This window comes from Plectropomus leopardus, chromosome 7 (genome assembly GCF_008729295.1).
Source record: "Plectropomus leopardus isolate mb chromosome 7, YSFRI_Pleo_2.0, whole genome shotgun sequence".
Lineage (NCBI taxonomy): Eukaryota > Metazoa > Chordata > Actinopteri > Perciformes > Serranidae > Plectropomus > Plectropomus leopardus.
Window position 1 is genome coordinate 5,186,389 of NC_056469.1, and position 144,179 is coordinate 5,330,567.

Consider the following 144,179-nt stretch of genomic DNA (forward strand, 5'->3'; position numbering starts at 1 on the left):
CATCACTGACAGCGGTAGCATCGCACAATGGCAATTTTAAAATCTATAAAAATGTGATGCATTGAATTGTGGTACTGTTAGCAGAAAGTAGTGTCTATGCAGGTTTTAAAAAAGCTGTCTACTGAGGTATATTTAGCAACTTTTTTTCAGTCTAGCAACTTCTTCATATTTCTCTCCCTTTGCTGTAGAGAATCAAACACTTCACAACAGTGGTTTAAGCTTTCTGAAGAGGTGTTTGGAAGCTTGATTCAGACACTGCTGCTCCCCACCGTCTGTCAGAAACTGGACAGAGGAAAATCTTTTTTGGACAAAGGTTAGCATGCTTCTGTCAAGGTGAGGAGGGATGAGCGAGAGGCAACCAACATGTTATAATCATGAGTTGAGACGTCTGTCAGTCAAGCAAATCTACATCATAGCTGTCTTCTCTGCAACCAAGACACTGTTAAATTGTAAAATGAACGACTGCATTAAAGGGGACTTACTGTGCTCCTTTTTTAGGTTCATACACATATTTCAGGTTTTCTGCTAGAACATGTTTATTTGCTTTCATGGTCCAAAAACACTTTATTTTCTTTATGCTGTCTGTGCTAGAACACCTGCATTCACTTTGTCTGAAACACTCCATTTTAGCACCTGTCTCTTTAAGCCCCCTCACAAAAATGCCCACTCTTCTCTGATTGGTCAGTGATTCCGGGTCAACCTTATCTGTGCAGGAACAGAGAACCCCAGTAATAAGTCCTATAATCCCTTTTTAAAATTTTAGCACCTTCAGTTTCTTCGTCTCAAAGTCAGTGGGTTTTTTGAATGGGTTTTTGGTTGGAAGCCTTAAATAAGTTTTGTTCTCCAACACAAAATACATCAGTAAATTCCGCACTCGCAAACTTTGAAGCCTTCAAGTGTCTTAAAAAACATGGTTGCAAACAAGTGGCTAAATGAGACTACAAAACGTCATGTTCTCAACCCGCACAGAACACAGCTATACAGCCTTGTAGCGGTGGCAACAAGACCATAGTGTAGTTCATTTTAGCCTAACAATAGCTAAGATGGATCGACAGGACAGATACTTTATTTATCCCAGAGAATTCATGCAGTCAGCAGCTCACTCAGACGATAAAAATGTTAGAGCTTTATTATGTGCTGTTTTTGCAAAATTATGTTAAAGCATAATAAAATCAAAAAATTAAAAAACATAATAATAATAAATATAATAAATAAAGTGCTGTCATGCAAATTGGGGTAAGACTCCCAACCCCTCATGAGTCATGTGGTTAGCTGCCCACATCTTTTGGTGATTGCATTTAGGCTTCAAAAATCCTGAAAGTGGTGTTCATTTGTGGAGATTATCCTGCTGAACAAAACCTGCAAGTTTCATAAATGCTTGTACACCACAGAGCTTATGTTTGGCAATTATCCAAAATCCAATGGAAAAGTCCCATAGGCCTTTTGACAAGGGAACCAGGATATTAGCTTCTGGGTTGGCCTACAGAAAATCATCATCCCTGGGGCACTCTATAAAGAAATCTGGTACACTGTGACCTCTGTACTTAACTGTAGTACAGAAAGTACTACTGTTTTAAACAGTAAGTAAGCAACTTTATGAGAAATATCCCACCTATTGCAAAAAAAATAGTAAAAGGTGACAAGAAAATTACTTGAAAAATAGTATATAAATGGGAGGAAATAAAAAAAAGAAGTAGGAAACAATTCTGTTTGCTCATTGTCTTCTCCCCATGTTTTTGTAAGAAAGCAAACAAATTTGCTCAGATTTCAAAGGGTTAAGTGACCGCCATCTTCCTCCCCTCTCCCGCCCCCAACACACCCATGGACAGGTGAGACAGACAATCAGACAGAGAATCAGCCAAACACAGTCAGAAGACAGTCAGACACAGTGAGAGATGTAGAAAGGCAGATATTCACTCAGTGCAGCGAAACATTTTGACATTTAGTAGATGTTGATTCGACAGCTTCACCCTCACCGAAGAGGTGCGTAACCATGGCATCAAAATCCATTAAGCAGGGACGTTGTTTGTAGCTATCTCCACCGCAACCTGCACTTGTCTTTCTGATTCAAGTTCAATGCAGCCGCTGTCTGTGACCGCTCTGTGCTTTAACTATACTGAAGCTGATGAACTCCCACATGAAGAAAAAGTTGTGTAGGAGATGGAAGCCTATTGAGTTAACATGACAGACTGTGTGATAAATATGCCGAAAGAGAAAGAGGAGGAGAAAAGTGCATTTGCTCCCAGACGAAAGCCAGCTTATAGCTTGTACGCACAATTTAACCCGGCTTATCTCTGCAGGCTTTGCATCTCTCCAATACACCCTCCACCCCCCACCCCAACACACACGCGTAACATTACACTCCTATTTACATGAAACGCCACAACAGGTTCCGGATGTGGTTAATGTTAGAGTCATTTCTACATCTGACTCCCCTGGAGCAAGGAAAGTAAAGCAGTAGTAGTGTGTTATGGTAGGGAGATAAGGGTGAGAGACAGAGCGAGGGAGGGAGAGAAAAAGGGAGAGGAGCAGAGAGGACAACATAGTGCTGCATTGCAGCAGCAGAGCCAACAAATGTTACTAGTTTGTTAAGCCAGGTTCCCCGTCTGCTGAGACGATCCTATCGGAGAGTTATCTAAAGGTCCCTTCCCTGTAAAGATAATCATGTATGACCCAGTGGAGGAAGAAGGACACTTGGTCAGACATATTATGGCCTCTTTATCAGCCCATAAGTCTGCGGTTGTATCTCAATGTCATTTATCTTGTCCTTTTACTCCGGAGGATAATAATGCACGAGTGAAAGGGGACAGAGAGACGAGTGTTTATGTGCTTTATGGGGCTATCTGACGCTATGAGCGCCGCGTCGCTTTCAACAGCGATGAAATGTGTTTTAATCTCGTCAGGGGCGATTTGAGCGTTGGAGGTGATAATGATAACTTTATTTGTATCGCGCTCTTCCGCAAACAAAGTTTACAGAGTGCTGAGGGGAGGGGAAAAAAAGGACACAGACTCAAGGTTAGACGAGTAAAGAAGAGCTTGACACAAAAAAAAAGACAATGCTGGACGTCTCCAGCTTGGATTTGAGCAACCACTGATTTTGATTCATATGCTGCACTGGTGAGACACTCAGCAGGGAGATGTTGTTTACTACCACATGGCCTGAAAAAACAGCATCACTAACAGCTTTTTTTTCTTTTTATAAAGTCAAATCATAAGTATTCTCTCTAATCCAGACCAACTTAGTGGTGCATTGCTGAGAAAGAGAGGGAGGGAGACAGACAGAGACAGGGAGGGAGGGAGGTGGAGAGAAGGGCATAGCTGTGGGGACACTGCTGCATCCAGTCAGTCAGCACAGACAGACAGACAGACAGTCAGTCAGTAGTCAGGCTACGGCTGTCAGTCAGTGTTGCTGCTGCAGAGTGGCGCAGTGCCACACTCTCTCTCTCTCTGTCTGCGCCGGTCTATCCATGCTCGCTCCCTCATTCTCAACATCCGTCCCTCCTCTACAGCCGTCTGTCCTCTCTGTCCAACTCTCTTCATCCCCTCTAAAAACTATCCATTGCTTTTCTTTTCTCCTGTAATTTACTTCCTCCATATTCATATCTTTTGTTTTCCTGTCCCATCTTCAACTCTTCTAATCTCAGCATTTGTTTTCCTTTCCTCTTCAGATCTACTTTCATCTCTAAAAAAATTCTTCCCATTTTGCTGTTCTGTCTTTTTCATATTCCCAGGTTTAAATCCAAACTCATTTCCTCCTGTCTCATCTGCCCTCCTCTACTCCTCTTGTCCTACACCCTTATATTTTTCTCACTACTTTTTTTTGTATCTCAATAATCTGACTGCAATTTCATTTTTGTCATTTTTCTAGCTGTGGCAGAAAGTCTCAATGTGGGAGGAGCTATTTTGGGTGCACCTGGTTCCAGGAAAAAAAAAAGTTTCATTTATTTTAGCCATAGACGATTTTGGGGTGAGTCATAGCTGGAGCGTGTCCAAGGCTTGAAGGAGACTGTAACTTCGCTTAAATTTATACACATAACACACAGAAATGTCAGATTTTTCCATAATTTTCCACATTTTTAATTGTTTGAGGTTTGACTGGTGCTCTTTAAATTACGTCACCTTGTAGTGTCATCTTCTTCTACGATGGTTTAATGGCACCTGACTGGAGAATTACTGTTTAAGCCATCTCTTAAGGTTGGCATAACACCAATAGATGGCATTTTCACTCAAGGTGGTAAAGGTGGTGAGAGGGTGGTAAAGATTAAGCTGCTGAGAAGACTGACAATAAGATCTGTAATTTCTGCTGATGCAGTTGAAGATTTTAGGTCAACTTTGTACGAATTCGACAACTATGGCACTGTGAAATTTACAAAACTGCAACAAGCATTCTGAATTTACTCTGTAGTTCAGATTCCACTCCTCTGCTCGACTCGACCCCCATTTTTTAATTTTCACTGCAAATACAGTAACAACCCATCAAAAGACAGAGCCCTCAGCTGATTGTCATAGCAACGCAGCGTGATACTACCCTGATATTATCTTAAATGCGACACAAACATAGCGTGATCTCTCACTGGATCCTTCAATCAGCAACCAAACCAATGAAAAGTACATATGTTCTTTGATCAGTTGACCACAGCATGGTTCTGCGGGACAACCTTTTGTGTGTGAGTGTGTGTGTGTGTGTGTGTGTGTGTGTGTGTGTGTGTGTGTGTGTGTGTGTGTGTGTGCGCGTGTGTGTTTTTATTGTAGTTGCTTGCCTATACTAAAAATGGCTGGTTTGTGCAGCGATTAGGCAGTGCCAGATCTAGCACATTCTGCGCCCCAAGCAAGCCACAAAAAACGAATTGTTTCTGCCAAAGCAATGCTCGGACATTGGTTTAAATAGTTGGCATCGGGTTTGAGAGAGAGACTGAATAAGTAAGAGGAATAAAAAGAAGTAACCACTGTAACATTTTTCACTGACCTCCACACTGTTTTTCACTGATCACTAATCTTTTATTTAGCATGACCGTGACATAGAACACATCAGTTAAATAAATAGGCTAAATAAGTGAAAAATAAACACATGCACAGACAGGCATACATGTCTGCTGCAATGCCGTGTACACTGCTCCAGTATAGTGGCAAAGGGAAATGTAAATACATGTAATCAACTAATTTTTTTTTTAGTTTTCCTGTGTTTAAAAAACCTGCATACGCTACCTAATTGTGGTGGAAAAGGGGTATATATGGCTCTCCACATGCAAGAGTAAATAAACAGAAATAAAAAATTGCCACACCCCTTCCGGGTGGCCCCCTTGTCCCCTACTGGAAAATCTGCCACTGTGTCTAGTGAAAAATCTCTCCGACCCACCTGGTGTCCGCAGTGTTTTTACTCACACCTCTAATACTGACTCAGCTTGATTGAGACCTCGACCGAGGTGGTACCAAAAAGAGTACCACATACTATTCACTACTTTGGTAAAGCAGCTGGCTTGTTTTCCATAGCAACTGAGGCTCATGCAAATTAGCAAAATAGTTATGAATAATTTTATGTCAATCAATAAATAGACTAGTAATTTCAGCTTTATTTCAATCACAGATTAACATCAAAGATGCCTGTAATGAACCAGGATATCTTCCCTGCCCTCTGCCTATATTGTCTCCTCCATTATTTCCCTACTACTCTTTTTGTTGAACTCCTCTCTTATGCTACCTCCTCTTCCTCCTTTATCCCATCATCTTCCTCTCCCCTCCCCTAAAAGCTCTTCTTCCCACATTTCTTTTCATCTCATCTCCCCTCCAACTCTCTCTCATTCCTCTTCACATTTATTCTGCTGGAAATCTCCTCGTATCTCATACTTTGTTATTCTGTCCTCTCTCTGTCCATTCCCCCTTTTTCCCTCATGTCCTTTCTGCAACTCTTTTTTTTTTTTTTTTGCTTCCCTCCCCTCCTCTTCAGAGAGCCTCTCTCATCTCGTCTGCTGAAACACTCTCGTCTCTCCTCTCCTCTCCCAGGGCAGGGATCAACCACAGCCCATTTCACACATGACAGAGTGTGCTGTATGCCAGTGATGTATGTATGCTGCTAGAGGTGGCGCTACTGATGGGTAGCAATGGAGATAGGGTAATGAGCAGGGAGCCCTGTGTGTGTACGCAAAGTGTGCGTGAGTGTGTGTGTGTATGTGTGTCTCGATGACAGGCAACAGAGCTGACTGGAGTCTATCTGAATTTCAATTCGCTATGCCAAATAAACGCATTGAGATTCTACTCATACATTCAGAAATATTCTCAAGGAAAAAAAAAAAGATTCAGGAATTCTTCTCTCCTTTCTAGCTGAATTGAAACACCAGACAGAGCAGGCAGCTATCGATATGCTCATTTACCCCATGCCAGCAGGAGAGAGGGAAGAGTGAGTAAGGAGTCATAAAGCTATAAGAGAGAAGAGGGAAGAAAAAGAAAAGGAAAAAAGCAAGGGAGAGAAAACATTACATTTCTTATAAAGGGCAAGAGGTGAAGACAAAGGAGGTGAGACAATCACACATGAATCAAATGGATCAGTTCTGCTAAAGGGTGAAAAAACACCTTTGAATCTGTGTACGGGAGCAAGTTCAATGGCTGGAAAAGTGTAAGTGCATGTGATTGTAGTGGTGTGCGACATGACTGTAAAATGTGTTTGTGTTTGACAGTGTATGCAGTCAGTGTTGAACTATAAGATAGATTCTGTTCCTCTGTTGAGTGCAAAGACAAAGTCTTTGTGTTGGTGGTGAGAGAGGCCAGCAGTGATTTGACAGTGCCGACAATTCACTCAGGTCTTTTTACAGTAAGGAGTCCTTGAACTTGAGCTCATCTGCACACTGCACCATGTAACGGCTAAAAAGACTGGGTTCTTGCTGGCGCCTGTCCCGAACTATGTGTCAAGACCAAAATTGGTTTGTGCATGCTTTCCATGCGTCTCCAGCAGACATGAGAACACTTAGATTATGCTTCAATAAGGCTGGATCATAGAGCCAGAATTACGGCCCAAAATACATGGGCCATGGATTAGAGCCACAGGCAGGGTGGAGGGTTTTTTTTTTGTTTTTTGGGGGGTTTTTTTACCTGCTACACAGACTTCATATTTGTAGTGTGTGGTTGTATGCCAGCCTCACTGTGTGCATACTGAGTTTTGCCAAGCGATGATGCAGGTGGTTATGCAGAATTTTGAGGCGTATTCTATATTAATTAGTACTGAATCAATTACCTGGATCATTTTAAATACAGGTCCATGGAGGCATTGATTTGTATGATTTACTCTAATGTGAAATGTAAAAACACCTACAACGCTGCTCTGTCTCTGGTATAATGAATTATTTACTGGTATTTATATAATCTCTTTTTTTTTAGAATATATATTACTACATTTTTCATATGCAACACAGAACAAAACAACTTGGACATACATGAGAAAATGAGAAGCCAAAAATAAGACAACAGTGGCCATTATAACCATCCCCAACCACAACAACGTAGAGCAGAATCAAATAAATAAATAGGTTATTTCGACAAAAAGCGTGATTACAGCAAGTCTGATTTCGAGGAAACCATAGACTGGCTAAGTGGTTTAGGAAACCCTTTAGGCCCAATGTACTTTAAGTAAGGATCCCAAACTTGATAGGAGTAAACATATTGTATTTTTTGCCACGTAACAATACAGATGGGCTGTGCAGGTACTTGCATCTACCGTAGTTTAAAAGTTTTTGGTGGGGGCGGGACTTTAATGTACTTTGTCTCTACATTAACTAATGGGGGTGGGGCTTAGTGAACAGTCAGTATCAGTGAGAACAGTGTGATTTTTTTTTTTTTAAATCTGTATGACTCTCAGGCAGTCTATGCTCCTATGCAAATATTTATGTTGATTTCCAAGAGATGCAGCAGAATCATAAAATATGCTGATGACACCACACACCTCGCTTCAAATTTCACAGTGATAATATTAATGATACAGCAATATTGATAAAAGATCTAGAAAAACATACATCAAAAAATAGTAAAACTGTCTGCCACAGCAAGATTTCCCACACATTGATTTATTTGTGGCTAACTTCCATTTACAAAATCCATCCATGTGATCTAATTAGCTGTGAACAGATCGACAGATCAATTATTCACTCCACAAGTGACAAACTGCTGCTGAGGAAAAAAAAGACCTCATGGAGGGCTCTGGGTGCTGCGCTGTGTTTACAGATCTGCAAAAACATCCAAATTTAGTGAGAGATGATGCAAAGGGACACGACGGCATTCAAAAATGGTGCCAAAAACGAAATAAACAACCAGCTGCTGCCACACATACACTGTCGCTCTGTGGGAAACTCTACATAGTATATTCGCATCTTCAATACATCCTATAGTAGTATGGTGTAGGACTCTTCTGAGATGTCTGCTGATGTACAATTCAAGCTGAGATATATGCCACTGCCAGGTGATTATTAACCCCTTTAAAGTAGCTGAACTGCAATCAACTCTGTAGTTGGAACATGTTTCTCCAAAAGCATATCTATGCTTTACAGCCCAGTTATAACTGAGGAGGCAAATTTAAATACACAAGCAACACAGACAGGCCTGTTTATGCTCTGAAGAAACCCAGGGTGTGATCACAGCAGTAGGTTCACATTGGCTCATCACCAGGAAAACCAGGGATTGTAAACAAAAACACAAGCTCACAAATAACATGTTTACTATGGTGTCATACCAATCTAACAGCCAGTACGGTTGGCAGATATGGCCATCATGATCTAATTAAGAGTATTTTTCACGATAATACATCTATATTTCAAATGTTTTTATATCCAATATTTACCAAATCAAAGTTGTAGTGCTTCTCAGTGTAACAAAAACATACAGTGCAGCACATTTAATTTTTGTGTTACCATAATTCTTTTCTAAATACTGAAATCTTCAGTAGTAGCCACAGGTTAGTGATGAAACTGTGGTAATCGGGTACATTTTGTGTAGTTTTGTAGTTTTCTTTTCCATTCAGCTTGGATGGAAACCCAATTAAATCAGAGTCCACCAGCATACAGAGGAGCTTTGGCATGTGAAGAGGCGCTCTAGGAAAAAGAGGCCACCAGGCAGACAGGAAGAGCCAAGGTACGAGGATGGACCGGGCTGAGGATCTTGAGCAGCACAGTTGCTCTTCAGGGCCCAGTGAGCCGCCATCTGTCCCAGGGCTGGGGAGGCCAGGCCAGGAGACAAGCTCCCCTGACAGCATGTTACTGCCATATGCTGCTGGAGCATGTACACGCATAAACTGGCATGGCTGAGAATGGCATGGGATGGTATGGTCTGGTCTGCACCACACTGAGCTGACCTTATCTGGTGTGGTCTGATTTGCAGGACAGAAAACAACACTGACTGAAGAGATGAGCACACTGATTGATTTACTGTGCTCAAAGAAGCCTGACTACAAAGGGCTTTTACTGTTAAAGCTTTGATTGGGTCCTGCCTGAATGTGTATAATATTGCATCAAAATACCATTACACCATGTATAAGTGAACTAGACTGAGTGATATTAACAAAAAAATGTGATATTGAAACCCATTCAAACTGTAATTTTTGATCCTACAGCCATCAAAGCATAAAAACATGCATTATATTATTTCTTGGTGTCATCCTTGGAATTTGGAATTTCGACTATTATCCACCTTATGACTTTTTTTTTTAACCATATTTTAGCAAATGGAGAAAATACACAATATTTCCACTAGGTGCACTGTCACAATCAATGTTGCTGCAAATCATTGACATATCCCAGGCTGTGATAATCAAAAATAATAATAATCTACTTTGCATGTAGTATATTGAAAACAATTATTTTGGTGTATTTCTTATACAGGAACATAGTGGCATCATGACAAAAACCTGGAGGTGGGGTAAGTAAATGCTTTATTACATTTGAAACAAACTATTTTTAATCGAAGTATATGTAAAGCAAGATGTAAGTTAAGTCTAACAGGACAGGGTTTTTTATATGGTTGCCTTTCTTTTTGACATTGTAGATACGCAAATTTACACAATATGATAACTGTCCATTTTTAACTGCCCTGACTATCCTGCTGTGTTGATTTGAATGGGACTGTCTGTTCTCCCATTCTATATCTATGTGCAGTCAAAAACCAGGCGAGTACAAACAAATGTGATTCGTACAGACCCCTTGGTCTCCAAATTCCTGACTATAAATTTTCTTCCCAACTAACTTTTCACAGCCTGAAAGATGTAATGCCAAATATAATTCACCCTCATGAAACATGGCTTGTTAAAAACAGGTTTGCTGATCTGGCGGGGAGTCAGGACCATCCAGGATCAGACCCCTGGGACAAAAGGGATTGAATGCAGGTATAGTTTGAAGAAGTTTCAACGTTACGTTAGCTGGGTCAGTATCTTTAATACATACAGATACAGATACAGATACAGTACTGATATCCAGCCCTATAGGCTATAAAACAGAATCAGGCGCTTGGTTTCTTTATAAACATGTCAAAAAGAATGTTCATGCAAATTTCTGTCTTTGTGTGAACAGTTTTGTTCGTGAATCTCGACAGAGTTTTAGGCATCTGGTCCCTGGAGTTTGCCAAATAGCAATTAGAAGAGTTAATCACAATTTACACATGGCGGAAAACTATTGCTGCACTGCACTTGTCCGACTGGAGCAGAAAATGCTTCAGTCTACTGGAGCTCATCAGTGTTTTAAAACAGTGACTCCCACAAGGTGTAAAGGACAAAATCACTATTTTCAATGTCACTGACTGGGGTGTGGCTGGAAGGCAATGTGCTTGAGTGTTGCAACAGTTTTCTTTCCAATGTAAAGCTTGAAAATTCAAAAAAAATTCTGGTATCATGAGACAAAAAGAAAACTTTCACCACTGAATGTTCAGCTCTATGTAAAAAAAAAAAAAAAAGATAGCACTACATTATATATTACCTGGCAGATATAAACCGTGCAATGAAGCATGGCAGCATCATGCTATGGTAATGCCTCTGAGCTGCAGACTGGCCACATGTGAACAGAGCCGAAAAAATAAAGATCCTCAACAAAAAAACATGCGCTGGAGTCCACATGGACATAACTTAGTTTTCAGTACAGCAGCTGCATATAAAAACAGTGTCCAACAGTAGCAGAGACAAAGCCAAAATGTCTCCTCTGAGCAAAATATGAGAGTAAATATGATGTTCAAGATGCAGTCAGGTGAAGAAGAGGGACAGACACCAACAGGAGGGCAGAGAGAGAAGAGAGACACAGGGTAAACAGAAACAGAGGGACAGATGGACATGCAGACAGCTAGATTGGACGGAGAGTTTTGGAGGCAGGTAGACAAACAGACACATAAAGGGAGGTGACTGCCAGGTAAGCAGACTGCAGGTCTTATGATCTGCTCGCGTCACTCCCAGTGTGAGACAGGAAAACTGCCACTTGCCTGCTCTGCTGCTCCACCACTGCTGACGTACACATCATAAACAAATCTCTCCCTCCCTCCGACTCACTCCATCTTTCTTGGTTTATGTTTATAAAGCCATTGTCAGTGTGCTTTTTTACTTCACTTTTGAACTAAAGTGCATTCATAGCATCCAAGCGCTCCCCTGCTTTTACTTCAATTCTATTCAGCCTAACTAAATACCACAGATTTTCATCAACATCCTTCTTTTACCCATCTTATCCACTTTTCTCTCGGTCTAATCTGTTTTAACTATTCATATTTTTCAATCTCGCCACAGCAATATTTCATCCCAGTCTGATGAACGCCCACATGTTTCTTCAGACGGATATTGTCTCCAAAACGCCTTTTTTTTTCCTTTGCTTTTTAAAGGAAACTGCTGCAGGCCTGTGGTTTGACAAAACATTACATTACATTGAGAATGCATGGCAGCATACTACCTAACATGTATAAAGATAAGGCCTTCAATCATTCACTCTAATTTGGTCTGAATCTGAAATCGTGTATAAAAAGTCATGTGTGACAGATGGACTGACAAATAGATCCTAATCCCTACACCATGGAGGAGAAATGTGACTAAGCTTCCATCTGCTGATGAAGTGACTAAACATACCCGACAATATGCACCAATTAATGGACACCTCAGCAGGGTCAGCAGCCGTTGGTGCCATGTCACGCCAACATTTGTGGCTACCGTACTGGACAAAGACTAACATTTTAGGGATGCACCGATTTATCGTTATTTGCCAATTTTTGCCTTGTCGACTGCCACAGGCCTTTTGGGGAAAAAATGGCATTCACTGATGGCAGTGGACGTTTTTCTGTTATGTCACATCAATTTTTTGTGGGTTAAAACAGCAAGGCTTAGAGACTAACATCCACAAATTTAGGTTACCGATCAGGAACATCAAGAAAACAATGACTATTTGGTAAAAGGGCTGCGTGATCTCACTATTATTTGATGAGATGGCTGCTGTTCTGTCGTCCTAGTGCTAGTTAATGTTAGCTGTAAGCAACCAGTGACTAACAGATAAGAGAGATTGCACTGAGTTACAATTAGGGCAGGGCAATATGGCTTTAAAATATTATTGTGATATTTTAAGGCTTTATCACGATAGACAATATATATCACCATATTTTTTAATTGTCCTTTAAACTATTTTTAACTTCTAAAATTAAAAAAAAAGAACTGAATTTACAATGAAATTAAATAAAGTAGCTACTTTCAAATAATTAAGGTGAAAACACTACTGTTATAATAACATTCAATAATACACAGTTATAAGGAAGTTAAATAAAGTCTTTTTTTTAATAAAATTTAAATTAAAAGTATTGTTATACATAGTGTGTGGAACAAGCCGCAATACATCAAGTACATTCAATATATCGCCCACTGCTAGTAACCATATGATGTATGGGGTAAATTAAAAGTTTCACATGATTTGTCCAGTGTTATCTAAAATGTAATTATTGGCAAGAAACTTAAATAAATACAGATGTTTGAAGGAGATACTTGGTGCTTTCTCAGCAATATTAAATACTGTGGATTTCCTTGTTTTTCTGGCACAAGAGGGGGAATAAATCACGACAAATTTAAAATAAACGACAACATAAAAACATCACTTTTGGCCAAACTGTTATTTCAGAAGTCAGAATTACTATTGGCCCAGAATTTCCAAATCGGTGCATTCCTATTACAGTTTAAGAACAGTTGAGACCTGTTCTTAAACTTTTGACTGACTGACACGTTTGACTATGCTGCTGTTTATAAGAATTCTTTTATCAGCAAAAACTTTTCTCACTCAAACAGACAAAAAAAAACTTTGAGGAAATTTGCCATTTCCTATCAGCTGTTACAATTTGATATAACATGATTTACATAATAATGCTTGGATGGAAACTCGGCTACAGAGACGGAGAGAAACAGACAGAGCTAAACAAAAAGATAAGATAGGCGAGAGAAACTGCAAAACAAAGACAGAAAGTCAGATGGCGAGTGTGAGTGTGTCTGCTTGTGAAGGATATTTCCAGAACTTGTATGTGCAGACAGAGACGTACACACACAGTTCCACGCGACAGATCGGCTTTTATAGTCCATGGGATTTTATAGTGCACACGCCGCTGAAGAGCACACACCCCCCTGGTGGCACTAAGCTCATTTCAGCCTCGCTGACAGATTTATGGCATTTCCATCACCTCATGTGTCTGAATGTGAGTGTGAGTGCGCGTGTGTGTGTTTGGTGTTCGTCTTGACGCCCCAGAAAGTACTGTCACAGTTGGCCAGGTGCCAACTTCAGAACAGTTGGCAAGACAAGACTGCAGTGCTCTGCACAAACCAGTGGTATCACACACACACACACACACACACACACACACACACACACAATGCAGAGGTGATAAGATTCTTGCTAAAGAACTGAGTAGTAACAGTAACTGTATTTTCATGTCTAAGCTACAACACAGTGATTCACTGCTGGTTATAGAGACAGCTTCCATTCAAACCTCCATCCATATGCAGGAATTCATACAATGTACAAATGTGCAAATTAATAGTTAAAATGTTTTTGGTAAATTAATTCATTTGCTTTCTTTCCGTAGTGAGATAAGAATGTCTATGTCAATCTTGTCTCTCTGCTTTTAACGATAAATTCAGTATTTTCATACCTGGATCCTATTTTCCATGTTTTTGTTGTCTAAGTGTCCAACTGAGACAACATTTTTTGAAACTGGTCCAGTATTAAGAGAGAGTGCTGCAGCCCGCAGTAGCAAAACAGGCTGCAGTGCAATCACATATGGCAACTGTGCACAGTCAAATTACATCCCCTGAAAGTCCTAGCTTTTGCCACTGACAGGCTCAGATTGTTATTATAGGTGTCTTACAACATTATGAAAAAGACCTTAATGAGAAATTAAACTTCTTTCTTTACCTTTCGCTGATCCAGTCTGTTTGTTAGTGTTTGTATCCAAGTCTGGCTCAAGGAGAAGCTTCATTCTGAAATTAAAATTGAAATATTCAGCCATGACATTGTAGAACTTTGCATAATACCAAGCCACGTTTTCCATACTCCATCACAACAAACTCTTCCCAGCACTCTTCACTACATTTCAACTCCTGCCTTTCTTAATTCCAGTTTCATTTCATTTTATATCTATTTTGCTTATTTGTTCATTTTATAAAGTTACTTTTATTTTCAGACTTTTATTTTACACTAATGACAATCTTGTTTGTTAACATGTATTTTATACTGACTTTTTTTACTAGATTAATTTTCATTTATCTCTATTTATTTTATCTATTTATTTATTTTATCTTTATTTATATGTTTATTGTATGAAGTTACTTTAATTGTCAGATTTCTATCATACTTTATTGACGTCTGCACTTTTTAGAATGTGTTATACTGGGATTCTTTTTTTCTTAAAAAACTGGTGCATTTGTTGACATATTCTATGATCTGTCGTGTTGTACAATTTTTTGCAAAATCATTTCTTGGTGTGACTTTTAAAGGGTTAAGTTAATGAGGACTTTATACCTACTTAATGTATTTTGTTTCTTTGCTTCAACAACTGTGACCCAAAAACAGAAAAGGGTGTCCATACTAACTATGCACCAGTGACTGTTAAAACTCACTGAGCACATAAAAGAGGTCGAAGTGTCAAGTTCAGTGCACTAAACCATACAATCTTGTCACTCAGGTTGAAGAGAGAACTCCTCACAGCAAGTATACCACTTTAAGGACTTAAATGAGTGGACTGCTGGCTGAAGGCTGATGAGGCAAAAAAAAAACAATTCAGCCAACGACACAAAAGACTGCCTGGAAATGTGAATCTCCTCCAGTACACTGTCATAATGACTTCAGAGTGCTGCTGAGCACACTACCCACCTGCCACCACCAAGTTAAGGATGTAAACACTCTTTGATAGGGCAAGAATGGAAAAAGGGGACATGAAAAGAAGGAGAGAGAGGGAGACTGGCCAAGAGACTAGAAGAAAGCGAGTGAGTTAGTGCCGTCCCTCGGTATTCACAAAGACTCCCAGCAATTAAAGCTGTGGATTCAGAGCCAGGGAAACTTCCTTGAAGGTCTTGGCAGTGACTCTGAGGCTATCCCTCCTCCACACCAACACACACCAACCCATAACCCAAAATAACCTCCTGCAGCTTCCACAACAACCACGTTATCTCACATTAACACACGCCGCCCTACCTGAGCCTACATCAGCCTACACTAAACCACAACGACTGACTCATTACACACCATTAGCAGACACAAAACTCACACTTCATTTAGCGCAGCTGCCTAGTAACAGGTAGGATATTTTTGTCTCCAGAGAAGCCTGAAGTCAGTGAGAAACAGAATCAACAGCTAGAGCTGCTAATTTCCATGCCAGTTTTTGGTGTTAATTTAATTTCAGTCAAATCCTTTGAAAAAAAATATCAATTTAGTAATTTTAGTCACAAGATATTCATTTAATTTACTCATTTATTCACTGGCAGAATCAGACTGTGATTTTGAAATAAGCTGATGGAAACATACTCAGCTAACCAGATAACCACTCAGCTGAACCTTGAGTGGGAGAAAAAAAACTGTCACCGCTGAGTCGAGATAACAATTACATACATTGCACATTCTCACAAATGGAAAGTCTTTTGAGACTAATGACGGAATTCATTATAGGTATCACGTCACTGCATTTAATAGCACATTGACTCATTGGATTTTATTCATCAGTAGCACATGTGTAGTAGCTGGTTTTGATCAGGTAAAACCTTTATTTAATTTTTTATTTTGTTTTTTTTTTAATTTTGAGAGCCATGTTTCCTTTTAGTGGGCTATGATACCAATTCATTTATCAACTTCATCTCCGAGATCTAGAGATACTGCAACATTACTACACCCTTAAGGCAAGAAACAAGCGGGGGATTGGACAGATTAACCGATGAAAGCTAAAGAAATTAGTGTGATTTCTTCCCCAAAAAATGGGAAGAAGGCAATAACCATCATAAGTAGAAAAGAGCCAAAAATTACCAAAATAAACATTAAAAAAATACGAGAAACTTACCTGCAAATTAGAAAAAAATATATATTAAAAAATATCTAATAATATATAGAGATGTCAAAAAAAACTTTAATCACATGATTCCAATTCAATTATTTTGCATTAAAAAAACAGTTAAGGAGTCCATATTGACAAGATAAAGCAGTTCTTACCAGCTTGTCTTGATTAGGAATTAAATGACAGCAAAAAGCTGCATGAAGTGGGTCATGAAGTGAGTATTTATGTAAAGGGGAGACTCACGGGTACCCATAGAGCCCATTTTCATTCAGATACCTTGAGGTCAGAGGTCAACAGACCCCTGTGAAATGGCTGTGCCATTTTTCCATCAGCAAAAGTAGGCCTAACTTTACTCCGCCTCCTTACTGAGTAGCTAGCATGGCATGGTTGGTACCATGGATTTCTCAGGTCTGCTAGTTTTTATATGATACCAGTATCATAGCTTCAAAACTGCCCAGTACAGCCTCTTACAGACAGAAATGTCAGCCAGCCATTAAAGCATTTTTTAACACATTAATTTCAGACCTTAATTGCATGAATGAATGCATTAACTCTGAAAACAATTTTTTTAACTTATAACTTCTTGTCAAATTTCTCACTGCTATTTCCCCATGTTTTCAAACAAAAGGTAACCAATTTGCTCAGAGTTTTAAGGTTTAAATACTTAAAAACTCTTATTTTTGCCATCATTATTTTGAAGAAGACAATATTAAGATTTGTACCTGATCAGTCCACTATGTCTGTTTTGCAAAAAATCTTTGACTTTCTGTATTTACCAAGAATAGCTCCCATACCACTTATATCTGAAAACATCTTTGGTCTATTTCAAATAGAGACTGGCTTAGCCAGAGGTATTGACTGGCTAAGCCAGTCAATAACTCCTGTCTTAACTTATTTTAAAGTTCCAGTCCACCCACTGAGGAGTTTTTTAGTTCAGTGTTGTAAAAATCGCATCAGCAGTCAATTCCAGAATGATGTCTTGATACTTAGATAATAACTGAAGCACATTTATAAAGTAAAAAAAGCAGGTTTGAAAAAGTTTAGTTTCAGGAAACTTTTTCAGCAAGATTGGATGTGCTGAGGGAGTGTTGTTCAGAGGGCACTGAGGTCCGCTTGATCCTGGATGATGGACAACAGGTAGGTGTCAGAAACATTGGGGGGGGGGGGGGGGGGGGGGGGGGGGGTACGTACGTAGCAGAGTGGAGTGTTTGACAGGAGTAAAATGCAAATAATTTGCAGTGGAAAAGGCATCCACCTCACAGCAGCAGACTAAAGAAAACACATCTGTCATCTTGCCACTTCTTACAACAAAACAGTGTCCAGGATAAGCAAAAACAGCACAAACTCTTACCTACTTTTAAAATTTAGGGCATTGTTCTTATATTATATCCCTTATTAACACCAGGGTGTGGGATTCATTACAGATTGCCAACGAGCAGATTTTTTTTCTTATTTAAAAATGTTGCTCCTGTCCTGAGGGCAAGGTGACGTCATGTGCTAATTTGCATTTATGAGGCATCAGCACCAATTTCTGAGTGTCTGCAAGTTTCTCTAAGTCAAAGAACTTCTTAATGCCTGCTAGAATTAAATAAACATAAGACCTCAAATCAGATTGGAAAAACAAGTCTTATCAGAGTTCAGATATGTATGATCTGTATGAAAAATCTGTGTGCCAAAAAAGTGTAACATTTCTAAGACTTACATTTGAGAACACAGAGCCATCTTTAGACATGATTCAAGTACTTACGTATATATATTTTAAAAAAGATGGTGCATAAATCATCTAAAGGTCATGTCAGAGGCACAGAGTGAATACAAAAAGCATGTCAACTGATTTAAGGGTATCTGTGTGCCACTGCGCAGTGTACTTGAAGCACAGTTGGAAACAGGGTGAGATTAGAAGCAATACATTACAATAGGTATGGTAATTGCTGGCAATAACGCTTGACCAGCCAAATAACCTTTTTCACTTTCCTTTAAAAGAGGTAAGTTCTCCATCACTTTTGTGTTGAAAGAAAATGTTCTAGAAAAATTCTGCCAAAGAGCTTTTTTCCCTGCAGGAAACTAATTGTACCTTGAAAATTCTAACAAAGCAGATGATTCTAACATAAAGAAAACTGCTGGCAAATGTGGCTAAAAGTTCAATGACAGCAGATAAAGACAGACATACTGGCAAACTAAAGCGCCAAGTATCTTAAGTTACACTGGAAAATGCGACATTTCACTTGTTCCTCCTTGAATTCTTTCTGTTAAATTTGGCCATTATTTATTCATAAAAACACTAGTAAGTCACCAAACTAGCATTATGACAATAATGTGCACCATGCACCTTCAAAGTGTTTGACATTACCAGAAAAACCCTCGACACCAAAGCACTTATTTCAGACACACTCCCCGCTGTGCCTCCCCTCCCCTCGTTTTTACAGTCAAGTTCACAGCAAGTGGTCAGAATGCAAGGCACAGGTGGATAAAAGCATTTGTGCAAATGAATTTGCTGTCACCCAAATAGAAGCCAAAGCCATTTATATATTTATTTATTTTCTGTTTTTGGTTTTTATTTGGACCAAAGTAAAGTGGGGGCCAGCCCTGTACACACAAAAGTTTTACACTGAGTGAGTGAGTGAGTGAGTGAGTGAGTGAGTGAGTGAGTGAGTGAGTGTTTAACTTTGTCGAGAGGAGTTAATGCAAACATGTGAACATGATTACTTTGCATACACACAGCACCTGTTCAGTGAATAATGTGATCTTGAAAGTAGGGTTAGGCCTGTGTAAACAGTTTCAAACCGGTTTGATATTTATCACAACACCAGTCCGATTCACCGAATTTTACCAGGAGTCACACTTGACTTATTACCGTCAGATTAACATAAAAGCTGCAGAGCTGCAAGGTGAAACATGCCTATGGTGAGAGAAATGTGCCTTTTAACGTTTCCACCTTCAGAAATCACTGTAATAAATGCATAATCTCAATTTTTAATGCTTATGCCCAACAGAAAATAAAGTCAGTTTGATAAAGCACAAAACACTGCGAGAGAGCCAATTCTAAGTTGCGGAGGAGATTCTTCTATCAGATCAGTCAATAAGAACTGTGATGTATTTCACCTTCTAAAAGAGGTTTAAAGAAACTACAGTCCCTCTCTATATTTACAATATTCCTTCATAACAACTGCATGATTTCATGAATGAACATCTAGCAAAATGCTTTACATACCTATTTACACATGCACACATACTTTTTACAGTGTAGAGCAGCCAAGGCTAACGGTTGCTAACCAATGCAGACTGGTGTTTTGACAGTGGGCACTATAAAATAAAATAAAGACATTTCCATCACAAAACATTGCAGTTGCACCACCTCTAAATATTTAGCAAGTTAAAATGCAGCGCTAAAGCAAACACTGTATGGTATCATTTGGTCAGGTCTATCCGATGTGAAATTTTTATTACATTAAAATGTCCTTTTACGGTATTCATTAGAGAATAAATCTTTTCATGCAGTCCTATTATCCACTTACAAAAACCCAAGTGCAGTTCAGCCCCTATCTAAGGCAGACTGTCTTAAACTTTTCCGGCCCATGAGCCAAATTTAATCATCTGAGTCTCGCCCTGGGACCCGAGCTCATTAAAATGTACTGGTAAACTTGTCCTGTCACCAGAATTAGGTCGTCTCTCAGCTCCTGGTTGAAGAAACCTCTGCGCTCGACCGTAGCCACAGAGGCCCCTGTCTCTACTGTCTCATGCTAAATTCCCTGCGAGTTCAGCCGGAGTTCACTGCACCTTCAGATTTTTTAAGTTGTAGCCTATGGCCTGCCGAGCCCAGTCACAGTCTGCATCAATAATGCAGAGACCACAGCCTGCTAACATCTCAGCCTTTAGTGTGAGGTCTTCTCGACAACACGACGCTGAAACAAAGGCGGGCGGAGGACGTCTCAGACTAGCACCATGAGAACAAGAGCACTAACACCCGGGCTATTTTAGGCACAAACACACATTCACACATACACTCTGACAAAGACACACCGATGGAAGTACGGCTGAAGACACACTCTGCAGCTGTATAATACCCAGTTGTACACACTCTCAGATAAGCACACACAGATGAATGGATAAGTGTGCAGTATGTACACACACATGCAGGCACAATCAGGAGAGTGTGTGTGTGTGTGTGTGTGTGTGTGTGTGTTAAATGTGGTTCATGTTAACAGCCTCTGTAGCCAGTCTATTGAATTACAATACTAGAGCAGAGCAGCACTCTACAGCATTCCTCTGGAAGGTTACGTCTACCTCACACACATACACACACACACACACACACACACAAAAAAAACACACACCCTGCTGTAACTCTTCTCATCAAACTACCAGGAAAAAATCTCTGCTGTCAGATGAAAATATCTCAAATTATTTAGGAATTGAGGACACCACTCATTCCCCTCTCTGATCAAGATTGTATTGTTAAAATACTTCTTTATTTTTCAGTGAGATTCATAGTCTGCAGTGCTACGCATAAAGAGCATGTAAATCTTTCATTTAAGTAAAATGGAAAAACCTAAGAAGTGGTGTTTTTTGGGGCATCAATGTGAAAAGTGTGTGTGTCTCTCTCTTTCCAGTCTTTTCTCCCACGCCGGGACTTAACTGAATTATTAAACTGGTACTTAGACTTTGTGTTTAAATGAAGCTTTGCAAACAAAGACAAACTTTATTAAAAACACTCCAGCAGTAAGTTAATGCACTGTTTGACAAAACTGTTTGAACGATCTCTATGAAACACTCACTTGAAGAGTAAAACAATATCAAATTGCTGTCTCTAGCACTTTTTGCTTGTTTCAAGGGCTTCTTTAACTACTTAATCAACAACTTAATTCTGCAGTTTGTGGACTGCTTCTAATCAGTGTGGGAACTGTGGAGCCATTAGCCAAATGCTGGGGAGTTTCTCTTCTCTAAAGCTTGAGGGCTGTGAGATCTGGCAAGCGGGTTCCCAAAGAAGCAGAAGGCAAGATAAATGACGAGAGGGGAACGACTCCTGGTGGAAAAAGAACTGTGTTTTATTCATGATAACCGCTCTAAAGAAAGTAAAGCAACAGCAAACATGTCTTCATGAAAGATGTAGTCCCCCATCACAAAAACATATTAACGAAAGTGCCACCTGCTTTCAACTTATAGCTGGAGCATCTGCCTCAGTCAGTGTAATATGAAAACCTAGAACAACATGAGATATATCATTTACCCTGCTTTTGTCACAATCCAATTATTGGTATCTGAGCTACTGCATGTAAGACATGTCAAAACAAACGATGTAGCTCCCCCCATGGGTGAGTCAGAGTATTACTGAAATGTATGGGTGAGATGTATTAATCCCTCCAGATTTCATCAAAATATGAGCTACAGTAACAGAGATACCATGTGTGCCACAGAGAGAGACAAACAGTTACTGTAGCAGAAATAAAACACTGTCTATGGGAGAGGCCATAGATAAGATTTTTAAAATACTGAGGCCAAGAGAAATTTTTCAGTGGCCACTCACAATCCCCCTGCCACCACTAAATTCCACCTCTTATTTATTCATGTAACTGTTCAATTATGCAGTATATTCTCTAAACGTTATCTCCATGGTCTAAACATGGTTCTGCTATATATGTACTTCTGGTGTACATTTAATCTATTTAGTTTTACTTTGTTTATTGGTTTAAACCTTTGAAACATGAGCAAATTGGCTCAGTTTCTTTAAACATGGGAAGACCACAAGAAACTTATAAACAAATGGCCCAAAAGTTAGCAATAAAGTAGAAAAAAAGTTACAAGAATATAAGCCAAAAAAGGAAGGTGAAAAACGAACACAAAAAACCATGAAACCAAGAAAATGACCTCCAGATAATAAAGAGAGATATAAATATAATTTTAAATATAGTTTTTAGTTTACTACAGCTTACTTTTAATATCACTAGTGCAGTGCCCGTTCATTATGTGCCAGTTCAGAACGGACTGTTTGCTTGCCCTCTGATAGTGTTGCCTGCAGCCTTTTTGAGAACCACTCATCCAAACAGCTTCACACTCGACTCTGTGTTTCCTTATGTCCTGAGCAATACACCTGCTGCCACATGCTACAGTAATGCTACAGGATATGCAAAGCACTTGGATGTAAAAGTTCACACGAACATTTATGGCCTCATTAAGGTCAAAGCCCAGCTATTTTTAGGTTCAAAAGCATTCACTCTGAAGGTTATATCATTGATGGTTGAAATGTTTAAATTTGGTACAATAAAATCTCTGGTCTCTCTCGCTTCATCTGTTCTTGAATGTTCTACAGCAAGCCAGCTTAGCACGCCGTTTGGTGGTATAAGAACTAATAGTCCCTTTTCAATACACATAGTGTGTACTTCTGGCGATAGTAATGCACTACTAATAATTAAGTATGTAGATCTCAAGAGCTTTCACTTGACACTGCATTTATTTGGGTCCTCAGCATTACACCCTCTATGTGTGAAGTCGATCTGATCTGATTGTCGATCGAATTGAAGGACAGACATACATACAGAGGGACAGAGACTCCTTTCATTTTAGTTATGTATAAGCCCAAAATTGACCTCAGTGTCCTAAACTATAGTTAAGGCCCTGCAGGAGTGTATATCCTGCTTTTGATAACAATCCAACAAAATACTCCACTCATTCAGAACAGTTCATAAAACTGTCAAGCACAAGAATCCTGTACTAAATGTCCAGCCAATTGCTGACTTTTATTTAGGCAAAGTTCTTGTACGGCTGCTGGAATTTAAACATTTAAAATATGCAAACTTATTTATAAATTTAGAAAAAAAAAAAGTTTTCATTAAATAACTTTCCCAAAGTCGATCAGCCACCAATCATGATGAGCAAGTTTCAGATGACTGATCTTATGTGAATTAACCTTGAGTAAATCTGATAAATACAAATGCCAACAATATTCAATGACTAAAATCATAACAAAATAGTTAGGGTTTTATTTAACTAAGACAAGATTAAATTATCCCAACTTTTGGTCAACTAAAACTTGACTGAAAACACAATGAGGTTGATTAAATAGAATTAAAACTAATAAGGATATTTGACACAGGACTACGACTAAATGGGGGAAGAAAGCTGACAAAATAAACACTAGCTGCCGCAGTATGATTTACTGTGCTAATGCAGTGTGTTGCACATTAAGCTATTATTCAGATTTTTTTTGTTTTGTTTTTTTTATAAAATTGTATTTAGTGCACCCAATAACTAAACATAGACTGGTTTAAGAAAGAGACAACGGAAGACGTTGCACATTTTGCTTCCAAACAACAGTTGTCAACTCATGTTACTTTCTCATCTCTTAATCTTAATACTTGATAAAATAGCCCAAATATTTCTGGGGAAAAGATTTCTTTCCAAAAGTTACATTGCTGATGATTGAAATGTTTGAATTTGCTACAATGTAACATCTCTGGTCTCTTTAGTCTCTCTTTCTTCATCTCTTCTTAAATGCATGGTAGGGATCCTAATGTTTTTAAGGTGATAAAATTAATAAATAGTGCTACAAAATAAATGGAGGGCTTTAAATAGACCCCATGATTGGTGTCAGCCAATACTGAGCACCTACACTCAAACAGTGTTCTGTGTTCAGTGAATGAATGACATTAACTTTCACACAGGATCTGCACCTCAACGCTGTGACTTCTGCAGGGTGCCAGAGAAGAATATACCATGTTTTGGCACATAAGTTCTTTGATCAAACTGCCAACTGGGGTTAAAAATAAAACCACAGCTTTTCTCAGAGGCTTTCACGCAGCTCTTTGATCTGCCATTTGACTAGCACAACATTTTTGGATACATTCAGTCAGAACTGGGCGAGTTGGCCGAGAAGAAATGTTAAATATAGAGAAATTGGAATAAAAATGTTAAGAATGTTTTCCTTTTTTCTTGCTTGTAGTGCTTTCAAAGGATATTCTGCATCTCAAACATTGATTTTTGTTTTTTTTTAATGGTTTGCCAAATTACTTAAAAGAAACAGTGGTATCAAGCTGTTTTTCCAAAACCTTCTCAAGTTGTTGTAGAGAAGATTAGACTGAAAACAGAGCTAGTCGCATAAATATAATGAACTTTTCTTGATTAATTATACAGCAGCATGAACAATCAATTTTGGATGATTACATACAGAAATACAGCTCCAAGGAGAAAAAACATGAACAAACTGTGAATGAGATGTATTTGGTTTCGTCTGTGCACACCAGGCTACCGCTCCAGCTCTTCAGACTGTGATGCGTCTACACGATTTTTACATTATTTTCACTCCGTAAAATCACATAGACACCAACTACTGCATGTACACAATAACAGACAGTGCATTTGTACATACAAAGACAAATACTCCCATGAGCACAACCCAGACAAAGACACACACACTCTGGCGCAGGCTGGCACTCGTCTTGCGCCTTCGCTCAACTAGCACAATACTGTTGCATTTTGGCGTGTCACATGAGCTCAGAGAAAGACAAGGCTGCATTATCAGCAACTGGCTAGAGCTCAGGTCCTGCGTGTGTGTGCGTGTGTGTGTGTGTGTGTGTGTGTGTGTGTGTGTGTGTGTGTGTGTGCGTGCGTGCTGGAGAGCAGTGCTCTCAGACTTAAGTGTGTGTGTGAGAGAGGGAGAAGCAGTGTGAGAGTTCAGGTTAAGGCTGAGCCGTCAGCGGCAGACAAGCCCCGTCAAGTCTCCCTCCTCTGTCTCACACACACACTCGGCCTCTCGCCTCGGGAGGTGAGAAGCCGCTAATTGGCAAAGGGTGAAACACACATATGCGTGCTCATGGTACACACGCATGGACTGACAGTCAGTTACAGTCAAACACACACACACACGCACACACGAACAAGAGGCAGACAGAAACACAAACAGACAGATGGACACAGACGTCTGGCTCGGAGAGGCAGTGGTACAGTGAGCTGTGTGAAGCAGACACACAGTACAACCTGGTAGACAAGAACACATTACTGGAGCTAATAATACACACAGTCTGCTCACTGACTTTCTCCTCAACTTTCCCACTTAGTTATTATTTCACGTCCTGATGCTTTTATTCATTTATATATTAATAGACTCTATCTTGCAGTTTAGCCTGCGCACAGAGCTGACCTTAAAAAGCAAAAGCTTGCCCTCTGTTTGTTCTTTGGTTTAAATAAATGTTGAATTGTGAAATCTACGCAATGGATACAATTTTTATAGTATTTATCCGTACACAGAATTACCATGGACTATGTTTTATACACTGAAAAAAAACAGAATTGTTAACCAACCTAAACTAATTTCTTCAATCAGTTACACATAAATGATTTTTCTTTCAAATCAAGTTTATTAGCGTGTTATTGATTGAAGTACCATTTATGTGTTATTAATTTAAATAATTAATTTAAGTTGGTTAATAATTCTCTTTTTTTTCAGTGTATTTGCTGGAGTATACATCTATGTGGTGTTCATTTATCTTGGATTTAATATTCAAGTTTTGGGGGTTTTTTGCATTATTGCAACATTTTTACTTTAAGACTTGAGGTAAACTGTCCTTCTGTCTTTTCAGGTCCATGTTGTCATGGATAAGAAGCCTAAAAAGAGCCCAAAATAGTGAGGAGTTGAACACCTAAAGTTCCATGGCAACTGAGCAAACATCTACTAGCAAAAATCATGTGATACAGTCTAGATATTGTGTTCTATTTCATGTGTGTTACCCCATCTGATGAGCTTCACTGTAAAGTGCCCAAGGGATGACACTTTTCTTTGGGTCAATGTGGAAATTAGTGTCACCCTGGTTACCTTCAAAAAGCCTATGGGATTTTTCCATTACATTTTGTATTATTGTGGAAAATAAGCCCTAGATGTAACATGTCATAATGACTTGCCATTCTGGTATGCAGACATGTGGCAGCCACATCACTTGGGTCCCTTTTTAAAACTTGGTGTAATTGGAACCTTTAGCAAAAGAGGCTTATATGGTTTTTACAATCCATGTGCTTTTCTACCAATATAGTTATACTGTTTTGGTTTTTTTTGTTGTAGTTTTTTAATTCAAAGTAATGAGCATGAGAGAAAATTGTTCCTGTCAAGAATTAACTGATTAAAAAAAAGATTCTGGTACAATTTTAATTATTATAACTCCAAAAGAATGAATAATGCTTTCGTTAATGTGCATTTCTATTGATTTTACTTAGTTATCTGATGCTATAAAAAGCAGGTGTGACATCATGACAGCTATGTGTGTCCTTTGGTGTTCACGCAATCAACAGCACTGCTCGCGGTTGGGTCAGAGAGGTGTATGGGCGGGAACTCGACACCCAAGCTCCACTTCCCGGTTGCTACTGCACGGACCCTGGTTCTAAATGACATCACCAGTGCAAGGTGGCAGCGCCTGTGTCAAGACATGTAGCTGCAGCCACAATTCATTCAAAGCCTACGCAACATACCCCCTACGAACCACACCCACCACCAGCGCAAGACAAACCCTCTAATGTTCCAGTTATTTGAACTTGGCTACAACACCACTTGTGGCAACGTAATAATATGAGGTCAAACATAGCAATAATCCAATTCATCCATTTACTTTATTAACTATTCATTGACATATATTTGATATGACATTGACATTTGATTTACATTATAAGACCCTAATCTTACACTTCACTTCAGAAAACAGAACTGATCGTGGACTGATAGTGGACTGATAGTGGACTGATAGTGGGTGAGTCATGTAGCTGGTAAGGTAGCTGCTCCAGTCAAAACTATACCCACTCGCCCATGTTCGGGGATATTTTCGTTTCATTTTCGTCAGTGGGAGGAAGTGGAGACATTCCATCCACCTTTATAATAAATATATATATATATATATGATCACTCTCACTGCAGATTGTCCATTTATATTGACATTTATATTGACATTTATATTGGGCGTATTTAAAGGCAAAATGTTTCTATATAAATGGCAGTTAGCAGGGCATTATGTAATCACTATAAATGTCAGTAGTTGATAAAAACCTTTGTCAACAACTTGTACAGTGTCATACTAGCAGACTGGTTCAATCAAACAAAAAGAAAATCTGAGAACAATCTCATCCTGAAAGGACTTACATATGAATGCACTTGACTTCAACTGAATAAAATCATTACAAATCATTCTCTTTTCCATTGTAATAAAAATCAAGATTTTTCTTCTATAATGAATGGCAACATCAAAGCCTAATGTTTGTCACATTGTACAAAAATAAATGCAAACAAGAAGACAGTACTGCCTATCAAAACACCACCAGAAATACTGCATAGAAACTTTTCAACATATAGATGACTGACACTTCAAGCAAACATCAGCATTATCCCTTAATACTTTAATTCCTTTAAGTCTTTAAAAGACATGTTGGCAATATATACCTGTCTCCATATTTTCTCATGTACATGCATCATCATCATTATCCACAGGCGCCCTCTCATTGAACCCCACCTGCACAACCTCAGCAGAGCTGCAGCATCAGCAGCCCATCAGAGGAAACAGGAAAAAGATATGCAGGCATACCTACACAACTCTGCAGCAACAGCCAACGGCTCTGACACAAAACTCCACAAAGCACTGGGTTGGATTTGTGTCACAACTTTGTAGAGTATGTACATGAAGGGAAAAAAAGATGCAAAAGAGAACTTGAGAGAGTGTGGGGGTCACAGGCAGGTAAACAGAGCGGATAGAGACAGAAAAAGGGCAGAGCAGAAATACAAAGACAATGATAAACAATGACTCAAAGCTTCAATAATTCCTCCTTATCTATACGTCATTTACTGAAACCTTCAGGACTAGCAGAAGGTAGGCAGGGAGAGGGCTAATGTACAGCCAAAAAAAAAACAGACAAAGAAGAAAACACACCCTGAGCATGCACTTGATTCTCCCTGCCAGACCCAAACAGAGAAAAAAACCTGCCTCTCCTGCAGAGAACCAGAGAGCAGAGCTCAGTAATCAAATTAATGTAAACCCGATAAGTGGGCTGGCATACAGCGGCAAGTCAGAGAGACCAGTGCTCTGCTCTGCAGAGATCCATGTTTTTGTAGGACTGTCAGGGTCATGGGCCTGCAAAATGGCATCAGTAAGTTCATTTAATTCATCTTGAGAATGTTTTGAGTACAACATAAAAAGAGGATAATGTGTTTGTTGTAAGGTAGTTGATGTGGATTCAGAAGTTACACAGTAAGGGACTGTTCTTTACTTATCATCATCAGAGGAGTGTAGATTTTTTTGGTACTCCCAGAAACTACAAATATTTTTTTTCTTGAGCCTCCCTCCTCTATAAATTAGTTGTTAGATTTTAAAAACTCGCCCTTTGATGTTTGGAAGTTAAAAGTTGAAGACCAAATCCTGAACTTGATAAAGGCCTTGGTTTTTCTCTCTTGTCGTACAGGCTGGTTAATGCAAACAGTTCATGTTTGTTTTTTTTATTTGTTTGTTTTTGACGGAAGTGTTTGTTCCACATAATGTCTTGAAGGACCGTTAGAAATTTAAAAATTGACAATAATTTCTGTTTTTGCACTTTCTGACCATGATAGATGATGTAATTTTGCCGATTTTGTATAGAGGACATGTGTTCTTTAAAAATCAGCAGTAATAGAAATTCTAAAGACAGCCATTTAAAGTAGGGATGCACAATATTGGATTTCTTGCCAATATCTGACATGCTGATACATAACAAGTCATTTGGCCAATAACCAATACTGATATCAATATATTCATATATTATGGAAAATGATGCAACTTTCTTCCCCAAATCATCTGACTGAATATTGTTTATTTGATATATAATTTAAAAAAGAAAAGAAAGAAAAAAGAAGAGCAGAAATCAGCATGTTTGTTTATTCTGCCTATATTGGCCGATAATGATGACGTTCTAATTTATTTGTGCATCACTAATTTAAAGTTGCGTTCCCCTGGTGCACCCAGTAGCTCAGTTGGTAGAGCAGGCACCCCAAAATCAGAGGTTGCATCCTCATTGCAGCTGTGGGTTTGCTTCCAGCCTCAGCCCTTTGCTTAATAGCATCCCCTCTTTTTCACACTTTAACTGTCCTATCATCATAAAATAAAATTTAAGAAAGGCCAAAAAAAAGTTGGATACCCCTCCACTAAGTCAAAATTAAAAAAAACGCAAGTCCCTCCCAAGTGCTTAAAACAATATTTAACATGCCTCCCCCTTTTGCACCACCCCCTCCCATCTTATAAATAATGAACAGTCCCCAAATCAAATTAACCTCACTTTGACACAACCATGTAAAATATCAGGGTCAGTTTTGGAACAGTGTATACAAATATGAATGATGTGCACTGTTAGTTTATCCCTCATCATCTTCGTCATCCCAAAGATGACGATGATGAGAGGATCACTTTTCTTTTCATTGGGAGGAAGAAAAATGTATAGTGTGGTGGGTGTTTGGGCTCTTAGGATTCACAAAATAAGTATGACTTTGTAACCTGGTGAAAGGGTGTGTATGGATGGATGCTGACCCCTCAGTGTTTCTGTTCCCACTGGTGGCAGATGAAGCCACTCTTTGACACCACCTCATCGTATGCACCTCGTGTCTGATTTGCATAAGGACGCTGGGTAGCCCCTGGCCTAAAATATGAGTGACAGCTCAGGGTATTAGATTTCTAATCTAGCCTCCCAGCTAGCATGTTCATCAAATCAAACAGGGCAAGACAGCAGACGACACACACCAGACAGACAGGGAAAAACACACTTGTGCGTGTGTGTACTCGGGGTAATGAATGTCACAGTGAGCAGGGAGGTCAGTGGGAGAGGCAGCGTCAGACAGAGACATAGCGGGCTGGTGCTGTGGCCCCGGCGGATGGATGGGAGCCAGAGCTAGCCTGCTCTGCTGCTAACTTAGCCGTATTAGCTTAGCTGTGCTGTCTGGCGCAGCTTGGAAAGCAGCCCCAACTCTAAACAGCAACTTCAACCGTCTGGCCCAAAGTCAGACCCCACACCGGACAGCCTGACTAGCGCTTAGCCACAGCAGCTAGCTTAACCAGAACATTCCTCCAGCCGCCTACGACTACAACATTATGCATTTTAAAAAACACACCATACGCAGGAATAACTTGGAAAATGTCGCAGGCTTCCTACCTGGAAATGCAGTCGCTAACGTGCTAAGTCGCCGTGTCTCTCTTGCTTAAAGTCTGTGATGTTGTGTTGCTAGACGTCAAGTCCAACTGCACTACAGTGGTTTCCAGTCTGGGAAGCAAAATAAAGCTCAGCTGCCCTACTGTACTGTACATGCTGCTGACAGGCGCGCGCTACATGAGGCTTTGGCGACACCTGCAGGTCACAGTGCAAACTGCAGCCGGCTGGGCTTTAAGCGTGACACCTCATTATTTCCCAGGTCACAGGTCAGAATCGAATATGCAGCAGGAGCTCCAGTGATAGAAGCAGTTCAGTGAACATTTTATAAAGGTGATTCTCTACTTATCTGTTCAAAGGCACCTTAGTAAGGTACATGTTACTATGGAACTGCGCAACTAAACTTAATTTATTTGATGCCTTTCAGAACAAGATGCTTCAAAGGGGCACCAAAACTACACTACCATAAAATACAAGAATTTCAGGAAGCTGCAAAACATTTTTTAAAAATAAGATAAAAAAATTTAATTTAATTCAGAAGACAATCTCTGATCACACATACAAACACATGCATAAACATATCCCTTTGCTCTTTATAATCTGAGTACACTGACTTGATTTTTTTTTCAAAAACATGGTTGAAAGAGCAATGAAAGGACAGAAAAAAATAGCAAGAAATTAGTAATTATAAATAAATCAATTAATAATATATATTTTTTAAAAGCCCAACAAGAGAAAAAGGAAATGACATGGAAAAGGGGCTTAAAAAAGAAACATAATTTTAAATATATAATTATGATAATTATGTCTGTATGTCTTATGTATGTATTTTTTTTCAGTAGAGATTTTCTCTTGCTTTTTTTGTCATGTTCTCAAGAACATTGCAACATCATGCTTCAGAGGTTTAAATACTTGTGAAAGGCATCAGCAGGCAACACAAGAAAAGTGATGTTGCACCAGGTTTCAAAGATTTACTCTTTACTCTCGCTCCTGAAGACGTCAGGGTTAGGCCCTAACCCAACCCTCAGGCTAATAAAAAAATTTACTTAGCATGTAGTATATTGAAAAAATAAATATTGTTTCATCTTAAAACACAGTAGCATCACGACAAAAACCTTGCATCTAAAGGACTGAAATTCTAAAAAAAACAAAAAAGTGAATAATTGGTCTTTATGAGTAGGGCTGATGTTGGTTAAAACATTCACTCAATGAGAGTAGAAAATAATATCAATGTATATTTTTTAAAGCCTGATTTTAACTACCACTACAGTCCTGACAACTATGATGGGGAAACAGTGAGGGAAATAAATACAAAGGTACTTGTAAACCATGTTTTTTAATTCTTTCATAAATATTTTTTTTCCCCAATAACTCCTCCTCAGACAGCAAAATGATGTGAAATTAAAAAATAGAGCAAAGCTATTTATCACAAAACTTTATTCAGAATGTGTACAAACAATATATTACATTATATACTATTTAAAGCATGTGCAAATTGTAAAACAAAATCTGTCAGAATAGCGGTCTGGGCATGTTAAAAGCAGCCCGTGACAACATACTGCCTTCATATTAAAACTCGCTCTACTGGCAGGAAATAATGCTCATTTCTAGTGTTTCTCATTTCCAAAAGTGTTGACACAATGTGTGGCATCTAACAGGTTAACAATGCATCCTTGATGAAGCTTACATTCATTTCCCTCCCATGCCATTCCAGTCCCAAAACAGATTACCAATGTGAATCCAATACCCCCCACCCCAAAGCAATTTTTGGCCATTTGCCCCAGAGCCAAAAGAGGAAAAGGGGAGCTAATTTTCTGTGACTGGGAGCGGTGATTAACACTGGTTTTGCCATGGTAACCATACTAAGCAGGCCTGGCAAGCTGCCGAACAAAAGCCCCACCAGAGGAAACTCTTTTAGCATGTAATAACAATCATTAAGCATCCTAATGTTGCTGTGAGCTGCACTGATCATGACTAAATTAAGTACATCTGGACCGTTTGGAACGAGTCTCGGAGGTTGCTGGGAAGTCGACACGTGGTGATGACAAAGACCGCTGTGCAGGTGGGCTCTGCACGATGATGAGCCATTTCCATAGAAACCACACCAGCACAGAAGACGAGGAAAATTTTATGAAATGTAGACTTAAATTTGAAAATGAGATACGTTTGGATTTTTTGTAGTGGAGTTGTATGAGGTACTTTGCCATAGTCGGTGTATCACATGTCAGTCAGCACATCCCCCAGTTTGGAGAAGCAGGCTGGAATCTTAATACTAAAAATCAGTAATGCACTGCTGAGGATTGGGGTCAGCAACAAAACTTATTGTAGCTGCATAAAAAATTCCCATCTCCAAAAAAAAATAAAAAAAAATATCAGTGTAAATGTAATTTAGAATATTTTCTACTTTACTATTCCATCAAACAGCCCATTCTGATGGTGAAGTACTTTATGGCCTCACTTCCCCATCCATGCTGTCATAAAAGCCACCAGACTTCATTGTTTTTGTTATTTTTATCATCATTATTATTATTTTCCTAAAGGCTGAGATGCACCATAATTAGGGGGATGGGGGAATAGGTTAGTAATTATATAGTTATTCTATGACAAATCCTAAAACAAGTTGTTTTCTATTATCTTATCGCTATGTTATTCTCATACAAAAAGGTTTTAAAAAAAACACCAGACTCCACTGGAAAAAAGTCATTTTAACCTGCTGAACACAGGACCTTCTGGTCTACCGCTGCCTCTATCAGTTAGTTGGTTTGTTATTCTGTGACTTTAGCGATTCCAAATGAACCATTTTCAACGCCAAAATCTCAAGATTGCACAAACTAACTAACTGAGACAGCGGCAGATCAGCAGCTCCTGTTTTCAGCGATGTTAAAATACTGTTTTTCTCAGTGGAGTCTGGCTTTGAAGAGAGTGATATAATGGCTTCATTTTCCCTTTGAAAATTGCTCTGATATTCCGGTGAGGCCTAAAAACTAGTATTTGCTTTTTTTAGGTGGCTTTTTTAGATCCATTTTGTTGCTGACTGCTTGCCTTTCCAAATTGCGGGCACGCTGACTGACGTCTACTATATGTAATGTACTGTCTATGAATAAGTACCCAACTTCAAAATTTCTGAGCAATTACATTAAATCTCCTGTAGTCTTGTTACAATCACAATCTAAAAGACATCTGGTTTGAGACAAAACAATGCCCTCATTTTTAGATTCTTAATGTGTAACATGGCAAAAAAACAAAACAAAACATGGTTTGACTTTTCCAAAAACAATAAAAAAAAAAATCCCCACAGCCATGTTACCGAACAAGACACAATGGCATTCCCGTGTGACCGACTCAAAGTAATCCCAACCGTATCCCTCGGACTGGTACTGTCTGACAGGGGCCATGGCAACAACAATGCTGCCTTGTGACATGACTCAGGGATAAGGCAAATACCAGATCCAGAGTGAAGTGACAAAAATCATTAGCTCTGTGAAATGTCAGAGTGCTGCAGACTAATTGTGAGCCTGTCAGACCAAATCATTCTGCTTCAGGCACAAACAAGCACAATCATTTTTTCATGGGCCAGCTGAGGACACCTGTGCCACATCCAGAGGCAGACGCGGCTGTGTTGGCTGTAAAGTCTCACTCGTCTCCACTTAATCAGCTACATGTCTCTAATTATATGATGACGAGGAAGGATTTAAGTCTGCGGTTGCTTTTATTTGATTTGTAGCATTTTTGCCTTCTCGTCTCTGCTCCTCTCGTCTGTCCCGTGACGAACAGTTACAGGGAAGAGCATCCACCCAAAGCCAGCCAGCCAGCATGAGGAGGTGGCGTAGGATGGTAGATTCAAGGCAATGCCTCACCGGTCAGCTGAATAACAAGACTTCCACTTGTTTCTGACTGGATGAGCAGCAAGCCAGCGTGTCTGCCTGCAGTACTGGGCTTGAACTGGACGGGTAGCTTCAGATAGTGCTGGGATCTAACAGGTGGGGAAGAAAAAAAATAACAGTTAATGGGTAGATAAATGACAATTATTTTAATTTAAAATGTTGAGCATGACTATGTAACACCTGCAGCAGCTCATATGCATGCATTTTCACATAAAAGTAAGTACAAAGGATTGCACTTTATGAAACATGACTGAATGGCAAAAAAAAGCAAAAGTATGAACGCACATTCTCTCAAAACTTGGAGCAGGTGCTAAACCAATAGAACAAAGGCAAAAAATGGCTTGCACACTGCAAGGCTCCAGTTATTACATACTAAATGCCCCAAAGTGATGTTTCGAGCAACACAGCTCTTCATCAGAAATACATTTGTGAACAGTCAGGTGACCAATCACGTGAACAATATGTTTAAAAATGCATGCCAATAAGTAAATAAATAATATCCCACAAAATACATGTGTAAATATATGTATGAATATTCATATTGTATGTACAGTGGTCCTTCATTCTTTGAATGGCAAAAATAGCTTAAAAAAACAAGTTCAAAAAGGAAAACTCCCACACTCAAAATGTCATGGCACACAGACAATAAATGAGGCAGCAGGGGAACATTACGTTCAGTGTGGATGTGGTGGAAATGGGAGTACATGACAAGAGCCACAACATGCTGGAGTCACCACAAGGCTAACACAAATCCACATACAGCGGTGCTCACATCAGCCCTACTGTGGGTCTGGTTCAGGTTGCTGCAACACATGGCAACATTGGAAATTTTAAAAAGTCATGACTTACAGTGGTATGTCTGACAACGCTTTATTTATGTTGAGGACATAAATAAAGGTCAATATGTGTTTTTTTAAAACATTTTTACATACTTTTTCTTATTTCAATAATACATAACATGTGTTGTGCCTGTTCTGAACACAGTCCCACATCAGCAGAGCACAGCTGGTACCTGTGGCATGGCAACCCTTCCCAAAGGCCTTAGTTAGGCAAAACATCGGTACTTTTCGAGGCCTCAAGTGTGTACCGTATATAGTTACATCATCCTCCAGGTCCCAACATCTCACAGGACCTCCCACAGTGAGCATTTGCAGTGGGAAAATAACATTATACAGAGTCTAAGTTACATCACAGAGAATGTCTTTTATGGTTTTTGACTAAACATGACAGCAATCTATATAGAACTATCCCCTAAAATGGAAGTGCAGTAACAACAAACAGAGGTAAGCACTATTCATTAAAATAAAATTTAAACGTCTGATTCCCAATGTGTCCCCCAGCTACTATCAACAGTGCAGAGTTTCTGTCAGTGGTAATAACCATTGGACTCACCTCAGGGAATATTTGGAATGCTTGATGTGGAAGGGCTCCATAGGGTTTACAAATTTCAGCTGCAAGTCAATTAGAGAAGCCACACATCAAATATCAAATCCATGCAAAGCACAACAACAATTGTTAGGGGTTATTACGTTTACAGGCATGCTCTTTGTATTAGCAATATAAAGTGACAGTGTACACAATGTGAGCTAGTATCAGTACTATTAACGAAAGGGTAACTTTGGTATTTTTCAGACTGGACCATATTTTCCTATGTTTTTTTGTGTCAAAGTGACTAATGACAAATCTAGAGACCTGCAACCAGCACTGACAAAACAGGCTGCAATGTAACCACTCAGGGCATTGAGTACCATCAATTTACCTCCACTGAAAGTGCTTGTTGTTGCAACTGACAGACTCAGAATATTATTCTGTTTCTGACAACATTAAGGAGAGCATCCCTTCAGAGACAGACCTTTATGTTAAATAGTAAGATCCTTTGTCCTGTTTAACTAGCAACAGCCCTAACATTGCTATCACTAAACCCACTAGACTACATTTAAGGAAACCACAATTTTATCATTGAACAAAAAAAAACCTCACAAAAGTCATCTTGATTCCTCTTTCAGCTGTTTCAACAATCACCAATTCTGTTTTGGATTACATAAACCCTTCATTCAAACAATTAGAGGTGAAAATATACTGGCTCTATTTATGCTTAAATTACTGTTGATTTAAATGAAGTCTGGTGATTTTCAGGGGTTGTTTCTGGTTCAATAAAAAATTCTATCTCTGTGGGGATCGTTTCAATAATGTTGTCAAACACTTAGAATTAAAATCTGAGCCTGTCAGTGGCAAAAACAAACACTTTCAGTGGACTTAAGTTTATTGCGCACAAATGCTCTGAGTGGTTACATAACAGCCTGTTTGCTACACAGCTATGGTCAAGATCGGTACTGGAACAATTTCAAAAATTTCCCTATTAAGTTTCTGTTAGTTATTTAGACAGAAACATTGAAAATCAGGTCTAGGTTTAAAAATATCCAAGTCACTAACTTTCTGCCTCTGTTTGTCTGAGATAATGTCTCCTCTCCAGAAAACAAAAATAAAACAAAAACAGAAGACACATATTTTAAAAGCATCTTTTTAAGAGCCCATTGCTCTAAAACTGACAGCTTATCTTTGGAATAGATAGCACTACATATGTATATTGTATTTCAGCTTCTGAGGCAGTGAGTAAGATTTTTTTCTCCATCCTATGTCTTCATGAGAATCAGGCATGCCTCACCTCATGCGTGCTGGATGAGTTGTTGCGGATGTTGACCTTCAGAGTGCTGGACTCGCCCACTCGAGTGTCTGGGAAGGTGTAGAGATCCTGAGGAGAATACACTCCCCTCCACACAGCCTCCTCCTGACTGAGAAATACAAAAAAAAACTGTGCATGTTTAAATAGAAAACATACAAAAAGTTTTCGAAAGTATGTACATCAAGATGACAAAAAACAAGGTGCTGGACCAGAAATAATACAAAGAAGAAAAAACAAAGTCTAGATTATGCTCCCGTGAATATTAAATTACCACTGAGGTGATGTTTCAAGCTACATGCTCTTCATCAGACAAAAGTACAATGTGTGTCAAGTGTCTGCATTGTACTTTTGTCTGATGAACATGTAGCTTAAAATTACCTTGGTGGTAATTCAGTTTAATTAAATATTGATGGGAGCGTAGTCTAGTGTGCAGACTCCATTTTTTTTGTCTCTTAAACAGAAAGCATAACCATCGTAACACTTTCAGCACCTGAAGATAACACCACTACTCTCAAACATAACCTGCACTACGTTAAACTCAGTCATAACTCAGTCATTTTATAAATCAAAACATGAATGACAGATACAGTATATTGAGCAATGAATGCTGGAATCTTTCTCCCCATTAAAACTAAGCTTACCTATGTGCACAATTCCATAACAATTAGTTTGGATCAATTTCTGGTTTTCCCTGTCTGGTCCAGTGTACTGGCTTAAACAGGTCTGATTTATGCAAACCAGGCGAAACAGCATTTGTGTCATGACGTCACATTCTGGCAATTTTAAAAGTGGCCTACCACAGCACTAAACCCAAGTTAAATTAGCTTAAGTAATAACAATATAGTATCATGTTTGTAATCTTACTAATGAAGAAAATGGGGTCATACAGGTTGTGTTTTAATTAACTACCAAGCGGAGGCAGCTGGTGTCAAAAATGAGAGAGATCAAATTTCAGTAGTGGGGGTAGAGTTTAGGACATGGAGTTATTGTCCTCAAAAGTACAAAAATTGCACTACAACGACAAAATTTTGGATTTAAAGCTGACAAAAGTGCTTTCCTTACTGGATGCAAACGCTGTAGTGAGCTGAACTTTCATAAGACACCTTGTTTCTAATTATTACTGTAGCTCGCTTTGAAAGCCCTGCAGTTGAAGAGGACCAGCTGATGTATGGAGTTGAAATGAGTGGATTTATTTATACAAAACTTCCTTTTCTTACTACAAAAACCGAAATACATGGCCAGCTGACTGGAGGGAGATCGCCAAGAAGCTGAAAATTTCTGATGAGGCAAATGGCCGCTGTTGGAAAACAAGGCTAATGTTACTTTCTGATTGCTATTTTATATAGAATTTCCAATAAATATCAAAATATAAAATCTGTGTTTTCGGCTTTTTAGAAGTAAAGTTTTAAAAGTAATTACATTGTCGAAATATAGTAAGTGGGCTACTCAGCCATCTTTTAATGGTTTAAGTTTCCAGTCTGATCTCAAGCGCACAGCTGATAGCTCCGTGGTTTGTTTACATTAAGTGACAGGGGTGCATATTTAATGGAATCAGTTTGGACACACAGCTCTTGTGTTTACTATAATACGTGATAGTTAGACACTCACTTTCTGTTGGGGAAACAGTGTAATTATATTCCACTTAGAATTGACTGCTGAATCATGTAGAACCCCAGGTAAAATTTGGTAAATAAGTTTGTTCCGCTGTTTGGCTTAATATCAAAGCAGTTTGAAAATTTTCACACCAGCCAAACACTAATAACCATACATTTTTTTTCATGTATACTGAGTATCTAACAAATTGAGCTTTTCATATTCTGGGGCATCATTATGCCTGACCCAGTGGAGAGTTGATAGGAAACAAAGGGTAAAAAAATTATGGTGAATGACAGGCAACAATATCTCGGCAAGACATTGCGGTTCATGGGCAGTGTCTTCAATCATTTCACAATTATTCTTACATTTACTTCACTGGCTAATGTGTTTTACTACAGAGATCCTGATGAGGGTAATATGATTAAGTTTTAGGTCTTACCTGGTTTTGCCTGCTGAGGCATCAGCTCTCTTCCTGGTTTTGACTGTGGCCTCTGTCTTCACCAGAGAGCAGTCTCCTTCCTGTGTTCCTTCTACTGGTCCAGATGTAATGCCCTTTAGACACACAGACAAAACTTTAGGATCTTGGCTGACAAGTGTAAAGAATAAAAAGAAAAAGCCACCTGTCATCTCCGTACTAATTCAAAACAAGCTGGTTAGTGTAACTAAACTTAGAATAAATACCCTCTAATATCTTTTCTTCACTTAATCTGCTACTAATCATGTGCAGACATGATAAAAAAAAAACTAAATGTGAAAAACATATTTAGCTCAACATCAGACTGTCAGGTAGTTTTCCAAATCAAAGTCTTGCAAACTGGAGTCTCAGATTAGCATTTAACACCACTGCAGGATTTAGCACTCCACTTTAACACTTTATCTAAGAAATAATGCAACAACAACAAAAGCCCTACCATCACAGCCACTTAACCTACTTACGTGGAGCCATCTATCTGACATCCCACTTGCTGTGTATGTATGCTCTTAAGTTAACTGGGTCTGTCACAACACTTCACATTAAAGCGGCACACACACGAAGCCTGCAGGCTCATCTCAGCAGGGTGGCTCTCCTTACCATCCCACAACCCACTTTTCTCATTTGTTAATTCTGTCACTAACACTACAAAGCCAGAGTCAGGGTACTACAGCAGCACACATAGTGTTTTTACTCTTTAAACTGATTACGGTAATGACACATCTAACGCTTTAAAGTGAGCATTTTCCATTGTGAGCAATTGTCATGTGCACATGGTTTGGTCTGAGAGTGAAACAAGTTAATTTGTGAATGAAGCACTGTTTGTTGTACGCAAGGTCTGATAAACACGGTAGATAAAACTCTAATGTAGATTCAGACATTTGTTTCTGATTTAATAATGGGAGAGAACTGTTCAACACTGCAAAAGCACAAGGGATATACTTCATTACGTTTAGATATAGCACCATTAAGCAGAGCAAATTAGAAAACAGTGATGACACTATAACAAAACGTGCAATTGAAGTGTCTCCTTGGCTAATCAGTTATGGTATATGAGTAAAAGGCATTGACAATGAAAAATAAATAAATAAAAAAAGATAAAGCCTTGAGTGTATTTCTTTTTGAATTGGTTTTCATAATAACTGTATCCTAAGGAAAAGTAAACCTGTAACATTAAGTGAACATTATCTTTTCAAGTATAACTCATTTACAAAAGCACATTTGCACTATATAGTGTAGTGTTTAAACTGAACACAAAATTAATAAATAAATCCTCACAGTGCCACAGAGTTGGAAGCGGATTCTGGTTTTGTGCTGGGGCTCAGACACTGGGTGGCACTCCAAGTCCCAAAACTGGGCATAGTCTCCTCTGTCCCTGGGCAGGAAAGTAATAGGCACCTGAGAGAGCAAGAAAAACATTAGAGGAAACAGTGTGAATTGATTTAACCCTACCCACTCATGTTCTTGGAGGCTACCTCTGAGAAAATCAAAATCGTCAATTGCCTCATGACTCAAAATAGTTTAACTGCTGCAAAGTTTTCAAGTGGATATACAGAAAGTACAGCTTAGCACATAAAATCAATCAACCAACAAAATGTTTGAAAAGAATTAAGTTGATAAGTTAACTTAATAACCAAAAACAGTGACTTAAATGGTCATGGATAGACTAGTTTAGAAAAAGACTGAAAGATTAAGTTTCACAGCAGTATTTTTTCCACAACAAAGCCTGTGTACAGGGTCAACGCTGTTTTGCCTGAATTTCTTGAGGCATTAGTTCAACAAGGTGCTGTATAGTTTCCATAGGTAGTGTCCACAGACAACACTGGATTTGCTGTAGTTCTGTTCCTCTGGGAGAAAACACCAGAGGCTCAGTTCTACAGACTTTCTCACAGTTAACATGTAAAGTTGCCTGTTACAGTAATGACTGCATTCTATTCAGATGTATCACTTCCAAGATCCTGTATTGTTCACAGAAACTATAAAAGAGGGAAAGGTCATTAAATCCTTGCGTGATGCGTGGACAGACATTTGTGCAAATCAATTTTTCTCCTAACAGCAGGTATTTCTGTACATGTATTTATCAATAACTAACTGGCATTCAGCTTGTTTATATTTAATATTCAGGAGGGGCTAACATTAGCCAGCTCATCAATGAACTAAGAAACTGAAATGCATTTGCACTTTGTTTAGCCAACATTGCTGGCTGCATCTCCTTCGGGACGTCCTACATTAATTAGGAGATAACACTCTTAATGTTAGGAAGAAATAATCCTTGTGTAAGTGTAGAAGACAAAACAAGTGGGACTTTCCATTCCCAGTCCATTAACTTCAAAGGAAGAGTCACCAAAGTCTGGTAGCAATGCAAATTCTGAATGCTGTCACTGATATCATGACTCTTCCGTTTTTAAAAAGTTTCCCTGGTATAATTTCAACCGACACCGTAGCATGCTGACTGCAACACCTGAATGAAAAAGAAGCATTAATGTTATTGCTGTACCTGTGCTTTTCCTTCCATGGCAGATAAAAAGGTTGTTAAAAGGGACTATGTTTGATGGTGTCCCAAGCAAATCAAGGCTTTACAGTACATTGAGATAATATTGTTTTTTATCACAAAATTGTGATTGAAAAAGTAATGGGATTCAGCTAGATGCAACAAAAATATTAAAAAGAGAAGATAGCAAAGGGGAATAATTAAACTGAACATGCAGTTTTATCATTCCCAAGGCCTTAATTAAAAGATAAGGAATACTTAAAGTCTTTTACTTGTAAAGTGATCCAGGCTATAAAATTAAGCATGTTTGTTTGTTTTATTCAGCTATAAAACACAAACTGTAAAAATGTATCAATATGAGCAATATAGAAGCTTTTAACAAAAAAAAAGCTTATTTTTTGCTACAGAGGTTGGACCAACAGCTGTCAAAAAAACATTATAACTATAAAAACTAGATATACCACCCTGCGGTTGTACGCCTCCATGCACTCATCAAATTTCATTTACAGTTTACATCCAAGTCTGTGAAAACATGGATGCTTTTCATCTTCCCCCTGGCAGCACAATAGATCTGTACAATCACAATTTAAAGGTGGGTACCCACGGTTCTAGAATTATGGCCCAAAAAATATTTTTGAGGTCACTGTGACCTTGACCTTTGACCAACAGATTGTAACCAGTTCATTCTTGAGTCCAAGTGGACATTTGTTCCAAATTTGAGGAAACTACCTTGAGGCCATCTTCAGATATTGCATTCATAAAAATAAGACAGATAAAGGTAAAGTGACCTTGACCTTTGTACAACAAATTCCAAAGAAATCATTTTTGAGTCCTTGTAAGTGTTTGTCTCGAATCAGTAGAATTTCACCACATTCTTCAGATATCACGTTCACAAGAATGTGCCAGAAGTACAGATGTGACAACCCGAAAACATTTCGCCTCTGGCCTCAGCTATCACCAGCACGGAGGCATGAAAAAAGTGACCATCTATCTGCAAAAAGCACTATTTTTAACCATACATGCCCTGAAAATTGTGTAAAAACACAGAATTCTTTTTTTTGAACCATTAGTCCAAGCATAACCTCATCAATGGACCATGAGTTAGTGTTGGTCCTTCTCAGCCAAGGATGGCCAGTATTACAAGATTCTTTTCCCAGTAACCCAATATATATGCAGTAAATCTTTTAAAGTTTGTTTTGGATTTCGCCATAATTCTGATAGGACAGCTTAAGTGTGAAATTGGGAGAGAGAGGGGATGACACGCAGCAAAGGATTGGGGCCAGAATCGAAACTGCGGCCACTGCGGCGAGGACTTAGCCTTTGTACATGGGGCGCCAGCTTTACCAACAGAGCTGCTGGCGACCCCCATATGTACTAAGTCTTGTCAAATCCCATTACTACAACTTGCTCTAAATATTACTTTTACTTCTACTGTAGTGGGATGTTAGAGCCTACCTGCATCTTCTCCTGGGCTCCCAGAGTGCCCGAGACCCTGGCACATCTAAACGCAGTGTAAGTGGCCCGGTAAACATCTCCAGTGTTGTCAACCCCCTGAGGAGAGAGAAGGGACCAAAGCTTGACCTGAGTCACTGCTGTCACTCAACGGCCAGTAACAACACAAAACAAGATTAAATCAAAAACACTCTGAATGTGACCCTACAGAATAAAATCATTGCTAGTCATGAGACAGAAGAATTTAATTTACAGAGTGAGAAACTAAGAGAAAAACTTTAGAGGAACTTTAAAACAAAAGCATTTGATTCCCAAGAGGAATATAAAAAGAACAACAGTCAACAGAATGAAAGAGTTGACAGAAGAAAGAGATAATAATAAAAAAAAATATATAAGAAAAAAAGCACCTTGACATATGGAGGAGCAAATGATGACAGGTACCACCTCACTTCCACTTCCCCATTCTGCACCTCCAGCTGGGCCTCTGAAGTAGAGGAGCAACAGAGTTTTAGTCTCCCACAGGAATATATATGTATATATGTACATATAGACACACACACACACACACACACACACACACACACACACACACACAATGTGCTGCCTAGAGAGTTTAAGACTTAAAACTACATCAGTCTTACGATGAAAAGATTTTTTCTGAAACATTATCAGGTTTTTTGAATAATCTTTTAAAAGGGTACCTTTGCGAGTTTCCATCTGGAAACCAATTTTCTCATTTTTTTGTGTATAAGTGACTTTCTGGCAATTTCTGAAATTGGTCCAGAATTGAGTGAGAGTGCCTCATCCAGCAGCCACAAAGCAGGCTGCAGTGTAAAGTTAATGGGCAATTGTGTACCGAAAATTTTCGACCACCAAAAGTGTTTTTGCCACTGATCGGCTCAGATTTTAGAGAAAGATCCTTTTTGTTTAACCAGAAACAGCCCTGAAACACCATCCCCAATTCCATCAGACTACACTAAAACAAGCATGTTTTAGCATGTAAAAAGCTAGAAAATTTTAGCATCTAACTAGATGAATTACGGGGTTATTTCAACCTAACCAAAGTTGGTACAGTAAGAAAATGAACCAAGAAGGTTTTAGTGAGTTTTATTTTGTTTCTGTAGTGTTTCACGAGGATAAAAATACAGTTATTTAAATAACAGAATTGGCACTAGCAATCTGGGGGCTGTTTCTGGTTATCTAAAAGGATGTTAGTGTGAATAAAAAAGGTACTTCTCCGTAGGGATCCTTGCTATATTTCATCAGGCACTTGAAATAATAATCTGAGCCTGTCAATGGCAAAAGCAAACCCTTTTGTGGATGTTAATCGCTGCCTTTTTTTTTTGATAGTGTGCTATGCATTGTACTTCTGGGGGCATTTTGGTTCCCACATTTTGTTGCAGAGTGAGTGTTCTTGACTCTTACACAACTCTTTAGTACAATCAGCTGTGGACATGTAGGCAACAGCACAGAGGGAGAGACAGAGACCTAAATATAAGGAGAAGAAGTGGTGAATTTACCACTCACAGCAAGTTAATATGATAAAGTCTCTGGCTTTTTCTTTCTTTTTCTTTTTGTGCCGGCAAAAAATGTTGCACAATTGCGATTTGTTGTATGCGTTGTTCGCTTGTTTACTTTATCACACGAGTGCCGCTGTCAAGCCAGAAGCGCCAAATTTTGGTATTGAACTGCAGAACCTGATTTGACATTATTTTGAGTCCGGTACAGCCCTACTTACAACGCAGCCTGTTTCGCTGCTGCTGTTGTTGTTGTTGTCATTATTCACTCAGACACAAAAACACGGAACAATCGGGTCATGGTTGAAAAGTAATGAACAAACACTATAAGGCTGCTCAGACCACAAAGTACTGCTGTATTGTACATCCCGAATTTAGCTGAACAGAGGGATCTCTGTCCTCTGGTGTGTTACCTCCCTACCTGATGTTTCCCCTGATGGAGTGATAGGGAACATGATGGTCTTGTTGCTGATCTCCAACAGAGCTTGAGGTGCTTGCTGGGTCTGCAGGGATAGCGAAGGCCTGGCGGTGAGCCTGGCCACAGGCAGCACTGGGGTGGCAGCCTGAGGAGGCAGGGCTGACAGAGTCGAGTCTGCTGGGGCTGCGGACACATCCAGAGCCAAGTCCCCTCGAATCTGGACCTTAATAAACTGAACCAGTGGTCAAAATGCACACATTAAGCTCTTGTTAATTTCTTACAGCACAAAATTTCATAATTGACTTGTTCTAAATGTTCCATACCTTCTGTTGACTGTCACACTGGACATAAATCTGTCCACTCCATGGCAGCAGGGTAGATTTAGTCGCTAGTGAAGGGTTGGGGCTGATCAAAATCTGTAGGTGGCACCTTGTTTGACATTAATAAAGAAATAAGACACACATTAGGTCTTAACCATCTTGTAACTGTTAATTTAGTGAAGATATGAAAGGCCTGCATTGGCACTATTACATGCATATACCTAAAATTAAATTGTCAAGTAAATGCAAATGAAACAAGACATAAACAAGAAGACATCCAGAAACCTTATGTTGGTTTTTATAACCAAAAAGCTTTGACTTTACTATAATCAATGCATTTAATGAACAAACAAGTGCATTCTTACTGAGGTTCGATAACGCCATGCTGAGGGGTGATGGTGAGGCAGTGAGCGGGCCACGACAAGTCAAAGCTCAGCTCTCTGGATGTGTTGTTCCGGATCTGAACCTGACTGGTGGCGGCGGCACCATCTTCAAAAACAAAAACAACAAAAGATGTGTGCCTTTGCAGAGTCATTCAACTATGCTTTGAAGGTAATCGCTTCACCGACCATACTCAAAATCTGTAGTGAAATTCAAAGCTAAGGTGATAAAAATTCACATAATAATCTGCTTTTAAAATCTAGATTCTGCTCACTGATGGTGGGGGCTGCAAGGACAAGTTGTTCTGGATGGATGCTCCAGGACTCAGACTGTCTGTGTAATGGCTCTGACGCCTGAGAGGACAAAAAAAAAGAAACATTCTGCATTGAATATGAATAATTTTTTTTAAAATTTCAAATACAGTGAAACAAATGTTTTCATCTCATCCAGTAGAAACAGCACAAAAATAATCAACCCTCGCGTCATCATCACTCAACACGAGAAACCAATAAAGTCCATTACAGAGGGCTTATGGTACCTTTAAAGAGGGCTCCGTTACTCTCAGTGCTGGACCTTGGGGACCTTTCACCGGCAGTACGTCCAGAGACACATTACCGTTTGCCAGACCACTGGGAATTACACAACATTAAACTGTACATTCTGTCCTACATGGTGTATTTCAACTAAACATGTTCACTATGAACAATGTGGATCAATAGTATAGGCAGATAGTATTGCTTTTCCCAAATCAGTGTGTGCTTATATTAAGCAGATTTTACACTAATGCATTTCCATGCACAATTTTCAAACTGATTAGATTCATGTGAAATGCATTACAATGCTAATAAATGTTAAGCTGACTGTTAAGCAATCTTTTTTTTTAAATTTCTTTTTGTGTTTACTGTATCCGTTGTTGTTGTATATTACAGTATGTTAGAAATAACTCTGACAGTACCTTTCTGTCTCTGAAGTGTGTCTTGCAGAGGGCAGCAGCAGCTCCATGTGGTCACTCTGCTCATAGTCTGTGCTCTTTGTACTTCCCAGCAATGACACCACCACCTTACTCATGTTTCCATAGAAGATTTGAGCTTCATTTGGCCGTTGGGGCAGATCGTAAGCTACAGAAAAGGTAAATCATTAGAGAAGGCCACCAATATTTTAGACATGTATTCCAATAACCTTTTTAAATTCAATCTGCTGTTTTTATTATTTTATTTGTACCTTTATAATTGTTTTTTTTTTTTTTTTTTTTTTAAACACCTCAGTGAACAGAACATCACACAAAGAAGCTTTGATGAACTGACTACAGGGTACAAAAATCACTATCAGTCAGCTATAGAGTAGCAAAGTGAAATGTGAAAACACTAACGATTATTACTTTCAACAGTATCTACTAAAAGGTCTATTTGAGCAGATTTTCTGTCTCTGCTTTTGTTTTTTTTTTTTTACTTGTAATATAATGTCATCTTACGTTCTGTAACAATTTCTTCTCCCAGGAACTTCTCATTGAAGTTGATGTTTTTCAGCAGACTGTTTTCAGACAGAGCTTTGCGCACAGCCTCTGGTTTGCTCTGAAGCAATCTGAAAAGACAAAACACAAACAGCTTTCTCAAAAAAGCACAGCCATATGGAATTGGATCTATATACTTGCACCTCTTTTAAAGATTCAAAAACAATGTATGTGTATCTAAATCTATAGTCCCGCATACAAATCATCTGTAGGGAGGAGCATCACACAAATATTGCTTTGTGTATAATGCTGACTAAACACAATTATCTTTTTGATCTTATTGTGGAAGTAAGAAAATAAAGAAATTGCTGGTATTATAAATGTCAACAGTTTTCCTGCATTATTCTTATGGTATGCATCAGTAAAATCACTTTACAAGTGCATATAGCTTTGTAATGAAACAAAAACTTTACAAAGCAGTGAGGTTAATTTACATGTGCCATGACTGCACAGAACATGCTGAGGCAAAGAGAAACTGGTACAATACAAGGGAAACGTTCTTACATCACAGCTTGGTATTAAACTTTTCCTTAAGAAAGTTCAGATTTAATATTAGCAATGCACGAGGGTTGCACAGCTCCTGAAATATTAATTAGAATCACGGTTTGGGCTCTGTTGGTTCAATAAATGAACATGATTGACTGTGATATTGACCTTGAAAATGCGTGCTTCACTCATGGAAAAATTTGCTGCACTTTAAATCAAGCACTTCCTTAACGAAAAGCCATGGCAGCAGCTATGCGGCTGCGTGCGCAGCCTGCAGCAACCTGTAAAAGACTTTCCTGAATGTTGTGGCTGCAGTCCAGAGTAGAAGAGCAGACAGGAAAAACAAAAATCAAATGTCTGGAGCAGAAGGTGAAGAGCTCCCTCGAAACAGACCATCATCCACTGTTTGGAAGAATTCTGGATTTAGGGCAAGTGATATTAAGCAAGAACAAATCGACAATAAAGAGCAACATAAGTAACTTATTCAACCACCTGAAGAAACACTACAAACTGCAAGCCAAGAACAACATCGCCCCGTTCTTGTCCGACATAAACTCAGACATCATTACAATGACGCTGTTCTCCTGCTTCTAGGAGTCTCACTGAAATCAGTGGTTTTAGGTCTTATTTTGAAGCAAAGATTTGATAGTTAGCAAAAATAAAACAAAATGTGAAAGCAAAGCCAGTGCTCTGTTGATTTAATTTTGGGTAAAAAGTTTTAGTACAACTTTATTTATATTTTGTGTCTAAGGCATGCACTGTGATTAAGGCCAAGTCTTATTTTAATGCAAACATTTGTACATTAGCAGAAATGTAGCAAAACATGGAAGTGTGAGCAGTGGTCTGTTTGTATAAAAGTCAATATGCAATAAAAATATTTTTTTCCCTCAAAACCAGTGAATAACTGTGATAAATAACTGGGATCTCAATATTGATAACAGTAATCATGATTACCATTTTGGCCATAGTCCCAGAGCCCTGCTACCCCCTTTTAACTCTCATACATACCAACATCACTACTTAAATAGCATACTAAATTTTGGAAAGTCTCACCTCCTATACTGCTGCCTAGAGACTTCATCTCCACAAAATAGACAGACAGTGGCCAGCAGTGCATTGTCTGACTGACACAAGGCCTGTTCTCTTTGGGTGGACTTCATCAGCACAGTGATAACCTGAAAACACACACAAATATTAGTAACAATATCCATGGTCCAGCATATGCACGATAGGTAGCAAGAGGAATAAGATATCTGATAAAGAAAAATACCAAGTAAAGCTATAAGAATAAACTAATGGCAGCCTTTATTTACCTTCAATTGTTGTATAATTTGTTGTATTTTTATAACCATTAATTCTAGTGTATTGTGAAAGAAACCTTTTTGAAAGATGTGTGTTTTTTTCTGAACTAGAGTGTAGCTCATATCAGTTGTGTCATCTCTCCTACCTCTTGTGTCCTCTCCTTGAGTACAAACTGTGACGGGGCGAGGCTGATGACAGAGGGCTCCAAAACTGATCGTGTCTGCACATCAGCAAAGGCCACGGCTTTGATGAAAGCTGCTCTGGAGCCAGTGTTCCTCACGCACAGACACACTTTGCTAACACGACCGACAGCTATGTCAGTCAGTGCTGCCACATAGCCGTCCGCCTGCTTTCTCTGGTCCTCCAGGATGATGTTGCTCGTCCCGCCGTAGCCCGACAGAGGAATCTGAAATAGGAACTAAACTTAAATGAAGCCCAAGTTTTTCTAAAGAAAATAAGAAACATTGCAAAGATACTTTAAATAAAATGAAGCAGGAAAGGAAGAGAGCATGTAAAGGGGATAAGTGAGAGAAATGCAAAGTGACAGATGAGTACAGAGAAAGAAACCAGAGTGCACGACAGAGCCAAAACAGTTGCATCCTCACAGTGAATTTGATCCCTGGCTGCGAAGGCCGCACTCCGGACTGTTTGATCTCCAGCTTGGCCAACATGCAAGCCACCCTGGTGGGAGCAAAGAGCAGGTGGACGGTCACATCCTCTTTGGGACGAATGGACAGCTCCCCATGTCGGGTTAAACGCTCTTCAGGACTGAACATACTCTGGAGCTGAGGGAGAAATAAGTATGTATACTTCACATATCAAAAAATGAAGACATTCATTAAGCAATTAGTCAAATGATCTACAGTGTCAATTATCAATACAATTCTGGTCACCAAAGAAGAGCAATTTCATTTGCCTCTCTTCTTGCCTGTTGCCTAAATTGCTAAATTGGAGGCCAAACAAATCTACCATCTTTTAAACAATAGATTGAGGATGTGACTTCAATGAAAACTTTGTACATATTATACACAAAACCTTGAATACACCACCTTGTATGGGTTTTAGCCATGCTGTGAAATTTTATATAAATAGCCATTTTTTGTTGAATTTGCACTTCACCATTTTGTCCTGGTTACAGTGACAGTTAGCTAGCAGATAGTTGATCCTCTGCTCTGAGTATCCCGGCTACACGTAAAATAAAAGTATTGTTGTTTCCACTATCCTGATCAGAGCAAAGTTAATGCGAGCCATTATTTAAACCCTGGCTTTGTGTAATGTCGACACCATGTTTTGACAAGGAAAAATAATGCAAGGAATAAAAAAAGACATTATCTCTAGTTCTGCTGTATGGAATACAGACTTAGTTGTCTATCATAACAAATAAATTAATTGATTCATTGATGAGTGCTATGGGAGTGCAACGCTAAATCTGTGGATTATTCCTTTAATGCCATATTACTGCATTTATCTTAGGCCTTTCCTCTATCTGGTTTCAGCCACATGTATTTATGCAGTTCAAATGGTTGTATGATAAAAATCTGATGAAATAAAACCACTTTTGGTTATTAACATTTGCAGTACACTGCTGATTAAAAACACAAGACACTGTGGAAATGAAAAACTCTGCAGGTGATTCCTAGCAGGATGTAAGAAAACACAAAGACATGATGTGAGGATACTCTGAACAAGGAAGAATAGAAATGAGATGAGATCAATTTTCAAACATAGCACTCTACCTGAAAACAGTCCTGGTCTTGACCACGAATAAGCAGCCGTAGCTGCTGTGTGGTGGTGGTGGAGTTGTTTCTTAGAACCAGCTTCTGTTGGCTGAAAAACAATGGCAGCTGTTAGTTGTTTGGTAACGATTAGTGTACGGGAGTTCAGTGTCTAATGTTATATCTTTGATTTAAGAACATTATCTAAATGTCCTAATTTGAGTAGAAGTCAAACCTGGATCCAGCTAAACCTTTAAAGAATGCATCTGTTCTTTGGGGGATTTCTTATTGCTGTCTGTACTTTACCTCCACTCAATGAGTATAAATAAATTGCGCATTATGTTGAAATAGCTTCAGAGAAACAACACTCCCTTTAGACACCCTCTGTCCCTTCTCATGAATAAGATTATACAAGCCTTAATAGAATAAGGTGGACCATTGGGCATTGAGGTTTTTTTATTGATTACTTGCCAATGAATAATTGATACCTATAAAAGTGTATTTTTTTCTGAACAATAATGAAATGATTGAAAAACTGAAAAGTTGCTTACACAGCTCGTCCCAGAGTGACCCCTCCCCAGGCCACGAACTGTTTATTAGAGAGGATCGGTGGAACATCACTGGCCACACCAGGACCAAAGACAGCAGCGGAGGGAATGGCAGGTTTCCCAGAGTCCTCTGGGACAACTTCTCCTTTCAGGGTTACCTCATACTGAGGCCCTGATGGCAGCACCAAGATGGTGAGAAGGCTGCAACACAACAAGCGCAACCAAGTTAATCCTTGTTAGAGAGCCAAGATGTGAACTTGTGACATGTTGTGGGATATTAAAGGATATAACCCAAAACTAAACAGTTCCTTTAAGCATACCAAGTGTATTATATCAAAATGTATTTGTCTGATTAAATCTGGTATGGAAAAAAACAGCAAAGCATATCTGTAAATGCCAAAACATTACATTGTCACACAAACAGATAAGAAGCATGCAACTGGGGATGGAAATAGGTGTACACATTTGCATGTACTGAAGTGACTTTGTTACTTTAATCCCCACAACAGGACTGTTACGGTGCTTTTTTGGTAGAATTTGGACTGATGTGGAGGTGACAGCCTAAGTTAAGGTTACTTCATTTGTAGCCATAGGTAAATTTGGTTTGCTGTGAAAGACAAGGCATCAACCTTTCTTGACACATTTTGCAAACAAAATAGACAAAAGACAAACGTGATAAAAGTAATGAGGCTTGAAAAATCCTGACAAAAATAACAACTGCTTCTACAGTAGTGATAGAGCACATGAAGCATTTTTTTCCCTTAAAGTATGCATAAAGGTTCTCATTTATACAAAAATACTATTCAACTCTGTAAACAAGAATAGTTGTACTTTTGAAAGGTCTTATTTTGGTGTCACTTTCAGTTTTGTTTGGTCTCTGGGTGCAAGGATGTGACATTAAAAGTTAATGGCTTTCCTTTCTCAAAAATATTTTGTCATAAGTCTGTCATACATATGGGCACATTTAAATTTAAAGTGTGGTAACAAATTTAAAAAAGGGCTCTCCCAAATGTGGTTTTCTTACATTTTGAGCTTCTACTGAGGTTTTTGAATGAAGCTTTAAATGTCTCCTGTCTTATTTTTTGATGCCATCGCCCTGGAAAATATATTTAAAAATCCTCTAACAAAATTAAAGAATAAATGTAATTTATGGTGCTGTTAGACCTCCCTGTTAATGTGGTTGCATGCCTGCCTTTGTGTGCGGCAAGCACAAGAGCAAACAGTTCTTTAACTGCTGTGTGAATGTTAGTTTTTAAAGGCTAAATGCCAACAAATAGAAAATATAGAATAATATTTTGTTACAACAAAAACAAATAATACATTTAGGGAATTATTTACTTTGTTTTCTCTATAAATTTTGACTTTTGAACTTTGCTCTGGAGTTATTTGAAATGTTTGAATTACATGAGTAGTAAACAATTCTACGCAGCCACCACTGGAATCTGATTCTACAAAAAGTCGAACAGTCATAATATTTATTAAATATCAAATCTTTATGGGCAACTGTGGAGGAAAACACAGTGTATAGGATGAATAGACATGCAAAAAAAGCTGAGCAGTCTAATGTTGAAACTCAAAAATTTGATTGGTAATTGGTAAAGCCCTGCATACAGATGATCAAAGTTTGAGGTTCCCCATGCCGTGTTAACTAGTTTTCTCTGATCATCTTACTCCTAACATAGAGTGGATGGATACAGCTGTGGTTTGTATACCTTTCTCGGTATTTCCTGCTGCCCTGTGCTTTGAAGGAGACCTCGATGCCTTGCTCCTCTCCTATTCTCAGAAGCAGTTCATCAGGTGTCACAGAGAAACTTTCCTCGGCATCACTGATCTATAGACAGAAATCAAAGACAGACATGAGGGGGAATATGAGTGAAAAGAAAAGGCAAAGGTAGGTATGAGATGGTAGAACAACAGTAAGTTAAATGTTGGAAGACAAAAAGGAGAAAGAGATGGTGAAGAAATTGAAAGTAGAGACACAAAGGAAAAAAAACCCAAGAAAAACAGGAGCAAAATATCATTGAATCCCCACTGTGTGTGCCACAGTCAGAGCCCAAAATGTCACAGAGGCTTAGCCAAGCCCCAGATCTAATAAGAAAAGTAAATGTCAGAATTACCTTGAGTTTTAGCTGCACATCAATGTTTCCTGCATTCTTTAATGGCAGCATCTGTTGACTGGATTTACCCAGCGGAGCAGACAGGCTGACAGTCTGAAAAGTAGCACAAAAAACAGAAGACTGGCAACTCTTCGGAGGCCGAGAAAAGTTGAACAAGGAATGAAGCACCATAAAAAGACATGAAACTTTGTCAAATGCAACTGAATTTATTTATAATTAATCTAACAATTTCATTTCTGAAAGAATTTTGACATGATATAAGGCAAGATCTGATTTTAATCTACAGATAGACTGCTACATACACTTTAAATACAGTCTCTGACATCAGATAACAAAGCAAGAAAGGCTTAAAAGTAGTCTGCAAGTTCATGACTCATCCTTCATCTGCCTGCCTGCAGCTGTTTGCTCACATTATCACCATTTTGGCTCTGACGAATTCAGAATTAGCCTTTTGTATATTTGTATGAGTCATTGTTTTACAATTACAAGATGTTCCCTCTCTACAGCCAAGCCCGTCTCACCTTTAAGACTGAACCGACTAATCTGGAAATTGTTGGAGTTAGAGGCTCACTGAACTTAACACAGAAATCCAAAGTAACTGATCAGCATTATTGCCCAAGTCAGTGACTGATAATCAGAATAGTCCCTGTGTGGGCTTCGCTGAGACCAATTACTATTCCATCTACTATCTTTTTACCTCTTTTTTTTTTTTTAAGATTGTGCTGGTACATGGATTTCTTATTGCAACAAACTTACTTGTCACAAGACATACATAACAATGTCTTTGCAATGTGGTGGTATGCAGAGCTACAATATCAGTCTGAAAAAAGTAAAATGGTAGTTTGAATACCTGCAAGTCTTTAGGAGCATGTACCCTTGCAGTTCCCGACCTGGCCCTGAGGGGTATACTCCTGATCACATGACTAGGACCCGGTGAGTCCACTTCAATGTCCACCCGAGCATTGTACTCATCAGCTGGACCAAGCTCTCCTGACAAGCACAAAGAGTTAGGGTGAGCACAAATCTAATAATCCCAATCACTAAGATTATTGATGTTTCCGCTGGCAGAGTTTGGCCAAATATTTGCCAACACAGAAAAAGAAAAGAAAAAAAACCAACTAATAAATAACTAAATAAAATAAAATGAGGAAAACAGTAGTTATTGGCTGTAACTTTAGTTCCATGAGTATTAAAACTGCAAGTAGAGGAAAAGGGACTGAGACAGCACTTCAAGGCAGGCAGGAGATGTGATCAGAAAGTGTAACTTGTGTGTTCAATCCAGGTCATTTACCTGAAGAGACTGTGTACTTCTCTGGGGCCTTGAAATTAACCCAGACCATGAAACCTTGTGGATTCTGAAAAAAAAAAAGTGAAAAACGTATCATTTTTATCATGCACTTCATGGGCTGAAAATGCAAAGCAAAATAATCATAAAAGTGACCAAGATGATCAATAAGGTTGTAATGAATTTGGGAAATCTAACCTCTCCGTAGCTAGCATGCATCACATGATTCATCACTGAGGGAGAGGACACTGGTGCCATGTGTCCAGCCTGCTGTGTGGCCTCAGATGTAATGGTAGGATGCTTGGAAAAGGTGAAGCATCGCCATGCTGTAGCATTCTAGAGGGAGAAGATGAAAAATGTAAACTATAGAGATAAAGGCTGTTATACCCACTGCTGTGTTAATGCTGTTTTGCATGGTAAAACAAGGCAAGGATAAGTTTTCAGATAGCTATTTCATTTTCTCCCAAGACCACCCTCAAAGTTAAGAAACATGTAGACCAGATTTATCCTGGATTTAGGACCAATTGCATCTAGTGTTTGGATAACTCTAAATGTCTCTTTAAACATTGCCACTGTAGGAAGAGATCACTCAATGATATTGTGTTCTTGTTTTTTAACTTATTCTATGTGAGGTCAAGACACAAATAATACTAACTTTTTGTCATTAGTAGGGTTGGGTATTACTTGGATTTTAATGATTCTCAGTTGCAATTTTTTGAGGTGTGGGGTTAAAACAGGTCACATGCTTATTTCACATAAAAAACTACTATTCCTTGACATTTTCAGAAAATTTCACACAGTTTCATTTGGTTATTGTTATGAAAAAATATGATGCATTCGCTGAACTGGCTAAGTTAACTGAGAAAAATGCTTGACTCACAATTTAATGAGCAGAATCAGATCAAACGATTCCTTTGGAACAATTTTGAAACCAGTTTTCTCTAGAACTGGTCCTTGTTGCCCAACCTTAGCCATTGACTTTGATGAAGCTTAGAAATGAACCCTAGCTAAGAAAGTATTCTGTACCAAAGTTCACACAGTGTCTTCAACCCTGCTGCACACACTTTAGAAGCCACATTTTAAATCACAGTCACAGTTGTAACCTGCAGGGACCACACAGCTGCCACTGGAGGGCAGTGTAGCACTGCTGTAGATCAGTACAGTGAGCCTGTAGGTGGTCTAAGAATATGTAGAAATGTCTGTTGACTCACTGCGCTGATGACCAGACGGATGGGCACTGTAGCATGAGTCCTGTTGAGCAGTTTGAGAGGAAGAGATTTGGCACTACCTGCTGGAAGGTCTCCAAAATCAAGACAGCCAGATTTGCTTACTTCAACCTGAGAATCAAAGATGAATGAGATCCTGTCTTACATATAATGCAACATATTTTATTTCATTTATTGGTCACTGAGAAAAGGTGGGACTAAGACAGTATGACAAGGAACTTCACTTCTACATATGCGGTAAAACACAAAGGTTCTCATTCATAAAACATGAGCAGAACGATGTGTGTGTTCTGGCATTCATCAATATGTTAGTAGCTCTGATCTGTACTAAGGTAAGGTACTAACGAAATCTATACCTACACCACTCATAGAGCTTGTGTCCATAACGAATGTACATAAATACTGCTTGTCATTATTAGAAATTACAATTTTAAATTGTATTTTGCTGTTATGTTCACAATATACCCAGATGTACTTAAAACATGCAAGTTAAACATGACAAACGAGTAGAAATATAACACATTTAGCTGACATGGGAGATGATATATATCTATCAAACTATCTTATATTATTTAGAATATATGTTGAAATTTACATATATTGATTTACTGTCACACCACTGTGCTACTAACAGATGAAAATAAAATATTTTTCTCAACTCCACCCAAAATAACTTCAATCCCAGCCTTAGGAAAAGTTTTTCTTTCTCCCTCTCTCTTTCCTTGTTTGCAGTATGTTCGCAGGCGACAGGATGCACCATCCAAAGTCATTTCCATTTCCTTATATGGATATTCATGGGTTGGGATGTATGCAAATATATGACTATTGGGAGCGCACTGGCACTTTACGACTGATTGGCTTTCGTGAACTTACACACGAGCCTACGATCAAATTGAAGTTTTCCGCAGCGCTCATGAATCCAGGGTAGGTTTTCAGTTCATGGTGTTTTATGTGCAAATCTGCTGACAGATTTACTCACATTTCTTCAACAAGACCCTATGCTGATACATGAATCTCATACCAAAAGTATTTTACTTTGCCTTATTTCTTATGCTATTTTTGGTTAAAGAGTAACTTCGGTTATCCTAAACCCTTTTATTTGTGACTAATGGAGGCAACAAATTGTATTGAGAGAGAGTGCTGCAGCCGGTAGCCCAAAAACAGGTCTCAATGTAACCACTTGGAGTATTTGCGCACCATCAGCTTACTTCCACAAATGTGCTTGTTTTGCCTCTGATATCACATTAGAATTCTAAATGTTTGACACCTTTAAGGAAACGAACCTACTACGATGTTGTCTCCATTAATCAGTTCCACTGAAAAGCATGGAAAAATAATGTCCAGCTTAAACAATACCAAAGTTTTAATAGTGTGAATGATCTTTGCACTCGAAGCCCTTACCTCTAGTGCAGGATTCTCTGCTATGGCAACCAGCACCACCCTTTTAGCAAAGATGTTAGCTCTAGCAGCAACCTCTGTCTCTGCAGATGCAGGCCAGGAGCAAACGCTGAAGACACACTGGTAGACACCAGCCTGTGGAGGGATGAACAACACCTTCTGCTCCTCTGTACTCTTGGGGGCAATGATTGTCTTGTTTTTCACTATGAGCCACTGGTACGGCAAGCAATCCACCTGTAGGGAAGAAAAGCGATGATTAAATGAGTACTGGTTTGGGGAGATATTTTATGATCGCTCATGTTTAACATTAGTCGTCATTCTGTTTGCTGACCTTCTCTCCATCAATGGCCAGGCTGGTGACAGTGATTGACACTTGCTGCCATCTCTCAGAGGGGTTGAAGAGGCTGAGGGAGGTCTGTGAAGCGATGCCCACACAGCAGGTGTGAGGAAACCGCAGTTCTTCCGGCACCACCACTTGGCCTGAAGATGACAGTAGAATAGTAATATCTGATACAAGAAATAATGTCCCTCCATGCAGAAAGTGGTAAGTATACTGTAAGAGTACACTGTTTGTTGCAATTTTCTGATGAAAAGGATTTTGTCTCTTTGTAGGGGCCACTTGATCACATATATTATACCTGGTAAAAAAAGTTTGTATTGGTATATGACATATAATATCGGTTCTAATTTTATTTAGGTTTACATAACAGTTTCTGTATATTCTGAATGGTGTATAGTAGTACATATTATAATATTTCTGTTAGAATGCAGGCTAAACTGCGTACCACAGCTATGATGCTGTAAGGCAGTTTAGAGCACATTACAAATGAGGATGGGATGATGTGGTGCTAGAAGATGACAAGAAGTCTGCTTAGGTGCAGATTGAAATGAGTTTTTGACTGTGCTTTATCGTGTAGGAACGTTTCTTTTAACTGTTTTATGTGAGGAATGAGACACCAAGTCAGTAGTGGACCAGAAGAGATGTAATTATGGAAGGACCTTGCCTGCTGTATTTTTCTGTATTCTTCTAAGTTCTACACAATGGAGCTGGAACACAAGTCAAAACTGAGACACCTTGCAGACTAAGTGGCCTTGGAACTATGGTATGTTGACATGACCACTGTACCCTGTACTTAAACTGCTGCCCACATATATGATTACCCAATGTATACCAAAGAATATTAATGAAACAACAGTCATATCAAATACTTTCCATAATTTAAAGAGTGTACTCTGTATATTAAAATGGGTAGAGGAATTTAACTTTTTTAACAACACCCATAACACTGCTACCTCTCAGTTCCTCAAGACCACCTGCCACCAGGGGCTCTGCACCATATTGACCGAAAGGCTTTCCCATCATCCCCATGTCCTGCTGGCCCTGATGGGGTCTAGGGAGGTGATGGCACCCAGCCGACCCAGAAATTCCCAGAGGACCTGATGTGGGATGGACATGTCTCACTGTGAGATCACTGTTGGGTATGCCTTGAAAAGAAAATGGAAGAGAAGGCGGAAGTATTTTTATAGGTTTCACCCTCATGTTGCATCATTATCAGTATGTTTCTGGGTATTTATTGTTTAGTAATACACAACACAGCACCTTTACTTGTGAAAGGAAAAGACAAAAAATACATACCTGTAGAGGACACACCAAACAGACCGTTTCCTGTTGGTCCTACATTATAAGCAGCAGGATGCAATGGAGCTTCAGGTGCCAAATACTGCTGAGCCAGATGGGGGTTGAAAAGAGAACGTCCAGTGAGGAGGGACTGCATATCTGCTTGGTGCGGAAGGTCAATCAAGCCGGCACATTGGGGCTTAAAGCTGGGGATGGGCACATAGTGAAGCCCCTCTGATGAGTAGGACGGAGGCATGCTGAGGCTATTAGCATACATCGACGATGACACTGAGCTTGCAGCTCCCCACTGCTGGGAGCTCTGAGGAGCTGCAGTGCTGCTGGTTTGCTGAATGTTCACATTACTGCAGTAGCCTGAGTCGACTTTAGTGAGCTGCCGGACATTGGACTCAGATTGGTGCTTGTGGCTCCTGCAGCCTGCTGAAACATCACCAGTCCTGTCTCCGGGGTGATGGTAGTTACACTCACTTTGGCTGCGAGAACAGCTCAGACCAGAGGCACTACGTGGGGGCTCCGGGCTTTTACACTGCTGTGCTGGTAGTGGGTCCAGACTTTTTGAATGCTGTGGTTGCACCTGGTCTAGGCTTTTGGCCAGGCCAAGAATGTTGAGGTCAGACTGTGTATCTGCTTCCACAGGTGGAGTTGGACTGATTCTGACGATGGTGGTGCTCAGTGCCATGCTACAGTTATTCTGTGGATTGCAAAAAAAAAGAACAAACTGAGACAATAAATGCCACAATCAGGATCAACACACAACTACAACCATTTCACCAGTAACACAAAAACAAAATGAACTGTTTTATCTGTTTAGGTCAGAGAAAGCATGTTCTCCTCAATACATCTTCAACATTTGATTCTGCACTATAATAACCAGTGATGCAGAGGTCAGTGTTTTTTGTAAAACCTGCACCAACCCGGCCCATTATGAGAGCCAATCTGTAGATTTTCCTGCTAAAAAGCTGAATAACGGAAAGCTTGAGAGTGGTAGCGCTAATGGAAATCCAACTTTTCAAGAATAGTGCCCCCATGACAGTATCCTCACTTTGCAACATTAATTTTACAAAGCAAAGACCTTTGTCTCATGCAACAATAATAGAACTTTCAGTGGTTTTGCAGCCAAGTTTAGCTATGGTTAACTTTTTCCTACCGTACCTTGTGCCTCTCAGGAGTAGGTACGACAGTGCAGTCATTCATTGAGATGTATGTGAGCCTGCTGAGACTCGGGCTGGAGCAGGTAGACTGAGGCGAGAGGTCAAAACCTGGACGCTTGTCAACAACACCGCTACTAGACGACACAGGCGACACCATTCTGGGAAGACAACACAATAATGAATAATGACTCAAAACACTAATGTCCCATGTCTGTCAATAGTAATGTCTATCAACTAAACAACAGAAACCTAAATTATACCAGACCAGACAACAAAATAAATATTTAAAATCAATGACAGTTCTGGTCATGTAACAATTTTATCAATTTTGGTTGAATTAAAATTGAAGCCAGAAAAAGATTGCCATTTGATTTAAAAACAAAAACCAACACAACTAATATTCAATACTTTTGATATATTGAGTATGTGATACCATACCCATCAGCACTGGGAATGGAGGTCTGACTTGGAGAGGAGTGAGTAAGCGGAGAAGTGGACGGTCTGAAGTTACACTGCGTCTCCTCCACACAAGGTTCAGAAAAACCCTTCAGCAGTTCTGAGAAACAAAGTTATTGTTAACATCCACATTTATGATGTCGTCTTAATATTCTCACAGGGGCAACACTTTCTACTACTTTGTGCAATATGGTGGTTATAATTCTCTACTGTTGTGTAAATAAGGAGAATTACTGTCCAGATAACTGGTGCATATGTACTATTTAAATCAGAAGCCCAATATTTCTGCTTGTTACTCACCAGATGCAGGGTCTAGTGAAGTCTGGGTGTTTTGAGAAGAGAAGCCAACATGCTTCTCCACAGAGCTTCGAGGTAGCGGGGTAGTCATGATTTTCCTGGGTGGTGGTTTCTTCTCTGGAGAGTTACTCTGTCCATCCTGCTGCTGCTGCTGCTGCTGCTGACATGTACTCTTCACCCTCTGTGGCGCAGAAGGCAGACCTGACTGCCCTTTTCTCAGGCCTGGTGAGGTTTTTGGAAAGCCGGGTGAGGCAGTGGAACGTTTATCACTCTGTGATGGTTCTAAGGACGACCTTAAGTTGTCTGATGCTTGTTCTCCTGGCTTGACTCCATTTTCTGTCAGGGTCCTACCCAGGGAACCACAAGTGTTTGTAGTAAAAGAGAGAGACTTATCACATGCTGACATTTTGTCTGCAGGAGGTGCGAGAGAGGAAGACTGCCCTGAGCCCACAGATCTTCTGGTAGAGCTTGAAGATGTACGAGGACGAGGAATAGAGCTTCTTTTTGAGTCACTCTTATGACAAGAAGATAATGCATTTGGAGGAGGCATTGCAGACGAGCTAGTGTTTAAAGTTGTCTCCCTTCCTCCGTCTTTCTCCTCAGGTTTTGTCCTTGTGGGCCTCTGTAGAGTCTCACTATCTGCTTGCTGGGCTAAGCTCGCCTGCTCCTCAGGATATCCTGCCTGAGGGTTCCTCTGCGAGCTGCTGAGGTTGTCAGCCCAGCCGGTAAGGTCAAAGGTAGTTTGTGCCACAGAGGCATCAGTGCTGCCTGACACATCAGTCTTTTTCAGGTATTTCTCCATGTCGAAGGCACTCAGCTCTCCGACACAAGCGCTTCTCTGCAGTGTGTCCAGTATGATGCTCTGATCTGCCTCAGGGAGGATCTATGTAGGGGGCAAAACATTATTTTTTATTTAAAATCTCCCTCAAGATGAACATTTAGAAAGAGAAATTAAGAAGTCCCACTTTCACTGTTGCCGATCCCTGCATCACCTATACAGATAATTCTTTAGGTACTTTACTCGAATCACACACAAAAAATAACATTTTAGTCATAAAGCTCTACAGAAGGAGAGGGATTATATTAAAATGAATTTTAAGTATGTTTTTTGGTTTGTTCCAGTTAGATCTTTTTACCAAAAATTAGATGAAGGATCAATATTTTTCAGGATATGAAATGTTGGAGCATTAGTCTTGGGTCAAGCCATTTGATTTTTCTGCTCTAACTCCACAGAAACCAAAACATAAACTCAGATTGAGGGCATTTTTTTGCTGCATGGTAATGACCAAATTAAGGTAAATACTATCAAAAAGAAGCCTAACATTTGAAAAAAAAAATTCCAAAGCCTTACATGTTCAACTGTGTGTGGTTCCTCTGTGCAGTTAACAGTGGGACCAACAGGTCCTGTGGACTCAGGTCGTTTCCTCGTCCTATTCCTCTTTGACAGCTCCATGATCATAGCAGCCAGCTGCGATGGGTTGGTGCTGATGGACGCATCAGCAATGGCTGAAGCAATTGTGCTGATACTCAGCATTAGATTGCTGCTGTTGTTGTTGGGGGACGCACAGCTTTGGTTACCTAAGCTTGACTCAGAGCCAGAGGCCTCACTGTGGTCTGGCAGTGCAGCTCTACCAGTATGGTCCTAAAGAGGAGAGGTGATTTTATGTCAGAAACCCATTCTGCTGTGCATGTTAACCTACATGGAGATATTGAAATACAAACATAATCAAAAAGTCCCTGTACCTCCTGTTCACATGGTTCTGGATCAGGATGACCTTTTGGCGATATCCGTTCACCTGGTGCCTCAAGAGTTTTGTCCAGGTCCTCTGCAGGGAAGAGTCAGAAAAGCACAGTGTAAATCATTTTAAAAGAGGACAAACAGAAAACATCAGGTGCTGCTGTGTGAGTGTACAAAGTGATACTTCAGCATCTGCAGTCGTGTGAACACACCTGGGTTGAGTGTTTTGTCTGCTTCACTGAGCTCCACAGTGTCATTGTGAGGAGAGTCTGTTGCTGAGAACTCTGACGGATCAAGAAGGGGAAATGGCTCCCTTTTCTCTGGAGAGGTAATGATGTAACCGAAGGATGGCTAGAGGAACAAAGACAACATTTTAATTAATATCACAGTTAAAAGGACTTTAAAAGCTAAGGCAAAGGCACAAGTAAATGCAACCTAAACTTTACACCATTAGTCTGTTAGAATTTGACTAAAAATGAGCTGAGATACAGTCTTTAGTGCTGTCATAGTTATTCAAGCTGATTTCTGCAAACGAAAAAAAACACTGGCAGTTAGACCTGGTCAATGATCATACACTACCTGTATAGTCCTTCTACGATTTTATGCATAATCGAAATACCCCACAGAGACTGAAAGAAAGCACATTTTTAGTTTCTGTACCAACTGAAGAAAGAAACCAACTTTTACTGACCCTTTTGACCCCATCCACATCCTCAGTGCTGCCCAGACAGCCCAGGGCTTCAGAGCGTTGTCCAAAAAATTGACCGAAAGTCAGACGCAGGTAACTTTGGTTTGCCTGGTTAAACTCTGAGGAGACCTGGGAGGCCCTCATCAGGATGTGGCTTGTAGTGGGGACCTTCCAAGAGGAGTCGCTGTTAAAGGTGTTGTTGCTGCAGGCTGGCTCAATCTTCTCCTCCTGTGTGAACAGCAGTACTCACAATAAACCACAAGAGGCCGTGCTTTACAAAAGATAGTGTGGCTAAGACTTTTAGGGGTATCTTAGTGTCTTCTCTTACAATATGGAGGTAATATTCATTGGATTATCTTCTTATGCACTGTATCTACAATATAACTACTTGATTTTTTATCCAGTGATCTATGATACGTGTGTGCAACATAAGTGTTGAATTTTGCACCTTGCACATAGATAAGGCACTTTGCACGGTGCACTTTATGCCATACAGTTTACATTGCCACTGTTACTGCATTTCTGTCCTCTGTATGAATTGTTGCTGTTTTTGTTTTTTTTTTTCATTTCATTTTTTCCTTAATATTTCTATTGCTCTTACCTGCCAAGGGACTACAGATGTAAATTAGCAGTCCTGCTAATTCCAGCATACTGACATTAATATTTTATGCTGATGTTCATTAATATGTTGTGTCTCTTTTAAATAAGCATTAATTAAATTTAAACTTAATTCTGATACACAATATATCCCAAGTGAATTTTTGTAATATTTTAGTGTGCGGTAACTGTAGTTTCTTTCAATGTGACTTGGACCTGAAAAGCTGTTGTCTAAAAAGTAAAAAAATGAGAAAAAAAATCAAAACAAGAACAGTAAAAGGGCACAATCGTGTACCTGCATGAATTGGTGCTCCTTTTCAAATTCCTCTTGATCCTTAGCTATCTTTTCCATAGCATTACCTGCAAAAAAGGAAAATTAACCCAAAGCATATTTATACATGGTATTTTACAAAAACATAAAAACTATGTAACAGCAATTTTAAAGTGTTACAATAGAGCTGTGGACTTAGTACATACAGGCAGGAACAAAGTCCTCTGTCTGAAACTGGTTGACATTCTCTGACGTCTTCCCATCAACCTCCTTCTCAAAGGAGGAGTAATACGCCAGATCTGTCACCCACTGCCCTTCTTCATTCTGATACACCACACCATGTGTAGCATCAGCACCTGAAGAGACAAGCAATGCAGTTAACATATCACACCATGCAACAACATGTATGAGTACCTACTATCAGCTCAGTAAATGTCTCATCTAACCATCAAAGAAAGCGCCAACCTTGTTGAAACTCAAGCTCCAGGTTGTCTGGGCAGTGGTTCCAGCCATCATCGGAATCGTCTTGTTCCTGGTGGAAGCTCTGGGAGAAATACTTTGGTTCCAGGGAGGTGGAAAGGGGACAGTTGTCGTCCTCACTGGTGCTGTCTGAGACATCTGCAGGAGTCAATTCACCACAAGGCCCTCCCCTTAAGCCCAAGGTAGGTCTGGCACCATCAGGCACATCTATTCCATCATCCTCATCATCATCATCATCCTCGTCATTGTCACCACATTCTGGTAGCAGCACCTAATGGTGGGTGACGTGACAAATGTATATATGCTGCATAACACTGAAACTTTGCTTGATATTTGTACTTGATAGCTTTAAAAAAAAAAGTGCACAGAGACATGTTACATCCGTTACAGCGAAGACTTTACAATGGGGCCGTCACACTCAGAAAGTAATGTTGATGAGGTCTAGGTAATACTCCATTCTGTTAGACTGTATTTTCAAGATTGCCTTCTCCATGCACTTTGCCAGTAGGTGAAGATTTGCCAAAGCCCAAACCAGCCATGAGACTTCCCATATTCTTTTTTCTTTGCACATGAATGAATGACTGAATGAATAGCTATATACAGTACTGTGCAAAAGTCTTGGACACTTTGAACTTTATTTTAGCAAGGTTATAATGACCATACATATTTATTTCTCAGTAGTCTTTTCACTAGAATACAACCAGTAATACAATATTAAAAATGCTAATATTTCAGAGCAAAACAATCTCATTAGGCTGCAGATATTTACTGTGACCTCAATTTCCACTTAGCATGTCTTGAACTCTCTTAGGCAATATGAGATTTAAAATACTAATCTAGTGTATTTATACCAGGTAGCATTCAAGACATGTCCAAAGCTCAATATTGATTGTTAGAGCTACCTTTTGTTATGGTTGTATGATTCCATGTTTCACACTAAATATTGACTTCAGTCTGAAGAAGCCATTTTGTTTTGACTTTTTTGCTGTTTTAAAAACATCGTATATGTTCTCTGTATTCTTATCTTTATAAAGAGACTAAGCAATAAATGTACATATTATGTCCCCATTACAACTTCTCTAAACAAAAAATGTATGGTGGCCTAAGATTTTTGCACACAACTGTATGTATTATAAATTGTACCTGGGAGAGGTGGAAGCTCCCCTGGGTGCCTTGAAGGTGGGAGAAATTTGGGTTTGCCGATTCCTGAGGTCTTCTGAGTCCAGCTCCACTTCTCAGGTAGACTGAGTCCAACAGTCGGTCAACAGTGGGCCCAGACTCTGTGCTCTCCATGGCATCCTGGCATTCAAATCAGAACCACATTAACAAACAGAACCTTATATTATTAGTATTTTTATCTTTGCAGCTTTTAATTTAGTCGACTTTTTTATTACTGTGTTCTACTGTTAATCGAGTTATCACTCACATGAAGTAGCAAAAGCATATATGGTTTGTATTACAACATAGTTAAAATCATTGGGGTTTATGTTACTCAGTAAAAAACAGGCACACAAACTATAACAGCACATAAACAACAACAGGCCGTTTTTGATTTAGGAACAATATTTTTTAGAAGTGATACTTTACCCCAAATCTAACATTAAAATCATAAAGATCTATCTCACTCATTAGGTGGACTGTAGCTAGTCTACATATTTACTCCATTTCCCTTAAAATAAAAGCAAAGTATCACCTACACTCACTGAAAGTAATAAAAATAGAAGAGGAACATCATGACATTTTTTTTTAAATAAATGAGTTTATAGCGTAAACCATATGGCGTAAACAGATTCAAATGCCCACCAGCCGGGCTATTGCAGTTACATTAGAGCTGTCATGCATCTGTGCTCACCAGTGCTTCCTGTCGGTCCAGGACCATGCTCCAGTTGATGGGAGAAAGTCTTTGAGTCGCCCCTGATGCTCCAAAAGAAGAGCTGGCTTCTCCTGTTCCTACAGGACCCACACGGTCGCCCATCTGGAAAACATTGTGTAAATCAAGCAAAAACTATACAATATCCACATAATGAGTGCAAACACAGAGTATGTGTGGTATAAAAAAATGAATATTTGCACTAAATTGTGTGTGATTTTAAAAAGAAAGGAAAGCTGGATGGAGTATATTATAGCTTTATATTCTTCATTTATTTAAAGTGAATTTATTTAATTTTATTCTAATTCTTTTTATGGTTTTCACATCCTTGTCTGTAAACTGACTAAAGCATCATGAAGACATGCCCCAACATCCTGGTTTTATTTATGAAGTCTGTTTTTTTCCTTTTTAAAATGTGTTTTTCTATGTTTAAATCTTTACTTATTTGAACTTTCTTGGTCCTTTTTGGCTTTTGTTGTATCTGTGGTTTGCAGAAGGTGTGGACAAATAAGGCTATTAATGAGAACTATCTGTTTGGACCTTGTCACAGCTAAAAAATATATAATTAAAAAAATAATTATAGTAATAATAAATTGTTCATGAAATCTCAAAAACTGCAAAAATAAACTCACTGCAGATTAAGCCAAGTTGTCATTAGCGATACCTCTGTTCCTATTGCTCTGATGAGCCACCTCGCTGCTAGATGAAATGGAGCCAATATTGTCAGTTACACCTGTATTAGTCAAAGTACCAGTAGTGATCCTCATTCTTACCTCAGTATGTCTGGAAAGACTTTTCCTGCCATGTGCTGGCAGATCCAGATCACCATCTTCATCCTCACCAACAGCACTGCTCCCCACAATCCCCAGCCCACGCAGGACATCATAGGTGGTCTGGACGCCAGTCGTTGGTAAAGGGATGGTCGAGACTCCTCCGTCATTTCCACTTTCCTCACTTCCACTGCTCCCATCTCCACCTCCTCCATCCCCTGAGTTACACAATGACACAAAACAAACAAGAAGTTACCTGAAGATCTGAGACAGACTCGAATGGTTGGCCAGCTGTATAGTCTGTAATAATAGTAATAATAATAATAATATAATAATAATAACTTTATTTAGTTTCTGCAGAGAAAACATAACAGTAAGAGTAACAATAATGCCAAACTAAGGCCAGACAAAATTAATAGTACCATTAAACAAGAGAAAAACAACTTCAAAACAAAATAACAATAACAACCCATACTAAAAGGAGTATATACAATTCAAAGATAAAAGCAGTAGACACACAGATAATACCACTTATAACCGAATCAAATACAATCAAGACAGAATAAATTAAAAGATAAATTAAAAGACAACAAAAATAGATGAACTGAAATAAACAATATCACATAAAAACAAGTCTATGAAGTAAATTTTATAAAGTAAAGTCTGTAAGTGAATTTAGGTTCCCTCAAAACTACCAAAAATACCCACTTTGAAATATGCAGAAAGCAGGAAAAGCAGCCAGAGAACTAAAAAGAAAAAAGAAATAAACATGTACCTGTGACTGGAGGGTTAATGACTTGTCCTTCAGCAGATCGTCTGTGTTCAATCCCAGACAGAGATGGACCGCCGCGGTTGCTGGAAGCCTCATCATCAGAACTGCCTCCCTCTAAGCCCGGCCTAAAACTGGGACGATTACTCTCTCCAACCTGTGCCCACATGTAGATAAACAAAAACATTTAAAAAAAACAAACAATAAATGAAGCAAAACTATTGTACAGCACATGATAGACCTACTACTCAATGTGGAATTTTGAGGCTGATACTCATAACTATATTTGACAGTCTTAATAACTAGTTTTTTTTTTCAGACCAGTTGTCTGGAGGTGCTGGGCAGCAGCCGTGTCCTGGTAGCACTGCTGTTCCTTCTAGCAGACTCCAGCTCATCCTCTGTGTCTTCATCACTGGCAGGACAGGAGTCCATACCTGTAGCAGCAAGACGCACATCAGGCATCCGGAAGTCCTCCTGAAGAAAAGGTACAAAGGATACGGTAAGATGTTATACAAAACCATTTATTTATTTATTTATTTATTTAAGTTTAACAGTTATCTAGATTTGAGTCATATATATTATTCACAACAGTTTGGCGAGATGACGGCTTTGGATTTCAAAAAGAGCAATTAGATTCTCTTGCCAAACCCCTAATTTCCAGGACATGGTCACAAAGCAGTAAGTGTAAATGTGCTCACCTGATTGTACTCATCAAGGAACTGGTGTCTATACTGTTCCAGATCTGTAGAACTTGTGTTTGATATGTTGTCAGCAGCACCTTGCAGTCCCTGTGAACAATGAAATATATTAATGGGGACACTGAGACAAACAGATTAAGTGAATGAGAATTGAATGAAAGTAACATTACAATTTTATAATGGCTCACTAATGCTGGTAAAGTGGGAGAGACCAAGTCAGAAAAAGATATCAAAGTGGAGAAGAGTCTTACCGTAGCAGGGATCTCCTGGCCCTCCACTCTGCCTCTCTGCATGGCAGGAGGCACCAGCTTATTGAAATACAGCTCCAACTCATCATCAGGCAGGTTGTTCGAATCAATGTCATCATCTGGGAATCAAACACATGTTCACAACTTGACTCAAGCTTTGACAACATGTTGGAAATCTGTTCATTTTCTGCTATTAAATTATTAAGGATGTAGGAACCTGTGATATCGCTGTTCATGCTGTCCACTGACATGAGCTTCTCGTTTGCCAGGAAGCTGGAGTTACTGCCGCTGAAATGGTCACTGTCCACTCCCTCACTCTGCACACTGTCCTCCTCAGCTGTAACTGGTAGGGGCTGAACCTGTGGGACATGTCCAGGAAAATGTATTTGCAGACACCTGCTCAAAGTTTTGTTGGAGGAAAAGGCATTATGCACTGGAATATTTTTATAAAACTCAAAACTACAACACATATTTGAAAATATTGGATGTAACGTTTTTCTTCCTATTTTTCCTGTAAGAAACTGGGGTTGAAAGACAAATTTATTTTTAATCTTTTATAAAAAATAAATTCAAAAAGTTTAAAGATGCCAAATAGTAAGAAATTGAACTGAAATTAAGCAAAATACAGGGTCCTCAACTACACAAGTTAAGCCCTGTGGCTTTCCGATGTACACATAAAAAAGGTTGACATTTTTATGAGCCAGAGATAACTATATTATTACTTCATGGTCAAGTACATAAATTACTGCAAAAGAGCAATCAAGGATAAAAAGCAAGACTGCCACCTGGTCAAGAGTAATCAAAATGAGTACCTTTGCATCTGTACTATCTTTATGTCCAAACTGGGCAAATGTCAGAAGCCCTGTTGACAGCTCTGTCAAAAGAGACAAGAAAAACAAAGTGCATTAGTATCATTCAAAGAAAAGGTGTCTCATTCTAATAATTAGAATCATTTCCTTTCAATATATCAGAAAGGACAAGTTTACATCCATGTAGTATCAAGACTGGGGTTACGGATTCTGAGGCTGGGCAGTTCATTGCATCATTGCATAGTGTTATGAAGCTGAACACATGCAACAGCATTTACCTGTTCCAAGTTCTGTGGGCCGGCCATTGACTGAGCACATCTGTGTTGAAGGAAGCCCCGGCACGTAGCCTTGGTTTTGAGATGCGCTTTCATCCAAATTAATCTTCACCAGCATGTCTGAAAGGCGGTGGGCTGCGATAAAGTCATCCGCATTGTCCCTGTAACGCAAGCGGGTATGTCAACAATGAGGACCTCATAAAAAGGACATGGCAAAAGAAGGTAGAACAAAGTCACTATAGTAAGACATTATGAATGTCCATCACATGCGCTGGACATTCACACATGCCCACACACACACGCACACACGCACGCACGCACGCGCACACACACACACACACACACACACACACACACACACACACACACACAAAACCCTACCCATCTCACTGATCTTGCTATATTGATATATGTTGCTCTTGTTCGTCTGTGTTTTTCATTTACAAACCTGCCATGTCTTGCCTGTTCTCACCTGTTTTTTCTTGCTTCACTAAATTAAAACAAATGTATGATGCATATGAAATGTAGAAAATAATAAATAATTACCATCTTGTCATAGCAATGCAGGAAACATAAAACATATATTTATGTATCAAATTAGGCATATTTAGTCATTTAGTGAGATTGACTATAACTGAACTCATCTCTGCCTGATGTACATAACTGTAAAAGTAATCAGTAAAATCATTCAACATATATGGGTTGCCTCACAAAAAAATAAATATACTTTGAGATACACATATTATATTTCATAGCATGGCCTATAATTTTAGGTGGCAATCTTCAGTACTGCTTTAAATAATGCAAACATTAATCAAAAATTATTGCATAAACAACAGTTTTACAGAAAACTTTGCAACTGCAAAACAATTCCAGGAATTAGAACCTAAAGCTATTTTTCTCTACTGTAAACATAAACATAAATCAGCAGTGCGAACCATGCACAGTTTATACTCACAAGTCATCTTTGAAGCTGAGGGCAAAGTTGGGCTGTTCTCTAGCAGATGACTGTGTGTTTGCCTGCTGTAGCTCTCTGCCCTCCAGATAGGACGCCTCAACAGGGTCTCCTCTGTAAAGCAAGAGTGCATAACACTGCTTTAACAAAAACAACCAATTGTTCATGTATTAAACAACTCTACAGAGTAGTTTGTGTTCTAAAATTAAAAGATAAAATCTAGCCACTGAATATTGGCTCAGTATGAACATCCCTGGGGCTGTTCCGGTTACTTTGTTGGAAATTTCAGAAACCAAAAAGGGCTGCAGCAACTTGTTATTAACAAACAGTGTCTATATGTGGTTCTATATTTAGCAGACAAATCTTAATGTTTGTTTACTTTTGCATATCATTATTTCCTATTTTCAGTAGCATTTAATTGCTACAATTAGCACAAACACAAACCTCCAAAACAGGAATTGGAATATTTTCATTGTCCACTGTCACACTAGGCAAATAGCTTGTGTGATGATTCAGAGGAAGATGCATGAGATCTTTTCCACAACAAGTCACATCTGTCCAAAGCATAGCATGCCCCCACCTGTTGTCAGTCCCAGGTTTAATTTTAGCCACAGTAGAGGCAGCCACTGGAAGTCCCGGGCCTGAACCCAATGTCACATTCCCCAGTGTGGCACGGCCACTGGTGCTGTCCAGAGACTTGCAGAGGAAACTGGGAAAGGCTTCATCTTCCAGCTTGTAAAAACTGTCAGCCATGGTTTTGAATGGAGCAGGGGGACAGCCAAATGTGGCTTGATTTTAGTTCAGGTGAGGACCATCTGTAATGTCTAGGAAAAACAAATGGGATAAGTAAACATCAGGATAGAATCAGAATCAAAAATACTATATTGATCCTAAGGGGGAAAGTGGAGTTCATTCTTTACAGTCGCTCTGACACAGTACAAGCACAAATAGTAACCAATTAGTACAATACGTAAACATTTAAATATTTTCAAAAACAAAGTATGTATAATATGTTGAGTATGTAAGTGTGTAAAAATATAAATGCAAGGAAATACAGTAATAGACAATTAGCACTTTTATGTGAATACTTAAATTACATTATGGATAACATGCTGAGTGTGTCAAGTGTGTAAAATATAAAAAGTATGTACAATATAAAACTGTGCCTTATGCTACAGAGCAATATATAAATCTAGTAAATTTAAAATATAAAAACATAAATGTGTGTGCAATGCTACAATGAACAACAGAGACATGCAGTAAGTAAAAATTACATTAAAAATATACACAATATATACAACGTGTGTCACATGCTAAATATAGCCTCCATTCAAGACTTGGAAGATTATATTGCACATTTGAATAATTGCACAGAGGATTGTTGTAGTAGAAATATTGCACTAATTATTGCAGTGAGAATTCATTGAAAGCATGAAACACATCAAAAAGCTTATGCAAACTTTTCAAGTCACTGGTACGGATGGAACTATAAACATAGTGTGTCTGTAAAGAAATGGTCAACTTGTTGATGCCACATTTCAACTGTGAAAAACATTTAAAAACATATATATAACATAAGTTATTCATAAGTTTTTAGAAATGTTTGTGTGTATGTTGTTCGGCGGCTGTAAAGTTTGGCCTAGCATTTGCTAATTATAAAACAAACTAAGAACAATTAGCCGATTATGCTAGGTACGCTAACTTTTAACGCTAGCTAGTTTACTTGCTAAAAACAAGTGGTTTGTCTAAATCACCGGCACGCTCCAAATTTGAGCTACTTACTCCACCATCTTCGTTTATTGACTTAAAGAAGTGTATCACCAACTTAAATTACAGAAAACACAATAATAAGCGAAAAATGATTGCTACAGTCACCCAAACCTTTAGACTAACCCATTTCAGCAAGAAAATTAATCATAACGTTAGTTGGTCTTCAACTCACATTCACTCCAAAAGAGGGGCCGAGAGGCCACGGTTCCTCTCCAACTCGACTTTTGTCTTCGTAAACTGGTGCAGACCCGTTCCGAGGTGAAGATAAGTTCCAAAAGTAACTTCCCAAACACTTACATGTTTTATTATTTCTTAAATTCAGCCACAACAAACCAGCCGCACAACAGTTTGGAGGTCTGAGCAGCGCCCAGATACCACAGGAAGCCCGCGTGAGCGTCATGTCACATGGGCGGGACTTTGGCCATTTTAAAGCATCTTGATTGGACAACAAAACCAAAAGGAATAAAATCGTCGATTGTGATTGGATTGGATTCATGTCGTTCAGTGTAACTTGGTCACTTTGGGCTGTTTGGAAAATAGCCAATTGATGCATCAATCGTGTGTTTGTCCGTACAAGATGAATGAAAGAAGCGGCGTTGCTTATTTTTAGATTCCAACCATAATGCACTGGCAATATAAATCACTACAATAAAGAAATAAAACAAACGGTAAAAATAAACGATGAATGATGATAGGATTTAACATCAACAAGTAGTTTTAATACAGCTCCTCGGTTAACCCTTTGAGCAAATTGTCTTTTTTTCTTTCAAAACCTTGGTAAGAAGGCAGTGAGCAACTAAAGACAAAATGACAAAAAACATGAGCAAGAAATTAGTAAAAAAAAAAAAAAAAAAAAAAGTACGTATAATAACATGAAAATTAGCCTTAAAAGACAAAAAAAGAAAAGAAAAAAACCCCAATAATATTACCTGAAAATTACAAAAAAAAGAAATAAAGTAAAAAAAAATGGAAATAAATTTTAAAAATGGAAGTGACATGGAAAAATGTGCTTAACATAATATTAATTCAACAGGATCTCCTCATCAATTTGTGTCCTAATTCTTGCCAAGTTGCTCACTGCTCCCATTTAGATACTTGTAAGGGTTTCTGAACTCAGCACAAGAAAAGTGATGTTGATCCATGTTTCAAAGGGTTAAATCTGTAATTATGATAATTGTGCATATAGTTTTTCCCAAGCTATTTTTCCCTAGCTTTTTACAATCTGTGGAATATATCTTACTAGTTTGCCAATTGCCTTTTCCCATGTTTTTCAAAGAAATTGCTTGGGGTGCAAAGTCATCTGAAGGCAGTACACGAAAAGTGATGTTGCTCCAGGTTTCAAAGGGTTAAAGTTACACAAATCATTTTTTTCTACCATACACAAGGACATGAAAGCAGAGTTGCACAGTGACTGGCCAAGGGTGGAGTTTGTTGTATCAAGTGTTCTGCTTAACAGCTGCAAGAGTGCCTTGGTTAGCAGACAGCTGCATCCTATATGCATTCCAGCTTTCCCAGAGGCAGCTACATGAGTGAACCATGAAATGAAATGCCATCCTCCCTGTCAAAACAAATGGCATACTCTTTATTTCCCTAATTTTAGAGTAAATCATCATCATATTTGCATATTCTTTATAGGGTTCCCACTCATTTTCATGGACAAAACTATAAAACTTTTCTATAACTTTTCAAGGTCCCATAGTAAAATGTTTACTACAAACATCGTTCAATCGATCTCAAATATGCAATTAAATTTAAAAGTGGGGCATAACATTCATAAGGAACCTTTGTGATTCATGATCCAAGATGTTCAATCACACTGCCACAACATTATTTTGCTCCTCTTAAAACATTCAAACTAAATATGCATTATCAAACTATTCAAACATAGAGAGAGAGATAGAACGTTAGGAGAAAATGTATGAGATGAAATGTATGTGATGAAAACAAAATGTTACACATCACATATTAGAGTTACATTAAGTTACATTTTTTTGAAAATATTGCTGTTGGGACTTGCTCAGACACAATAGCTGAATCTGAATAGAACTGTTTCACATTTTTCACTTTCATAAAATGGGTCAAAATTAGTTGACAGCCAGAGAACTATACCAGTTCAAAGTTTAAGAGTATAAAGTGTCAAGAATAACAATGAATTTCACACCCAACTCAACATTCAAAAAACAGTGGATCATTTTCCAGTGAATCATGTGCTATTTTCATAGACCACATGGCAGCAAGCCTTTCATGCATGCTGCCAGTTTCCTATTGTGTGCACAAAGGGTAAAATAGCCAAAAATACCATTCTTTATATATGTTTTGGTTTATTCTGACTTCCAACATGTAATTTTAAACCTCCACGAGCACTGAGTGATAGCATTTCCTCTGCAGGCACTGATAGTTGAGTCCTTCAGAAAAAATTATCAGCAGACACAGACGTTGTCTAATAACTGATAAACAGGACAAAATGTGCTTTTTATTGCACATACAAAACTAAATGTCGTAAATTGTTTTATTCACAAATTTTTATATTCATCATCACACTATTTAAATGCTTATCAAAATGGCCAAAATTACTGGCAATATAATGCAAATTTAAAAAAAAAAAATCTTCACAAACTCTTCCAATTCCCCTTTCTAATCTGAGAACAAGAAAAAAAAACCCAAAACGATAGAGAACAGATAGATAAATCAAATTCTTTATTAGAAATAAATGGCAGTGTTGTGGTTCATTCCTAATCCCCCTACCCTACCCCGTTTTATTTCAGCTAAATCATCCCAAAAATCACTGTCCTTCAGCCTCTGGTAAGGTCAGCAGTGCTCTAGAGGAGCGTCTGTGAGAAAGAGCCTGTTGCTGAGGCTGCATGGGCTCAGCGTCACAGTGCTCTATGAGAGAGGAGGGAGGCAGCAGGTGGCCATACCTGGTCCCCGCTCTGGGAGGATCCAGAGGCGGGAAGAAATACCTGAAGCAACACATAAATGGATGGGGACGAAGAAGACAAATACACGGACAGAGGAGAAGACGACGACAGTGGAATACAGAGGGGAAAACATGTCAAAGGAAGTAGAAACTGCCAGATGAAAAGGAGAAAGGATGCAGAAAGAAAAAGAGAGGAGGATGGCAGACAGAGTAGTGATCAAGGTTTGTTTTCTAAAAGGTGTACGTGCAATGTTATTGGAAGTAGTGAACCATTTGGAAACATCGTGTTGGAATCAAAAAAAAAAAAGTGGAAGCTGTGGAGAATAGAGCCATGCGGTTTTCATCCTAAAGCTCTTAATCAGTGATACCTAAGTAAGGAGCCAGGACATGACTCACACAGGTCAAATGTATTAACACAAGGGCGAATGGGAGGAGGCGCAGAGGAGACATTAGTAATATGCAGGATGCTGGTATATCTTTGGAGAGGTCAGCTGCCGCAGGGGAGGGGCAAAGGGAGCTCTCTTGCCAATCCTGCATGCAATAAGCAGTACAATACACATTACTTCAACAACCCCACTTCTCACTCATCTTTGTCAACAAGGAATTTCAGAACGCAAGAAAGCATTTATGCAAGTTAATTTCACAGAATCAAATTTGGTTAAATGGTTTTGGTTGAAAAGTTAATATAACATTGAATGTCATACAGTAAACAGACCTTGTGTTACTCAGGTTAGGGGAGACTCAAGAGTTAAGAACTACAAAAAATTGTAAATACAGAGGTTTTTCTAAGTTAGAGGTTATTAAAAGGGCAGTTCATCCCATTATCAAAAATAAATGTTTTTCCTCTTACCTCAGTCTATATTTTTTTGGTGGGAGATGCCCAGTGTGGGACATCTTGGCCGTGGAGATGCCAGTTTAGACTAAGGCCATGTTTTGACCAGAAGGGTCCCACTAAAAATGAATGTCTTTCCTTTACGTTTAAAAAAAAATTGAGAACTTCGAGAACTGACATTGTGAAAATGATTATCCACAAAAGCAATGTAATGTAACTTTGTAATGACACACCACAGAAGAACATCACGCAACAGCACGACATGCAGCCGTGGCGTCACCGTTCTCACAGTCCGTGCACTGCCAGTTTACACAGTGACAGTAGGTTACGTGTTTTCAAATACTACAATCTGGAGCCTTGTTTCAAAAGTTTGCATTTTCAGGTCTCCGTAACGCTGATGTTGTGTGAACAAATGGCCAAACCACAACAAAACTTTAATGCAAGAACCGTTGTCATGTAAACCACCCTTATGAATAGCATTACAGGTAAGAGGAAAAATATGTATTTTTGATTTTTGGGTGAACTCTCCCTTTAAGTTGAACATAAATACAGCCACATACCAACACTGATAAAACAAGTGTTGGCTCAGAACACAATTAGCCTACTGAAGATTTTACTTGTTTCATGTAACATTAAATAATAATAGTTGCTCATTTATATCTAAATTTTTAAGCAGTAGCATTTGCTGAATAGCGACCACTGTGGCTACAAGTGCCAGTTACAGCATAATAGTGAATGACAAACGGTGAAGTTGTAGCATATGAAGAGTAGAGTCAGAAACTCAGCAAGAAATTAGGCAGTGAAAGCTACCGGTCAAACCAGACCAAGTCAGGCTGGAGCAACAAAACCTGAGTGCACTGAACTGAGAAAGGTTGAGATTTACTGCTCATATAGTCAATGTTTAATCTATAAACGAAAGGTTGTATTATCTATTTGTTCAAAATGTAAAGCCATAAATGTCAGTGGCTGTATTCATACCCACACCGCATGTGTTCATACTACTTTCTGATGTTATTACATGTGGTTAATGAGGTTCAATCAAACTGTCCTCCTGCTCAGCAAAGAGTTTGGCAATACTCGCTCAAGGATACATTCATATTGAAAAGTGAAATGGAGCTTTGATTTAATTGCTCATCTCAAAATGGAAATATTCGCAATGTTGGATTTCAAGATGTAAAGTAACTAAATTTCTCAGTATTTACAAAATAATTTCACCCAACAACACAATGGTTCTGCTGTACATCCCCATAAAATAGACTGAAATGATCATCACATATCAAATTTATATAAAACAGATTTATTTTAGATTTTATATTCAAGAATACGGTTAGCCCCTAACACTGACATTGCAAAGTGGACGCTACTCTTGCATGCATCTGTACAAATCAGGAGGAAATCGCTTTTTTAAAAATAACACCACAACACATCCAACTCCACAGGCTTGATACCGGCAGCCTGTAACGCTGGAAGCCAAGCTCTTTGCATGAGTGCAACATTAGGTCAGTGTGGGCCCGGGGAAGTTTGTCAGTGAGCAGCTGCAGTCCCAGTCAGTGTGAGGCACAGTAAAAGTTGTCAGTTCTGACTGGCTCGGCTGAGGCTGGGTGAGTGGCGTCAGACGCACCACACCACCTACCTTCCTGCAGACATCCCGTTCAGGGCATTCTGGGAGGTCTGAACGGAGGAACCCACGACGGTGCTCATGGCTGTGGGCTGACCAGACGAGCCTGTGAGCGGGCTGCCGTCTCCTTTTAGAATGCCGGTGCACTTCCAGTTGTCCATGTAGTTTGCTGCAGGGGAAGCAGGAGATAAAATCAGTGCTGCTTGTAACATGATCAACAAGTGACTCAGTTTGTTTGTTATTAAGATCCCCATTAGCTTCTGTATTAAACAGTAACTACTCTTCCTGGGATCTCCATTATTTTCATCAACTAGATTACATAAATGAACATCAATAACACTCATTTTCAAAGTACAACGAAACACATAACAACAACAATACAACACAAACTCAAAGACCATTTAGTACATGACTCTTCTCTTCAATAACTGAGAAAACAGAGTACCTGGAAACTTATTCACTAAATCACAAGAAAGACCATCAAAAGTATATATCATATAGTAATATATAGAGTAATATATAGTAACAAATACAATCTGAACTTTTTGTGAAAACATATTGTATTACTTACAGAAATCAAAAGGCTTGGAAATGAATACCATGCCACCGTTGCTCAATAATGCAAGGTCCCCTGTATAAAACTAGTTCTACAGGGACGCACTGTCGAGTAGAGTAATGATGTCTGTCCGAAAAAAAGGCAGTTGACTATAAAGTATTTCATTTTTTTAGTTGTGATGATGTCTCTAATAAAACTCACTAAAGAATAATGCAACCTAATTTTCACACTTAACCAGGTCAAACCATTATTCATTATAGTTACTCCTTTTCTGTAAGGGCAACAAAGAACAATGTGTGCTGCTTTGATCAGTGCTACTTGCAGTCTGTTCCTTCTAGTCTTCCTGCAGTGCGTTACAGCAGCCGTGCTTCTGCCCATTTTTATCACCATTCGATTAATTTGGCTGTTGCTGGACATTTTACTATCAACAGTAATCCAGATAACTTTGAATCTGTTACTCAAAGTCCATTATTTTCTACAAACTTCAGCAAAGTGGAAAAGCTGACGGAAAAATTTGACCACAGCTGAACTTTGCACCAGAATACATTATCTATTTACTTCATTCAGTCTGAATTTCTCAACTTTATGTGTATCACCACTGCACGCAGCAGCCCCCAACAAAACAAAGTAAAAGTGTGGCTCTTTACTCCACTACACCAACTTTATGCACAGGGTTCTAGTTTTGCCAGACCAGCACACTTCTCCTGAATGTGAAATTCACTTGGTGAGGAATATAAATACCTATATTAATTGAAAACTGACATAACTTATATCACTTGGGTGTAAAGGGGATTGCTAACAATAAGTGCAGCGAGATATATCACCCACATCTGCAATTCTTCTTAGTTCCATGAAGCTTCTTAGGAACTTTTAGCTTCTTGTTTTGTCTTTTTCCTTTATTTTTTATTATTTTTGGTTTTGGCACACAACTTGACTGTTTTGGTTCCTTCTTATAGCGTCATTACTTGCTGCAGTGAGCAGGTGTTTTGTTTTGTCTGTTCTGCAGGAGAAAGATTTGTTTTCCATCTGATAGTAAATACTATCCAGGACACAAAGACCCAAAATAAAGGTAAGACAGTGGGCTGGAAACAACCACAAAGTCTGGTACAACATGGGAGAGCTGAAAACTTGTTTTAAATATGCTTCTAAAACAAAATATATTAGTACCACTTGCTTTGGAAACACTTCAAGTGGACAACTAGAATGTGAAATAGATGTGATGGAGCCATGGCACAACCACAACTTGATGCTGCTGAATCTTGTGACATCTGGGTTTAAAGCCATCATAGCTTCTCTATTCTCATCTCTCTCTCTCTCTTTTATTTTACAAACTCCAGGATTTGACATCACCCTCAGAGGAGTTGCCAGTATCTATTGTTGGTGGTCAATAGATTTTCTACACATTCATTTATTTGTGGCAGGTCACCACATAAATACATTAAGTGCCTGTAACACCACCAATGGTTGGTCAAAAGAAGAGTTTTCTGCTTTCAGTACAGACTAAAATTAAAGGGAGACAGATGTGTCGTCATTGAAAGAAGCTTAAAAATAACGTCCCACCTTTCCAGAGGCGAACACAGCCATCATCACCAGAGGAGGCCAGGAGGGTGCTGGTGATGTTCCAGCTCACACGCCACACCTGGGAGTTATGGTTGTCAAACTGAGCCACAATCTGTACCTCCAACTTGGTGGGTCCCGTAGAGGTGCTTTCCTTCCTGTCACATGCATCCAAATTACAAAAAATTAATTCACACAGTGGTAGGTCATTTAACACTGTTTAAAACAACTGCAGCTGCAGAAGAGCAACTGTTTTATATCGGCAAACACAAGATGTCTATGAAGTCATTACAATGTGACATGTAGGATTTGAGTGACTACACTAATCCCTGTACACTGAATATGTCACATGAAAACTGACAAAACAGAGGGAAAATAACAGAATAAATCACCTCATAGGAACAAGCTTGAAGATCCTGACATCTTTTGTTGCGATGGCGAGCACATGGAACGATCTCCCCAGGTTCGGAGCAAATGCGATGTCATGGACTGCATCAGTTACAGTCATCAGCGTCTCTGCTTTAGCATATTTCCTTTTTAACAGTGGTGAAAACAAAATTTTAACAATCATTAAAAAAAACATTAAACTACTTGGAATTTGCCATTGTATATGTTTTTAATAAAAGAGTGACACTCACAACACTTCAGGAACACCTACCTTGTGTTCTCGTTATACTCATAGATCTGAACTTTCCCACCATACGTCACGTTACTGTCATCGCTCCCCACTGCAAACATTGGTGGGTGGGCACGAGAGCTGGGTGATAGGAAGGAAAAACAACAAAAGATTAGACTGACAGGCAGTAAGGTTTAACGATCTATCAGGCTGCTGGGAGGTCACAGTTCATAGCTTCAAATCTCAGCAGCAAAGAAGCTTGCATTTCAAAAGGTCAGTAAAAGAACGTCTTCAATGTAACACCGACCTAACAGAATGTTAGAAACTGCCCAGTGCAGTGACTGTTACGTATGTGTTTTCCTTTTTAATGTGAAGAAGACAAAAGATTACACTCAAACTCCAGAAATGCACAGCAAAAAAAGCTAGAAAATACAAATCACTGATCATTCCCAGCAGACATTTTGGCTTGTCATAGTAGAAAAAAAAGGGATGACTAAGTGTTCCAATAAACCATGCCAGTGTGACACTGAGGTAGCATGCACAATACCAACAACCTTAAACTAAAGCAGCTGAATGGAATTCAGCTATTATTACTTTAAATATTTAAACCTGTGCTTTTCCTGCTCTGACATGCTAAAATCTCCTCCGGGAAAAAGGCCTTTTGTTCAGTATCGGAGGAAGTGAATGAGACTGTGCAGAGTGGGGTTTTTTTCCAGTGGAGTGGAGCATAAGAAGATTGAGAAAAGATTACTCAGGACGAAATAATAGAAACATTAGTCTGTATAATGCAATACAATTTAACAACACCAAAAACTGCTTCCCCAAAATGATCATATAGTTGAATCAACATGTCTCTAAAACAGTTTGAACCAAATAACATCAATAAAAAGCACGATTTATGGCAGGACTGTTGTACAGTATGAGACTGCATTCATTTTATCTAGCTGTACCTAGATAAAAGTGACTATGTTCTGCTTTACTTACTCAACAGTGACTTTATTGTATTTTTCTATTATATTAGATAAAGCATCTGTATAATATTTTGGGGACTGTGCATCCTATCTTGATGACAATGTGTGTTATAGCAATATTAAGATTTAGCTTGCGTTTTCATAAATAGTTAAGTAGAAATTTTAAAAAATATCCGTTTTCTTTTATTGCTTAAAAACATCCGTTCCATTGAAACTAATTATTTTCATAATTGAGAACCATCAATGTTTGTCATTTTTCCCGAAAAAATGACTTCAACAATTTATGAACTATCACAGTAATTGTTTATAAATTGGACTGATCATTGCAGATCCAACTCCTGTAACTAGGTTTTACTGCGTAGACAGATGCAGTACAGATAGGACTGGAAATGAAGAAAAGCTGTAAACCTTCAGTATATTTCAATGTCACAACTAGGGTTGCAAATTGTCAGCACCTACTTTAATCGATTATTGGTAAAATTAATGATCAGTTAATTGTTTATTATATAAAACTCCATAAAAACATTTGCTTATTTCAAACAATACCAAATGCATTTTTTCTCAATCAAAGCTCACTGCGTCATATTGCATTTACTTGTACAGCACTGCATAGGTTATTGATTGATCAATTCAATTTTGCATGTTTGATTAAATTCCTTATTGTTATCAAGCCTAGTTATATATAGCCCAAGATAAATCTTAAAACTGTAGTCTAACCTTGAGGGGTTCCAAGAGATGCAGCTGCAGCTGAGCTTGCAGGAGATTTCATGCTGCAGGGACCACTGACTCAGATTCATCACATCAGGAGCCTCATAGATCCTCACCACTCCGTCCGCAGAGCAAGTGGTCAACATCAGACCCATGTGTTTAGGGGCAAACTTCACATCTGTCACTGAGGTCCTGCTGTCCACTAGTGTGGTCCTCTTTATCTAAAGCAAAACAACATAAAACAAGTGGGTCAGATCTTGTATACAACTAAAGGCTGTGGCAGAGTGAATATCAGCAGCGAGCTGCAATGCCTAAAAGGGAAATGACAGAAGACCTGCTATAGCATTCCATGTTAGTAGGGTTAACTATAATGACATCTTATAAACATAATTCTGAACACTGCTGAAGCCACTGAACTGAAGAGGTTTAGATTCTATGATTAAGAAATAAATACGTGCTCTGTTAGTTTAGTAGGATGTTTAAGTTGTACTAACCCAGTGGCTCAGTCCTCTCTGCTTATCGTTGGACTCCCCTACAATTTCTTCCCAGACAGCAGCTGTCCTGTCGAAGGAGCAGGAGGCCAGAACCTGCCCAAATTCTGGATGAGCCCAGGTCACTCTCCACACTGATCCACTGTGTGTCTGCACAGGAGAAAAGAGCTTTTGTCAAATCAATAAACACAAACACAAGTTTAAGTTAGATTTTAAAATGTGTACATGACGTACACATTAAACATAAGTATGTAATGCAATATGCTGTTGTGAGAGCAATGTTGCTGACAAATTAGGATTTTACCAGGAACATTTTCTAGCAGTTCAAACGAATCAGACAGCAGGTGGCTTACCTTCCAGCTGGCTGTGCAGTGCCATTCTCCATTCTCACTTTTGTCCCAAACCTAAGAGAAAAACAGGTGTATAACATAGTAAATTCACTGAAATATTGGTGATATGAAGGTGTTTACATACACTTGTGAATCTGATAATATAGTACTTTAATCATTCGTTGACAAATCAAAGTTAGTGTTAGATTACACCATCAATATCGACGGACTGCTAAGGATTTACATGCTGTGCGCTTCATATATACTTTGTTGCTATCAGCCAGCTGCCGTGTTTACATTAAAACTGTGCTACACAGCTCACCCACAGCTAACCTAGCTTGAATGATAAACTGACTACTGTTAACTAAAAAAGAAGCTAAATTCAGTAAAGTAGAGCTGCCTTCGATAGTCAGAATTAGCAGTCGATTTATCAGGATACCTTGCGTTACTTCTGTCAACCTATTGAATAAATTCATTAAGGAGGTAAACGTGTTGTTAATGTGGGTGATGCTAACAAGATAGCTATGACAGCTAACGCTAACATTAGCCAACTGATGAATACTCAACGCTAACTTCCGTTACCTTGACACTTTGGTCACTGGAGCAAGTTGCCATTCTCCGGCCGTGAAAATCATACGACACATCGTGAATTAGGTCTTTGTGGTCTGCTGCGATACTACGCGCTACAAACATGATTACAGCTAGGCTACAATACACCGGTTGCCTAGCAGGCCTGTCATGTGTCCTCTTGTGTGTGTTTGGCGGGTCCTCGTAGCGTATGCAGTGTGTGTACACCGGAATTGACCACAGGGGGGCGGATTTACACCAGTTTTAAAATATGTTTTGAGGTACTTCGTGATAAAGTTTATGTTGAAACTTGTCATGTCAAACAGAACACTATATGATCAGAAAAATATTGGTAAAATATTTACATTGATACTCATATTGAACACTTTCAAACTTTCAGGAGTGTGGAGAGAAATATTTGCTAAATCTATATTTTGTATTGTGCGCTACTTTATTTATATTCAAAACTTGCCTTCTCTACAAAATGAATTTTAAAAATCGTTTAAAAAAATGTTATTTAGCCTATGTGATTCAGCTTATCTCCTAAAATTCAGTCAACTTAAACATTTCAGGCAGCCCAGAAACTAACTTTTTTAGTTTAAAATAAATTGCTAAAAGTGTATTTTATCGCCATTTAAAAAAGAAAAGAAAAAAAGAAAAAATACGTTTCATTTCAAAATTGGTTAAAAATAAATAAATAAATAAAACACTTTAACTAACAAGAGTGAAGAAAAAAGGCTTATTTCGACTCCAGGATTTATTGTTCAACTTTTAATTTTCAGACATCAAATGGTAAGATTTGAAAATGTTATTATATATGTTATTATAATTTTAGAGGGAAGATTATACATTTTACACCAGTTACTCAGGGAGGTTCAAAGAAAAATATTTGTGGCTTTTGGGAGCGTCAAGTTAAATAAATAAATAAATAAATAAATAAATAAATAAATAAATAAATAAATAAATAAATAGAGCAATAAATAAAGTCAAATCCCAGGCACCTCCTCCCCTGACAAGTAAAGAACAGACACATATTGTTACATATTTGCTCATATGCCCTCCTCCTGTCGTGGGTTGCCAGGTTTGGTTGATTTTTTTTTTTTTTTTGTTTTTTTGTTATTTTAACACTCATATTGAACACTTTCAGGCTTGAGGAGTGCGGACAGAAATATTTTTAATATGCTTATTTTGTATTACATGCTACTTTATTCATTATTCTAATACTGCCTTTTATATGATTAAAAAAAATAATGACAATAATTTGGGGTAGGTTCAACCAATTCGCTTTCAAAATTAAAATTCAGTCAACTGCAAGGGTCAATGTTGATATATATCTATAAATGTAATAAAATACCCACAAAGCAGTTATGTGACTGGAATTATTGCTCCTGGTAGGCTGACAAAAGCACGTAACTGGCAACCCGACGTGCATGCAGTATTGTGCAGGAGCAGCAGACTCCCCGCAGGGATCCCCAGGGTTACACACACTGCTGTTTAGATGGCTAACAGAAAGGAGTAAGTTAGTGAACGGTGCTGCAAACACTCTGTGATCATCCAGCGAGTGTCTCGGGGCACTTATTACGAAAAAATGGAGCAAGAATTTGAAGATATTGATTCGTCCGGGAGATGGCAAAACCTTTACAATGTAAGTCGGGACACTGGGCCTCTCGTGTTTCTATGACGATCGGTTGCTAACTTACTTGGCTAGGCTAATTTTATAGCTAGCCCGTTGGACACCTTGCACAGTATTTGGTTACTTTTAGTCCTCTGTGCGACTCGTGTCATTGTGTTTACTTATAGACTCTATTACATTGTGTCGGGGTGATGTATAGTACTATGTCCTAAGTGAAGACGAGTGAGAAACTAGCATTTGGCGCTAGTAGTGGCTGATTTCCGTAGCTAGAAAGCTTGTAGCTAGAAAACGTGCAGCGGCACAGTCTTCATAGTTGAGCTCAGTTAGCTAATGCTGGATGACGCTAGCAGACGTCAGCTGCAGTTTCTGAGAACTCATCAGGACTTCCAGAGAAAAGCGCATGTGTTTTACCACCAGCTGTCTAAAGAGAGCCCAGCATTTAGTTTATAATAATTCTGTTCCGGTTGGACTTTGGTTATGACCGTGTAATAAGTAGCTGCTAACCGGAGGATAACATGTTACTGGAGATGTTTTGGAGCAAACAGGCACCCTATTTAGAAGTTACAGAGAAACAGCCAAACTCAAAATATCAGTTTTACACCACAACAATTTATAGTTAAAAATAAACGCGTATAAATGTTGTCATAATAAGTAGCTATAGCTAGATAAATTGCCCATGGCTTGCATAGGGAAAATACATTTTTCATAAAACTTTGTTTTGTCTTAGTTTTACTGAAAATTAAAGGTCCTATACTATGCACATATTCAGGTTCATATTTGTATGTTGGCTTTTCTACTAAAACATGTCAACATGCTTTAATGTTCGAAAAACACATTATTTTATATAATATATAATCACCCTCTGTCTGAAACGCTCTGTTTTTCTATCTTTAAAGAAGGTTTCACTGGAATTACATCACTTGGTAACAGCTTGGGTTAATGTCTGCTTCCTGTCAACTGATGTCATTCATGTATATGACATGCAAAACATTTCAACAAGGAATACAAAAGGACCTATTTTCCGTGTTGTATCAAATGGTCTATATAGTATATTTGTAACATCAGAAATTCACATAAATGGTGGCTCATTTAAAGGGTCAGTTTCTGCACAAACTGCGTGCATTTCTCTGTGGACTAAGCAAACAGTAAAAAAAACTTCCTGTTGTTTCATGACTGTAAAAGAAAGATAAACTTATTGTCCTGCAGGAGCATGACACATGACAGTGCAGCACTGTAACTGTACAGATAACAATCAGAACAGGGCAATGCATTCATATATGACAGTTCCAGTGAATTAAGCACAGAACACATGCTGTGTTATCTCTGTGTTTAGTATTTGCATGAATGTTGCCACAGCTTTGGCGAGCCAGGTGCAGGTGATTGTCATATGTTTGCACCAGTTTGTGACACTCTCTGTCTCCCATTGCTGTGATGCTCCTAACTTCCTAATTGTCTTTTTGTCTCCGACAGGAAATTCGTAACCAAGCCAGTGAATATCCTTACAAAGTGGCAAAACTTCCAGTGAATCGTAATTTGAACCGCTACAGAGATGTGAGCCCATGTGAGTCTTATGACAAAGAAGGTTGTTAATGGAAATTTGAATTATTGCAAATGACGTTCATGTGATTTCTAATTGCTTTTTCATCTGCTTTCAGATGATCACAGTCGGGTAAAACTTGAAAACTCTGAAAATGACTACATCAATGCAAGTTTAGTCACCGTGGAAGAAGCCCAAAGATCTTACATTCTTTCTCAGGTACAGTGTAGTTCAAGCAATATCCATTTCTGCATAAATATGTTGGATAAATCTGGTGAACATTTGTAGAAGAATGTACAGGATTTTACTTTGATGTTTTGGAGCTTTTGACGATGACAGGATTAATTTTTTATTTCTTTCTTGCCTTTGCTTCCACAGGGGCCTTTGAGGAATACCTGTGGTCATTTCTGGCTGATGATTTGGGAGCAGTGTTCCAAAGCTGTTATAATGCTCAACAGAGTGATCGAAAAGGGATCTGTGAGTACTGTACACTTAAGCACCTGCTGAACACTGATTTCCTTGCTGTGTGTTTTAAAATGTCATACCTTGATGGTTTTAACTGTAGATGTTCTTGCTACACACAGAGCACTTTTCATACATGTCAGTTTGACTGTCATTTTCATGTCCATTGGAACAAAATCCGTATCGAAATGGTATATGTATTTGCTGGGAGAAGTTAGATTGTATAATAAATGTGGGGTTTTTTGTGTTAAAATTGGTAAAACAAAGTTAATTTTGCCATTAAATAATATACTAAGGGGATCTGGAAGGTTTAAATCTATGTGCTAGTAGTTTGTTTGACTCATGCATTCAACAACATATTGTATCACACCTTTTCTTTTTTAAAGACAAAATGGAATTTGATCTTGCCCAGTGGAAAATGAGGAAACATTGGCTGAGTTGTGAAGTTAACAAGTGTATCTGATTCACCAGTCAGCACTGATTCTAGTGACAAATGTTAACTTTTGAAATGGTTCTCTCATTCAAACGGTTTTCTCCAGAGTTAAAAAAGAAATTGGTTCCAGCCACCATACAAATGCTGGTAAAATCTGCAAGTGGCTGCTATATTTGCTTTACTCACCAGCCCAAAAAAACCCCATAAAAGCAATGGTAATCTTTTGAGTGGCTCGTACATTTTGGAAACCACCAGCTACAGTGGCAAGTGGATAAAAAAGTTAATTTCCAAACTGGATGTCCTCCAATGAAAACAGAGGAGCTAACCATTAGAGGCTGGCAGAGTAAGCTGAGGCGATGAAATCCATAATGTAAAGTTTGTACACAAATATAGTTTATCTTCATGAATTATATTGATGATGAATTAACAAGAATACTGTTGACACATGAGGCCTTTTTTCTTGTTTCTAAAGTTATGTATTTTTTGCAGACATATAAGGAATTAGTAATATGTCATATTTCATAAAGAGAGTTTGGCAATATGTTATTCTTCAGAAGCAGGATGAGAAATAATCTCAAAAGAAATCTAGTTGTAGTCTTGCAAAAGGTGATGCTGCAAGATCCTGTGTCTATGTGACTAAAAACTCTTAAGATGTGAGAAAGTGTCAGACTTTAGTCTTTGAAAAGTCTTTTCAAAGTCTTTTAGTGTATGGTTGGCATAAGTTACATGTGCCAAAACTAGATGTGACGTTGCAAAATTCTGCACATACATACAAGAGTTAAACTAAGAGTTAGGGTGAGCACTTTGAAACTTTATCCCTTCAGTAGAAATGTGAAATCAAACTCGGCACGTACATCATTCTGCCGTGAAGCTCAAACATCCAAGTGATAGAACACTGATAACACTAAAATATTTAACATGTTTTAGGCTTGAAGTTGCCCCATAACTTATATACAGTCTGATGAGGGTTGAAGATCGAAGTCAGCTAGATGTTTTGCAATACTTTTGTGGGAACTGCATGTTTATAACTTGTGGAAACAAGCTGCCAAGTCCTATAGAGTTGTGTATCTCAGTACTGTTGATGATAATGACCCTGAGGGTGAGTAACATAATCAAAAGTGTTGTTTGTACACAGCACATTCCGTCACAGTGGTAGTGGTATTTCTTGGTAAAGAAGGAATCCCTGAATTCATGGAATCTCCTACAAATAATATCTGTGAACACTTAGTGATGGTTCCTCAATCACTGTGCATTTATCCAGCAAGACTTCATCCATCCTTCAGCCTGTGAACATGTGGCCTCCTATCCAAGACTAAATCATCTTTTTTTTTTTTTTGTCTTCACAGGAAAAGTGTGCACAGTACTGGCCCACCACAGAGGAGCTACAGATGTCTTTCACTGACACGGGGTTTGTTGTCAGGCTACTTTCAGAGGAGGACCAATCCTATTACACGATCCGAGTGCTAGAACTGCAAAACACAATGGTGAGCACGAGAGGCACACTATTAGATCATCTTTTTTTGTATGTGGAGTAGTGCAATTTTAGAGATATTTTACGAGGTGAAAACTGCAATTTTTACTTCAGGACAATTGCACTCCATTACTGTATAAAGAATCTGTTTTTTTCATTTGCTTGTGTTACATGATCCAGACACTTTTCAGGGCAGTTACTGGCTCTGAAATTACTTAACCTGTCTGAACTTGTATTCTCTTGAGTGATTGAAACTATTGTGAGAACCGACATGTAAGTCTGGAGATGATAAATGCAGTTATTTCATGGGCTGTGTGATGTTTTCCGAGTAAAAAATCAGCCTAGTCATGCAGAACTCTGTCTATACAATGCTCTAATCATCACATGTCTCCTGACGCAGACAGGCGAGTCAAGGGAGATCTACCACTTTCACTACACCACGTGGCCTGACTTTGGTGTCCCAGAATCTCCGGCCTCCTTCCTCAACTTCCTCTTCAAGGTGCGGGAATCTGGCTCGTTGGGACCGGAGCACGGGCCCTCTGTGGTGCACTGCAGCGCTGGGATCGGACGTTCAGGGACCCTCGCCTTGGTGGACACCTGCCTGGTGCTGGTAAGAACAGAGAGGGAGGGATGTTACTAAATGAAGTCAGTGTTGAGGGGAATGTTTTCTTCCTTAAAGCTGAAAGCAAAGAGTTAAACATTGCACAAGATTCTAGCTTTGGCAGAAGAGTAAGATGAGATGTGCCCATTAGTTGCAAAGGGAGAAGTTTTGGCATGTTGGTATTATACTTAAATGCATACATCACTTTTCAGTGGTTTATGCATTGATGAAGAAAAGGATGAGATTCCTCGACTGGAAAAGTTCTTAAATTGTTTGGAATTAACAGAATGTTTTGGAAAAGTTTTGAACATATATCGTTTTGTATTGTTTAAAATATGTACATAAAAATTCCTAAACATGTCAAGCGTTACACAAAATACGTCCCTTGTATTAATCAGTTAAGATATAGTGCTGCACTGTGTGTGATTGCTGAAATATCACTGTTATCACGTGATACACATAGATCAGACCTGTGTCACCATCGTCAAGGCTTTGCCCACTTTGGGGGGTAAAGAAATTAGCCGTCACAGGAGAGAAATGGGAAAATGCCAAAAAGCTGTTGCTAAGCAGTTTAACTGAGGCTTTCGCATTGAGATTTGATTCGGTAAATCGCTAACTGACAACTAACGTCAGCTTTAGTGGAATGCTGCTGCAGTACATTCATAGAATTTAGGTTAGCTGTTTTATCTAACACCATTAGATGATGACAGACTTAAAAGGGAAAAAAAGAGGCTGTCTGACTGTTTCAGTATCAAGTGAAAACATGGGCTTAACTGCAGAGCCTTTTCATCTGTATTCTAAACATGTTAATCTGTTTTGCAGATGGCCAAGAGGAAGAACCCGTCATCGGTGGACATACAGAAGGTGCTACTGGATATGAGGGAATACCGTATGGGCCTGATCCAGACCCCTGACCAGCTCCGTTTCTCCTACATGGCTGTCATTGAGGGAGCCAAACTCATCCTGTCAGCCAACTCAGCAGACCAGGTAGCTCAGTATCAAGGCTGGAGTGTAACACTGTGCTTTTAAAATGTCTCAGGCTCATGCGCGGGCTTTTGTGAGATTTATACAATGTTTGTAAACTCCAGTCAAACTCTGACATCTGAGACGAGGCAGGTGACTGCCAAAGTTTGCAACTTGATCCATGAAATACAGGGTTCTACTTAACCCATTGTACTGTCTGTAGTTTTAAGTTTTATTTAATGGTCTTAAACGGGCATTGTTTGAGTTTCAAGTTTTGGCTTTACTTAAAAACCATTGTCAGGAGCAGGTAGAGTTGTCTGGAATCACAGTTTAGGCTTCTGATATCATCAGCTTAATGCAGGCCTGATGTAACAGAAATCAGCTGACACATCTGGTATTTATATAGTTTCCTCACACCTCTACTTGCTCCCATTAATCGTTTGAAAGTAAAACTAACAACTTGAAACTGCAACTATGCCTCAGTCCTTTTATGAAATTACAGCCCCTCGGTAAGTGTTTGACCAAAATTTGAAGTCCACAACTGTTACAAAAAAGCCGGTCTGCTGTTTGAATGTGGTTTTAATGTCTAGGGCTGTCAAATGATTTTTTTTTATTGCACAATTTTATTATTTTTCCAGTTGTTTTTTAATCGCATGTTTTTTACTACATTATTTCACATTCCATAACAGTTACAAAAAAACAACAAAAAATTGCATGGCACTAAGGTAAAGTAGGCATGTCTGTAAAGGGGAGACTCATGGGTACCCACAGAACCCATTTCATTTTCATTCAGATATCTTGAGTTCAGAGGTTAACGGACCCCTGTGAAATGGCCATGTTTTTTTTCCATCTGCAAATTTAGCCTAACTTTGGAGCAATATTCAATTCCCTTCCTGACAAACTAGCATGACATGGTTGGTCTTCTAGTTTCATATGACAACAGTCATCATTGCCCCTAAAACTCACTTAACGTGAATTAAAAGATTAACGCATTATATACATTATATATTATATAACACGTTAATGCTGACAGCCCTAGCTTGCCAACAAAAATCTGCCTTTGAGACAGTCCACATAAAGCACAACAACAAAGAAAACCCAAATGGTTGCTAGAGCTGGCAAGCTTTAAATGTTTTTGAAAAGCAGTGTAATGTAATATAAGCTATTTTTACACTCGCATTCGTGTTTTGATCATTTTTCGTTGCATCTCTAGAAGTTTAGGTTAGCATTTTTGTTCTGTATGAACACAGAGGTCTTGTTGGCCAATTTTGGGCGACATCCGTACAAATAAGTTTATTCTAAAACGACCAACTATGGGGTTACTTTTTAGTCTGAACAGGTGGAAACACATACCTTTGAAAATGATGACGCATACAGTCACATTCACTTCCCTGTTGGGTGTTATTAGTCATGACATTTTAAGCCAAAGCATTTTTTCTAGGTCGACATGATTTTATTCTTCCTGTGCAGGTATTCCTTTCCCATTGCGATGGCCTCCTCTGGTGCTGGATAATGCTCCCGCCACTGCTCTATATTGCCGAATTTATTTTGCAACAACCCTCAGTTTTTACCCCCCAATACTCATGTGTTACCTTCAGTTACAGTTCCAACTTGTCATCAGTCCAAGCACAAAAATCTATGGTCTTACTTTCCGGTTGTCGATTGTTTCTGTTTTAAAATGATAACATAATAGTTTAGATGTAGCCTTGGGCAGTCCCAAATTATTTCCTCAGCTTACCTTTTGTCACAAGATGGGAGAAGGCTTAACTATTCCATGTATGCTGTGTCTTTGTGTCTCGTCTCCTTTAGCAGATCAAGCAGACAGTGATGTCAAGAGATAGCTCGGAGCCAGATCTGCCCCCTCCACCACCTCCCCCCAGACCGCACCTCAACGACAGCAGGCCCAACGGTCAGCCAGGACCCTGTCTGGAGCCGCAGGCCACCTCAGGAGACCAACCGCCAGTAGGAGAGCCAGACAGCCAAGACCACAACGTGGCAGAGAACTCGGGGCAGTAAGTAGCAGCTCAGGACTTCTTAAAGTGAATTTTGTCAGGTGCATTATGAAGAAAGGACTCGGCTGTAAAGACATTAAAATGTATTTGCTTTGGACTCCACAATGTGAAAGTGTCCAAGCTCAGTGTCATGCTTTTGTTTGAAACTAGGCAGCCACATTCTGATCTCTAACGCTGGGTTCATACTGGATGCAGAATGCTGCAATACGCTAATTGTCACGCAGCTCCTGCAGTCCCTGTCTCTCTGTCCATGCTTGTGTGTGTGTGTGTCTGTCTGTCTGTGAGTGTGTCTGTGTCTCTGTGTGTCTGCATGGCTCTCTCCCTCTCTGTAGACACAATTGACAAGCATAGGAGAAGCACTGGAAGCATCTTTTATCATTTATCATGAGCGAATTATTTATATCATATTCAATATAGCGTTTATATAGTTCATAATAGAGTATTTAGTGTGTTTTCCTGCCAAATTCGCTCACGGCTCGCAGAAACAAAAGCCACAATTTGACCCAAACTTCCTGGGACTTCACGGACAACTTTTCAAGGAACTAAAAAGGCTCCATCAGCTCATTATCTATCTTTCCACCGTCAATGGTCAACGGTCATCAGTCATTAGATACCCTGAAAGTTGCTGTACTTTCAAAAAGTACTACCCCCAATCTTCTGGGGCCAAAAGAATGTCCTCGGAACTTAATTTAGACTCTGGTCCCTGTGGCCAAAATGTAATAAGTTACTCAAAAGGTCACTAGTCCTTGGGAAAAGTTCCTGTGGTCGGAAAAAGGGGCTATTGATGGGATTTCCATACTGTTATTTGCTGACTACTTACTGTAACTGACTCTTGTTTCAGCGTAAGAAAGCGACACCGTGAGGAGAAGATGGCCAGCATCTCGCAGAAGGTCCAGCAGATGAAACAGAGACTGATCGACTCGGAGAGGAAACGAGACAGGTGGCTGTACTGGAGACCCATCCTGCTCAACGTGGGTGCCGGGGCAGCTGTGGCCATCGGCCTGCTGGTGTGCTGGATGTACGCCCAGTGAAATCTCTGGGTCACTTAAAACTGACTCCTATTTTGCACCAGTACCTAGGAGTAGGTACTTCTCTAAGTAGATGTAGATGGTATTATGTGCATAACTGAGGGTATTTATTTCTTAAGGTCAAATGTGGGAGCGCTAGATCAAAATGATTGTGTGTATATTTTTCATTAAGATCTTAACAAAAATAGTAACATCTCAGGATCTTGGTGCCAGCACGATGATTTCATTTCCTTTCCTTCTTGTCACTGTTGATGAATGTACTGTATCATAGCAAATGGCTTTGAAAGAAACTTACTAAAGGTGCAGTACAAAGCAAAAAAAAAAAGAAAAATCCGACAGGTTTGTTTTTGCATTCTTTATTTGTAATGGTCAGATGTGTTTTGATCCTCTCTGGTTTTACATTTTGCATTTCAAAATGACTTGTGTTGATCCTACCACAAATACGTAGGTCAGCTGTGGGGATTTTTTGTTTTTCTGTCATGAAAGTTGCATATCATGCATGCATTTAGAGGTTTTCCAGAGCACCGCTCGTTCTTCCATTCACACTCAGCAGAGCATCCCGATACGGTCAGATATATATTTTTGTGTGACTGGACACTTCATGGGGAGCCGCCTCGCTGATGTCTCAAACTCTGCTAGAATGTTAGCCATTTCTCTTAAACGAGCACCTTTTTTCATAGGTTTTGGTTGGATCATACAAGCTGTCAGCTCCCTCACCGCTTACTGCGTGTTTTTACCCACTGGATGGGTTCATGTGTGTGTTTTCAAGTTGTCCCACTGTTTGTTTTTGAGGAAACCAAAGCAAAGCTGTCCGTTTTTTGGAACGCCTGGCAATGACAAAACCCTGTACCCCAATTGTGTGGAATGTATTCTCCATTCTGACATAACTGACAACTGCATTACAAAGTGATAGTCATAGTAGCTTCGTGTTGCTTTTGACTAATTAATTTGAATCACCAAATTGGTTTTCAATTGACTGGGACCAATCTAAAGCGATAATAATGCAATTTAGACGCCGGGAACAGAGCATATTGGATTCAATTCTAGTAAGGAGAGAATCTAGCATACATGTTTGTATCTGTTTGCAGGTTGAGATAGCTTTTCATGTGCCTTGAAGTGAATTAAATGGCAAAATGTGTGCTCCACTAGCATCATCAGTACTGATCAAGGTTTATACGAGCTGTTCCCACATAATGTGTTTGCACTGCATCACTTGGTTTGTAGTAACTGGAGTTGTGATACAGCAGATTTGTATCAGAGTTCACTGTGCATCAAATGTATCATTGGCATGTACTGAGATGAAACGGTGCATTGCTGATTGGCAAGTTCCCACTGTCGGACACAGCTTTTTTTACTGAGTTCTCATTTAACCCGGAAGAGACACGTTTGACCGTAACATTCCATTCATTCTTGTTTTTCCACATAAGATTTCAGGGGAGTTTTGTACGCTACTGAGCTGCAGTGAGAACATGACGGATGGCGTTTTGAGAAAAAAAAAAAGCAAAACATGAAATACTTCTTAAAATAAAACATTCATCTTTTTCTACCAAATGCTCCTTGTCTCCCTTTGTTTTTTGTCAGTGAAGCAGCTTTACCATGTGCATCCACAGTTCTGTCTGTCCCCATCCCTGCACTGCTGTGCTGTGTTACAGTCATAATTTCATTCTGACTATGAGCTAAATCAATGCAGGCAGACTGGTGGCCTCTCACTGTGGATTCCAGGAATTGATTCAATATTTCAAGAAGAGGCCTTGCTCATATTGACTGCTGTAGTAATTTCATTTTCTCATGTCTGTGGGATGGCTTTGGCGTGTGAGGAGAGGGGACTACTGTCTTTGTTGTATAATCCCCTCACACAGAATGCATTACAATGCATTGTTTTTTTCCTTGAGTCTTATTAACAGAAAATCATAAAATGTTGTTTAGTTTAAGTAGAGACTAAAATTATTAAAAAATGTCTTAATAATATACAACTGGTGTTTTTGATATGAACAAAATGGTAACATAGATACAAAAAGATGTAACAGGGTTTCACCATAGATGTAAAACTACAATTGGACTACAAAAGGGTTCTTCAGTGGTTGTCGCAGATCACACGGCAATAGGGCAACCGGTACAGTGCCTGAATAAAATAGAAAATATTTCATCAAACTAAAATAAATACAAATAAATTAAACGTACCCTGAAATAAAGAAGCTCACCAGTGTAATCCTACTATTTGATAAATCGTTTTAGACAGTATTATTAAATACCTCAACAAATTTGGCCGGACATTGCCAGGCATCAGCGGAGCCACGTTCCCGCTTGCTTTTCCGCCACAGTTTAAACTGGCAGTTGTTGTTATCATCCACCGGCTGATATAGAAATGTAATTATGTTACAGACGACAAATGTTTGCAAATATTACTGAAATACACGTTTGGCGTTCCTGGAATTACCCTAATAATAACGTATCTTTCCTAAAAGTTGCTAGAGCGCCTCAGCTGCCATGTCTTTGCCTCCAGAAAAAGCTTCGGAGCTGAAGCAAATCATTCACAACCATCTGCTCAAGGTGAGCAAATTACGCAGCTTTTAATTCTCTTCGTTTGCGTTGGGGAAACATTGTCCTGTTCTTAAGTCTCGTGGTTTATAGTTACATATTACGAACGTGTTTATCTGTATGGAGACTCGCAACGTTAAGCTAAATGCTAGGCAAACATTTAGCAAATTAATGTTTACTTCCTTATTGACATAAGTGCGCACACATATTTCATATTATACGATCTGGGACCCTCTACACTCTGTGTTTTATTAGGTTCGACTGGACTAGATATGTTTTTAATGATATAATTTATTTGTTTGGTCTTACTATTCTAGGCCACATAAGGATTTTCCTGTCTAGCCCGCAGAGGTCTATAGGCTGCTCACTCAGTAAAGTAAGGTTACTGTACAAATAGGTCAGTAGCAGAGTAGCAGTAGCAGTGGGCAGAGATCCATTTATACTTCAAACTGAAAGTATTGTCAGCATCTAAGTTTGATGGTTAGGGGATATACTGGAGTGTGTTAGAAACCATCGAGGAGACATGAGTCCAAGTTCAGAGTTCAAAGCAGAGGAATTTTATTTCATTTTCATTTCCTAGTAGTTTTCTTACGCTTTTTCTTTTTTCGTGTGTGAGGAAGAGAAAACAAAAGAGAAACAAAGTATTGATTTAACATTACAGTCTAAATAAAAATAATGTGCATTGTTAGGTAAACAAAGTAGAACACATCAAATGAAGAATTCTGCGAACAGGATGCACAGAACATGGCTGGGGTGAAAAATACAGAACGAAGGGAGGAAGACCATATTTAATGCCTCTGATTAGGCTGTCCATACAGCTGAAAGAGTTTTATTCACATGATGCAACTTTTGCCAACTCTGTGAACCAGAGAATCGGTAAAAGAGGGCTCACCTGATTTCAGTTTTATTGATTGTTGATTTCCTGTGGGTTGAGGAAAACCAAAGATAAACAATTAATTTTAAGTGACAAGGAGTCATAACAAGATCATCAGATATTTCAAAGACCACTTGTGATGTAGTTTTTATCCTGCCTCTTTTGTTTATCAGATGGACATCCATGGGAAGATCCGAGAGGTGCTGGCTGAAACTATGAGGAATGACCAAGGCTCTACACATCGATCTCTGTCTGAGGCAGATTTCCTGCATGCTCTACAGCGCAGGGGTATCATTGACGATGTGATGAAGGATCTACATTTTATCCAGGTAGTGTACACTTAACAGGTAATTTTCAGATTTACTTACTTGACAACTAAGCTGACAGCCGTTCACTTAAATTATTTAGATTCAAAATTGAAAATTGACATCTTAACTGACTGTATATCACAAATTTCTTAAATAATTTCCGTGGTATGAAACCAAATAGAGATAAAAGTTTCTGCATTGTATGAATTCAGTCAACAGCTGACTATTCTCATGTTGGTCTTCTTTGGCAGGAAGTACCCACAGATGCAGAAACAGGATCTCCTCCAAAGCCGGCGACTCACTTTGTTGACAAGAATATCACTCAGCTGAAAAAAAGTAAGAAACATCATTTACAACCCCAAATAGACCAACATGATAGCATGACCTTTTTTCTTTCTCTCAAGTTGTCCTTGTTAAAGGTTGTAACGGATCTTTCTTTTTATTCTCTCAGCCAATATTGACCCGTCCAGGCGGTACCTGTATCTCCAAGTGCTCGGTGGTAAGGCTTTTCTGGAGCACCTCCAGGAGCCGGAGCCTCTACCTGGTCAGGTGTGTTCTACATTTACGCTCTACCTGCACTTCCGCAGCCAGAGGTTCCGCTCCAAGCCAGTGCCATGTGCCTGCGAACCTGACCTGAAGGAAGGCTTCCTCTTAGAAATCCACAAAGACGGCACAGGTATGTGCAGATTATCACTGTGGTGTCAGTCAGTTGTACTGCATTCTCTTCATGTTGCTTAATATATTATCTAAACTGAGTTTTTTATTTCCTGATTACTTCTGACTCTGCAGGAGAAGGCAGTAAAATGGCGGACGCAACCACCATGCTGTCTTTGTGTGACCCAGTTCACTTGGTGCTGATCAAGACGGACACCTCGAGTGAGACAACACTGGTCTCATCCTATTTCTTGGACTGGAGGACAGTCCTCAGCTCGCCCAGTGGGAGGACCTGCTTTGCTGTGGAACTGATGGGAGTCGGTGAGAAAGAGTGATTCTGCTGCGCTGCATACTAGAGTGATATCATTTACCAAATTACTGATCTTTTCATTTTTAAAAAGGTAACTTCTCTATGGCTAAGAGTAAAGTATGATTAACCCTTTGAAACCTGGATTGATATCACTTTTCTTGTGTTACTTGCAGATGCCTTTCACAAGTATTTAAACCTTTTAACTCTAAGCAAAACTCTTAACTCTTTTTCTTCAGTTTTCAAAGGGTTATTGCAGTTCATTGGTAGAATAGAGTATTGTAGAGGAGTAGTTAGTATTGTGTTATAACATTAAATTCCAAACATGAATCTCTCCTCTCCCATACTTTACATGTAAGATCTGCCTCAGATGCACTTTTTGCATGCAGAAACATGAAAATAATAACATTAACAAAGTCTCAGCCTATGTAAACATATGACAACCATATCAACTGTGAATGAATATTAAAGATAGCCTGTCTTAGAAGAGGACAAGGGACTGGGTTTGCCTCCTTCATACCCAGTCTGTAAACAAGAAATAACAAAGCCATTTTGTATGCTGCACCTGCATCTGAGAGACTGTTTCTAACTTTGGTTGATGCTGAACACTATTTACTGTGAGCTTTTCAAGCAATACCAAACACGGTTTTAATGATAATTTAAATTTTAAATTTAAATTTTTTAAACAGTAATACTAACGAATTTTAACATGGTTCACCGTGAAACTCTTAACAGTTTTATCCTTAGTATTTACAATGAAGATTACAGAAAAGTAGTAAAAAAAAAAACCTTAATATGAGAAGCAAAAAAAAAATTCTACTTTTTCTTCCCATTTAAGGAGCAATGTGTAAGATTTAGGGAGATTGAGTGGCATCTAGCAGTGAGGATTGCAGATTTCAACCAGCTGAAAGTTCACCAGATTAAAATTCTTTCAGTGTTCATTGTTTCTGATGTTTATAGGGAGCTGATTTATCCACAGCGGTCTCCTCCTCTTAACGGTTTCACGTTTAAACATTTTTTTCTCTACGCTGCTCATCTTGGAGGGGCTTCTAACTATGGTGGCCAATGCAAAAACATGAATGTCCCTATCTAGAGTCAGTGTTTGGTTTGTCAGTTCTGGGCTACTCTAGAGACGGATCAGACTGTAATTGAGGACCCGCTCCTACGCAGATATAAACAGCTCATTCTAAAGTACGGAAAACTTAGCAATGGTTATTTTCAAGTGATTATACACTCAAGAAAACCAAACTTATTATATTCTATTCTGTTTATGCCAATATATTCCTTTAAGTCCTGCACACAGGACCTTTAATGATGTTGTGAATCTATGGAGGGGTTTAAGCTCCTAGACTGGAAACCAGTGCTGTTCAATATTAATAGTTATGTTTGTGTACTAACAGTAGATTAGTAAGCAACTGCCAGAAATGCATGGTTTTTAAAAAGCATTTGCAGTTGTGTCTCTTCCCAGCTTTAAGTGATGTGGCAAACAGCTTTTAGTAGCATGTATTTATCTATGTGTGTCTCCAGGAAGTGAGAGTAAAGTCCCAGCTGGTGTTTTGACTGTCAGTCTGGAGCTCTATCCTCCGCTCACAGAGACTCTGAGCACCGACATCATCAGCACACAGGTCAGACCACTGGAGTGTCTTTATCTCCCCGTCTGTTGATTCACAGCTTCATTATTCATGAATAAAGTAGTACTGTGAACTGATAGTGAATCATTACAACAGATTTCCATGAATGCTGTTAAGAATCAGTCTTCCTCAGAATGAATATGAAGGCAGCACTGTAACAGAAAACATTAAAGCTGTTAATGTACTAACTGACGTCAGTGTGTGTTTCTCATTCAGCAATCACTGGAGAGGCAGAGGACGGCAGAGAAGGAGAGACTCTTCCTGGTTTATGCCAAACAGTGGTGGAGGGAGTTCCTAGAGATACGTCCGTCCCACCAGTCCAAAATGGTCAAGATCTTTGCACAGGTTCGTCTACATTCGCAGAGGTTTTGGGGAAAACCTTTATATACTAGAGTTTTGCTTACTTTAAAGTATATTTATTCCTTAGACAGGCAGCTCCTTGACTCATTGTTTAGTTTGGTTTAGTGTAGTTTAGTTTAGTTGCACACAGTTAAAAATGTGTGCCCCCCTTCCACACACACACACACACACACACACACACACACACACACACACTCACCCTTAACTGCAAAAACAACAAACAAGAATAAAACAAACTAAACCCCTAAATTTTACAGAAAAATAAACAAAGAGCACATTGAGCAGAAAAAGTAGCCAGTAGACAGTTCACATGAATCCACATTAATAAACATTAATAAACATGCAGTATGAATGCAAAAACTAATCACTTAAAACAACCTAACCCATTTGCTGCCAATCATACACTGGTTTAGTGTGTTAGTGGTTTGGGGAAAGGACTTCTCGTATTCCTAACCAATTTAGCGATTATTGAATCCTGAACTCCTCCAATTCATATCTGTTCCAAGCTGTCCCATAACCTCCAGGAGTGTCTCTGTGCTCTCTGCAGGATGAGAATGGCGTTAACCGGCCAGTGTGTTCTTACGTGCGTGTCCTGCGTGCGGGCCGGCTGCTGGAGAGCCCTCGACAGGCGGCCCGCTTCGTCAGCCTGCTGGCACACGAGAAGGCCCCGGTGGTGGGAGGAGGAGGAGGCAAGCAGGAGCAGTGGTGCACATTAATGGCTTTCCTGTGCAGAGGGAAGGTAAGGAGAACTGTCGGTGTTCTTGGTAACTGACTCATTTTTCAGCTGACAATGCACTTACAGTTCTGCTAGATACATGTCGTCAAAAACGGGGACAATGGCAGATTTACAGGTTTATTTACAGCAAAATTCCTGTTGAATTATCATTATCCATTATTTATTTATTTAGTTATTTTAAATGAACCTAGCTTTATACCTGGACTTAATATTAGCATTTATTTTATTCATCTATTACACATTAGACATCAATTCCATAGATCTGAGGATGAAAGACAACTTTCTTTTTTCATGTTGTGTCAACTGTACTTTTTGTTGGTTAGTATGGTTGGTAGTAAATATGATAATAAAAATGAAAAGACCTGGAAAAAAGTCCTTAAAAATATATAATAATTCTGCAGCATAATTCTATGACATAATTTAATATATATTATTATGTTAATTAGTTATATATATAGTTTTTTACATTGACTAATTTCTTGCAGTTTGTGAAATATTTCTTACTAAGTTGCACATTTTTTTATGTGTTTATGAAAGAAATCGCACCAATTTGCTCCAGGTTGAAAGGTTTAAATACTTGTGAAAGGCATTTCAAAGCAGCACAAGAAAAGTGATGTTGCGCCAGGTTTCAAAGGGTTAAAAGTGAAATGATTTGAAATTGTGATTAATGGATAACTGCATCACAATTGAGAAAAAATGCATCAAATCAATGGAGGAGAAGTGTAATTTGTTTTTTTCCTAGAAGACCTTATTTTCATATAACCTCAGTCTGGCCCCTCTAACAATAATACATGATTTGTATTCATTTTGCAAATTTCTTTTCCAGTCTTAGAAGTTTTGTTATGAAAGAGAACAGAAAGAAAGCTTCACATGAACTCGGTTCAGCTGCATTTACATTGACTCCATTTCTGAGCACAGCTGATTGTGTCATTTCTGAGAAAGAAGGGTTTGTGCGAAGTCGACTGACTGATGCATTTTCATCTCTACTAGATAGCGGGGAATTTCCCAGACCACCACAGGATAAATGTTCCCTGCCTCTCCTCTGCGAGCGGCTGGCAAGACAGACACAACACAACTCTCACAAAGTGGCCCTTGTCAGCTGTGATTTATGACTTTCATTCCAGGGAAAATTAATTTAGCCTCATCAGTCCCCAGCCTGTTCTGATGCTGCCGTCCATATTAGCACTTCTGGGGAACATCTATCATTCTGACTTGCCCGTAGCCCGAGCCAGCACACAGCACACGGCAGCAGCAACACAAGTCCCCAGCTCAACCCAGGCCTCTTTACTGGAAAAGTTGTACGAGTGAAATAAGAGTTGCTTACTGTCACGGACAATTTGATGACTTGAGAGCTTATTTCCTCTTCAGCAGGCTCTTCTTTTGTGTGTTCAACACTTCTGAGAAAAGGCTAGCAGTGGAGTGAAAACAGGATATCGTATTTCTGTTTAAACACACTGTGGTAGTGACATGATGAATTAGACAAGCAACAGTGATGGGATGAAGACGGCAGTAAATGTCTTCAAATCTGTCCAAACATAGGGACTTAGAATCCATCTGTTTATTTCTTTAGGGGAGCTGAATATTTTAAGATTAAAGTAGATATATTTAAGATAAAAGTAACTTTTTTTCAAGATACTATATGTCAAGAATCAAGATAGAATATTTTGAGATAAATGCTGTTTTATTTTTAGATAAAAGGTGTAATTTTTGAGATAAAAGTTGTTATATTTTTAGACAAAATTTGTAATATTTCGAGATAAAAGATATATTGGTTGTCAGATTAAAAAAAAACCCAATTAATTATATTTTGAGTTCAAATATGTAATATTTAAAGATAACATTTGCTTTATTTCAAGATAAAAGATATAATATAGATGAAGATATAAATATATCATATGTTGAGATAAGATTTGTGATTTAATATGAAAAACATTTATTTTGAGGTCAAATAAAATGTTGATATTTTGAGATAAATGCTGTAATATTTAGAGACAAAGGTTGTTATATTTCAAGATAAAAGATGTAATATTTTGAGAATAAGCTTGACATATTCCGTAAATAAATGTGTAATTTTTCAAGATAAAATTGTAATATTATGAGAGTAAAGATATAATTGTTTGGGTAGATCATTTGTAGTATAAAATCTGAGAATTTTATGACAGAAGCTGTAATATTTTGAGATGTTAATATTCTAATACTTCCAGCGTAGCCTCCAAAAAACAGGGTCTTATTTGAGCATGGAAGTTCATTCTTGACCTGAGAAGAGGTTATGTAACTGAATAAGTTAAGGTGAAAGGTTTATGTTTGGAGCTTTTAACCGTATCTCGTAATGCTCTGTGAATAAGAGTGGTCAAGGCTCATTGTTTGGAGATTGTCACAGCCGAGTTAAAATAATCTGTTATTACTTTGTAGCAGGCAGGAGGTGCATGGGTAGTACTGAAGCGGGGAAAAAAAGTCAAAAATGAAAGTGCATTGGCCTTTTATTGAGGTTAAGAGAGCTTTAAACATCAAACATGTTAGTAATAATGAAGTGTCCACATTTCAAACTTGCCACCTGAACTCACCACTCTCTGTCCTCCCCAGGGGGACTGTGAGGACCACGCCACCCTGCTGTGCAGCCTCCTGCTGGGCTTTGGCCTGGATGCGTACGTGTGTGTGGGCACCAAAGCCAAGGGAACGCCCCACACATGGGTCCTCACCCGCGGTACTGATGGGAGCATCACCTTCTGGGAGAGTCTGACAGCACATAGGTGGGTTCTTTTTTTGTTTGTTTGTTTTTCAGACAGCTTAAAACTTATTTACCACAGCTGTATTTACTGCTCACCTGTTACTATGTATCTGTTGCATGCATTTTAACTCAGTTTTAGCAAAAGATGTGTGCATATTTGTGGAAATATTTTTTTTAAAAAAACTCCTCCAATATTTAACATTTTGGGTTTTTCTGTAACTGCTAACATTTGGTGGCCAGGCTGTGGGCCAAGGAACAATTGATTAGATTTTGGTGGTTATCCGGTTCTGGGATTTTGTCCAACAATTATTGTTTCGGCCATAACTCACTGATGTGATATCCCTTGTCAGTTTACAGTAAGTCAGTGATTGGAACTAGGCCTTTGCTACAGCAAGAAATGTCTTTGAGGAGCTTTTTTATCATATATCTTTCATTTGAATCTTTATTCATTCCTCACTCATTAACTGGAACCATATTTTTCTGCCAATTTCCCACCATGAAGCTTTGGGCTGATTTTAGAATAGAATAGGACAGATGGAGTCTATTTTATGGCTTCTTAAAGGGCAACTTCAGTATTTTTCAACCCGAACAATAATTTCCCATATTTTTGTGTGGAAATGGCTAACAGGAACAGTGAAATTAGTTTAGTATTGAGCAACAAGGCTGCAGCTGCAAAACAGGCTGCAATGTGACCAGTCAGGTCAATTATCCACTGTCAATTTACGTCCACCTAAAGTGTTTGTTTTTGCCACTGACAGGCTCGGATTGTTAAAAGTGTCTGTTGACATTATGGAAAGGATCCCTACAGAAAAAAAACCTTTTTGTTGAAAATTAAGATCCTTTTTGTTTAACCAAAAACACTCCCATATTGTCAAACACATCAAACTCAATTTAAATAAACAGTAATTTTAGTGTGTATAGAGCAGCATATTTTCACATTTAACCTGGCGAATGAAGGGTTCATTTCAACCAAACCAGAGATGGGCATTGCTAAAACAGTGAAAATATGAACCAAGACATCTTTTGTAAGTTTTTAGTTTGTAGCCTGTTTCGGCGCTGTAGCCCTGTCACTCAATACTAGACCAACTTTAGAAACTGTTGTTCCCATCAATCACTTAGACACAAAAACATGGAAAAACAGGTCCATGTAAAAAAAATATCAAAAGTTGCCTATTAAGTGATGCCCATAAAATGGCGCGACTTAATGAGTAAATTTGTAAATAAGAAGTTTCTATCAGTTTTGTCACTGTGTTTTTAATGACACTGACTACCCATGGTCCCACTGGTCAGATACCTGCACCAGGCTATAGATCCAGATGCCCCGCCCCTGGCCCCACAGCCGAAACCCTCTTCCCCCTACCGCACTGTGGGCTGTGTCTTCAACCACCAGACCTTCCTCGCCAACTGCCAGCCCACTGATGCTGTGGAGCTCTGCGTCTTTGACTTCGAGGTAAGAGAAGGCTGTCCCTCACAGTTCCCCCACAGATTAAATTCATCTGTTTCACTGGCAGGTTGTGTGTTAATACTCAGGGACAGGGTTTAGTAAAATGTTTCTATATAAAAATCTTTATTAATACTGCGTATGAAAGAGGCCAGAGAAGATCTCATCAAATGGACAGTGGTGATTTGAAGTGAGACACAGGTAGCCTTGAGGGTGGTGGGCTTGTGACCAGATGGTTGCCTGGGAAATTGAACTTGCAACACTTCAGTTCATTAGCAATTCCTTTTCCGTCATGTTATCCTAAAGGAAGGTGGCAAATCCCTAGCAGCTTAAGGGTAGCGGTTCTTTTGTGTGACCAGAAAAAGTAAGCCTCAATAAAAGCAGTTTTTTTGCTCCTTCTTTCCTTCAGAATCAGTCCCGGTGGAAGACGATGAGCGAAGAGGCTCTGAAGTCTGTCTGCGCCCCAGGCTCCACCACCTCTTTGCCCCCTCTGCCCCCACTCTGTGCCCCGTCTTTGGATCCTGCTGCTGCCAGCAACCAGCTGGAGCTCGAGATGCGCTACCTGGTTTCTGAGCACAGGAAGGTAAAACACAGTGCTGGACTTGATACTAGCCCTCAAAGTTTGAGAGTTTTAGCTTAGGTTTAAGTTGCCTGTGCTGTCCTGAGAAATAAAGATGCCTTTATGACAAGTGACAGCTAGGGCTCACAGGGTTTGTATGTTTATTTTCAATTTTCACATGAAAAAACCTGAGTGGAAATGTGGAAATTCTAAAAAGAAAAAAACTGTCAAAAAAATTAAATAGCACAAAAAAAGAAACATCACAATGAAAAAAAGATTTGAAATAAACAAATAACACGAATACATATGGCTGAGGTGTAAAATTTTGCGTACTGGAAAGAATAAAATGTGACAGAGTGCAATGGCTGCAGACTTAGTGAATAAATCATGACATACATAAAGCAGGTCTCTGTGGACCAATGAGGAGACTGTGACCTTATTCAAATTAATCCAGAAAACAAACAGAGAAGCCATACTTCCATTGTTTTCCTTTGTTTGAAGTTCCGCTGGTGCTTTTTGATATATGTCATGTCACTGCACACAACAATGGTGGATGGAAATGCAGATTAATTTTAATTTTCTTTTGCAGATTTTCTGAAAAATTAGTCACTACATTTGGATGTCAACTTGACTAATGGCCCAGATATAATGAGATTTATTTGAATAAGATCATGATGTGTATTTCAGAATTGCATTATAAGATAAACTCTGGGTAAGCTATTTATATTTTAATGTTATTCTGTTTTAGACTGTAGAAAGACTAAAAATAGCTAATTTATATTTTAAGATCACTGGTTGAATGTATATGCGTTTACTTGCTCAATATGAAACAGCAAGGCTACACATCATTTTGGTAAAATAAAGTGTGTGTGTGTGTGTGTGTGTGTGCCATCTTAAAATGCCATTGATCAATGACAGGCCAGCTGTTGAGTCCTAATATTTAATGTAAGTATTACTGAACTCTGTGGCGCCCTCTCCTATAGGACCTGGAACTTGCGACAGTATGGGACGACCACCTGTCTTACCTGCTGTCCTCGGCACTCTCAGCCTATGAGCTGGAGCGCTGCACCGGCGTCTCCTGTGGCAACGAGGAGTTCCAGGATGCAGTGAGGAGGGCGGTGCCAGACGGACACACCTTCAAAGGCTTCCCCATCCACTTCCTGCACCGCAATGCTCGTAGAGCTTTTGCCACCTGCCTCAAGTAAGCTACTGGGTAAGGGGGTGAATGTGTGGTTAAAAAAATCCATCGATCTGTTGCTGAGTGTAACTTCAAGTACGCAAGCATATGTTCTATTTGAGTGTCATTCACTATAGCATCAGTACACTACTCAAATAATTCTGTCAATATACTTGAAGCAACTTTAGGTTTGTTTTCCATATCTAGTGAAGAAGGTTGCAAATCATGTCTAGCCATTTTCCCATTGAAACTTTTTTTTTCACCGTACCTCAGACAGCAGTTCTTACCAGCTGCAGTGTATTGTAGAGGATCTTGAACTCAGACCTCTCTGCAGAGGGTTTAAAGCCTCCTGCAGACTGTGAGATTTTTGCAATCTTTTAAATTTAGTGCAAGCTACACTGTCCATAAACTTGGGTACGACATCAAGTTTGATGCATTCAACTTGTGTAATGACACCACCTACTGAAACACAGGCTACAACCTACGTCCATCAACGTCAGTATGTGAGAATAAAACATCATTGGTGTGCATCATCCATCTATGCCGCTGTCGTGGTAAGAGCAAAATATAAACAAACAAATCAAGTCGTTGTCTATAGTGGCATTTATGTACGTTGAAAAAAGTCTGAAGAAGAGGATGAGGAGAATGTGGATGTGGTCATGGCTGGGCAATGTTGCAATGAGAGCTTGAAGTAAGTATTTGCATCTTCCAGCATTTAACAGTGTCACGCTGATCAGTTCATCATTCATGCTGCATTTCTGTTGGTTGGTCCGTAGACAAAGGTGGAAACAGCAGTCACACAGTGAGATGTTCATCCCAAATTTCTGACACTGTGCAATGTTTGATCACCGTTTTAGAGCCACAGCCAAAGATATCGCCAACTTTTTTTCACAATGGTCATCTTTCATCTGGTACAGCCTAAAATCTCATGTATGCAGGGATTAAGAGAGAGGAAAATCTCCCTATAGGGACCCACAGCACCATGTCTCTGTTAAAAATCTTGCTAGGACAAAACACACAGTGCTCAGCTGTGTCCTGAGCTGCTGGCAGATGGCATTAGGCTAACATCATTGATTGAAATCCAGCTTAAAAGTCATCCCTTTCCTGTCTTTATCATGCATTCATAGTTTATCTGTGCATATGTTGGCAATGGTTCCTGATAGGGTTTGAAAGTTCCAGGAATATAGCCTATAGCCTAAATAAATGTTTCACAATAATAAATTAATAGAAATAGATTATTGAAAACTCCTCAGTTATTATGCTCCATCAAGCTATAACCCACATGGTAACAGCAAGCTACCAACAACTAGCAGATGGTTGTTTAATTATAAACAGTTTGCCTGCTTTAGGCTACTGTCTGCTGGTCAACTGAAATAAAAAATCTAACATATATTCACTCCAGTAATATAAAAACATATATACTTAAATGAAAGCTTGAAGTCCTTTGGCGCAGGTAGTGTGGTAGTTTGGGCTGAACATGTGATGGGAGAATGCCAGAGCGTGCAATAAGACCTAGTATTGCTTATGTATGTGTATATTCTCCCTAAAGAAACTTACTTGTAAAAACTATGATTTTTATATTGAAACAGTGCAAAATGTCTGAGTTTGACTTCCCTTAGATGATTTTTCTGTAAATTTACTGACCATTTGCAACCCTTGTACCAAAACAAAGCCATCAGTTTTGGCTGTTTGAGTTTTTCAAATATTCAAGTTTTGCTTTTAGGGAAAAAGAATCTTCCCTATGTGAATTTGAATGTGTTTTTTTCTAAAAGATTTTACAGTACTCATATTCCATACACTGTGTCTCTTGTCACTTCCTGTGCAGGTCTCCATTTTGTGAGGAGATTGTATGTTGTCGTGGTGACCATGTGAGGCTTGCGGTCCGCGTCCGTGTGTTTGCCTATCCTGAGAATGCGTGTGCGGTGTGGCTCATGTTTGCATGTAAATACCGCTCCGTACTCTGACCATCGGACAGGAGGTACCCAAAAACAGTTTATGTTGCACATGGATCCTGGACAATATTTTATATCTATGGAACAACACCACAGACCTAGTTATACTGGGACCCACAATGAGACTGGATTGTGCTCAGTGACGTGAGCACAGACCTTTATTTTCATGTCCAATAGACTCTTTATATGTACAGACATTTACACTCAAAATTGTATTTATATATCTATTTTTGTAAATAAATGGAACCTTTTTAATCTTACTGTGTAGTTTTTAGAGGACTCATTGAAGACATTTCCCAAGAATAATAGTTTACAAGATTCATTTAAATAGCAATAACGCTAATTTAACTCTTCTAGATATTCCTTTAATGTAATTGCAAAAATAGTAACATTTAGGCACCAAAATCTGACAAAATAAAAAGCTATTGTATGTATAATTATTATATGTTTATTATGTATTCATTTGTAATACACTTACAGAGCACTAGATGGCGTGTTAGGACAAATATTGGCTCATTGGGTGCCGCTGCAGCTCTCTGTTTGATGCAATACAGTAGACCGGAATGTTTACAGCCTTGAGGAGCATCTTTAAATACAGATGTTATAACCTGACTTCACTGGTCCACTCCAGCACTCACTGTCTGATTAGATCAAGGTAAAATCAGTGTTATTAATCAATAGAGATGCATAACAAATGGAACAATCATTAAGAAAACCTCCAGTGTAGGAAAATTGATTTTATTTAAGATATTTTTCACTTTACACAGGCCACAGTAAAGCCATCACTCTGGCTCGAGAGCCACTGAAACACCAAAGGCGAACACTGACTCCTAATTTGAGACTGACTGATTGTGAAATTGCAGAGAGGGCCAAGTGACAGCTGCTTGGCTGAGTGAGTTATTGTGCGGTTAGGAGAAGTCAGCTCGGAAAGTTTCGCCCTGATTGAAGTGCTCTATTAATTGACACACAGAGGGTAGTTTTGTTGTTCCGGAGTGCTTTGCTCTGCTCCTTTTGTTTTGTTTTTTTGAGGGTTTTTTTCCGCTCCGTGCCATACTGCACAGCGCTATTTGGAGTTCTGGGGGAATCGTTGACACATCAGCCCCAAACTTTGACAAGAAGCCTGTGAGGATGGCCAATTAATTCGATTTTTCTGGGAGCTAATTTGCAATTCTGCATTTGCCCCAGAGTTGTTGAACACGAGGATCAGGAGGGAGGCTGAAAGAGCGAAATGGAGAGCTAATGAATAATTCCTCCCTTTTTCTGAATGTCTCACACACACTCACACACTTGCACACGCGCGCGCGCGCGCACACACACACACACACACACACACACACACACACACACACACACACACACACACACACAGGCACACACACACACACACAGGCACACAGGCACACCTCCACTCCACTCATTACTGTATACCACAGGAAGAATGTACAGCTAAGGAAGTGTTTGATGCTGGGAACTCAGGTATGTTTTCAGCCCATATTAAACAGTAGCACTCAGGTGTAATTGACTAATAGGTCCTTTGGGAGAGGAGCTGCTGTATGAAACAGGACGAGAAGAGAAGGGATGCTGGGTTTTCTAGCAAATGTAACAAAACCATCACTCACACCTTGAAAGTCAGCACTGCTGCAGTGTTTGCATTCAGGTGAGAGTTTCAAATGAAATATTTCTGTATCAACTGTCATGTGTTAATGTCACCTTCAGTCACATGTGCAAGAGTAAAGAGAATGTACATTTTTTATCATAAACAAAACAATGAATAATGACTAAGAAATCAGTTTCACAGTATAAATAGCTTGGCAGGCTGTGTTATGATAATTACTAATAGTTCTAAACTTGATATAGATGGAACGAACCTGCAGGTGGAAATTATCTTCCAATTTCATTTGCTTTATCGAGCATACACTTTATTTTTCACACATACTGTATAATAATATCATCTTCCTCTTCGGAGGTGGCACAAACTGCTAATGAGTGTTTTCCAGCCGTTGACGATTCACCTGCAAGTGTTGTCAATAACTGCATCATCAGTTGTTATAGTGGTGTTGATTGGGAGAAATATATTGTAGCTCGCAGCCAACTTTAGCACATTACTGCAGCGTGTTTGTTTATTATGCCTCGCAGTCAAATGAGAATTTTCATTGAGAAATAATTCATGTCAGAAAAACAGCTTATATGATGATAATTATTTGAAAAATATCACACACTGATGTCTTTACAAAACTGCTATGTGTGTGTTTTCTGTAGCTTGTTGTAAGCACTTGAGATGTCTCTTGTTGCAGCATTTTACTCGTCGTATTTCCCAAAGACTTTAAGGGTGCTGGTTTGGCACTGCCGCTGTTTTCGCAATTTGGTTAACAGTTAATAAAAACAAGCTTCTTCATGCATGAATAAGAACAAAATATTATATTAAAAATGCATTTAAATTAGTTAAAACAAATCAGTGTTTTGCACCTTATGTGCTTACTATTCTTATACTTAATTAAACTCAGTTTTACATCACAACATGTACAGTAACTATGTGTTGTCTATCAGTTTCCACAAGAATACACAAACTTGAACTTTTCAAGTATGGTCAATCACCAGCAATTACTGTGAGGTGAAAATGCCACAGCCACAAACACAGAAATTGTTCAATCACAAAAGAGGGCTGAAATGTGCTGAGATTTCAGATTTTGCAGACTAAAACACAAAAAGCACATAGTTCATTTTCAAATTCTAACAAGAGTATAATTACTTAGTAACCCATTATCACAATATCCACTGCAGATGCACACAGGATGTCTGCAGGTCCTTAAAACGTCTTTAGTTTTGTTTTATAAATATTTGGCCTTAAAAGTCATTAAATAGCCTTAAAGTCTTAAATTGGAAATTGTGAGGTCTTTACGGCCTTAATTTGTTTTTTCTCAAAATGAATCTTCTGTGAGAAAGTTCAAATTTCTCATGTTACAAATCTTTAAATTACCTTTTTACTTAATTAAATTAGTCTTTTTACTTAATACTGGCACTGACATGTTTGCAAAATAAAATTGAACTCCCTCAAATAACCATATTCCCAGTGTTGAGGTGTTACTAGTTACATGTCACAACAGAAGTTATGTAATTAAATTACTAAATACATGTTATTGTAATCTGTTCCAGTTGATGAAAATCAAATCCAAATTAAATCATAGTTACCAATCAAAATGTTGGTTGTTACATCCAAATACATTCTTTTCAGTATGAAGCTTTGTATAACATTCACTGTTACTTAGTATCTTTTTTCCATGCAGGAATTTCGTCTTTCAGCAAAGCCGGACAAATTTGAGTACCGCATCATCAATGGTGGGATGGTTAAAGTCTGTCTAAATGTCCAGACAGACTCTTTTCGTGCAGCAGTATTTTCTTAAATATCAAGCATTGTTTTTGATTAGCTCTCTCGTTTGAATTTGCATTGTCTTTCGCCTGTCAGTCAAATCAACGTGCATTCTTTAAAGTCTGTTTAGAATCTGTACAGAGCCTGCTGTGCCGGCCACCAGGCAGGGGGCCACGTTGTTGGACAAGAACATCTTTAGTGCTGGATATGTAATAGTGTTTTCCTTCTGAAATCAGAAAATGGCTCTAACATTACTGTACAGTGTAAGGCTTGTCAGCGATTAACCCTTTGAAACCTGGAATGACATCACTTTCCTTGTGCTGCTTTCAGATGCCTTTCACAAGCATTTAAACCATTGAACTCAAAAACATGGAGGAAAAGGCAACAAGCATCTTAAGAAATTTTCCACAAAATATCAAAATTTAGACAATTATTTTAAAAAAGAAAAAAGCTAGGGAAAAACAATATTTATAGCTATAATTAGATATTTAAAATTATGTTACAAAAATATTATAAACTTTTACGCGTTTTTCCCCAAGTCCTTTTTGGCCTGTTAAGTTTTTTCCCCTTTCTTTTTCTTTTATATTTGTTTGTTTTTTTGTTTGTTGTTGTTACTTGATGTCAAACCTAAAGAAACAGATAATATAACAGAAAACAGATAATGAAAAAATAATGTAACCTCAATCAGTCACATAAAAAAGTAATCAATATGTTACAACATAGATGTATTTGTCATTTTTTTCCAAACAAAGTTTAAAAAACGAAATTAAAATTTGTCCTTGATGCTGTTACATCTTGGAGTTGAAGGTTGAGTTGACTAAATTCACCAGCTCCTATGAAGATTTCATCATTTTGATGAAACATATGAAATAGTGACATTAATACATTTTGTAATTAGTGATATGTCAAATATTTAATCCCAAAATTAACCTTTCCAACTCTACATGTTCCAGTATCAAACCTACCTCCGCACCAGACCACATACATACTACTTATCTTTATTCTTAACCTGCAATACATTAATAAGAAACAGATGATTTGTCTTGAATTAGGTGTAAAATGGTCTAACAAAGTATTAAATTTGAGTGTCTGATACATGTAGAAACCTTGGTTCATTTACATATGAACAAGAGTGTACATATCCATACATATAGTTTTCAATAAAAGAAAGGCCAAATTCAAGTGTTAACCAAACTGAAATAATCCGAATGTATGTATTATACTGCTAAACCTTGCTAACAGTCCGTGTTAGAGTACAGTTGTATCACACAAGAAGACAGTCCTCAAGGCCAGTCTGTAAGTTGCAGAAGCAGCTCATTATTTTGTTGTCACTAGATGAACCTAATTCAATGTACAGGCCTTGGGCTCTGTTAGAGTTTGTCAAGTAAATGAGAAGACTAATGGCGCATCTCCTTATCAGTGGTGTTTTTCAATTGCGGTAATATATCTGCTGACAGACACTGATGTATCAACTAATTACCGCGTTTTAGCCATTAGAAGAGGAGCATTTAGACATTGAGCTCTGCAGTAATTTTCACTGCCGAAACAGTGTGTGTGTGTATTTGTGTGTGTGTGTGTGTGCCATCTTTGACAGACACAGGTGCTAATTAATCAAACATATTTAAATAACAGAATGGATGTGACAAAAATTTAAAAAAAAAACCACATAGTCCTTGTTTTACCTCCAGATATGGTGATGATACTCTTTCTTTTTTTTTTTTTTGGAGACTCTCTTTCTCTCTCACACACACACACACACACACACACACTTCTTATACATAAATGACTGGAAGCTAATTGTTAAAGTAGTCATTAGGGTGTACCTGTAACTCCATATCTGTTCAATTATTATATATCTGGTAATATCTCCCTGCCACCCATCGCCTGGTCTCGGCGCCTCACTTTCTCTCTTGTCTATTTCTATTTTCGAAATGTAAAAATTCCTGCAGGGGGTAAAAGAAGGAGCGGGAGAGAGATAGCAAGAGGAGCGTTGGGCATTGGAAAGAAATGTGTTGCATGGCCCGGAGCCTAACGGGTAATAAAGTCATTAATTCAGCTGATTAAGTTGGCCTTTGGGTTAAAGAAAAATCATATCCGTCTCCCTTTGAGATGTGACTGGGGAAGCACAGAAGAGGGAGAAGCCAGCTAATTAGTGCTGAAAAACAGGAGGGGGCAGAGAGGGAGATGGGAGATGGAGGGAGAAGCAGAAAGAGAAAGAAACTGTCTGTGTGTGTGCATGTTTGTGTGTGTAATGGGAGGGAAGAGGGGGTGCAGATAGGTGTTTCGACTGAACTACTAATGAGGCATGTTTGGGGTGAGGGAGTGACAAGCTCATCAAAACGCCGCTTGCCAAGCGAGCCATTTCTCTCAAAGAGTTTGCCCGGCTACCTTTGAGCCCGATGCTGCCACTTAATGATGTGAAACAAGAGAGAGAGGGAGAAGTTGGGGTGAAATGTCAGTTTGCTTGCAGTTTAATGAGCTTGTTGTTGGATGCAGAAGAAGAAAGCACAGGGAAAAGAGCAACAGGAGATGCAGCCAGGATCTTCAACCCCCACATCCTCCTCTGAGCGATGACTTGCACCGCGATGAATGCATTAACTTTTGACACTCCAGTTTTGTAATGTTCCATGACTGTGGGATGTGAGTTTAAAAGTATTTACTACTTTTCATCTCAAACTTTGTTATTCACATGATATTTCTCTTTAATTTAAAAAGTGAAGAGCAGCTCCATTGAATTGTTCATAGTTCTTTGATAAACTTATTTTTGTCACTAAGTAAAATTTAGAAACACCCCTGCATAAAACACAAAGAGATAATAATAAATAGTAATAATAATATGTTTTATTTATAGAGCACTTTCCACATTACTCAAAGATGCTTAACAGAAACAAAAACAATGTCAGTCAAAGTCAATAGATCATACAGAATAAATAAAATCACAATCAGTAAAAGCAAGACAGACAGACAGACAAGCAAGACATTTGCATAAATCAAACATTTAAAGCAGATTTAAAAAGATCGGACAAGTGTGTCCCACTCATTACCAGGTTCTTGTGTTAAAAATGGAATTTCATGTATTCTTCTTTAACAAGATTGGCATATACAAGCAAATCTCTAGAAGACAGTAGGTTCAACCCAATATTCATAAACAATTTTGGCTCTGAACATTGCATAAATAAGTTACATTTGCATTTTGTAATGTAAAACAATGTTTCCCAACTGCTCCACTCATGAAGTCCAGATTTCTCCTCAGTCATGAGATCAAGGTCCACACATTAGATAAATTATCACATATTCAATTTTATTTCACAAAATGTAAACAACACGGCTTAGAACATGAAGAGATAAAACAAACTGCAAGAATAAGTGAAAAGGGCACCTCAAAATAAAAGCTCTGGACCAGAAATTCACTGTACTTCAAAATAAAGTGTCGTTTTTGTTTTGGTTTTTTTTGCAAATTTGACACGCTCTAGAGTCACTTGCTGCAACTTTTGGACGGCAACTCACCAGTTGGGAGCCATTTATGTAAAGGATATGATGAAACTTCACACTTTAACAATTCTGTGGTTAAGTTTAGGAATTAAAAACACTTAGGCCTAGTTAAGGTTAGGAAAAGATCATGCTTCTTTGTTGTATAGGGTTAGGGTTAAAAAAACTGATAGAAAAACAAGGAGGGGACCCTACACAGCCTACACAGCTGCTGCAAACACAGCAATGACAATATGTACAAAAAGTATAAATGAAATGTATTGGTAGTTTGCCTCAACATATACGTACAATGCCAACATTTTTTTCTGGCAAATGCCCAGGTAGGCTTGTGAGCAGAGGGATGCTCGTCAAAATCTAGGAGGGTCTAATGCAAGAATAATTTTTTGCTTTGTGGTTTTAGATCTGAAAGCCAGTGACCCACAGTGCCAGAACATCAAAACTGCAGAAATCACGAGACTAATGATGTTTGAAACATCGGTCATGTTCTGCTGAGGGACCCATGGGTGATTTGAAATTGGTCTGTTGGGCGCCTTTTCCTTATAATGTTCAGTGAGTCACACACACAGAGTTTGGGGGTCATAGTGTCATGTAATGTGGAGCAGGTGGAGCAAATGCAGGAGACAACAGAAACTCAACAAGATCACTCTGTAATCAAGAGAAAAAGAAACTGAACATCACACGACCAAATCAATATCCAACGAAGACTGCACTGAAAACCAGGACTTAAATGCAGACTAGACTGACGAGGGGATGAAGTGCAGATAGAGAAAAAGGGCAGAGAAGCTCAGATGAGGGGAATCAGGTGATGAGGCAGAAGAACAGGCAGGGAGCTGATTGGCTGAGAGACACTGAGGAGCAGGAGGGACCAACGAGGCTGATGCAGAGCAGGTGTGTAGATGGTAAATGAGGGAGAGGCAGCACAGGAACACAGGAGGAGAAAAACACAGTTAACTGAAACCCAAAAACCAAGAAAACACAATCATCTCAATAATAATCTGACCAAGCAAAAAAAAAAAAACAAAAACACAAATTTACTAATAAAAGCATTTGAAAAGAGTATTATACACTAGACCAGTCTTCCCAAAAAATCTGAAGAAATCAGAAATCAGGTGACAAGCAGTAATATATTGTATCTGTCCAAAAGGCATTATACTGGTATCAATATCGTGATATGACATTAGATATCTTTCTCTAGCTTATATTGTAACGGGTTGTATATATAACTGGGCTTGTTGTCCATATTGTAGCGGGTTGTATATTAAATTTGGGAAATCGTTTATGTGAATTAGTGTGTACTTCTCCCTACTCCTTTTGGAACATGTGATATTTAGGTTTGAGTGGCTCGAGTATTTGTTATTAACATTGATGTAAGGGGTTTGTATAGGCCTTTTTCTTTTTGGTCACTGAACTGGACTGTAAGGCTTGTTTGCTTTTATTTATTTATTTATTTTTTTGTTTATATGTATTTGCATAGTGTAGTATATTAAGTCGATAGGAAAATAGTGTTTTATAAGAAGCTGGAAATCCTTACTACTTCAGAGAGCTGCTTCTACTTTTTTTTTTCTGTTCTTCATTCTTACTACATAGTGCAAAGCTGTAATTGCTTGAACAAAAGAAAAGAGAATAGATTTCCCAGTCCACCAATAAAAGACCCAAATGTAACAACTGTTTTAAATACTCCCTGGTCAAAACCACTTGGCTAATGTTGAACGGGTAGAACATAAAACGATCAATTTAATTTGCCATCAATGTTCACGACATTAGGTTTTCATTCAGTCTTTAAAATGCACAATAAATTTATATTATCATTTTTAGGCTATAGTTCTTTTTACCAGGAATGGAAGGAAAACAACACAAAAAAGAAGCTGTTGCTTCCTTACTCCCTCCCGCTGTTCAACTTGGTACAATCCTGATTGTCAAGTGGCGCTCAGAAAACACATTAGATATCAAAGCAAAGGAGAAACCAAAGGAACATTATTGAAAACATCCTAAAAAGAGCAAATGTATTAATCAATCTAACTGGAATCAACATAAAAAAAAATTAAAGACCAAAAGCAAGACATCAAACTAAAGTAATCAATGTATTAAAAAGGGGAATTGTTTCATTAAAATATTCCTGGATAAATAAGTGATGTGAAAATGACCCCTTGGGGTGCTGCTGTTTGATTAACTCCATTTATATATGCCTGAAAGAACATTAAGCGCACACAAACAAAACACATTTGTAGATTGTTGTTTAGAGAAAAGCTGAAATTCAACCTGTCAAGAATTTCAGTAATTAGAAATAACTTCCAACGGCAGTGTCTCAGTGCTGCCGTATCTCTCTCACATAAAGACCCATCATCATTTCCTGCTCCCCTGTTGGCCAGAGAGAAAACACTCCCGCTCCTCTCACATGGGAGCCGCTGACCCCTGCATGACTTCATTCCAACTCTGGATTGTTTTCTATTGTGTTCATCAAGCAACACGGATACAGGAGCTGCACTGTGAGCTGCCGGCACCAGTCAAGCCTTTAATACTGAGCTGGATTATAAGAAGTGAGGAAGAAAGTGATTCCTAATGGAACAAATGATGATGCCTTAAAAAGTGGGATTATTCCCTGTCTTTTATCTCTGCATGACTCATTTAGCAATTACTGCTGGTTATGTGCTTTGAGGAGGTTATATGAATAGCTTTACATTTTGAAAACAATGTTGGATTTTGAAAGGAGGGAAATGTATGAGGGCGCTAATTAAAATGTATGTATTCATACCAGTGGTGCATGATACCTGTAAGTGCCAATGTAACACATTTAGGAAAAAAAAGAATTATCTTATTTTAACCCTTTAACACCTGGATCAACATCTTTTTCTGCTCTGTGGATTTCTTTTGAAAACATGGGAAAAAAACATAATGAGCTACTTGGCAAGAAGTATTTGGTTAGAAACTTGACAAGAAATTAGTTCAAGATGACCAAATGACTAGAAAATGAGGTAGGGGTGATTATTTGATGTCATCCAAAAGCAGTGAAAAATGCCCAAAAAACTACATTCATATGCCATTTTTGTTTCTTATTTTAATTTTCTTGTACATTTTAGCTCTTTTCTTGCAATTGTTGTTTGGCTTACTTTCAGATAATTTTCTTGTAACTTTTTACTAATTTCTTGCAAATTTTGGGCCACTTGTCTTCTTCCTCTGTTTTATTTTGACAGAAAACGACAGTTTTTTTGCCAGTTTTTGGTTGTAGCTATTATCTGCTGTCAGCTCAGTGGCATTTGACTTTTGGAACGTAGTGCATTAAAAAAATGCACATTAAACACCAGAGGCATAGGCACCAAATTCTGGGCCCTGTACAGAAGCACTCTCTGTGGGCCCCAAGCCTTCCTCTATTGATCCATGGCTCTCTCATACACCTTTTTTTCATGTTTACAATATTAGTTTATATTCTTTCCCTTTGCTTTTTCACCTTTTTTGGGACCACGTTTCCTTTTTTTAGGGACAGACATGACAGTGCACATTGGTACTTCAGCACCATAAACCCACTCATCTTCAGCTGCATGTAGAGATAAATCCTAATGCCAGGGCAGACTAAACCATTTTGCACCTTTAAGAGGTAAGTGACCCCTGGTTTCTGGCTGCAGTATAGGTCATAAAGTTCGCCCCTCCATGCTAGTGAATGGGACATAGGCCAAACTAAAAGCTCAAATTTTTCCCAAAGATGGTTTCTGTCACTGAAGGTAGTTCTCGTCACCCTGATGTTTGCTCAAGTGATAGTTTTTACGATGTTTGGTTTTTGTGAAATATTAAATTCCACCATGATTGACAGTCCACACACTTGCATTAAATGGGGCTGCTCGTGATTGGTAGGATGGTTGTTTTGGCGGGAACTCTCCCACTGCAGATATCGTTACTGTGCAGACTCCAGCTCCGAATGATGTCACCACTGCAAGATGGCAGCGGCCATATCTTTATCTAAAGTCTATGGTGCCACCAATGATCCTGCCCTGCCAGCTATTCTGTTTATACAGAGACCAGCGGTTACTACCTCCCATAGCGGTTCAAAGCAAGACAACTCTGTCTCACCAGTCTGTGATCGTACCTTATTTGCAGAACGCTATGGCGGCAAAACGGCATAACATTTTCACCTTGAAAAGGCAGTGTAAAAGGGGCTTGTGTTTCAAAATCTCTAACCAAATTGTTTTTATGCCTAAACCAAACCTTAACCAAAGCATTACCAAATCATAAAACATAATTATTTAATGAGAGTTATTTGTAACAGTTTGAAAGGCATTGACAAGCACTGTTGTCCTGCTGATGGGACTGTCAGATCAGAATATACTTATATGATCATTTTTGAACAACCTATTTGTTACTTAACTTGGAGGACTTGTTTGGACACACCAACGTCAAATAGCTTATTTCATCCTTATGATTTCTTTTTTGTATCACAACTAAACATTGTTGGAAAGTGAATTGAGGTGCAATTTACTGACATCACTTTACACGCTCTGTGTTTGCTGAGGATCAGGTTAGTAGTCACCTCTCACTGCTGTTTGGAGCTGCCAATATGCAAAGCTGGCAAGTGTAGCTTTAACGTCCTATAGCAGTAGGAACATAAGGGCTTCCAGGGGTTAGCATCCTGTCTGCAGCCTGGATACATCTGGTCCCATGGCAAACACAGAGAGACTCCTTTGTCAGTGGTTACAAAGGCAGAGAAGGAGAGAGGAAAGAGAGAAAGAGGGACTCTGCTGGCCTTCTTTTTAAAACCAATTCAAAAGGACTCTCTCTTCTGGAGTCCATTAGAATAGCAGAGTGTCTTCTTCAGTTGCAGAGAGGGACAAACAAATGTGCTCTGTGGCGGCTGCCAAATAACCTTGGCCACTGCTATTGAAATGGTGGTCAATCAAAAGAAAGGGAGAGAGATTTTGGAGAGGAGAGAAAGCTGTGAAGCAGAGGGGAGCTATTGCAATGGTGGAAAAAGACGGAATAAAGAAAATATAAAACATCTTAAGGAGAAGGCAAGGGTGTAAGAAATAGAAATCCAAGTAAAACCCTGAAATATAAGCAAGAAAGCAATGTATAAATCATTTTTTTTTAAAAAAACAAAAAACCCAACAACAAAAAAAATGGTCAAAGGTGAGTCTCCTGTGGGGTGACAGTGAGTACATTTTCAAGCATAAAATAGTCTATTTTTTTCCTTTATTCTGAAAAAAATATGACATCTCTACCAAGCTGTTTACATGTCTAATGAAACAAGAATATTCCACTAACACTCCTGTTCACATACAGCTCTCTGATTAGCATTTTGCACTCTGCACAGCACTCTGATTAGCATGTCCTAATGTATCGTTCACCACATCACCACATGTTTCTTTGCATCAAAATAGTGTTTTACATAGTTTCCAGACTTCTTGGACTCTGACTTTCTTTCCTTCACCTTCTCGAAAAGGTAACTGCTGCACATATTCAGAAACCTGTTGATATTTAAGTTTCATAAAGAAGCAGCAAAAGCAGCTGTGTTTCTCCCTCTGACCAGAAATGTGGTCTTTTCTTTTGCATGCATCTCTACACCAACTTTGCAAACTGTTGGCCAGTTGGTTTGTGTACAATGTATTCGTGACTGGCATATCCCTCATGTCTCACTCACAAAATGTTAAATTTGGACTAAAATGGAATATTTAAACATCTGCTGTTTATATGACCCACAACAAATTCAGAATATTATGCTATTTGGAATGATAGAGGAATATTGGTTTATTTGTAAGCGTAGCCACTGACTGAAAATCACACGACCGAATCGAGGATCCAACAAAGCAGAACTAAAAACCAGGACTTAAATAAGATAATCCTTTATTAGTCTCACATATTTGCAGTATTGCAGCAGCAAGGTGTGTGCAAGATAAGCAAGCAAAAGAACAATATACATAGTAAAAAACAAGGTGCAAACTCAACAGTTAAAAAATATTTACATCAGTTGCACATGGAAGACAAGTAGTAGTAAATACAAGTGCAGAGGATAAAGTTCAGCTGGAGAACAAAGGCAAAGAAGCTCAGGTGAGGGGAATCAGGTTATTAGGTAGAAGAACAGGCAGGGATCTGATTGGCTGAGAGAAACTGAGGAGCAGGGAGGACTAACGAGGCTGATGCAGAGCAGGTGTGTAGATGGGTATATGAGGGCGAGGCAGAACAGTGAACTGAAACCCAAAAAACAAAAAAATACAATCTCCCTTTAATAACCTGGTAAAGTAAAAACAAACACAGACCTACTAATAATGGAAACTTAAATGAATCTTATACACTTAGTCCAGTCTTCCCAAAATCTATTATGCATTGAGGGCATTGAACACATCAAACCTTTGGTCAGAGGGCGGAACAAAATACAGAAACTTAATCAGAGGGATGCCTTTTTGATCCATCAGCTGGATGTTTTAATGAGGACATTGATTTCATATGTTTCCTTGGATTTTTATTTTTTTTTTCATTCGCAATCTGTGTTTTATGGATTTATATACACATTTACATATTGTTTTGTGGTTCATTTGATTTCTTTATGTTTTGCTATTATGGTTTGTTATTCATCCAGTTTTTACCTGCACCATGTGGTTACGTGATCATTTCCTATTGTTCCCTGCCGCTGGAGGCTGGTGGAGCCATGTTCATAATGCAAATATTCCTGAAGCCCTGACGAAGACCGGTAGTGGTTGAAACATGTTGGCTTTTTTAAGGATTTAGCCACTATAAAAAAGGCTTTTTAATGTAATAGTAAAATGAACTCTTTTTTACACTTGTGTGTTGCGCCTGGATTTCCCTCTTGTTTGAGGCGTATTTTATATTTGCAGTTTCAGTTTGCACAATTTAAGGGTTAATGGAAACCCACATTCTTTCTGGACTTCATGTGACAAAACAGCCCAAACTGCATCCGTTTTACAACTAAACATGCGACTGTTAGTAACAGACTAAACATTGTTTTCATGTTGCTAGTCTGTTAATTTAACACATTTTGTGCCCACCACTACATTGTTTGTTCGAATTTGTTGAGATTTCTGTGACAATGTGTTGGAATTTGTTAAATTGCTAAGCAGGGCTGTTGTAAAAGGTGGAGAAAAAAAGCCTAAACATACAACAAACAAACATTGGTAGGGTTACAGGGCTGCTCCACTCATGGTACCACAGAAGTTGGCAGTGTGTCTCCTAGATGAGGAGAAAAGAAGACATAGATGTGTGTAGAATCTAAATGGAAAAAGCGGTGGCACTCAGCTGTAAACAGGTGACAGTGCTGGTGAGGGGCCAGACATGTGCCAGCCTCAAAAAAGGGTCAACGCAGCAGGGACAGAAAATCTCCCTGTGGTCCTGTTACTGAGACAGAAAGGGAGAGAGAGACATAGAAAGAGACAGAGGGGGTACCGGCCCAGACGATCAATAGATGCCCTGAAAGAAGTTCTAACAGCATCAGAGATTTGAACCTGTAATGGGAGCCTTAAAAGGATTGGCTGCAGAATAAAGGAGCAGATGGAGAAAAAGAGACAGAGAAAATGCATTGAAAGGAAAGAAGCAGTCGAATTAAGAGAAATAAGAAAAAAAAAGAAAGAAGCTGGGATTGTTGAGGAAAGTGAAATTTGAAAGTGTTCTGTACCATCCGCCTTCCCTCCGCTCGCCCACTTCCTGGCCCTGTGGCAGAGGGAAAGAAATGAAAAAAAAAACCCTTAATGGATGAAAGCTTTCAAATGAACCTGTTACAGCAAAGTTGTTTTGCTCGGCCCGGTTTATATCCTCCTCGCCGTCCCTGTAAGAGTTTACTACGGCAATTAGGGATTTATATTTTCAGGGGAATTTTAATGCCATTTCAAAGGAAGAATTAATTAACAGTCAGCTTTAGCGTTTTTACACCAATTTCACACACCTTCAGTGGCAGTAATTGCTTCAGGGTTATATGAGAAATGTTCAAAGTACAATATCTTGTCATGCAATTAAAAAGGAATCTATTTTAGTGTTCGGGTATGCAAACTATTTATTTATTTATTTTTTGTGGCAGATGTTTGTTCCGTGTATTTATTTATGTGGTAGTGGCAAAGCACTGACCTCTGCTTCCTTATCAGCAACACAGAGAAAAATCAATCCCATCCTTTCCAATCTTGTTTTCTTTACACAGTAGCTGCTCAAATAAATAATATAGACCTGCAGTCATTTATGATTTATTACATGACATCATTAAAAACATTAAGAAAAATACACCAAAGAACTTCATCAGAGATACATGCACTAAACCAATATTCTCTTGTAGTCTTTTTAAGGTTGCAATCAAACAGAGGGATCACCACTTCGGCAGCTTCTTGCATATACATTACAATTGAAAAAAAAAGGCCTATGACTCTACACAGACCATACCTACCTTCCATACTATTTTTACCAATGATAAAAAATGACTATATTCCGTAATACAACCTTTCTACCTTGGAAATACAACATTTTGTGTATTACAAATCTTGTGTCTTGAGAAAAATAAACTATAGTCCTAGTCATTTAAATGAAGGGCTTGTTCTTAAATGTTATTTCATGGAATAGCAAAATCTATTATAGAAAAGATCCTGATAAAATGGAGTTTTGAAAAACTTCTAATACACCAGTACTTTAAACTCTAACCTTTAAACCTAATGCTAAAATACGGATTGGTCTTCAATTCAAAGTGACTTAGAAGTTGTAGAATACCGCCGCTTTTGCAGAGCTTTCAGTGTGAGACAGCGCCAAAAGCTGCTTTTTGTGTCCACACGATACGCCCCTGGACGGCGTCACATTGAAACCATGTACCCATGTTGCCTTATCCTAAAACCATCCCTGCCAGCATGTGCTTTTGTTTATGTCCCAGTGTTGGTTGCCATGTGCTTTTGTTGCATAAACATAACCATGCTTGGCAGATTTTGTCACCTGTAGATAAAGGCTAGCTGTTCCCCAGCTTGTGTTAAGGTGAACTAACTGGCTGCTTACTCTAGCTTTACATTTAATAGACGGACACAAGAGTGCTATTAATTTTCTTCTCTAACTTCTCTCAAGAAAGCACATACACTATTCAAAGACACACATGGACCCAAGTGATCTGGGTTTAAACATTTTACATCATGTACACAAAAGGACATCCTACTTAAAGAAGCATACGTGTTTAAAATATCAGTGGCTCTCATGATTTGTGAGTCTGAGTTATAATATTGCAATAAGTATATATTTCAGCATCAAGCCTAATTATTACAAAAATAATCTAATTTCTTATCACAAATGTTTACCACAATCCAAACGTTTATCTATCTTTTAGGTTATCATCTTTCTTTCTCTTGGTCCTGTTGTTTGGAGACAGTTAATAGGACATTTTTTTTGTTCTGATCATCCCTGAAGAATCCAATTACAGCGCTGTTTGGAGATCAGCGAGATTACAGTGTATCTAAGAAAAACAATCAGAGCCTATCTGATTCCCAGCTTTAGCAGGAGACACGTCCCTGTAATGAAGTCTCTTATTTCTCCTCTTTCTCCCCCATCTCTCTTCTTTCCTTTATCTCCTTGCTGGCTCCTTTCCGCTTTATTTTGTCTTTCCGCGTCTGTCTCTGTCTTTTCTTCCTGTATTGGATTTCCGTTCCCTTTTTTAGTTCCCCTTTTGGTCCTTCTTTTTTCTTTTACTCTTTTTCTCTTATTCACTATTAATTCCTATTTATTTCCCTTCCTTTCTGTACTCCTTGCATTTTGTCTTTTACTTTCTTTAACCAACATGGGTCCACACACATCCCAAACTCATCCCTCTTCCTCTCCCCTGCATCATGCCTACCACACAGTATTGCCACTGGGGATTACTGTGGCAGGCCTGAAGGTGGTGCACATACACAGAGAGCTGACTGTGCCAGAGCGGGACTTTTTTTTTTTCTTTCCACCTCAATAATGAAAATATCACAGGAGACCCAGTGGGTGGCGATGACCTTTGAAGAGCGCTGCATTTTCGCCTCGCTTGCTCGCTCTTTCGTAAAATGCCCGGCCACCCGTCTCACCCACCCCCTTCCTCCGCCCCTGGGCAATGTGGCTCAGCAACTGCAACGCACTGAGAGCTTGTAGATCCATACTCAGTGTAAATAATTTATTGCTGGCTGAAAAGGGGAGCAGGAGGGAGAGCAATGCAGTGCAAAGAATGGTGACGATGATGGAATAAGTGAGTAAACCACGACAAGATAATAGGTTTACTGGAGATAAAAATGTGTCATAGATGTCAATAAAGTCTGAGTAATGTCACTTTAAAGAGCTTCAACCCTTTGACACCTGAGCAAATTGGCTTTAGTTCCTTAAAAAAAACATGGGAGGAAGGCTATGAGCAAGGAATAAGAAATGACCCAAAATTAGCAAGAAATTAGTAAAAATAAATAAATAAAAAAATAAGATAAATGACCTGAAAAAAACAACAAAGTCAAAACAAAGCAAAAAAAAGAAAAGTAAGAGTAAAACAAAAGTGTTTCAAAAAATATAGTAATTCTGTCACATAATTTAAGATTTGTAATGTAAACATGTTTTTTCCCTAGCTTTTTAAAATTATTTTTCCCATTTTTTTTTTAATTTTCTGAATCTACTAACTTCTTGAAATTTGTGACACATTTCATACCAAGTTGCTCATTGCCCTGTTCCCCATGGTTTTTCTTTTCTTTTTTTAAAGAAAGAACACTATTTTTCTCAAATTTCAGAGGGTTAAATACCTGTGAAAAGTGTCTGAAAGCAGCAAAGGAAAAGTGATGTCCCCCCAGGTTTCAAAGGGTTAAACTATAAAACCCATATCGTATCTTTCTACCTTTTTTTTTTTTTTTCAATTCTCGTTGTATCCACATGCTAAAAGTCAAACGTTCTCCATCAAAAAATACAGCAGCGGTGTGAGGTACATATCATGACATCGCGTGACATCACATCACCACTGACTGCTGGTCCATAAACAGCGAACAGATGAATGCATTATTGGCACCATTATGTTGAAATGTCAGCGTCTCTGTGCGCCGTACAAAAAAGAAACCTGTCCTGTCAGCTCTCTGCAGGTAATTAATTGTCTCTACAGTTCAGATGTGTCACCAGGGTGGCACCATTTATATACTGATCCATGAAGTTTCTGTGGATATTTATGTTCCTCTATGTATCTGATAATCTTTCACTGTCTGAGTCAGTGTTTCCACTTTATTTCATATTACTTCTTGACTGAGAGCAGATTTGACTTTGGTTGTATAATATTTTGACGTATTGCAAACCACACAATAATCTGAAAGACTTGATGGACATAAGATGTCCTCACAGTTGACAACACAATAAGTTAAAACTGATATATTTTAGCTTGAGTGAGTACTTTATGTACTTGGAAAAAAAAAAAGATGCCATGTTGGTTTGCACAACAGAATATGAAATAGAGATACAGACAAATTAATATTTGAAACCTGGATAGACATTAGTTTTTCTTGTGCTTGTACTTTTAACAAACATTTAAACCTTTGAACCCTAAGAAAAAAGGTTTATTCTCGATAAATAACAGGGGAAAAGGTAATTAGCAATTGCAACAAAATGGTAAAGGGTGATGAGAAAACCACATGAAAAGAAATATTAAAAAAGGAGAGGGAGAGAGAAAGAAAAATATGAAAAATTATCAAAGAAAGAAAAAAGGGGGAAATGTCCCAGAAACTATATTTATAATTATTAGTATTATATACTGAAAATATATTACCCAATTTATAATATATATATATATTTTTAGGGACATTGTTTTTCATTTTCATTTTTTGCCCATTTTAAGGAAATTTCCCTGTAGTTATTTTGTAATTTGTTGCAAATTTTGGGGTAATTTCTTCTTAAATTGCTCAATGCCTTTGTCCCATGTTCTTGAAAGAAATCAAACCGTTTTGCTCAGTTTTCAAAGGGTTAAACTGGGTTTAAAAAATATCTCCAAAAAAAGTATAAAGATAGAAAGCATGTGCAAGATGATCTAATCTGCTGATTATTTTCTATTTTTATAGATAATTCTTTGGCCCATAAAATGGCAAAATAAAAGAGGTTACTATACATTTTCATGGACAGAATTTCAAAAATTTTCCATGACTTCTCAAGGACCCATAATGCTTTTTTCCCCCACTTTTTTTTCCCCTAGCCCCATCTGCCTGGCATTTTTCAAACATCGGACTCAAATTCTTTTCACATATATTTCAGTGAGCTGCCATACATGAAGGAATAGATGGGACATGGGAAAAAAATAAAGAAACGTGATTGTAAACAAAACACTGTCACACATCAATGCATATTAGAACTACGTTATCGGCTTTAAGATATTAATTTGCTGTACTTTTACATTAAGTGGATGGTTATCCTGGGAATATCATAGTAACAATTTCATTACAGACTACAAAATTCTATGATTTTTTCCAAAACTTTCAGTGATTTTTACTAAATCCATGACTTTTTCAGGCCTGGATAATGTGACTGTGAAATTCCATGACTTTTACAGGTTTTCCATGACAGTAGGAACCCTGAAAAAAAAAAAGGCTATCACAGTTTCTGTTGCCTGAGCAGTCCAAACCCAAAGGTATCTAATTTTGAAGACTAGCATATGTGCACATAATTTTTTGGCACACTAGAATTCTTTATAGAACAATTTGAATTGCTTATTCACTCTTTTGCCAATTAATTTTCAGCTACAAACCATAACTTTAATTTCCTTTTGGCCAAGGGCAGAGGTTTCGTTTAAAAATTTGAGGTAAAACATGTGTAATAAGTCTGGAAATTGCTAAATTGTAATTTTTGCATTAAATTATTGTAGAAATGTCTTTAATATTTCCAGAAATAAAACTGTAATGTTTTTACTGGGCAGAGGACAAATGTACAGATTCTTAATCCTGCTCTTCCCTGCCCCCAATCCCCTGAAATCTGCACCTATGCTTTTGGCATACATTCTATACATTATGAAGTAATTGCACAATAAGATTACACCCGAAGTTCAAGTAAAATGCAGTTTTTCTCTTTCAAACTACAGTACCTTGTGCATACAAAAATCTCACCTTTTCTGTTATCACAGCCCTTCATATAATTACTTGATTTTAGTAATGTTAATAAATCAGCACTGCACCAATCTTTTTTAATCCAATTTGCCATAATCCTGTTACATGCAATCTGTTTCTGCCCAACCTCGGTGACCTATAGAGATTGATTGCCATATTGATGCCTGGCTCTTCTCTGCTGATCAATGGGCTGTAATGTTGATCAGTGGGCTCCATCAGCGATAAAGGTCAGAGGTGGAGGATAGTTGTCAATGGGAGCTGATAGAGATGAAAAAAATCTTGACAAGATTTTCTCTTCTTCTCTAATCCTCTTCTTTCCTTTCTCCTTTTCTTTTTTCTATTTTCTCCAATTTTCTCCTCTCCTCTTGTTCTTTTTTTATTTTCTCACCTCTTTTCTTCCTCAGCCCCACAAGAAAAAAGGACATAACATACTTGTAATTTTGCATTATTTTTTTTAAAATTGTGAACCCATTTCTTTAATTTCATAATTTGAAAAGTGCCCTTTTTAAAGCAACTCATAGTGAGAAACCTAATTCATAACGACATCATAGTTTACTCCAACATAATATAAGCATTTCACCCAAATCAAATATACAAGAATCTTTGTAAATATACAGACTCTTATTTAATGTCTGCATGCCGCTGTCTTGAATCCCACTCTGACTGTACAGCAAAACATATTGTGTGATGCCGGGCTTTATCCCTGGGTAGTTATCCTCCATTACTATGTAATGATATTCATGAGCTGGGCCCACCATACGGCCGTGTGAGTGTTGTATGTGTTTCATGCTATAGATCCAGCCAGCGTCTCCTCAGGGCCATTAGGCTGAGGCCTAATGACCGAGGCCGAGCTAATCCCCTGGAGGAACACGCACCACGCTCTCCTTTGTAGGTGAAAGGCTCTGATGAGGCCTTTGAAGGAATGTCACACTGGTGTCTCACTGTATGTCGCCTCTGGCTCACCCCTCACACACACACACACACACACACACACACGGCCTGCCCTGCAGACATATAGACGGAAATGCACACAAACATGGAGGTGAACATCCCTCTATCTGCATCATTCATAGATAAACACACATACACACATACACACACACACACACACACAGAGGGGCCCTCACAGTAGGGGCCGCAGTAATAGGCACCCTGCCATCTGGAGACCCTGTCCAGGGGGCCGTAAACAATAGAGCCAACTCAATATGGCAGAAGACATCATCAGTGTACACGAATGTGTGTGTGTGTGTGTGTGTGTGTGTGTGTGTGTGTGTGTGTGTGTGTGCTTTTAATATAATGGGAGGACGGCACCGGATCTTCCCGACCTAAACCAATGTTTTCTCACCCCCTGCATCCACCCCGAGGCTGTTAGGTACTGCTGCTCTTAATAGGACAATTCTGAATAATGTAGAAACTCATTTATTCAATACTTGGAGCTGGACAGTGTGTGTGTGTGTGTGTGTGTGTGAGAAAGAGCATCTGTGTCCAAAACATACGCTTCTCTCTGTGTATAATATGTACTGGTACACCATCTTTCTCACTGTAAAACCTGACCTGATTCTGCTTAACAAATCTAGGAAACTGATCGCCTTGAAAAAAAAATCTAAGTAAATATATCAATTAGTCTTAATTTATGTTAACTTTATTAAAATTGAGTCATTTTACTTAATTTTGTGAAGTTGTTGCAACTTAAAAATAACAAGTTTAATGAAATCGATCTCTCTAGGTTTGAGCATTTTCAGTAAACCCAAGATTACCATGTTATATTCTGCTGGTTGCAAACTAATCAGTCATATTTGTATTTTCTTAAAGAACTCGCAGATCTCCTAACTTCATCATTTGCAATAATTCAGTTTGTCATGATTAAATTACTTTTCTCATATTTAGAAAGAATATGGTAATTCCAAGTGGCATTTTTAAATTGCAGCAACTTCACCAAATTAAGTAAATACAGCATTTTTTTTAGTAAACTTAAAACATAGATATAAAGTAAACATACATTAATTATAATTGTTATATTAATCCTTTTTCAAGGCAATCGTATTCCAAGATTATTTTATGCAAGATCAAATTGTCAGATTTCACCCTTTAAGCCTGTCTCGTTTTTACGGTGTTACAGTTGATTTTAATATTTAGCATATTCATTTGATTTTCACTGTTTTCTGTACAGTCTGTTTTTAAATGTCTGATATGGATTCGGTGAGGAGCGCTGCACTTGCAACCATGGTAGCCACTAATTGAAACAAAAGAAGCCTTCTTCAGGAGACCAATATTGAAGAGAGCCAGATGCAGACTCAATCAGTTCTCCATGGAAAAACACCCACTTTGTGTTGCTCGGCTCTTGTCTAATATGGATATATAGCAACTTGAAATTTTATATCATTTTTTATATTTTCTAAAATACATAAACCTGCAGTATTTCATGACTGTTTCCTTATCAAATTGTATCCTTATTTCCCAAGTGCCCCATTCAACTGTGCAATAACCCCTCCTGTTATCCGCCATGTCTCGACATCTTGACATGTATTCAAAAAAGCAGCGGCGTGTTTTTATTTTTCAGAATCAAGAGCAGGATCTTTTGGTGATTTTCTTTAAGGTGCAGAATACTAATAACCATTTATCCTTTGTCCCTGTTCCATATATGAAAAATAATTGTCATAACCAAACCCCCCCTTCCCCCCGAGCCTTTTATGAAAATCAGATCTAGAGAGCGCCTAATTAGGCGTGATTCACGGTAAAGGAAGGGGAAAGAGAGGAATGTGAATAAATTGAGACCGGGAGGAGGAGAGAAAGGAGCGACAGACTGGTGATTAATGTGAAGGCTGTGATGCACGTCAACGGGGAGACAAATGAAAGGAAGGGGAGAGATTTTCTTTGAAAAGGAAAAGAGGACACAAGCTAGTAAAATTTTAGCCTCCAATCTGGCCAAAACCACACATAAACACAGTGCCCGAACATCAGATTCTAATAGATTTCAGATCATATTATATTTGATGTTCTACATGTATTTTTAGTTTGCAATATGCAATACTTTTTTCAGTATTTGCATATATTACTGAGTAATCGTCTTCATCTGAAAGGTCCAGGATCTGGGGGGATATTTTGCCAGACATGAAACATAATAAAATAATGTTTTCCTTAGTGTGTAATCACCTGAAAATAAGAATCATTGTGAGTTTGTTTCCTTTCCTTGTTTCTCTCAGTATGGCCATTCGCATTTTCACTTCAGCCAATGTAGTTCGAAGCCCATCTGCAACGAGCAGTGTCAGGAAAACACTGTGTTGCAATATGAAACTGCTTTATTTATTTAGGGTTTTTTTTTTTTTTTTTTACCAATTTTATTTCACCTGGTCTGCTTGTTTTGGATATAAAGAGACCTCTGCAGATGATTCAGCCTTTAGTAAAAACCTACTGAACAGTAAACACTGAAGGAATTCTAAGCAGTAGAAGTTTCAGCTGGTTGCATATCTGCAATCCTCTCAGACAGACACAACTACATCTCCCTAAATCTGACAAATTAACCTTTAAATTGGAACATTGCTAGCGGTTTTTCACCTTTTTGACTCCTAAAAAAGATCATTTTTTTAACAGGTTAAATATGCTCGTGTGTTCTGACCAGCTCAACCAAAGAGCATTTCTTTAAACTGAATCATCTTTAGAGGCCTGAAAATGTAAAATTATCCATTCATAAATGATTTTAATTTTGTGAAACATTATTTTTTATGCATTCTTATGCTTTTATTCAGCTCACAGAACACATAAGCACATTTTTCTTGTGAGCGCTTAGTGGGATCCTAACACCCATCACAAGATGTATTTTGTAGATTACATTGTTATCTACTTTACTGTTCAGGACACCATCTAAAGAAACACACAGAGCACATAGGAAAGGATAAATTCAATGTATCCTATTGTGAGCTGCATCAGAGGACTAACTGACCAGCTCTTATGAACCTCCCTAGTGACCATGTCACGAGCTGTCCTGCTGACTGACCAGCTGAATATAACCACTGTAAATGCTTTGCTTTGTCGTGAGTGCACTTTGCATGCTTTCTAACCCGGGAATGGCTTTTTGTTGCCTGCTGGATCAAAGTAACTCAGTAACTGAGCTGCTGCTGTATCTACTGACTGAACAACTGACTGGCTGCTTTGCTGGCTGCTTGCAGCTCCTTCAGTAATCAGCAGCGCTGCTCTGGTTCGCCTGCAGTACTAATTGACGGAGGAATCGCAGGAGTCCTCTCCCCCACCACTAATGGGAGTCTCTCTCTTTCTCTGTCTGATTCACCTCATTATAAAGGGAACGTTCAGGTTTCACACAGCACAACCTTAACTATTGTTTCCCAAGAACTGCTTTTGCAGTTCTTGTGGGAAACAATAGTTTTCAACCTTAACAATAGTTAAGGTTGAAAACTATTATATGGGAAACTATTCTTGATTTTAGATAAAGCTTAAAAGTAATCTTTAAATGTAGCCTTTGAAGACAATATTTTAGAGCAGAAATTGTCTAATGTGTCATTTGTAAATGACAGATTTACTGATATTCAGTCCATGTTGTCACATTATATACAGTCCTTTCTCACTCTGAACTCGTCAAATAGCTCAGCTTTCTCAGTGCTGTCGGCGTATGAGCGTGACACCAAAAGCCACCTTGCACTTCCAACTGGAATATGGCTGGACAATGTCAGGTGAGAACGCACTTGGACAGATCCAGTGGCGTTGTTATTAAACGCCGGCGGATGGCCGGATGGCCAGATGGCACTGGTCGCATGCACATGTAACACTGAGAAACAGCATCAGGCGATAATGCTGCTGGTAACCATGTAATATACGGAACTCAAGTGCGCTTATAGGGCGGGCAGGAGGAGGATGGGTCCAACAACCAAATGACATTTTAATGTGGGATTCCAGTGCTTCCCCTAAGGATGTGTGTCTCTGTATGTGTGTCTTGGGTTCGTCTATGCTTTACCATAAACCTCTTTTGCATGAACCATTGTGACAGTCTGCATGTGCTGTTGTGTAAACAAAAGGACCGTGCTGCTTTATCCCAACAGGTCATCCCAGCATTTGTTGACATCACTGTAACGGGCTGGTCATCCCCACCATGGCGTCATCCCACCATGATGTCATCCCCACATGTGCAATCATGTTGAAATCACGTTAACGGCATCACAGAGCATAAACAGCTGGCGCTGAAGGATAAGTAAAACGTCATAAGTAGATGCAGAAGGTCACTGACAGAGCTGCACCATGTGACGAGTTGGGATGAGAACGTGTTGTTATATCCCAGTGGCAAGGTGGTTGTTGGTTGGAGTGAGACATCCTGGTGGGCTGCTACTGTTTGCAAATACAAGTTAACCTCGTCGTAGGCTGAGCAGACAGAAGAGTGCATGTTCATATCCATGTTTAAACACACATTTCTTAGATTATAAGCAAATCCACAATAAGGCAGTAAACAAGCTGCCCTTTCCCAAAGTGGTACAGTCCAACTTGACCTGACCTGTGGAGAGATAGTTAGCATAGATACTGATGCAGGATGCTGCCCAGTGCACTGAATTCATAATGTGGCTGTGAGCAGTGGAAGTGAAAATGAAGTTGTCACAAAATGCTAAATTATCAAACATTTTGCGACTGCTACATTTTAAACACACTAGACTTTCTCATAAATTCGCACTGTAAGTCCAAATTAGTCTTGGTGTCTGAAAAACACCAAACAGCCTAGTGGGACAGTGGGATAAGACAAGGCAGGAAGACAGAGAGACGGATACATTTATTTTTCAAGATTTTCTCGTAACACTTTACTTTAATCCACGATTAAGCTTTTATAGACATTATTAAAACATTTAATAAATGGTTTATAACACACCATAGTGTAGGTGTTAGTCACTGTAAGTGTTTATTAACTTTGTTTTAACAACTTCAACTCCTTCAGTTGGCGTATGATAAATGACAGAATTACTATTGCATTACTATTGCAACAACACATCATCAGTAGGGTAAAACTAACCTGTCTCACGACGGTCTAAACCCAGCTCACGTTCCCTATTAGTGGGTGAACAATCCAACGCTTGGTGAATTCTGCTTCACAATGATAGGAGGAGCCGACGTCATTTGTCAATTTGTCAAATCAATGTATTTTTAAAATGGGTTTGTGGTTAGAAACCTGAAATAATGTCTGTGGTTAACACAAGCTTAAGAGACTTTTATGTTTTGTTATGCAATTTAAGTATGTCAGCAAATACCCGACTCGTGCATTTTTGAAGCCTTAATCTGTCTCAAAGTGGCTAAAATGTCTGGCTGGCTGGCTGGTAATTACAAATGGGTGCTTTAAAAAGTGCTTATATCAGCTTACACACTAATTACTAAATGCATACATTGTAATCTGTTATAAACCATTTTTAAATGTCATATAGTGCATATATTTGCTGTGTATGCAGATTTTGTTAAGGTAGCAGACGGTATGGAATTCATGTAAGATTATGTGTTGTTTTTAATTGATTATTCAGATGTTTTTTTGGGTTGCCCCTGCTACATCCTGTCAGGTTATGGCCACCTCTTTCCCTGTGATGACTCAGCACACTAAGGTTAAAACTGTCACATGGCATCAAACATTTTTCAGTTTTATGAATAGTAGACCATTTGATCAACACCTCTTTATTCAAAGAAAGCAGTCCGTAGTAACTCACTGCGTCTCTTCTTCTTTAGTACTTTAGGGTCACATTCATGGCTCCTCATCCCGCATACCCACAATGCCTCTGTTTCCTCTGATCAGCAGCAGGCTTCAGCCGCGTGCGTTCGTTAGAAGTGCCGTCAACTCCGGGGAGTGATCAGTGTTCCTTTTCTAGGTCACTGGTTATGCGATGCGTCGAGCCACTGGGATCCACTCACACTCCTCTTCTCCCTCCGCTGGAGAAGCCAGCCACATCTCCAATTAAACCACCCTCCACCGGCTACACCCATCCGCCATCGGATCTGGAGCAGTCATCTTGCATTCAGACGTCTTCCCTCACACTCTGCAACCCGAGTCCCTGAAGATGCCGGGGAGAGACAAGGAAAGATTGTTTCCTGATTGCCGGCAAGAGGAAAAAGGGGGAAGGTTTTTGAAATATTTAACAGCGAAGCGGTCTCGCTGGAACGTTGAGGATTTGTTTTGTTTTATATTTGATGTTGGTAAACTTTGGAGGTACACCGGTCTTCCATTTAAATCACAGAGATGTCACAGTCAATGAGAATTCACTGTGACTCCACGCATGACTTTTTCAACGCTGCTGCGACTTGGGAAAGACAGGGGGAATGTTTACATGGCATCTGCTCATGAGGGAGAAGTCTAATTTATGCAGCAAGTTACTGTTTAATTCAAAGGATTAGAGCTTTCTAACTTCTAGAAACTGTAGTTAAGGATTGACAGTGTTTACCAGACCATAGAGCTATTATATAGTCCACTAAACCTTTTTGTGATAATGACACAAATAATTATAGTTAATTTTTCGATAGCTTTTTTAGTGTAATATAATCTCAGGTTGTGCAGTCAACCTGAAACAGCAGGGCTTCTTTCTAGGCTCAGTCTTAAATTGACAATATTCACAGAGGGAAAATGCATCAAGTGCAGTCATAGCTGCTGCCATGAAGGTTTCACCATACAGAGGAACGCTCCAAACCCCTTAGTGGGAGGTGGTAAACCCTCTGTGTGTGACTCTGTGTCAGTGCTGATATATTAGGCCTCGTTTAGACAAGAATGACCCTTCTAAAATCAGAAAAGTCTTTCCTTTGCATTAAAAAAAAGCATGATAACTGATAATAACTGATGATAACATTATGAAAACAATCCTTGCATCCATGGATCCGCGAAAACAACCAAATTCACTGTAGTGTGCATGCCAGGCCAGTAGTTGGTGGTGTAAGTTTCTTAATGACACACCACAGAAGAACACTACATGCCTGCACATTATTTTCTGCAGAACAGTGAATATAAAGAAACCCATGCTGATCACAGTAGTGGTGCAAAAAATCTACACTTTGCAGGATTAGCGTTAATATACTCAGTAGAGTCAGCAGCACGAACACAGCTTGGTAATCCGCCGTTGTTGTTATTGTTGTCCTCCTACTTGTGCGTGGCTATTTGTAATGCGAAAGGGAAGTGCAGCCGTGACGTCACTGTTCTCCTAGGATTCGTGCATTGCTAGTTTACACGTTGACAGTGGGGGTGGCGTTTTCAAAAGATTACACTCTGGAGCTCAGTATCAAAAGTTTGCATTTAAGGCCCCCAAAATGCCGTTATTGTTTGAACAAAAGGGCAAACTGCAATAAAAGTCAAACATTTCATGCAAAAATCGTTGTCGTGTAAGCAGCCTCTTATATTTCACTATCTGTAATTTCTGTCCTGCTACATTCTTAAACCTACATTAACTGAATGTTTTAGGCCACTCGGAGATGTAATATCAAAGTTGTCTGCTTGTGTTATCGTACTCCAACAGAGCTTGTTGGATGGTTGACTAGATTTGCACTGTAAACTCCCTCCCCCAGACCTTTCTGACATCAGATTAGGGGGGCTGTGTTGGTCGCAGTTTTCAGCACACGGTTATTGTTGTGAAACAGTCACAGTTGCACCAAAATGACACGGTTAGGGTGCGACAAAATTTATTGGTTAGATTTAGATAAAAAACACAATGGTTTGAAGTAAAATAATGTATGTTAACAAGGCAAAGAAATGCGACATATTGCAAGAGACGTACATCATGTGTGCCCAAAAGTAGTGCAATTGTTATAATTTTATCGAATCTGTCTATAAAGTAATCACCATGTGTAGATCTTTAACTGTAAAATGACCCTCCCCCACATACCCACATACAATACAAAGGAAGTGACCTCAGTGGTAGCCATGATTATGTGTTTTATTCAAATTAAACCAAAGGGGAATGTATCACTTTGTCCTTGAAGTCATCTGATTTAAACTCATATAGATTATATATACACTCATCAATTCAAGTCAAGTTATTAAAAAAACAAAACAAAACAAAAAAAAAAACACAACAGCTGCATGAGTGAGGCGTCTCTTGGTAACCATAGCGATGGCTGTTCCCTGATGAAGATAAAGAGAGTTTGCAGACTGTACCTGCTAATTTATTCCCTGCTCCCTTATACGGAGGGTCCTCCACAGCTGTGAGAGTGACTTGTTGTTGTTGACACTGTATGTTTTTATCTATCAAACATAACATCACATTGTTGTTACTGGAAATTTCTGTCTCAAAAGTTCATATTGGTCTTTTCAGGGTTACTGAAAATGTGTTCTGGCAATCAAACATCTGTAGACACTGTGTATCACTTATCATTTGATGCATTGTCTGCTTGTTTTAATTTAACAATATTTTTATTGAAGTTTTAAGTGCACATCAAAACACACACATAAGTATGGAAATATATATCCCCTCAACCAGTCACACACTCCCACAGACAAGAAAAACAAAAAAACAATGACAGTAACAATTATAATACTAATAATGATATCAGATTACAACTCAACTGAAATACATGAATAATGAATTAGATTAAATAAAAAACAATAATAAAAAAAAATGCAATAAAAAAATAAAAAATGAATATAATAAAATAGAAGTGAATAAAGAATAAAAATTAAATAGATAGTATAAATAGATAGATAATATAACAAACATCAAAGTAATACAATAAAGTGAGATAAAATATAGTAAATAAGATAAAAGTAAGGATCAATACTTTCATGTTATCCATATAAAATCTCCCTTTCAGTCAGTGATACATGCCTCATTGGTCAAGAAGGAAATAAATGAGTTCCAAATACAAACAAACTTCTTTTGGTTACCTTTAACAATAAATGTCAACCTCTCAAGCCCAGGACATGTAATCAACTCCTTTTTCCACGTTCCATGCGATGGTAATTCTACATTTTTAAAACATAGTGCAATCATTCTTCTTGCACGGGGAAGTCTAAAATCAATCATTTTAATTTGCCTTATTGTTCTGTTAAAGTCTTTGGGATATATTCCAAGTATATACATTTTTGGCCTTAATGGAATATTACTTTTAACCATCTGTGATAAAAAATTAACTACATTTTCCCGAAATACCGATGATGCTTTGTCTATTTAGTGTTTTTACACTGTTATCACTTTAAAAACTGTAATAAGTGTAAAGGTGGCCTCGTGCACACAGTCAGGCCCTGGGAAAGATGTGAAACACGAGTGTCAACATCTCTGTTGTTCCATCCGGGAATTTCGTCTCTATCCTATTTTCACCTCAGCTAACCTGCAGGAACAGATGTCTCTCCTACACACCATTTGGAATGGGACACTTTTTTTTCAAATCACCTAATTGTTATTCATTTTGGAAAGGTTTCAGATGTTTGCTCAGCTTCAATTCCCTCAGACTACCTGCACTCCAATAAGTCGACTCAACAGTGTTTGACAAAGCCTCAGGACTCTCTGCTGTCTGCGGCAAACTTTCTCCTTTGAACTTACGCTCTGTTAAAGTCACACAGGGAAACATTTGTGTGTAGCTCTGATTGGTGCACTGCTCATTTTACAGAAACACCTCAGTGTGTTAATATAATTGAACTGCCTTTGGGTAACCGACACATTTATGTATATTTATGAATTTATGAATTTAAGTCATCTTCTCTTCAGTACATGTGTATGCTCTTAATACAGTACAAGTGAGTGCAGAAAATATTCACATTGTAAATCAAAACCAAGAAAATGCGGGCTGTTGTTTTACATATATTATTTAACCTTATGTATTAATAACGCTGAAACACAGTTCATTGCGCTGATCCCTAAATTTGATGACTTTATATTGTGATATATGTCCACATGTAAAGAAAAAATAATCAAATTCTGCTCTATTATACTATATTATGAGTAGTGGTGGAAAGTAACTTACAGCTACATTTACTGCAGTTTTAGGTACATTACTTGAGTATGCCCATGTCATGCTACTTTTTAATTTCTATTTCCAAGATGAGATTTCAGAGGTAATTATTGTATTGTTTTGACACTATTTGATGGCTATGATACTAGAACTTTGTAGTTTCAGATTTCACACACTCTTTACACAGCAAAAAAATACATTTTACCAAGTTTTTTTATTTATCTATTTATTTGTTTGTCTGTGATTGCATACTAAAAGTTGGATTTGGATTTTTTTGCATAAATATTGGGTATAATATATTTTAATCAATGCCTTAGGAACATCTCAGCAAGGTGTTATGTCATCTACTTTGGGCCAGTTATCCACAGGAATTTAAAAAACAACAAAAAAACACCCACACACAGCAAAGTGAACCCATGAATAAGAGGCACATTTGTGGAGCTTTTAACAGAACAGAATTCCTGCGTGGCGCCACGTTATAGCTGCACTACAAACAGCCTGAATCCTGGTCTACACTATTAGAGAGGCTGCACGGCTGTGGCAGCAGCAGAGATGAAGGGCCATCAGGGGAATTCATCCCTCCATCCAACCCTATTGGGGGGAGGCTGCTTTTACTAACAGCCTCTGAAGCAAGAGCAGGGGGTTCTCATCTAAATATTAATAATGCCTCAGTGGTGCACCCACATATACAAAGAAAAAAATCAAGAGGGGACAAGACAGGGTGGAAGGGCAGAATCTAATTAATAAAAGCTGGCTAATAACTTCAGCATTGTGTTATCATCGTGATGTGACAGCCTCGGCCATGACGGCTCCGAAACAGTTCTGTATAGGAAAGAAAGAAACCCAGGAGTGCCCCGCATCACATGATGAATGGACTGAAATTGAGAGCAATCTTGCATTCATAAACACTTATAGCAAGCATAGAATTGCAGCTCTGATTTGTTTGGAAGCAGGTGAAAAAATCATTTTTTCCCTAAAACTAGATAATGGCTTTTTCCATTTGTGAGCGGCGTATTATGCTAATATGATATGGCTGTATCTGTCATTTACTTGGAGTGTTTGTCTTTGTACTTGGCAGTCTTTGTGTGTTTGTCAGCAGTGTGCGTGACTGTGTACATGCAGAGGTGAATGCATGTGTGTGTGTGAGTTGTTTTTGTGCTGTGTGTAGGTTGCATACCCAGTTTCAGTCTTGTTTTGGGGCCATTGATAATTCCTCCATTTACTAACTGGAAAATAGCTAATTAAAACCCACTTCAACTAACAGGCTGTCTGGGACACCGCTAATGTCGCTGTGTGCTAATGCCTGCTTGCCATTTCCGCTCCCTTACACCATAATCAGTGACTGTTTCCCACCTCCCCGCGCTGCACATAATCATTCAGATGCAGGGAATACTGCACTGTAAGTACATACAGTAACAGGGAGTCCTTTGTCACTTTATTCCATCATGCTTCTGCCCGCTATTTTTGCTGCTTGTCACCATAATCAGAGTTTCTTGTGTTTCACTGCTTGCATCAGGAATGCAGACGCACAATACGACACTTGTTTTGTTCTAGTGTTGGTTCTTCTAAAGATTCTCTGCTCTTTAAGCTAGTAAAAGATGTCCAAAGGGCTATATTTATACTTATCATAAAATTATGCTGAAAATTATTTCTCTAAATTATTATAATTTTTAAGCAGTTTTTTAATGTCCTTTCATTGTGGTTTTATTTTATTTTATTGCTAATTTTTTAGATAATCTGTTTGTAATTTTTTCTAATTTCTTGCAAATTTTTGGGTCATTTCCTCTTTTTGTGCTCAATGCTTTCTTCCCGTGTTTTTGAAAGAAATCGAGCCACTCTGTTTGTTGAAACAGGTATGCATCAGCTTTCTGTCTACAGACGTCACCACCACTGACACATTTCCTCTGAACAGTAACATTTAAAAAAGTTTTTCCAAATTTTACTAATTTTCTGCAATTTGTGGGACATTTCTTTCCAAGTTGCTCATTGCCATATTTCTCATATTTCAAAAGTTTAAACTCTTGTGAAAGGCATCGGAATGCAGTTCAAGAAAAGTGATGTTGATCCAGGTTTCAAAGGGTTAACCATTCTGGCTCCACACAGGTTTGCATTCATGATAAGTGTGTGAGGGGCAAAAGATATAATGAAAAAAATATGTTTTGATATCCCATCAGGTCAGTCGACATTGGTTAGGATACAGATGTCATGTCCTAAAATAAGTGGCACACAATTTATCTAAATTATTGATTAGTAAGATTGTCTTATTTTGACAATAGTTTGTAAAAATATAATATAAATAAGAAAATCTCATAGAAATGAAAGATTTTATTTGAATTAGGGCCTAAACCAGGGTACAGAGACCCTTACTGTTGTGATTCCCAATATGGTTGAGAGAAAATTGTGTTTATTGTTTCAGACTTATTGTCTACTGTGTCCTGATTTCTTCAGACTTTTGGTAAGAGTGGACGTTTTTCCACTTGGTGGGCTTATTGTTTGTAAGATTGTGGGTTTTTGGGGTTTTTTTTGGGTTGCAGTTTACTGTTTTTTTTCTCCTGTGTTCCTGTGCTGCCTTTCCCTGATTACCACATTTACACTCCTGCTCTGCATCAGCCTCGTTAGTCCTCCCTGCTCCTCAGTTTCTCTCAGCCAATCAGCTCCCTGCCTGTTCTTCTGCCTCATCACCTTATTCTCCTCACCTGAGCTTCTCTGCCTTTGTTCTCCAGCTGCACGTCATCCCCTTATCAGTCTAGCTTGTATTTAAGTCCTGGTTTTTAGTTCAGTCCTTGTTGCATCGTTGATTTGGTTGTGTAACATTCATTTAGTGTTTCTTTGGATTAAAGCATGGGCCTTTTGAGGTCTTGTTGCATTCACACCTGTTCTGCATTTCATGACACTTTTATCTTGTGAAATGCTGTGTATTTTCACCTCTATTGGGGTTTCTTAAAAGCATTCTATGACACAATCTGAGAAGTTAAAATCATTCTGTAGTTGAACTGCTCGAGACTCATGGCCACTTTAAGCCAAAACTTGTGATGAAGGGTCACAAGTGGGTGATGCTTCATTCCAGCAGTTTCTTACAGCACCTCCATAAAAATGTTGGAGGACTCAGTGAAAAAATTAAGCAGCATGAACTTAGATATCTTGACCTAATTCCTTGATATGGGAAACACTGGATCCCACATATCCCCTGTTATGCAAAAGCATCTTTCATTAGACCCTTCTTTTCTTGAGAATGGAAATCCTATCTCCCTGAAATGATGCTTGTATGTTAGAGTTTTCCTCATAACACTATTGTGGCAATAAATGTAAAAAATAAAGTAATAATATATAAATGAAATAATATATTAAAATATATAATAATAAAATAAATATGTTACCCATACACACATACATACATCGTGTCTTATTTGGGGAACAAAATTAGTGAAATGAGATGCTGATACATTTCCCATTTATCTCACTGAATGAGAGAATTAATTGTCAACTTGTTGCTATCATATCACGTGTGTACTGAAGGTGAAAATTTCCCATATAGACAAAACGGTATAGCTGTGGAGCTCATACTGAGAGAAACATATGGTATCTCACTAATTTCCTTCAGAGAATACAATATTTAGGTACCGTCTCTGCACAATCAAGCTGGATTCCAGCCTGATTTCACTCAGCAAATTGAAAATCCTCATTAAAATAATCCTACATGAACATACACAAATGCAACTGCTCGGAGAATAGATAATTTGTTTGAAAAGTCAGGTATTGTTTTCTGGCATTTCCCTGTTATCACGGCTTGGCCCCCAGAGGCTGTGGGAGGAAATGCACAGAGCCTGCGCTGCTTTTGTTAATTAAAGCTGTCAATCAATTCCTTTTTTTGGTTTGTTTTTCTCTCTCCGGATCTGTTTGTGTCACTCTGATCA

General features: G+C 38.6%; 4 protein-coding genes across 7 annotated transcripts; 2 read left to right on the plus strand and 2 right to left on the minus strand.

Moving 5' to 3' along the window:
* Positions 1–32,059: 32,059 nt before the first annotated feature.
* On the minus strand, positions 32,060–73,273 carry cep192 (centrosomal protein 192). The gene is made up of 52 exons (XM_042489347.1): positions 73,091–73,273; positions 71,729–71,972; positions 71,152–71,262; positions 70,197–70,354; positions 69,922–69,983; positions 69,327–69,468; positions 69,113–69,228; positions 68,862–68,951; positions 68,485–68,637; positions 68,170–68,320; positions 67,398–67,612; positions 66,607–66,729; positions 65,898–66,053; positions 64,740–65,025; positions 64,481–64,630; positions 64,299–64,363; positions 63,410–63,634; positions 62,931–63,069; positions 62,724–62,806; positions 62,332–62,622; positions 60,984–61,863; positions 60,666–60,783; positions 60,229–60,385; positions 59,077–59,767; positions 58,734–58,925; positions 57,772–57,920; positions 57,444–57,674; positions 56,028–56,153; positions 55,015–55,152; positions 54,823–54,886; positions 54,382–54,521; positions 53,532–53,624; positions 53,127–53,245; positions 51,418–51,615; positions 50,888–50,978; positions 49,757–49,936; positions 49,297–49,557; positions 48,903–49,024; positions 47,325–47,434; positions 46,809–46,971; positions 46,392–46,482; positions 46,128–46,206; positions 45,838–45,961; positions 45,476–45,581; positions 45,156–45,384; positions 43,625–43,701; positions 43,221–43,316; positions 40,553–40,672; positions 39,242–39,354; positions 37,189–37,315; positions 35,916–35,974; positions 32,060–34,612 (listed from the first exon to the last, which is right to left on the minus strand). The coding sequence occupies exons 2-52, from the start codon at positions 71,899–71,901 to the stop codon at positions 34,480–34,482; spliced, it is 8,466 nt and encodes a 2,821-aa protein (XP_042345281.1). The 5' UTR covers positions 71,902–71,972; positions 73,091–73,273; the 3' UTR covers positions 32,060–34,479.
* Positions 73,274–75,598: 2,325 nt separating this feature from the next.
* seh1l (SEH1-like (S. cerevisiae)) lies at positions 75,599–84,287 on the minus strand. 2 transcript variants are annotated; one of them, XM_042490579.1, is made up of 9 exons: positions 84,096–84,287; positions 83,538–83,588; positions 83,188–83,334; positions 82,703–82,914; positions 81,057–81,155; positions 80,791–80,931; positions 80,402–80,556; positions 78,301–78,454; positions 75,599–75,878 (listed from the first exon to the last, which is right to left on the minus strand). In XM_042490579.1, exons 1-9 carry the CDS (start codon positions 84,204–84,206, stop codon positions 75,701–75,703), a joined length of 1,248 nt encoding a protein of 415 aa, XP_042346513.1. In that variant the 5' UTR covers positions 84,207–84,287; the 3' UTR covers positions 75,599–75,700. The 2 variants fall into 2 exon arrangements, with proteins under 2 accessions (XP_042346513.1, XP_042346514.1); XM_042490580.1 differs by having other exon boundaries at positions 75,786–76,366.
* Positions 84,288–85,518: 1,231 nt separating this feature from the next.
* On the plus strand, positions 85,519–95,771 carry ptpn2a (protein tyrosine phosphatase non-receptor type 2a). Of its 2 annotated transcripts, none has more exons than XM_042490379.1 (9): positions 85,519–85,725; positions 87,184–87,274; positions 87,369–87,469; positions 87,629–87,727; positions 89,492–89,629; positions 90,017–90,226; positions 91,040–91,204; positions 92,990–93,192; positions 94,034–95,771. In XM_042490379.1, the coding sequence occupies exons 1-9, from the start codon at positions 85,669–85,671 to the stop codon at positions 94,221–94,223; spliced, it is 1,254 nt and encodes a 417-aa protein (XP_042346313.1). In that variant the 5' UTR covers positions 85,519–85,668; the 3' UTR covers positions 94,224–95,771. The 2 variants fall into 2 exon arrangements, with proteins under 2 accessions (XP_042346313.1, XP_042346314.1); XM_042490380.1 differs by having other exon boundaries at positions 92,993–93,192.
* A 770-nt stretch (positions 95,772–96,541) lies between these two features.
* cep76 (centrosomal protein 76) lies at positions 96,542–109,876 on the plus strand. 2 transcript variants are annotated; one of them, XM_042490054.1, is made up of 14 exons: positions 96,542–96,587; positions 96,686–96,770; positions 97,806–97,961; positions 98,192–98,276; positions 98,392–98,616; positions 98,730–98,915; positions 100,429–100,526; positions 100,749–100,877; positions 101,440–101,631; positions 104,212–104,378; positions 105,647–105,806; positions 106,207–106,380; positions 107,340–107,557; positions 109,359–109,876. In XM_042490054.1, the coding sequence occupies exons 2-14, from the start codon at positions 96,708–96,710 to the stop codon at positions 109,495–109,497; spliced, it is 1,992 nt and encodes a 663-aa protein (XP_042345988.1). In that variant the 5' UTR covers positions 96,542–96,587; positions 96,686–96,707; the 3' UTR covers positions 109,498–109,876. The 2 variants fall into 2 exon arrangements, with proteins under 2 accessions (XP_042345988.1, XP_042345989.1); XM_042490055.1 differs by having other exon boundaries at positions 96,552–96,770; positions 107,340–107,569; positions 109,359–109,402.
* Positions 109,877–144,179: the final 34,303 nt, after the last annotated feature.

Bases quoted from the DNA above. Each gene is read 5' to 3' on its own strand.
- seh1l (XM_042490579.1), bottom strand. From the start codon at position 84,206: ATGTTTGTAGCGCGTAGTATCGCAGCAGACCACAAAGACCTAATTCAC. The intron at 83,335-83,537 runs GTAAGCCACCTG...TCTCCTGTGCAG, and splicing joins ACTGCACAGCCAGCTGGAAG to ACACACAGTGGATCAGTGTG. The intron at 78,455-80,401 runs GTGGGACGTTAT...CTTCCCCTGCAG, and splicing joins CTGTGTTCGCCTCTGGAAAG to CAAACTACATGGACAACTGG.
- ptpn2a (XM_042490379.1), top strand. From the start codon at position 85,669: ATGGAGCAAGAATTTGAAGATATTGATTCGTCCGGGAGATGGCAAAAC. The intron at 87,470-87,628 runs GTACAGTGTAGT...TTGCTTCCACAG, and splicing joins GATCTTACATTCTTTCTCAG to GGGCCTTTGAGGAATACCTG. The intron at 93,193-94,033 runs GTAAGTAGCAGC...CTCTTGTTTCAG, and splicing joins GTGGCAGAGAACTCGGGGCA to CGTAAGAAAGCGACACCGTG.
- cep76 (XM_042490054.1), top strand. From the start codon at position 96,708: ATGTCTTTGCCTCCAGAAAAAGCTTCGGAGCTGAAGCAAATCATTCAC. The intron at 97,962-98,191 runs GTAGTGTACACT...CTTCTTTGGCAG, and splicing joins AGGATCTACATTTTATCCAG to GAAGTACCCACAGATGCAGA. The intron at 98,916-100,428 runs GTGAGAAAGAGT...GTGTGTCTCCAG, and splicing joins TGTGGAACTGATGGGAGTCG to GAAGTGAGAGTAAAGTCCCA.
- cep192 (XM_042489347.1), bottom strand. From the start codon at position 71,901: ATGGCTGACAGTTTTTACAAGCTGGAAGATGAAGCCTTTCCCAGTTTC. The intron at 70,355-71,151 runs GTGAGTATAAAC...CTTGCGTTACAG, and splicing joins CTCAGCTTCAAAGATGACTT to GGACAATGCGGATGACTTTA. The intron at 45,962-46,127 runs GTGAGCAGAATC...TTGTTTTTGAAG, and splicing joins CCTTGCAGCCCCCACCATCA to ATGGTGCCGCCGCCACCAGT.